The following is a 144,179-nucleotide window of genomic DNA, read 5'->3' on the forward strand; positions in this document are numbered from 1 at the left end:
GAAGTCCTTTGCTTGCTTTGTCTCCCTCTGTGTGTGTTTAATTGTGCTCTCTTGCCCTTGGTGGTGTGCAAATGCATGAGCTAATCTCGAACATTCATTCCTCATTACTGTACATTTTTAGCTGAGTGGAATTTTGTTTTCTTTTTGACTTTGAGAGGCCGGGAGGGAGTTCCCTTTATAAAGTAATGTGCAGATGTATTTGGACATGAAAGAGAAGGAAGGTAGGATTACTACCTAGAGTGTAGCAGTGAACACATTAATCCAGCACCAGTTAAGACCGAGTTCAAGTCTGTCCACAGCTACTGTGTGACTTTAGGTCAATCGCTTTCTTTTACTCTGGCCTATCGACAAGGGTTGCTATTGTGGGGAAAAATGGAGGGGGAAGTGTTGTCAACAACATCTTGGGTTCTTGGAGGAAAATTGTGAGAGGTAAATCTAATCAATGACAGTCAAGAAAGCCAATGCTTTGGTGACATCCAAATGGGTAACGTGGAGACGTGTGTTATTCTTTCTTCTGATTCATCTCTACTAGTCTACCATTTGACTTAAGGAAGCTGCCACCAAAGCTAGACAGGTTTATAGCAACCAGCCTCTCTCTGTTGATTGTAAAGTGGAACATAACAATCTAACTGGCTTCATTTGTCATCAATATTCATAGATTTCCAGCACAGGATGAATGACTGGGGAATGAGAGGATTCCCACAGCACCAGGATTCCATCAGCACCAGCATTTGCTAGAGGAAAAGCCATCCTTACTACTTGGACATTAAGAAATCAAAGTTGATTCCAGGAGCATCCACAAATTATATACCTAATTTTTTGCACAGGGAGCAGGATCTTTCAAGAACCAGTTAACCTGTTGCACCAGTAAGCAGCACTTCATAAGCAATCATTTAGAATTTTTAATCTGATATGGAGATGCAGTTCCACATAATACAAGGAAGCAGATGGATTCCATGAATCTATCAATAAACTGTTTATTGATTGCCCACAAGCAGCATTATGGTGTTATTTGATATAACTGGCAACATGGTTTTCTTGTTAGATGTTCATTACAAATTCTCCCTGATATTTTTCAAGGGAACATACTTTGAAGCAAAAGAGGTATGTAGTCTGAAGATATTTGTCTGTGTGAGTAGTATTGCAAATACTATATATTGATGTGTACTGTTATAAATTATATGCTGATATTCTCACATACTGGCTATCTGTAACTCAGTGAATACCAATCTTGCAGTATGCTTGTCTAAGCCTTCCCTATTTCATGGGCAACCCTGTGATGTGACTAAGAAATCTGCCCAGGGTATTTTGTTGGGTCTTTTCTAGTGATCAGATAATGATATTACAGTCATGAATGTGTTCTTCTGTTGTTTGCTTTATTGAAACCTCATGAAGATCAAACTTGCAGCAGTGAGTTTGCAAGAATTACAACATACATAACCAGGCAAACTATTTACGATCAGAGGCATGCTCAATCAATCAATCAATCAATCAGTCAATCAATCAGTCAATCAATCATAAAATGACTCAATAAGCTACATATCTGATTCCAACAACTAAAGTGCAAATTCATACTCTATAAATTTGCCCTGTCTTAAAAATAGTGAAACAAAATTCTCAGGATGCAAAATTATTTTGCAAATGAAGGCAGATAGACATGTCCCAGGATAATGTTGCAGGCTCTAATCTGGGTCGTTCACCAGGACCTTATTTTGCAACATGATGGCATCAAGGAAGTTTGCTGAGCTGTGTGAATCACATACAATTTATTATACTGTGCGCTGCATTAATTTCTGTTGTAACTTTGAATGGTTGCTAAGTGACTGGTTATAAGTCAAGGAATACCTGTGTATACAATATTACATTAATTTTATACAGAGAAATTTCATTTATCGGAACATACATACAGATCATCTTTAAAATTAAAAAAAACCCTTTTCTTGAGTTCTCTTAGCTTTTCTTCAAGCATGTTCGCTTCTTCTACGATAGAACTTTTTCAATGGCTTACTGGCAATCCTGGCTTACCAAGCAGAACCTCTCAAGTTTGAAACCTGGAAGAAACATTTTAAAAAAAATGGGCATACATTTTTGTCCTTCCTTGAGCTACCTTCTGTTGGTGTCCTGCGGAAAAGAGTTAGAGCTGTAACTCTTACACCTCAAGTGATGGAAGAAATATCAAATGGTTCCCTGGTGGACTTTTTAATGTTTTTTAAAAGTCACCCAGAAAAGTACACAGTTGAGGGAAGGAAATAATAATTTCCAAAATTCTACTGGGTTTGAAATGCAGGTGTTCTACATGTCAAGCAAGCTGCCAACTCTGCAACGAATTGAACTGAAGCCATTTTCACTTCATTTTCGGTTGCCACATATTTAGAATAGAAGGAGGGGGGGAGTGCATTTTTAAGTTATCCATAACAATTTTCAATATGGGAACCAAGGTCATTACTGATACCATTTTGGCAGGCTGGAGATCTGGGAAGAGTGCCCGAGTTTGGTAACAATTGGTGAATGTTATTTATGACATCTATTTGGGATGGGAAATTGCAACTTGCAACTTCGTAACCAGGGGGAGGGAAATTTAGTCTTGGGTTCAGCTTTGTACATGCCGCTATTTTGTAGCCAAATAAAAATGTTCTTTGAGGAAAAATTCCTTGCCTTGAAGTTCTTTTAATTGGTCCCATCTATCAGAACCATGACACAAGCATTAGAGGCACTCTAGAGCCACTGAGAAAGATCTCTGTGAAAAAGCAGCCACTCACCTTTTTGAGAAATAGCTGGGAAAATGCAGTGAGGGGTTCACAGCTTCTAAAATGGCGGGAGGTTGCTCAGAACAAAATGAAGTATAGGAGGCAAGCCAGATAGCAGGGCTTCAGAGGCAGAAGCAGGAAAATGAAACTTTCATCCCAGAGCAGGAAAACATGGGCGGAGGTGACAGTCACAAGGGCAGAATTAAGGCCAACCGGTGCTCTAAGCATAGTCAAACAGCGGTGTGAGATGAAATCAAAAGGTCTACCTGGGGACACTTTCAAAACAAACTTTTAAGGTTAAGTGATTCACATGCCAAATAAAATATTTTTAACTAGGCAGATGAAAATCAAGCATGGCGGATAAGAATAATCACAAAAAATTCATTCCCAAGTTGAGGGTGGCAGTGCAGTGAATTAAGGGCATGATAACTGAGGGAAAATTCTTTATGGTGCCTCTCTTCCCATGGTGCCCTAAGCTTATTTTGCTTAGTAGTAAATCCAGGGCTGACTGGAAGTGAGAAGATGATGTCCATGTACACTCACAACAAGGGCATCTTGGCAGTGCAGATACACCCATAATCTGCTAGGTTGACTTGGAAATCCTTTCTGCTGTTTTGGACCTCTTTAGTCATGTTGTCCTGTGATATCAAGTAACTTTTACTCAGATTGAATAAATTCAGTTTTAAGATCCCCGGAAATTGTGCTAAGATTTCTAAAGCAGTTGGTGATAGCTGTTGCAACAAACAGACTCAAAAGAAGCAATTTCAAAGATGGTAGTCATGGAAACCTGTTAGCTGGAGAAACATAGTCTTTTTTATGGTAAGGGTGATGGTTTGTACACTGGATGCCACCGAACAGTGCAATTTCTTAGTTCACTTTGGATTTTTTTTAATAGTGAGGGATTTGTGTGTGTGTGTGTGTGTGTGTGTGTGTGTGTGTGTGTGTGTGTGTGTGTGTTTTCAAGGCAATGTTGACTCCTGGTGACTGCTGAACAAACCCCTACTGTTTTCTTGGTAAGGATTTCAAAAGTGGTTTGCCATTGCCTTCTTCTTAGGTCTGAGAGACAGTGACTGGCCCAAGCTTACCCAGGTGGCTTCTGGCCTAAGGTAGAACTAGAACTCATGGTCTTCTGGTTTGTAGCCTGATGCCTTATCTCCTAGACTGGTTGGCTAGCATGGCTGGCTCAGGAATTCTGGGAGTTGAAGTCCACGAGTCATAAAAGAGCCAAGGTTGTCTACCCCTGTCCTAGACCAAACTGGCTCATATAGTGATCTACCAGACCAGAATAATGAAAAGTGATGACACGATTCCATAATATAGATTTGATGGTCATCTTTTACTTATTAAGCTACCTCTTACCATCCTCCTCAAATATCTGGGTAAATTGGCAGCCTTTATTTTTGGACTTCGCTTATGCTAACTGTATTCTCTTTCCAGTTCACCCAAACTATAGAATATTTCAACTGAATATTATATTTCAGTAGTGTTTTCCTTATTTTTATTTTTATTTTTTATTTTAATCCCATTTATATCCCGCCCTTCTCCGAAGACTCAGGGCGGCTTACAATTTAAAGCACAAATCAATGTGCTTAGCAATATGGTTGCAGTACAGGGATTTGGGTGCATACTAGGCCCTTTTAAGCAAAGAGGTGACGGTGGGAAAATGAGCCACCTTAAAAAGTTCTTTATTAAAATAAACAGGCCTATGAAAATACAGTTTCACAATTCAATAGGGAAAATCAATACAAAGGAGAGCATTTTTTTTAAAAAAAAGAACACTGAAGTTTATTGTACAAGATTTGTAATACTTCAAAATACCATGAGAACACCGGTTGCCAAATAACACCTTAAATATTTCAGATCTGCACATTATATTATAAACATTGGCAGTGATTTTCTTTGTAAATAGATTTAACCTTGAGCCTGCTGTCATTTTGTATTTTTGCACAGGAAATTAATTTTCTACATCCTCAGTGTACCCTGAGCAAAGAGAAAGTGGAAAAACTCCAAGGGATTTCCCCAAAAGCCTCCATATAAATTTTAAAATTAAACAGATGTTACATGATTACCCTTAAATCAGAGGTCTCTAAGTTTTAAATGGTATCTTATGTTCTCAAGCAAGAGATGAAGTAGATTTTTTTCCCCAATTACCAAAGATAAAAAGATCCTCTAGGATTTCATTAAATCCAAGGGTTCTTGAGTCTCAGCAAGTGTTTAAAAACATTCAAAATAAGTTAGTGTTTCCAAGTAATTACGTATTAATCAGGTAGCGAGAGATTGATTTGTCCCTCCATCCTTCTCTGGCAATCAAAAGTGCAACAATAAAAGGTTTTCTATTGGTTTCAATTACCAGAGTGGTTCTTTATTTTCTCATATTTGGGCTATCCACTCTTAAGCAAATTAAGGCAGCTAAGCATGCCTTTGTGCTGTAGGCAATGACTACACACTTTGTTTTACCTTTACAGTTCCAAGAGACAGTTGTTATGACTTGCATAGTAGCATTTCTATTCCGCAGGGTGTTATTATATGTAGGTAGTTAAGGTACTACTATGGCCAAATCCATGCTTAGGCCAACATTTTCCGTGGCTCAACTCTGTTTGAGAGCAGGTAGATTTCCACTCTCAAATTATACTTACACCTAAAACCTTGAAATTTAAGGTGTGTATTCACTTAATATATTGTATACGTAAAAAAAAAAGAATTGAGGCCTTTGAACTATGGTGCTGGAGAAGACTCCTGCGAGTCCCTTGGACTGCAAGGCGATCAAACCGGTCAGTCCTAGAGGAGATCAACCCTGACTGCTCTTTAGAAGGCCAGATCCTGAAGCTGAAACTCAAATACTTTGGCCACCTAATGACAAGGAAGGACTCACTGGAGAAGAGCCTAATGCTGGGAAAGATCGAGGGCAATAGAAGAAGGGGACGACAGAGAATGAGGTGGTTGCATGGAGTCACTGAAGCAGTAGGCGTGAGCCTAAATGGACTCCAGAAGATGGTAGAGGACAGGAAGGGATGGAGGAATGTTGTCCATGGGGTCGCGATGGGTCGGACACGACTTCGCAACTAACAACAACACGTAAAGGAATGGATTCAGGCCTGAGACTTATGTGCATTCTGTTTCTTTTTTGTTTTTGAGATGTCCATCACTTCTTCTTGGTTTGTTAATCTGGTTCAAACATGCTAGAATTTGGAAGCTAACAAGGTTCCAAGCCAGAAGCAGAAGAGGAAAGCAACATTTCTTCTTGTGGTATTATTCAGATGCAAGCACAAGGAACATATCCTAGAGTGTTCTTTAAACTGAGAAGGCTACTAATGAAATCAGGAGAACATATGTAAGAACATAGAAGTCCTTCTAAGGGGCTTGTTTAGCTTTCTCATTTTGGTGCTCTTCAAAGGTGGCTTTTCAATATGACCAAAGGATCTGTAATTAGAACACATTCAGAGGGTCCAGTCTGGGAAACAGTATTCTAGCTTTTCCAGTTAGTAGAAAAAGGTCACTCAATTTTTTTTAATGGAGACTTTTTACTATAAAAAAATCTTACCTAGCTGTTGTGTATCTAAGATTCTTAAGTCAAGTTTACGTCTAGTGTCTAGTTAAGCAAGGCCAAGTTATGTGTCTGGCAATTTCTGCTAAGATCTAGCCAGGGAGTGCAACATCTTGAATGCTGTTTCTGAATTGGCACTGGTACAAGAGGAAACCTAATTGCACACAATTCAGGAATCAGTATGATGGCTACTAAACCCCTAGGAATTCCATGGGATACTGACCAAGTAGCCAATATCCTGTTCTAGGATCAAACTCAAGTGGCTATCTAAATGGAGGACTAGAACACACTGTCTCCAGGTGACCGGTGCAAAGTCACAAAGCTAGCTATCATGACTAAGGTGGGACTAGAACTTCCTGTCTCCTGGTTTCTAGCCAGGTGCATTTAACTACTAGATCAAACCTATGAATGAGGACATATGGTCTCTTTACTTAACATGAAGTCTCTTTGTTTTTTTTTTTATTTTATTTTAATTCCATTTATATCCCGCCCTTCTCCGAAGACTCAGGGCGGCTTACAAGCTTAGCAGTAGCCTTCATTCTATGTATATGCCTGCTTATTAGGGCTTTCACACACACACCAGCGGCATTATTACAAAGTCAGCTTAATTGCCCCCAACAATCTGGGTCCTCATTTTACCTACCTCGGAAGGATGGAAGGCTGAGTCAACCTTGAGCCTGGTGGGATGCGAACCTGCACTAATTGCAGGCAGCTGGTGTTACTTAAGGAGGCATTAGCCCACTGCTCCACCAAGGCTCTTTATGGTGGAGACTATTATAATATATATATTAATTATATTTAATTTGTATTTAATTTTGTATATTTTGTAAGTATATGTATATTAATACGATTTTATATATAAGATAACTTCTCGTGAGACTACTGATGGATCACTTCTGTGCTCAGTTTCCATCACAGGCTGAACTGAACCTCTATAACTCTCTATTGGAAATATCAGAAGCATATGCAGCTTTGTAGTACTAAACCTTTGCCAAAAGGAGTGTTCTATTCATTTTGAACTCTACCTAAATCAAGTAAAAACCAATCAATCCCGAAGTAAATAAAGATTGACTGCTCCCTTGAGATGATGATTAGCAAGCAAAAGCTCACATACTTTGGGCATTTGATGCAAAAATATTGTGCTTGGCAAGACTGAGCAAAGCCACAGAACATGATAATGGATACGTTGGATGGGAGAATTTACTATAATTTACTAGAATGTATCTGCAACAGCTCCAAGTTGTTGGTGATAGATTATGCATTACTACATAGAATTTTTAAAAGCTTTAATAAAAACAGAACAACAAAAATAATGAGAGAAAAAAAGGAAGTACAAATGTGTGTGTGTGTGTGTGTGTGTATACACACACATATACAAACACACACACACACATATACACACACACATATATTCACCACTATTGCAGAGTTATTTTAGTAAATGAAATAGGAAAATATTTTTTGAAATGAGCTCTTTGGTTATCTGAATTCACTTTTTCAAATACAATAATCATCATCATTTACTATACATGGCAATAATGGAAAAGCTTTTAAAATCATCACCAACTGACTCACAGTTTGACTGGAATGTAGCATTCTGAGTTGATAGTGACACATGATTCAAGAAAATCCATGTGACTAGCACACTATCTGCATATATAAAGCTATAGACAAGTTCTGAGTTTCATTTTTTTTCACGTGGAATAACATTTTGCATATGGGTCATAAGAATGAGCCCATATTTTGTCATCAGTCACAATGCTGTAGAGAAAATCCTTGCCTTCATTCTCAGAGTATGACAATTGCTGGCGAATTTCAACTCTTGAAATTTTCATCTCTGCCATCAGCCTGTGAAGAACCCATTTTGCATAAACCTTCCAGAATAGTATTGGAGAACATCAATAACATGACCCATGTATGGCTGTGAAATGCCAAACTCGGAAGCAATTTCCCTTCAAGCAGTTGTCCTTGATCAGTGTTGTGTTGTGGGTTCTGGAGAGCAGGAAGGCGCCGAGACGATGAGTACAGCATGGCAGATCTTTATTCGGTGGAAGTGACTGTACTGGGGAATAGGGGTTACCTGCCCTCCTTTTATACCTGGCCAGGTGAGCAGCCGGCCAATCGATTTGAACCTCTGTTTCCCGCTGAAACTGAGTTCCCGTCAAAACAGTTACAGTTCAACACCCCCTGGTGGTGACTGCTATGTAAGTGTGTATGTGTTCTCTTCACCTGGATACATAACACCCCTTCCCCCTTAAAAGACAAAACAATCCCCTCAAACAAACGGTCTCTATTGACGCACATAGTCTGACAGGTACGCAGGTGGCCGATGAACCCGGGATGAACGTCTTAGGGGAACTTTCCCCATGTCTTGGATGGCAGAGTCAGTGTTTGAGTCCTGGTTGACCATTTCCTGTTGACCCACCCCAGAGTCTGACCTTGTGGCAGGGTTGTCGCTGCGGTCCTGGTCATGTTGTTGTCCCGGTCGAACAGGGCTTACTGGCAACTGTACTGGGTCAGAGAGGTCCTCCTCGGGCTCAGGTACTATTGTTTGTTGGTGGGGTTAGTAGTGATGATTTGAGCTTGATGATGGGTAGTCTTTCAGGTGGTCGCTCTGTGACCATTCAGGAACCCGTTTCCTGACCTGATCTATGTGCCGTCTGACCTGACGACCCCCCTCCACCACTCCTACATAGGATAAAGGCCCAGTTTTGTCAACCACCACCCCCGGAATCCACAAATGTCCGGACCCATAGTTCCTGGCCCAGACCAAGTCACCAGGGTGTAACTCCCTAGGGGTTTTGGGTTGCTCAGTCTCCGAAGCCACTCTGTCGGGGTGAAGTCTGTCCAATTTGGTGATCAGGCGTCTGCCCCAACGGAGTTCCGCCAGGCTCTTCCCCATTGCTGTGCATGGTGTGGTGTGTTGGGATAATAGGAAGTCTGCCAACCTGTGATGCCAGTCACCAACGATGATGCACCTGAGTGCGTCCTTGGTCGTTCTCACCATGTGCTCTGCTTGTCCATCAGTCGATGGGTGGAAAGGCATGGATGTGACGTGTCTAATCAAATTCTCTTTCATGAAGGCCTGAAATTCAGCAACGGTAAATACCCAAGACTGGACCCTGCTCAGGATTTTATCTGATGCAGTCTCAGTTGCTATGTCCCTTGCATGGAGAGGGCATTCCGGTAGCTCTTGGATTGCCAGTATCTGTGCAGCAGGTGCCGGATCAGGTTCTGTGTTAGTCAGGGGTAGCCTACTTAACCCATCTGCATGGCCCATTTCTTTCCCTGGTTTGTGAACCAGCTTACAGTTGTACGCTGATAAGAATATGGACCATCTGAGCATCCTTGGGGAGAGAATTTGGGGGGTTTGTTTGTCCGTGGTGAATAAACCTAATAGAGGCTTATGATCTGTGACTATAGTGAATTCCCTACCATAAAGGTAGTTGTGGAATTTTTTGACACCAGCCACTATTGCCAGGGCCTCCTTGTCTATCTGGGCATAGTTCCTCTCTGCCCCTGACAAGGTTCTGGAGTAGTATGCGATGGGCACCTGTTCCCCATTTTCCTCTAGGTGGCTCAGTACTGTGCCCACTCCATAGGGTGAAGCATTGCAAGTAATGCAGATGGGCTTTGTTTCTATGAAGTGGGTGACTGTAGACCTGCTTGAAAGTAGGGCCTTTAAGGATTGGAAGCTTTTTTCGTGGACATTGGTCCAGCTCCATGCAGCTTTCTTATCTAGGAGCCTGTGCAAGGGCTCAGCTATTGCTGCCTTGTGGGGTAAGAAGGAATGGTAAAAGTTGAGCAGCCCAAGGAAAGCTTACAGTTCAGCCTTGTTCTTGAGAGTGGGGGCCATCTTAATTGCCCTCACTTTGGATTCTGCAGGGTGGATCCCACTGGCATCTATTTTAAACCCCAAAAACTCAGTGGATGCCACCCCAATGCTGCATTTGTCCCTTTTTAATTTGAGACCTGCAGCACGTAATGTGCTTAAAACTGCCCTCAGTATTTCAGCCAGTACTTCTTCTGTATCCCCTGTAATGAGGACATCATCAAAACAAGGGCATACCCCTTGAATGCCCTTAAGAGTCCGCTCCATTACCTCCTGGAAGATGCCTGGTGCTACACTGACACCAAACTGCAGGTGGTTAACCTTGAAGGCTCCCTTGTGTGTTACTATTGTTTGCGCTTCTGCTGTCTCCCTGGTAACCGGCAGCTGCTGGTACGCCTGCGTGAGATCTAGCCTAGCAAAGATGGCACCGCCTTGGAGGGAAGCGAGAACGTGGCTGACCGTTGGGACCGGGTAAGCGTGCTGGTTAAGGGAGTTTAAAGTACATTTATAGTCGGCGCAGATCCTGACCTCCCCGTTAGCTTTGAGAGGGGTGACTATGGGGGTCTCCCACTCTCCCCTTTCTACTGGCTGTAGGACTCCCTGTTCGACTAGTTTGTCTAAATCCCCTTCTATCTTGTGTTTAAGCACGAAGGGGACTCGCTGGGGTTTAATCCTAATGGGGAGAATGCTGGGGTTTAGTTTAAAAGAGATGGGGGGGGCTGGTGTACCTGCCTAGCTTGTTATCGAATACGTCTGCAAATTCTTTGCAGACAGATTCGATGCTGCTTCCCTGGGTCCTATAGATGCCTGAGATCCCTATGCCTAGTGCCTCAAACCAGTCTAGCCCAACTAGACTAGTTCTCTGGCCCTCAACTATGATAATATCCAAGTGCCCTTGGAACTTCTTAAACCGCACTGAAAGGGTGGCCTCCCCCTTGATTTTTACTGGGGCATTTTGGAAATAATGTTTGAGGGCCTCAATTTGACCCACTGCTTGCTCCGGCTGCAAGTAAGTTTAAAAGTCTCATACGATATGACTGAGACTGCAGAGCCGGAGTCAAGCTCCATTTTACAGGGAATGCCCTGTAAATGTACGTCCAATTTAATTTTGGGTTTAAGTGGCCGTCGGGCCCCGGTTCAGCAGATGGCCCTCCAGCTTTCGAAAAACCCTATGCTGGTCGGTTTCTGGGCCCCGGTACCTTTCTGCGACGCTTTCTCCGGTTGTAGCTCGTGGAAGCCCTCTTGGAAATGGCTACAGCAGACCGCTGCGATGTGGCCTGATTTTCTGCAGGCCCGACACGTGGCCGACCAGAACTTGCAGTTTGTCCACGCGTGGTCTCTGCCGCAGACTGCGCATTTCGGGAAGGGAATTGCCTTCTACTGGTTCTCCCAGCTTCCTCGTTGTCACTCCCGTTGTTCCGGCCTCCTCCAAACCTGATCGATGCCGGTCTCCTCTGCTTTTCTGCTCCCGCCATACACAGCATCTTCGAGGTGGATGGATCCTCCTGGGCTGCTGGGTTGGGGGGTCTGGACTGCTTGCCCCGTGCCGCCGGCCACCTCGTTGGCCAAGATCTCGTCCTAAGCATCTTGGAGGGTTAAGTTGGGCCTTGCAAACAGCCTCTGTTGCAGGCACTTGTTGCGTAGGCCAAACACGAGCCGGTCGCGCAGCCTCTCATCCAGATTGGAGAACTTGCAGAGGTGGGCGGCCTGCCGCAAGGCCGTGATGAACTCTGATGCCGATTCGCCTGGCAGTTGGACCCTCTGGACAAACTGGAACCGCCAGGCCAGCTCGGACATTCGTGGCTTGAAATGCCCGTTCAGCTTCTCGGTGAGGTCATGGAATGAGATGGTTCCAATCGGCGTCGGCGAGCACAGGCTTACGGCCAAGTCGTAAATGGCAGGCCCGCTTACGCAGAGCAGGGTCGCCACTTTCAGGCCATCTTCGGTGATCCGGTTCGCCCAGGGGAAATTTTCAACCTGTCCCAGGTGAGAGTCCCACCGTTCAGGGTGAAGGATGTCGAATTCTCGGGGCTGTCTGATCTGTGCCATCTCTGCGTACGGCTTCCATGAATCCTGCTCCACCAATGTGGCCACTAGCGTGGTGGCTAGTCAGTCGTCGAGGGGGGGGGAAAGATGCCTCTTTCCTCCAGCAAGCAATGCCGTCCCCTAGTGACTTTCAGCTCTTATGGTGAAGCAGGATCCCACCTTCATCGCCACTGTTGTGTTGTGGGTTCTGGAGAGCAGGAAGGCACCGAGACTATGAGTACAGCATGGCAGATCTTTATTCAGTGGAAGTGACTGTACTGGGGAATAGGGGTTACCTGCCTTCCTTTTATACCTGGGCAGGTGAGCAGCCGGCCAATCGGTTTGAACCTCTGTTTCCCGCCAAAACTGGGTTCCCGCTAAAACAGTTACAGTTCAACGCCCCCTGGTGGTGACTGCTATGTAAGTGTGTATGTGTTCTCTTCACCTGGATACATAACAATCAGCTCATCAACCTTTCTCAAGTGAAACTCATTGGTTGGTGTCACTTTGTTCTTGATCAGATAAATCAGCTCTTCCCAGTTAACCATCTTTACATTTTGTGGCCTGGAAATGCACAGTGCATGGTAAACAGCCTACATTTTGTAATGAATTTCAACTGGAGAGACCCTTTCAGCAGTGACAAATTCAGCCTTGGCACAGTGCTTAAAGTGCGCTGACAAATACAGCAAGCTTTCATTTCATAAATAGTAGCAAATCAACCTTTCCTCAAGTCTAAATTCTGCCTGCTGAAGTGAAAAATGTAAGAACACAAAGAGAGCTTTTAGAGCTGTTGGTCACTTATAACATTGGAGCCTTTACCTTTCATTCAGATCTTTAATGTGTGGCTTTGTACATCTGTTCTGGGAAACACAAGACAGGCTGAATATGGAAAGTGTACACAGATTGTCTTCTGGAATTCTTTTCAACCTCTTAATAGTAATCCTTGAGCTTCTCCTCAAACATGTGACTAAAGAATGGACCAATCAGCAGTCTTCTGAGGTGTTACCTAATTATTTTTTCCAATTGCCTTTCTCCTAACGAGATATTGGAGATTTTTCTTCTGTAGCCACCGTGAAATCTAGCAGTCAATGCCCTTGGACTTTAAATATGAAAGAAGTGTGTCTCTTCTGAAATTGTCCAGTATCATTAATAGGCCAAGGAATGCACTGCTTCCTTGGAAAACCTATATAACTCCTGTCAGCATTGTAGGAAACTTATATCACTCCTGTCAGCATTGTAGCCATCTGTCATTTTATTCATGTTTACTTTGCTTGCTTTTATTTCTTGTACTTTTTTGTGTATGGCTTAAATTGTAAACCTGGAGTGCTCTTTTCAAACAGAAATGCAGCATATGAATCTTTAAAAAAAGACAATCCCTATGATTAATTTTATGCTGTGGTTGGACAAACAATAGTAATATAAGATGATTTATCTTAAATATTTTAGTATTGGCAGACTATCTTAACCAGACAATGCTCAGGAGGAATTCTGGCAGAATTGTTCCTGAAGAGCAGTTTTCACAATGAATACAAGGCAATTAAATAAAGCATATTTGCTGCAATTAGGAATGGATTCCCAGGTTTTTCTCAAGAAAGAGGCTTGGTTCTCATAAGCAGAGTAAACAATCTGTGGCTCCAGGGCAACAGACAACCCCTGAAAGTTTTCCAAAAATCAGGGTGCAGCTCCCAATTCTCCCAAAAGTTGTTAGCAACTTGTAGTTTTTAATGTGACAGAAGTAGAAAATGATTAAATAGATGACTGGAAAGTAACCACATACATATTTACCCATCACGCTATTCCCTGGTGGGTTAAACTGTGTTCTGCAAAGTACAGAAAATAACTATGAAATAGTAAGATGAAGACCTTAAGGAATGAGGTAAGCCAAAGAAAAGGATATAAACAGCTGATTCTAGTTTATACTGATACTGTTCTTTAGGCCTCTCTTCACATCTTTCTCTCCTTGCAAAGCATCCCTGCCTCTATCAGGTCTGCCTTCCATTTCTTACATTGCCTTTTCTTCTTCAAGCTTATCATATATCTCATTTTGTGGATCTCAATTGCTCTTTTCCAACTATGTTAATCCTGCAAGGTAGTCCAGACAAGAAGCACAACCTGGGTTACTAGTGTGCTGTCTTTGTTCTATGATTACGTTTACAGAATCTTGTACATCTGAAAGTATTTCTGTCCTCCTTTCCTTTTGTTCTCTGAAAAACTAGGGAGGGTCCCTTCTTGAAATGTATCCTGTTAAGTCGTGGGCTCTTGGGTGCAGGAATGACGACACGAGGCTGAGTACAGGATAACTCATACTTTATTCGTACTAGAACTGTACTGAAACCTGGGCTGCAACCAGCCACAATATATAGTCTAGCCCCTAGGCGGCAGCCAATAGGTTTGAACCCACTCTTGCCACCTGGGCCTAGCCAGTTGCAGGACAGGAGACAGCTAGTCTGGGTTGCTGGAGAGCCGTTAGCTGCTCCAGCAACACATGTGGTGTGTCACCACAAGCCCAGTACATAACATATCCCACTATCTAACCTTTTGTAGGTTGAAACTAATTTTACACACTAATTGTCCTGTCTGTGGCTCTCCCTCTTGTCTCCCAAAGTCATTCCCACATACCATTACAAACCATGACTTATTCCCCCTCCTCTTGACCCATGCATTCTTTTCCCCCCCATAAATATGGGGCTAGGCTACATACCAAACCATCTTTGTCCCATTACATTGTCCCATCCGACCTGGTCACTCAGGGAAGGTTTGTTTCAGGCCTTGTTAAAGAACTTTGACTGGTGGGGCCCAGGAAGAGAGCCTGCCCCCATCTGTGGAATATTCTTCCCCCAGAGGTGAGGCAGGCCCCCAGTCTCCTGGCCTTCCGAAAAGGAGTCAGAACATGGCTCTAACATAATCTCCTCTTAAATTGACTACTTTTGAATGAAGGCAAATATAGATATTCCAGGATAATGTTGCAAGATCCAATATGAATAGAATAGAACAGAACAGAACAGAACAGAACAGAACAGAACAGAACAGAACAGAACAGAACAGAACAGAATAGAATAGAATAGAATAGGAAGGGACCTCGGAGTCCAGCCCACTGCTCAAGCAGGAGAACCTATCCTGGTCAATGGTTGTTCAGTCTACTTTTGAAAAATTTCAATGATGGAGAACCCACAACTCCAGAAGGCAAGCAATTCCATTGATGAATTGTTCTCACTGTCAGAAAATTACTCCTCACTTATAAGCTGGACCTCTGTTTATATATTGTTAACATAAACATAACATATACATAATTTTTAACAAGATAAAGATAACAAGATAAAATGTATGTTAAAACTTTTCAATAAAAAAAAACATATACATAATTATATTTTAATTATAATTACATTTTATTCAGGACATGACCCAGCTGGGAAAGGATTGGTGATTTGTGGAGAAAGAAGGAAGCTGGATAGAAAGGCTTGGAAGTCTTCATTTGGTTTGTAGATGAGAGCTTTCCAATTTCTATGAGTTTTCTATGGCTAGAGGTATAAGAGAATTCTGAGGATAAATAATGCAAAATTCAGTAACTTGCCAGATTTGTAATTAATGATTTTGCCCAATATTTTAAGGCTTTATAAACCTTAGAAGCATAGAAAGAACCAACAAGCATGCTATCCATTAATGAGATAGGAAATGGAAATAAAATAGACAAAGGAAAAATATTCAATGTATTTTGTTAGCCACTTTGAGAGGCACCTTTATGACGGTTTTCAATTTTTATGTACACTTTGATGTGTAAGGAGCATTCTTTTAACTGACTGATCTTTTCAAGAAGATAAATCAGATACATTTTACACACATCTGATTTTATTAAAAGGTCTTCACCAGAACCTATCTTTGTTCACAGAGGATGTAAGTTTAACTTTTCCCCTCTTCTTAAAACCAGAAAGAAAATCACCTGATACCAATTAGAATTCCTTTACTGCTAAGCTGATTTATAGTACTGTAATACAGCACTGAAAATATGAAAGCAGAGAAGCAATATTTCAAATTCAGCATAAAATCAACAATAAAAATGTATATTTATAACCTGAAAAGTATGATTTCATCTTGGAGAATTACCAAGCTAATAACTGTAATAAGCAAGATTTTTGGTTGTCCCATATTGCATCTATTAAACACTTTAAGCGGAGTGGGAATAAATCAAATCACAAAATTATTTCTGGATATTCAGACATATTTTTAACTATTGTAAAAATGTGAATGACTATCACAACTGGTTATCATTTGTTCTTATATTTCAAGCAGGTTTGAATCATGAGCTTCATTGTTACATCTTCCAAACTGCTGGATGGGTGCCTATAAGTCTGAAAAGAAATTTCATTAAATAAAGATTTACTAGACTTAAAAAATATTTTTTTTTAAAAAAACAACAATCAAAATACATGGGATAATGTGGATTCTAAACACTACCAAGGAAACATGTTACTGTAGATGCAGAAATGAAGTTTAGGAGAAACAACATGGTTACTAAAAATGGCTTAAACCCAACGTCCTTGAAACAAAATGATTTCAAGCTGACCTCTTTCACATCAATTATTGGATTCATAGTTTTATTCTACTGCCAGGATCATCGCTAAACAGGGTGTCAAAGAAACGGCTCCCTGTAGCATCAAAAACCTCTCTTATTCCTCTCTGATCAAACTTCACCTAATAGTCCAGAGGGTCCATAACTTTCTGGAGAAGATATGCAGAGATCTCAAGGGAGCAGAAGGAAAAGGGGAAAGTGGCAAATAATCTATTTCCCCCTCTTCCAAAAAAATTACAATTGGATGAAAAAATTCCACTGAGAGAAATGGTCTTTTTTATTAGCAGATTTATTTAGCCTCAGTCCTGATGATTAAACCCTAATGTGGTGAAATGAAACTGCTTTAAACCAGGCATGTCCAAACTGCAATCCATGGGCCGCATGTGGCCCTGGACAGCTAATAATGCGGCCCCACAAGATCATAAACTTTTTAACATTATTATGTGATTTATACGCATTAACTGTATTATATATTTTATATGCGGTCCAAGACAATTCCTCTTCACTAAGTGCGGCCCTTGCAAGCCAAAATGTTGGACAACCATGCTTTAAACAAAGGTAGGGCAGATTCTCAGGAAATTTATAAAATAACCTTTGGATGCCTCTAAACTCATGAAGGAAGAGGACTGAGAGAAACATTGGCCTCTTTCCATAATATTGGTAATCAAAGTCAAGTATTCAAATGGCTTAGGTTCAGGAATGACAAAAAAGGCTATTTTCATAATGTACAGTGTATGTAGGAAATTTAATGCACAGAGAAGTGAAGGTTACCAGTCTAGACAGCCATTAAAAGGTCTGACAAATTCCTGGAGAATAAGTCTGTGATATTTACCAGAATGGTTCAATTGAACTGGTTGGGGAAATGGGGAGTCTGTGGTCTTCAGAGATTGCTGACTTCTATTGTTCAGCATACTTTCTTATTATTAAGTTCCTTGAGGAGTTGCCTAAGTTTATCAGAAGCTCAGTGATGAAAACTTCAAGTACCATGAGGGCAAAAAAGGGAAAGGAAAAACAGAAGAAAAAGGTCTGAAGGCTTGTCAGTGGCCTATCAAATTCTGCCTTATAAAATAAGAACATCAATTTTCCCATAAATGTATATTTTGGGCCTCACTAGTATATTTCCCCCCTTGTTTGAACAAGCTACTGTTTTTATCTGCAGAAATATTGGCTGTTTTCACAAAACTCATTCAACTGGATTAAGTAGAAGGGAGAAGAATGTTTTGTGAACAGGATAACCCACCCTTAGATGAGTGAGCATAGTTTTTCTTGATCAGTAGTTCTGGCAAACACAAGAACAGAGAGTTTAGTTTCTCTTCCAGTTGCGAGGAGAGAGATGAATATCTAGAGCAGCCTCTCCAAAATAGGACTTCTCTAGGAATTCCTTGGCTTTCCCTCTCTCTGATTATAAGGATGTACCTAGGGATAACAGGCATTGCCCAACTGCATTGCTATTATTAGTGAGGTATCTTTATTTTGTTCATTGACTGGAATCAAACAACATTGAGAACCGAAACTGATAAGAATCCAATTGTGACAGTCTGATCTACAAACTACAGCCTGACCTACAAAATTTGGAGCTATGAATAGAAATGATAAAAATCAAAATCCCACTAAAATATTAAGATTGTGAAAACTATGGTGTAATACAGGGCAGCATAAAAGTGTGTGATTTAAAACAACATATGATTTTTGCCATCCTCTAGAAATGAGAAAAAAAATTAAACACTGATTTCTGCTTGAGATACTAATTCACATTCAGCTGCATTGCCTTCTATATGTCTAGGTAACCTGCGTAAAGATGAAGTTTCTGTGGGTAAAATGAGATTCATGGCAATATGAAAGAAAGTGCAGTGTAACTCATCTCTGCAGCAATAAGCACTTGGCATCGTCTAAGAACAAGTGATTTCATAGCTGTTTGGTTTTACTGAGTAACATGTGGTTGGTTCAATTCAAAATATGACTTCAGGGCATGCTGGGACTTTTTTCTCTGAGTGCAGCTGACCATTACTGACCGTTGATGCTACTGCTGCTAGAATGTAAGGTCTCAGGAGAGGATGGTCATCAAAGTGAGGGAAGCGGGCAGAAAGATCCAATAAGATGTCAGACAGGAGATCTATCAGGCACATTGCTTGGGCTAAGCCTAAATGTGGAATTTATATCAATAGAGATTACACTATGTTTCATTTCTCAGATACCTAATTGCTTTTAAAGTTGTAATACTTTTGACAAATCTTGATGTTTTGTAGGACAGGAAAAAAAATCAGCATCCATTGCGGCTGCTCTGTTTTTTCCTGCCCATATTGTAATACTTGAAGCTAAGCTATCACTTGCATGGGGCAAGAATTCAACAAATTGCTATTTAAAACAACTGGAAGACCTTGTTGTTTAAAATGTCACCTGCTTCTGTTTTATTGCCTAATGGATCTGGGCTCTTGGTTTTCCTCCACAGAAGCCTGCAACTATTTGCACCAAATGTTTCACATTATTCAGTGTGAAAAGCCTCCTATTCTTTCAGATTTTTACAAGTGTATACATCCATAGAAACCTGATATTTCATATTTCATTCTACTTTGTGAATGTCATTGTGAGGGAGGCTGGTTCACATGCAACCCGCCTAGCCTGTCTTTGATCAGCTTGACCGCAGCTAATTGTAAATGGAGAACAAATGAAAGAAATATTTATAAATTTCATGGGAATTCAGGCAGGGCCTAAGCCTTTCCTAATGCCTCCATTCACAGAAACTGTTGAATAGCTTTAGTCTACTGTGTGTTTATACAGTGTTAGATTGAGCTTGTTCAGAGAAGATACACAAAGTTAGTATTGTAAGGAGTCTGAATCTCTTTCTTTCTTTCTTTTTTTCTTCCTTCCTTCCATTATATTTTGCCTTCTGCTTCACAGAAGAGGTTCATTGAGAAAAGAGTAACACCATAATTGTTAGACTCCAAGGTATGCCGAAGACAAGTGAGAGACAGGAAGAAACCACTGTAAAATCTAAAATTTCAAAGTGGAAAACTGAGTTGGGAAAAATCAAACTGAAAATGTTAAAGATTTGTCCAAAATAAAGTCATAAATACTTTGAGCCAAGGGAAACAGCTGGTGGTTCATGCACACTAAGTCTTGAGAGAGACAACACCACAAAACATTTAATACCATGAAATGAACCAGGACTTGCCCCCAATATACACATCCCCTTGAACTGTGAATCCTCTCACATTATGCCTTTTTATGTTCAATTTTACAACTTTATAAATGAAGCTAAGGCACACAGTCTGAAACTCTTTCCTCAGTTTTTTCTGAGACGTTATTTTGTCTAGACCAGGGCTTTTCAACCTTTGCACCCATTGTACCACTTTTAGGATATGGCAACATCTGAGTACCTCCAGTCGCCTAGCAAAGTGTCAAAAACTTAATGACCAAAAAAAAAGGAAAAAAGTGATGAAGTACAGGTAGTCCTCGACTTACAACAGTTCGCTTAGTGACTGTTCGAAGTCACAGTGGCACTGAAAAAAGTGCTCCTCAAGCCAAAGCCGAGCAAGACACCTGCCTGCCCGCCCGGCACTGCTCTTCCTCCTGTCCAAGGTTTTCATTGTTGTGAGCATTTCTGTTGAGGATTGGCAGCTGGGGTGGGGTGGGGGGGTGTTTGGTTTTTATTCCCCCCATCTGCTGGGTGGTTGCAGCAGGTTTTGGTCACTTCACATGACCCTGGGACACTGCGACTGTCATAAATATGAATCAGTTGCCAAGCATCTGAATGTAAATCACAAGACCCTGGAGATGCTGCAACATTCCAGCTGATCGGTGCTTTTTCTGGGCTCAGAAGCACCAGGATCAGCGCAAAGCTCCATCTGGAGCCTGGCGCTGATCCTGGCGCTTCCGCTGAGCCCTGACAGCCCTGCAGCTCCAGCCATCTCTCGCTCAGGCTTGTGCAGTGCTGCCACCAGTTCAGCTCATTCCCCTCCCCCGCTACCACTTTTCTAGGATGGTCGCGTACCAGCTGCCAGGTGCCAATCTACCACAGGTGGTACCTGTACCACTGGTTGAAAAGCCCTGGTCTACAGAGCCAAATTAATGCAGTGTTGTGCTCTTTGGTCATAGTAATATCGTTGCATTATGTTTGTTGTTTCTGCTGTCAAATAATGACATTTTGTTCATTTTGATATTGACTTTTTTATTTGTTCGAGTTGGCTTTGCGCTGAACTATTTTTTGGTACTGGGATTTACTTCAAAAGAAATTTTCATGTATTTGCAGCAATTTATTTTGAATATGTATTGAACATATGACTTTATATATATAATATATATTATAAAGACCTTAATGAGCTAAAATTACATTTATTCTGTAAAGGACATATGGAACAGAGGAATAGGATGGTTGCCATGAAGTTACTATGCTTGATTCTGGTTGTTAGCATATGCAAGGTTGTGATTAAAGGAACTGTTCTGAAGTATGAAACTAGGACAACCACTAAGGTACAGAGGACTTCATATCTCATGTATAGTAGCATCAGAGGCTTGTTAATGTGAATTCCTATCTTCCAAGAAAAGATCTCAGTCTTAGAAAACCATTGGTTTTATCAAGGTGAAAGCTGTAGCTCCCTGGAAATTTCCATTGTTACCCTATTGTATACTGCCATAGCATTAATGATAGTTTGGTATGTCTACATCAGATTAGCAATAAGCAGAGAACTTCCAGATTAGTTAGAAGGTAACCAAATATGGAATAATGTATGTATTAGCTCAGGGTCTTCAAACTTGGCCCTTTTATGACTTGTGGACTTCTGAGGAATTCCGGGAGTTGAAGTCCACAAGTCATAAAAGGGCCAAGTTTGAAGACCCCTGTATTAGCTAATGCAATTGTACTACCTGTAGCTCTGTGTGAAAATGACAATGAAAGCTTATTGGGGTTTGTACTTGGAGTCTCGCCCAAGGAAACATTGTCCAATATGTTCGTTGTGTGCTGAAGAAAAGTCGGACCTGTGGGAAAATACTATGAAGGGGAAGAAGGGGGAAAAAGTCTGCATCTTATGTTATTCCCTGAAAATATATTGTGCTGAAAGGTAGTGATGTGAAGAAAGCTGGCAGTTTTGCTGTGGATGTAAGCGGGATTCACATTATTTACTGAAAATACAATGAACCTAGACAATCTTGTTGTTTTACTTGGTCAATAAACAAGGTCTTTAAAAAAAATAATCAAGTTAAATATTATTAATGTTTGGAATTTTTTAGGAGTTTTTTTGTGTGTGTCAGTGTTGACTTCCAGTGATTATCAGTACAAGTGTCTGCAATTTTATTGGTATGATTTCAGAAGTGGTTTGCTATTGCCTTCTTCCTAGGGCTGAGAGAAAGTGACTGGCCTAAGGTCATCCTGCTAGCTTTGTGTCTAAGCCAAGACTTGGGTACACAATCTCCTGGTGTCTAGCTTGATGCCTTAACCACTACACCAACCTAGCTTTCTAATAATATGTTTAATAATGTGTTTGTAAACACTCACAAATACATTCACTTAATAAAAGAAGTGAGCAGTATAAAACTACATTTTGTACCTATTACATAGCATTCTCCTTTGACCAAGTCATTCTCATATTGGGAAAGTGTTTGTGCAAGTACTGTACCATGTTACCTATAGTGAGCACCTACTTTTAAAGGAGACACAATTAATGATACTTACCCATGATAGGCGGTTGGATGAAGTATGTAAGGGAAGAAAAAAGTGTGAGGAAGAAGTGTGTGAACTCACAACCATTGCCAGACAGCACTGCCTTGCCACTGGGACTTAGAAGGGGCATCCACAAATGATGCCACACCATAAATTAACCTTATATGCACAAATAAGGAAGGAATAAGAGAGAGACTGTTAAATATGAAGTGAGCCTTAGTCAATAAAGAAGAGAGTCTTGTGAGCTAGTCAGCTAGAGTTTTGTTGTGCTGGGAAGCTGCGCAGCACTTATTTTGTTGCTGAATCTGATTATCAATTTACAAAATTAAGAGACCTGTTCACTGAATGTCATTATTATTATTTTTACTAAAGGCTTTTAGAATATTTTTGTTGTTGTTAGCTGCGAAGTCGTGTCCGACTCATCGCGACCCTATGGACAACATTCCTCCAGGCCTTCCTGTCTTCTACCATCTTCTGGAGTCCATTTAAGCTCACGCCTACTGCTTCAGTGACTCCATCCAGCCACCTCATTCTCTGTCGTCCCCTTCTTCTATTGCCCTCGATCTTTCCCAGCATTAGGCTCTTCTCCAGTGAGTCCTTCCTTCTCATTAGGTGGCCAAAGTATTTGAGTTTTAGCTTCAGGATCTGGCCTTCTAAAGAGCAGTCAGGATTGATCTCCTCTAGGACTGACCGGTTTGATCGCCTTGCAGTCCAAGGGACTCGCAGGAGTCTTCTCCAGCACCATAGTTCAAAGGCCTCAATTCTTTGGCGCTCAGCCTTTCTTATGGTCCAACTTTCACTGCCATACATTGCAACTGGGAAGACCATAGCCTTGACTATACGCACTTTTGTTGACAGGGTGATGTCTCTGCTTTTTAGTGTGCTGTCTAGATTTGCCATGGCTTTCCTTCCCAGGAGCAAGCGTCTTTTAATTTCTTGGCTACAGTCCCCATCTGCAGTGATCTTGGAGCCCAGGAAAACAAAATCTGTCACTACCTCCATTTCTTCCCCATCTATTTGCCAGGAATTGAGAGGGCCAGATGCCATGATCTTGGTTTTCTTAATGTTAAGTTTCAACCCAAGTTTTGCACTCTCCTTCTTCACCCGCAACAAGAGGCTCTTTAGTTCTTCTTCACTTTCTGCCATTAGAGTGGTATCATCTGCGTATCTTAGGTTGTTGATATTTCTTCCAGCAATCTTAATTCCAACTTTTGATTCATCTAGGCCTGCCTTTCTCATGATGTGCTCTGCATATAAGTTAAATAGGCAGGGCGACAGTATACAGCCTTGCCGGACTCCTTTCCCAATTTTGAACCAATCAGTGGTTCCGTGTCCAGTTCTCACTGTTGCTTCTTGACCCGCATATAGGTTTCTCAAGAGACAAATAAGATGGTCTGGTACTCCCATCTCTTTAAGAACTTGCCACAGTTTGTTATGATCCACACAATCAAAGACTTTAGCATAGTCAATGAAGCAGAAGTAGATGTTTTTCTGGAACTCCCTAGCTTTTTCCATGATCCAGCGTATGTTGGCAATTTGATCTCTAGTTCCTCTGCCTCTTCGAAATCCTGCCTGTACTTCTGGTAGTTCTCGATCCACATACTGCTGAAGTCTAGCTTGTAGGATTTTAAGCATGACTTTACTAGCATGAGAAATGAGTGCAATGGTGCGATAGTTTGAACATTCTTTGGCACTGCCTTTCTTTGGAATTGGAATGTAAACTGATCTTTTCCAATCCTGTGGCCACTGTTGAGTTTTCCAAATTTGCTGGCAAATTGAGTGTAGCACTTTTACTGCACTGTCTTTTAAGATTTTGAATAGCTCAGCTGGAATACTGTCACCTCCACTAGCTTTGTTGTTGCTCAGCTTTTCTAAGGCCCACTTCACTTCACATTCTAGGATGTCTGGCTCGAGGTCAGTGACCACCTCATTGTGATTATCTGGGACGTTAAGCTCATTCTTGTATAGTTCTTCTGTGTAATTTTGCCACCTCTTCTTAATCTCTTCTGCCTCTGTTAGGTCCCTGCCATTTTGGTCCTTTATCATGCCCATTTTTGCATGGAATGTTCCCTTCATCTCTCCAATTTTCTTGAAAAGATCTCTGGTCCTCCCTATTCTATTGTTTTCTTCTATTTCTTTGCACTGTTCATTTAAGAAGGCATTCTTATCTCTTCTAGCTATTCTCTGGAATTCTGCATTCAATTGGGCATATCTATGTTTTTCTCCCTTGCCTTTCGCTTTCCTCCTTTCCTCAGCTATTTGCAAAGCTTCCTCAGACAGCCATTTTGCTTTCTTGCATTTCTTTTTCTTTGGGATGGTTTTGGTTGCTACCTGTTGTACAATGTTGCGAACCTCTGTCCATAGTTCTTCAGGCACTCTGTCTATCAGATCTAATTCCTTAAATCTATTTGTCACCTCTACTGTATATTCAACAGGGATATGATTTAATTCATACCTGAGTGGCCTAGTGCTTTTCCCTACTTTCTTCAGTTTAAGCCTAAACTTTGCAAGGAGAAGCTCATGGTCTGAGCCACAGTCAGCTCCTGGTCTTGTTTTTACCGACTGTATAGAGCTTCTCCATCTTTGGCTGCAGAGCATATAGTCAATCTGATTTCTGTGTTGACCGTCTGGTGATGTCCATGTGTAGAGCCGTCTCTTGGGTTGTTGGAAAAGAGTGCTTGCTATGACCATCGTATTCTCTTGACAAAATTCTATCAGTCTGTGCCCTGCTTCATTTTGTACTCCAAGGCCAAACTTGCCTGTTATTCCAGTTATCTTTTGGCTTCCTACTTTAGCATTCCAATCCCCCATGATGATAAGGACATCATTTTTGGGTGTTAGTTCTATAATGTGCTGTAGGGCTTCATAGAACCGGTCAATTTCATCCTCTTCAGCACTGGTGGTTGGGGCATAGACTTGGACTACTGTGATATTGAATGGTTTCCCTTGGATTCGAACTGAGATCATTCTGTCATTTTGAGGATTGTATCCCAGTATTGATTTTCCTACTCTTTTATTGACTATGAAAGCTACTCCATTTCTTCTGAGGGATTCTTGCCCACAGTAGTATACCTGATGGTCATCTGAATTAAATTCACCCATTCCTGTCCATTTTAGTTCGCTGATACCTAAGATGTCGATGTTCAATCTTGTCATCTCTTGTTTGACCACGTCCAGCTTTCCTTGATTCATGGATCTTACATTCCAGGTTCCTATGGAGAAAAAATCTTTACAGCATCGGACTTTCCTTTCACCACCAGACACATCCACAGCTGAGCGTCCTTTCGGCTTTGGCCCAGTCGCTTCATTCTTTCTGGCGCTACTAGTACTAGCCCTCTGCTCTTCCCCAGTAGCATATTGGACGCCTTCCGACCTGAGGGGCTCATCTTCCAGCGTCATATCGTTTTGCCTTTTGGTACTGTCCATAGGGTTTTCATGGCAAAGATACTGGAGTGGGTTGCCATTTCCTTCTCCAGTGGATCACGTTTTGTCAGAACTCTCAGCTAAGACCTGTCCGTCTTGGGTGGCCCTGCACGGCATAGCTCATAGCTTCATTGAATTACGCAAGCCCCTTCGCCACGACAAGGCAGTAATCCATGAAGGGGTAGAATATTTTAGGGGAATATAAACTTATTATGCTTCTCACTTTTTCTACTGACGGGGTAAATTTAATTGTAATAGAAGTGAAAATTTGTATCGCAGGACTGAACCGTGGGTTGGGTCTTTGGTGCTGTCTGAACTTGATTGTTTTCATTACCTAACTAGGTGACATCATCAGTGCTAATTACCTAGTTTGTAAGAAAGCAACCAAGCTTAGAAAGCACCAAGGACCCCATAATTTAGTTCTATTAGATCTGCCCAATGAAAATCGGGACTATCATTAAATAAATGTTTTCTGCATCTGTTTGCTTTCATCTGGTGCTTAACCATATTTTTACAATCCTATATTTTTTACACGCAAGGGAAAAATAGTTCAGTGTTGGATTTTGGGGGATATATGGGAAATTAGGTCCCAAAGATAACAAAATATTTGATGCTTATATAAAAACAGCAAATGGATTTGCTTTCAACAATAGAGGAATGTTTCCTATCCTCCAGAAAGACCGTGATAATAATAGGACTCATTTTTGTCAACCATAGAGAAAATGAATGAATAAATAAATAAACTTAGATAACGTATTGAACTCAGTCAGAGAACATCACCTCGGAGTGGGTAATTGGAGTGTTATTTATCTGTCTGGCCTTTGCAAAGAATTTGTCTGGGCTTGTCACAAACATAGTAAACTAAAACTCTTACTTAGCCTGTAATGTGAGCTATGAAAATTGTGTTACATTTAAGTGGTTTGAAAGCCATGGGCTTTTGACCACAATTGCAGAATGAAAGAAAAAGTAGTAAAGGAATATAGCTTGCAAATCACTTTTATGGAAGCTGCTGAGGCAACAGAATCAAACACCAAAAAAGGATTTTCAAACAGATTAATTTAAAAATACTCACCCATTCAGATGCTACTTAAGCTTGCAGATCTATGCACGCTTACCCAGAAGCCAATATAATGGAAGAAAATTCAATTTGTTTCTTAGACATGTATAGGATTGAATTACAATTGCTAAAAGGAGTCTCTATGGAATCTGGAACATTTGATTTAATTCATACTATGATAGCTGATGGTGCAAACAAAGAAACAATGGACTTCATTTTCCCCAGTCTTTGAGAGATACTTGAAATCCTTGTTCAGGTAACCATGATCTACAATCTAAAGAAAAAAGAGACAATCTCAGTTGCTATTTATATACATCAGGGTCTTCCAACCTTGGCAACTTTAAAAAGAATGGACTTCAACTCCCAGAATTCCTCAGTCAGCAATAGGAATTGAAACTCAGCAATACTTATAATCTCAAAGGGATTTCCTAAAGGCTTTAAGGAACATTACAGTTGTGCCGTGCAATTGTATACTTGTCTATTTAGTCAAAAAGGTTTATCCCTAGAAAGTTAGGAAGTTTCTAAATGTTTGTGTATAGAGTTGCTCTCTGAAAAATAAAAGCCAATAGTAGCTTTTTCCCCCAATAATCTTTTTTTTAAACAGTCATAGATTAAAAACATCCCTGGGTGTAATTCCCATTCCTAATCCCACTTTCTGGTTATTTTGCTATAACAAAAATTAAGGCTTAGTGTCTTGGTTTTGTGAAGTTCTATATTCAAACATCTTTTGTTTCATAGAGTGTGAAAAGGTCATGAGGGGGGAAAAAATCTTTCATCAACTGTTCTACATTTTCCCCCAAATTGGTTTGCAGGCATTCTTTCACCTCCATCTGTTGCTGTTTCAGCACAAGATTTTTTTTTTACTTGAAAGGATATTATATAGCTCACCTTTCCCCACCCCCAGACACATTTTGTGAGCTGTTCATATCCGAAAGCATATTAAACAGATCATATCCAGCCTCACACAAGGAAATTGTCTACTCCTGTTCCTCTGCTGTTTGCTCTGCTGTGAAGAGATCTTTCAAGACTCAACAAAATATTTTCTTCTGAACCTTCTGCTTTAGAGATCAACAGTACCTCTACCTGATCACTTGTTTTTTTACCTACAAAAGAAGGGCTGATAGTTTATACCAACTATCTATTTATGCTAACTATTTTGGGTAGCCAGTCTGCCCAAAAATTGGCAAAAAGGATTATCTTTTTTGAATTATTTCTCTTAGAAAACAGTGGAAGTAGTAGTGAAGAAGAACCAATAATACTTTTTTGCAACTGGTTGGATCTGGTTTGATCCAAGTCTAAATCTGAATTTTCAGAAATTCCAAATGCTATCTTTTATTGAGCCTTGGTGGAGCAGTGGGCTAATGCCTCCTTAAGTAACACCAGCTGCCTGCAATTAGTGCAGGTTCGCATCCCACCAGGCTCAAGGTTGACTCAGCCTTCCATCCTTCCGAGGTAGGTAAAATGAGGACCCAGATTGTTGGGGGCAATAAGCTGACTTTGTAATAATGCCGCTTGGGGTGTGTGTGAAAGCCCTAATAAGCAGGCATATACATAGAATGAAGGCTACTGCTAAGCTTGTAAGCCGCCCTGAGTCTTCGGAGAAGGGCGGGATATAAATGGAATTAAAATAAATAAAAAAATAAAATATTGACTGTGATTAGAATTTTCTCTCATTTTTTCATCCCCACACTTCAAAATATCCCATTTAGTTCATTCAGAAATAGCAAGGAGCAGCAAGCAAGCACAAACAAAGTATAATATGCAATTCCACATTTTTCCCACCGTAATTGGACCATCCTAGTAAATTAAAGCCACTGATTAGAACATAGTTATACACAACTTCTCTTCCCCCCCCCCGTCCTCACACTAGCTTTTTTCACAACCTATTCAAGGAAATATGGGATTGTTCTCACTAAGAACAATGGAAGAAACTACCAAAAACAAGCAAATAGGCCCAAGGTACAAATGACTGCATACCGAATCATAAGAATTATCTCGAAAGTTAGCTGGTGCTTTGGAGAAGATACTTGGCTAATTTTAGCCCTTTTTGTAATGCCTCAACAGGGCTTCTGTCTCTAAGTTCTTTCCGTGTCCAGTTCCCTCTTCCCTTTGTGCTTTAAAGAAGCAGGCGAGACAGCGAGTTAAACGATTTAACTTTTAATTCCGAACCAGGCAAACAACAGAAGAGCATGACTCTTATTTATACTGGCAGCTGTCGACCGGTTAGCCAATCAGGGCTGAGCTGGTTCCCGCGCCGTACGTCTCCTCCAATCGGAGCCGGCTGATTTTGACAGCTCGGAGCTGTCAGTGGCGGCGCGTGCAGAACTGTCAGTCGGTTGCGCCTGCGCAGTTCTGTCCGGCAGCTTTTGATAGCTGTCAAAAGCTGCCGCGGCTTTTACCTCAGCCCTGTTAATCTCTATGTGTGAATGCATAACAGTGTATAATGAATACATAACAATGTGAATAATATGTGAATACATAACACCCCTTACCCCTCCCTCTGATTGAGTTGATTTTTCCCCAACTGTTTCTTTTTTGGGTTTCCCCATTCGAAGTCTTGTAAGTACGCGGGGGGTCTTTTTATCCTTTCGGAGCGCCGGGGGGTTGTCTCGGCTGGTTGTTCCTTTTCCCCAGGCATATCGTAGACTGGTTCAGGGGTCGTGGGGTCTGGTTCCGTCGTTTCAGCGTCGTTTGGGGTGGGGTCTTGCAGTGGTACATTCTGGTCGGGGGGGTTGTGGCGTGACAGTGTTTGCGGTGGGGCTTCTGCCTGCATTTCGTCGTTCCCCCTTTCCCCTATATTTTGCGGGCTGCGATGCCGGAGTTGGTCGATGTGTCTGCGGATGTGGGAATTGTGTCCCGTGTCTATGATGTATGATAGGGGACCCGTTTGTTCAATGACAACCCCCTGTGTCCATTTGTTGCCCCCCCCCCGTAGTTCCTTGCCCAGACAGCTTGCCCTGTGCTGAGAGTTCTATGCTGGAGGGGCAGTTCTGGGTCTGGAGGGGATCTGTCAGGATGTAGACGGTCCAGTCTGGTAGTTAGTCTTTTGCCCCAGCGGAGCTCTGCTGGAGATTTCCCCGTAGTTGTGCATGGGGTGGTGTGTTGAGATAAAAGGAATTGGGCCAGTCTGCGGTGCCAGTTGCCGGAGATGATTTTCCGCAGTGCCTCTTTGGTTGATTTTACCATCACCTCTGCCAAGCCGTTCGAGGATGGGTGAAACGGAGCCGTGGTGGTGTGCCTAATAGAGTTCGCCGTTGTGAAACTCTGGAATTCGTAGGAAGTAAATTGGGGGCCGTTATCAGAGACTATTACATCTGGAAGCCCATGTGTTGCGAACAACCCCCTTAGAACTTGTATTGTGGCTGCTGAAGTTGTGCTAGTCACTGGTGCCACCTCCAGCCATCTCGAATAGCTATCCACGACTATTAGGAATGATTGTCCCTGGAATGGACCCGCATAGTCTATGTGGATACGAGACCAGGGTGTCTTTGTAGTTTCCCATCTGTGTATGGGGGCGTGTGGCTGGGCGGCTCTAACAAGTTGGCAGGAATAGCAGCCGGCTACATGTGTTTCAATTTGCTTGTCTAATCCTGGCCACCAGACATAGCTTCTGGCCAGAGCCTTCATTTTGACGGTCCCAGGGTGACCTTCGTGGAGGCTCTCTAACACTTTGAGTCTGTGTTTGTCAGGTATGATTACCCTGCTGCCCCATAATAGACACCCCTGATGGGTGGATAATTCCTTTTGCTTTAAAATATAAGGTTGGAATTCTGGGTCTGGGGGTGTGCATTGCCAGCCAGACGTGACATAGTTTAAGACTCTGCCTAATATTTTGTCTGCAGCTGTGGCTGCAGCGATGTCTTTAACAGATAATGGGCATTCTGGCAGGTCTGAAATAGCCAGTATCTTCCCAGCTGGTGCTGGGTCTGGGTCGACTATTGGTTGGGGCAGTCTGTTAAGCCCATCAGCATGGCCCATGGATTTCCCTGGCTTATATTCTAAGTTGTATGAATAGGCTGACAGAAATGTAGACCATCTCAGGATGCGGGGAGATAATATTTGTGGGGTTAGTTTGTTTACTGTAAAAAGTCCTAATAGGGGCTTATGGTCCATAAAAATGGTAAAGGGTCGGCCGTATAGGTAGTCATGAAACTTTTTTACGCTAGCCACTATAGCTAAAGCCTCTTTATCAATCTGAGCGTAATTACGCTCAGGTTTTGACAGCGTTCTGGAATAGAACGCTACAGGGATCTGCGTTCCCTCGTTAGTTAAGTGGCTTAGGACTGCTCCGATGCCGTAGGGAGAGGCATCACAAGCCAGACATAAGGGCAGTTGTTCGTTAAACAGGGCTACCGCTGCATTGCTGGTGAGTAAGTTTTTTAGTAGATTAAAACTTTTATCATGCTCAGATGACCAATTCCAGGGTTTGCCTTTATCTAAAAGCCTGTGTAGGGGTTCGGCAATGGAGGCTTTATGGGGCAGGAAGGTATGATAAAAATTAACTAACCCTAGGAAGGCTTGCAGTTCTTGTTTATTTTTAGGGGTTGGTGCTGTTTTAATGGCTTTTATTTTTGTTTCAGTGGGGTGAATTCCTTTAGCATCAATTTTAAATCCTAAAAACTCTGTTGAAGGCACCCCAATGGAGCATTTGTCTCGTTTTAAATTGAGGCCAGCCTCCCTGAATCTAAGAAGCACCTTTGTTAATTTGTCAGCTAGGTCTTTTTCTGATTCCCCTGCAATTAGGATGTCATCGAAATATGGACAGACCCCGGGGATCCCTTTAAGTGTTTTTTCCATGATTTCCTGGAAGATCCCCGGGGCTGCAGAGATGCCGAATTGAAGGCGGTTAATTTTAAATGCTCCTTTGTGGGTGATGATTGTCTGAGCTAAAGCGGTGTCAGGGGTGACAGGCAGCTGTAAATACGCCTGCGCCAAGTCTAACTTGGCAAAAATGGCGCCCGACTTAATGGCCGCGAGGATGTCTTTGACAGCCGGGACCGGGTAGGCATGGGCATTTAATGCACGGTTGAGGGTTGCTTTATAATCGGCGCATAATCTTATTTGGCCATTTGGCTTAATTGGGGTCACTATGGGTGTCTCCCACTCCGCCCCTTCGACTGGTTCTAGGACTCCTAAGTTAGTTAATCGGTCTAGCTCAGTTTCTATTTTTTCTCTCAAGGCGAAGGGAACTCTTCTTGCCTTGATTCTGACAGGCATTACATTAGGGTTTAATTTTAGCGATACAGGCGGTCCTGTGTACTTTCCTAGCGAGCTGTCAAAGACGTCCGCGAATTGAAGGCAGACGGTTTCTAAGTTTGACAGCTGAACGGCGTTGACGCCTGTCAACGCTATCCCTAGCGCCTCAAACCAGTCTAATCCTAGCAGGCTGATTCTGTTTTCCTGGGTTACTAATATAGGGAGGGATCCTTTAAATTGTTTGAACTCTACGGGGACGGAGCCCTTCCCCCGGAGTTTAATGGGCGTTTTCTGAAAATCAGCTAGGCGGAGTTTGGTGGGTCGAAGGGCGGGCCGTTTTCTACTTTGGTTACAAATGTCCCTGTAGGTTTGCCACGAAATGAGTGAGACGGAGGACCCAGAGTCCACTTCCATCTCACAGGGAATTCCATGAATCAGAACGTCCACCTTGACTTTGGGCTTAAGAGTGCTGTGGACTGTGTATTCCCCCGCCCTTCCCCTCACATTAAGCACTAGGGGTTTGGAACTGTGCCTGGCCCTGGGTGTGTGTTGGCTCATACCTGCGGTTGTCACTTCCAGTTCATGCAGATTTTCTCGGCTCCGGCTCCGGCACACGGCTTTGAGGTGACCTGTCTTTCCGCACCCGTGGCATTTGGCACTGCGGAACCGGCACGTTACTCTTGGGTGGCTTCCGCCGCAGCTGGCACACTTGGCCCTGTTTGGCTGGAAGTTAGCGCCCCTCTGATTGTTGGCAGGCCCCCCTCTGTAGTTGCGTTGCAGCCTGAGCTTTTCGAACCGCCGCTGTACCGCATCGATGTCCATGGAGCCGTCATCTTCCTCGGGACCGCTGAACCCGCCGTCCTCCTGGTGCACGGACCCACTGGGCCCGCTGTCAGGTGAACGTCGGTTGTCACCGTGGCTGTCCTCATATGCAATGACTTCCCTCGCCACATCGGTCATTGTCATTTCTGGCTTGGCGATCAGCTTCTTCCTCAGCCGCTCGTCTTTGAGCCCTATGACGATTTGGTCCCGGATTCGGTCTTCTAAGTCCGGGAACCGACACCGCCGTGCGGCGTGTCTGACCCGGGTTATGAAGTCATTTGCTGGCTCGTCAGGAAGCTGTAGTTTTCGGGCGAAATTTACCCTCCAGAAAAGTTCTGATTTGAGGGGCATGAAGTATTTACTCAGCCCCTCGGTGAGATCGGCGTAGGAGATCGTGGCGATCGGTTCAGGAGTGAAGATTCCCACAGCGGCATCATAGACAGCGGGGCCGCTGAGCCAGAGGAGGGCGGCTGCCTTGGCCCGGTCGTCCGTAATCTTCTTTACCACCAGGTATCCTTCTACCTGGCCTAGATGAGATTCCCAGCCTTCTGGGTGGCGGGTGTTGAACTCTCGAATGTGGCCATGGTTCATCATGCTGTCTGTAAGCCGTGGGTGCAGCTGCTTGCGTTGTACGGAAGTTCGGCTTCCGAGTGACTTCAGCGAGTGACTAGCTCGGGCTAAGGGAAAAAATCTCTTCTCCCCTTAGGTAGTGACTTCAGCTTAGGCAAGCAGGCATCCCACCTTCGTCGCCAGTGCTTTAAAGAAGCAGGCGAGACAGCGAGTTAAACGATTTAACTTTTAATTCCGAACCAGGCAAACAACAGAAGAGCATGACTCTTATTTATACTGGCAGCTGTCGACCGGTTAGCCAATCAGGGCTGAGCTGGTTCCCGTGCCGTACGTCTCCTCCAATCGGAGCCGGCTGATTTTGACAGCTCGGAGCTGTCAGTGGCGGCGCGTGCAGAACTGTCAGTCGGTTGCGCCTGCGCAGTTCTGTCCGGCAGCTTTTGACAGCTGTCAAAAGCTGCCGCGGCTTTTACCTCAGCCCTGTTAATCTCTATGTGTGAATGCATAACAGTGTATAATGAATACATAACAATGTGAATAATATGTGAATACATAACACTTTGCCTCCTCACCTTGTAGTTTTATCCCCCATCCCATCCCTCTTGTTGCCCTGGATAGCCTTTCTTTCCCTTCCCAAAGACATTATCACTTTCACTATCACTTACACTCTTTCCGCTAATTTTTTTTCTGCTTCATTTTGTTGCTTCTGCTGGAAAGAGAGAAGGAAAAAGTACATGTATGTAAATTTCTGTGCTTCCCTGAACAAGAGAGATTGATGGGCAGTTGCAGTTGCATATAGAGCTTCACTTATAATGTTACAAATGGGGCACTTTTATTTACAGGCAGTAGGAAGCAACCTGAAAGCTACTTTGGTGTGGTAGCTAAGGCATCAGGCTAGAAACCAAGAGACTCTGAGTTCCAATCCTGCCTTAGGCTTAGGGCACAAAACTAGCTGGGTGAGCTTGGACCAGTTCCTTTCTCTCAGCCCTAGGAAGGAGAGGGCAAGCCACTTCTGAAAACTTGCCAAGAAAACTGCAGGAGCTGGTCTAGGCCATTGCCAAGAGTCAAAATTGACTTAAGAAAGAAAGAAAGAAAGAAAGAAAGAAAGAAAGAAGAAAAAGAAGATGCTACATAAGGACTTCAGGGAATGTGAATGATAACTAGCTATATTTGTTTCTGATACAACAGATTGCTATGTATAGTTGTTTTACTGCCTTTCTCTCTCACAAGCAACCTTTGTATTTGGGGAATAATAATAATAATAATAATAATAATAATAATAATAATAATAATAATAATAATAATAATAATAATAATAATAATAATAATAATAATAATAATAATAATAATAATAATAATAATAATAATATAAAGTTGGAAGGGACCTTGGATTAGGACATTTTAAAGAGGGGTCATAAATTCCATTAACTGACCAGATACTGTTCCTGGTCTGCATTGCTTTTAATGAAGAGTTTGGCTCCCCCCCTTGTTAACTATATTTCAACACAAATGGCCCCAGAAATAGAAGACTTTTCCAATTTTCTTCATGGTAAACAAAGATAGTATCATTAACCTTGGACAAAGGCATGTCTCTTATTACAGAACTGGTTAGTGTTTGGCATTCTTCTAGCACTCCAAATATTATTGTTTTAGTCTAGTATAAACAATATCTTTACATATCTTCAACTTTACATGTGTGTGTATGTGTACAGACATGCATGTAGCAGGAGACCTAAATATTATGAAGCTGAGGATGCAGCAACATTTGATTCCAAGATGTTTTGTCTTAAATATCATACCAATCTAAGGACCAATTTTTTAAAACAGGGAAGCTAAAGGAAAAGACTAGACTTCCTTCTCACTAGATAAAATAATCCAGAATTCAGTTGGGCTGCCATGTGCTTTGTTATTTATCAGATTTATGTGGCTGCCTACCTCACACAAAGCGACACTGGGCAGAGTACAGCAAAGTATAATTAATTCTGTTAAGTTTGGCAAAAAAATGTTCTATCCAGTTTAGTCTTGATTTAAATTAATCAAGAGAGATAAATGAAATGAAAAATGATTGCCTTTGGGGGTTTAGAGATCTGCCAATCAGTGATGAAATCTGACATGATGACTAGGGCATTCTGGGAGTTGAGGTCCACACATCTTAAAAGTTGCTGGGATTGAGGAACACTGATTTTGTGTGAATCAAATGGTACCCCAGTTCTTGAATAACTTGCAGGTTGTTTCTTAGACAAAACCCCTCCCAACCCCCTCCCCTCTCCCCAACCCTCCCCAACACGTCCCTCCCCTCCCCCTCCCCCCTCCCTGACTTCCCAGAGCTCAATACAGGGTATAAATACACAAACAATCATAGTCTACCTTATGCAAACAACAATAAAATACTAAATCTATCGCACTTTAACTCTTATAAACTAACTACAAGCAATTTAAATATCACATCAATACTTATTCAAATGCTAAATGAAACTTTTTAGTCCCATATTTATTCTGGATATAATCAATCCATCTTCTCCACTCCACAATATATCTCTGTTGCGAATGGTCTTTCAAATACGCTGAGATCTTTGCCATTTCCGCCAGGTTGGAAACTTTTAAAGTCCATTTTTCTATAGTCAGCAGTTCTTCCTTCTTCCAATATTGCGCTACTAAAAGTCTCGCTGCCGTAATTAAGTTCAACATCAGCTTAGTGTCCACAACAGTAGTATCAGTAATAATGCCCAGTAAAAACAATTGCGGACAAAACTTTATCCTTTTCTTAAATATCTTTTGCATGTTCCACCAAATTTTAATCCAAAAAGCTTTAACCTTTTTACAGGTCCACCATATATGAAAATACGTTGCATCTTCACCGCCACACCTCCAACATTTGGGCTGGCAGTTCGGATACATACTTGCTAATTTTTTAGGATCTAAATGCCACCTATAAAACATTTTATAAAAGTTCTCTCTTAAGTTCTGAGCCTGGGTAAACTTTACATTTCTCACCTAAATCTTTTCCCAAGTATCCATTGTAATGACTTCTTGAAAATTCTGAGCCCACTTTATCATACAGTCTTTAACAAGTTCTGTCTCTGAATCAATTTCTATCAATGCAAGATATATCCTTTTAATATGTGCTTGACCTTGATCTCTAACAACGTGTTTTAAATAACCAGATTCACACATTGGATGTTTCTCATTATTGTTTATTTGTTATCGTTATTGTTTCAGTATGGGGGAAGGGGTGTTATGTATATAGGGGATGTTCCACAGTAATGAGCCACTGATACCACCAGGTGGCATGGTACCCTGTCCAGATTGGCAGGGTGGTCCTCAGCGGGAAATCCTGATAAGGGGATTGGTCCCAGGTATACCTTGGCTAGGTATATAAGAGGGGCTAATAGCCCTTTGTGTCGAGTCTGTGCTTACTTCAATAACGAATGATATGCTGAACCCTGTTGTCCAGAGCCATCTATGCGGTCCAGAACCCACTCCACAATAAAAGGCATTTATTATTTATTGTATTCCAAATATAGTTCCCTTTTTTTTCCTGACAAGACTCAGGAAAATGGTTAATGTTTGCAGAATACCTCAATCTGGGGTAATCCACTTGATTTTGAACAAAAGTATATGGCATGTTATAATTTTAGGAAAAATATGAGGCTGACCTTATCTGGGTTTGAAAGCAAAACAGGGTAAACCTGGTTAGTGGGAGACAATTGGGAATACTTGGTCTGTAGGCTAAACTGATAAGTCTATAAAGTTTTCTACAAACCTGGAAGAAGTTGGTAGCTAATAATTTTGGTACTGTTATCAAGAAAATTCCACAAATACGCCCATCAAACCTCCATGAACTGAGCTTGATCTGAAAGGAATTTTTCTTTTGGTTTTCTGCAAATCCAAAGGTTTATATCATCATTCTAGATTCCTGTGCATTTGATGGAGAGCTCCTTTCTTTTCTTTTTAAGGTAGTGTGTTGGTGGGAATAAAAATAAAAATCAACAATACAGCTTTCTGTCTTGTGCTCTGAACTGTTTTCAGTTATAAAAGAGAATATTTGTAGCTCAGGGTTGAACTGTGGGGCCCTTGGTGCTCTCTGAGTTTGGTTTTTCGCTTGCAGACATTTCATTCTCCAGCTAGATAACGTCATCAGTGCTAGTGAGTGTGGGATTGACTCTTTGTTTATATACAGCAGACATGTCAAACACAAGGCCTGGGGGCCAGATCCGGCCCGCGAAGTGATTTCATGTGGCCCGCGAAGCCATCCTGGAAACAGTGAGGGAACGGCCCCCACTGCCTTGGCCCTGGCCCAGAGACCCTCCTTCTGCCAGAGACCCTCAGATCTGTCCCACTCCTGCCCAGGCCCCCATAGGCACCCTTGATGCGAACGATGTAGAGCTGGCCATGCCCACCCAGTAGGCCATATGCACTCTAGCCACGCCCACCCAGTAGGCCACGCCCACCCTGGCCATACCCACCCGTCCCCCTGAGGGCAACCACAATGCTGATGTGGCCCTCAATGAAATTGAGTTTGACACCCCTGATATACAGGCTTGCCCTCAGATGGTTGGTTCTTCTTTAGATTTTTGAGGACTGCTCTGTGTTCGGCTTTGAGTTAGTTGTGTTTCTGTGTTCTGGTCTGTGATAGGATTGATGTTTTCTTGGGTCATGAGCAGGGGCTGGTACCTGAATCTTGGTTTCCACAAAGCAATAATACACTGAGACTACATCAAAGAAAGTTGGAAGTCATTCTTTTTCTGTTTTTCTTACTTTTTTCCCCCTTTTTCTTTTTTTGTCCTTATATCTCTTTTTCCTGATCTTTTTTTTCTCAGTTCTTTTTTTTCCTTGTTTTTTTTAAAAAAAAATCAATAAAGTTATATATAACAAACAGAGAACTTTTCATCTCATGGGCACTGGCTGGAATGCATTAGACAGAAAAATATTGCATCTGTCTCTCAGGTTTGACTTGTGAGAATTGGAAAGGCATTTCCAGAGTAGTTACCACATTTTAAGGAACCCTCAGAAAGGTTCTGTGAGGACCCAAGTCCCTCCCAATGATCCTATGCCTCCAACTGGTGCTGTGTGTGATTTTTACATTTGAATAACAGAACAACAGAGTTGGAAGGGACCTTGGAGGCAGTAGTGGGATTCAGCCAGTTCGCACCAGTTTGGCAGAACTGATAGCTAATTTTTTGTTGCCCAGGCCCAGAATGGACTTCCAGAAGCGGCATCCACACAGAGAATCATTTGTTCACATATTTGACTCCCACCACAGCTTGGAGGTCATTTAATCTGACCCCCTATTCAAACAGGGAACCCTATACCATTTCCGACAAATGGTTGTTCAATCTTTTTTTAAAAACTTCCAATGTTGGAACTTCTGGAGGCAAGTGGTTCCCCTGATTAATTGTTTTAACTCAGAAAATTTCTCCTTAGTTCTAGGTTGCTTCTCTCTTTGATCAGTTTCTATCCATTGTTTCTTGTCCTGCCTTCAGGTGCTTTGGAGAGTAGCTTGACCCCCTATTCTTTGTGGCAGCTCCTGAGATATTGGAACACTGCTATCATGTCACCCCTAGTCCTTCTTTTCATTAAACTAGACATACCCAATTCTTGCAACCGTTCTTTATAGGTTTTAGTTTCCAGTCCCCTAATCATTTTGTTGTTCTTCTCTGCACTCTTTCTAGTCTCAACATCTTTTTTACACCATAGCAACCCAAACTGGATGGAGTATTCCAAGTGTGGCCTTACCAAGGCATTGTAAAGTGGTATTAACACTTCATATGATCTTGATTCTATCCCACTGTTAATGCAGCCTAGGACTGTGTTGGCTTTTTTTTTGGCAGCTGCAGCACACTGCTGGCTCACATTTAAGTGACTGTCCATTAGGACAGTGATGAACATGTGATTGCAATCTCTGGCTAATCAATGTGGCACTTTCTTAGAGAAAGTGATTGTCAGAGTCATTTGGCAACATTTCTGGACTTTGGATCCTGAGGCTGGGGCCAAAGTGACAGTATTGCTTTTTTACCCTTAATTTCACTAAAATCATGACACAGCTCCAGATTATTGTCCTCTTACAACGTGACTGTGCAACTGAAGGTTTGCCTGCTTTTTTATGTCCATTTCCCAGGGTGGGTGGGGGGAAATTCATTCAAGTCAGTGTTGACTCCTGGCAAATGTCTGGATAAGTTCTTGCAGGTTTTTTGGCAAGATTTCAGATGTGGTTTACCTTCTTCCTAGGGCTGAGAGTGATTGACCCAAGATGGCTTCAGGGCTAAAGTGGGACTAGAATTGGATCTCCAGGATCCTAACCTTTTGCCTTAACCATTATATCAAACTATGCACATTAAAAAGGGGGCAAATTTCCATTGTACTTTTGTGGCCACCATCTTGGCTTTTTATGTGACCTGCAGATACTCCAGATTTCATCATTTATTCTGCAGATTTAACCAGTGTGTCTCTGTTTCTCCTTGGTACCAATTCAGTCTGACGTTGAAGCTATGGCTTTGAAGGCATCAGTGGGATTTGCTCTTACTTACCACACAGCATGACTATTTGTATTCAGAATCTTAAACCCCTTGGGGAAAATCCTGTCTTAAGAGAGTGCAGGAAAGAATCTAAGAATCTCCGAGAAATCTTTCTGCAGCTGTTACCACACTTTCTCCAAACTCAGTACAAGATGGCTAAAGGATGAAAGTAGACTTTCTTTTTTTCCCCACATGATAGATTTGAAGAGGGAAAGCAGCAGAGACTCTCTTGCACAAGCAAGAATCTGTGGGAGATTGTTCAACGTCCTTCTCTATGGAGGCCCAGGAGTATTATGGGGAGTTAAGAGTCCCATTTTATCCAGGACATTCTCATTTGCTGAATTTGCCAGAGATGTTCTACAGGGTTAATCAAATAAGTATGGCTGGGCCCTTGGCTGCTCTGTTGGTGAGTTCTGCTATTTCCCCTCCTGATAAATGACAACGGGAGTAAATTCCCCATTCCTTCCTGCAGGAATGATGGATCATTTATACAGCTTAATGCATTAAGATGAGACAAGAATACGAAAAAGGCTTGTCTGCTGAACGACTTGACTTGGAAACATCCTTCAGTCACACAAGTTAACTAGAAGGCCCTGGGGTGTTTACTAAATTGACAGAGAAAAAAGTTAAATTTTATCAACGTTGCACTTTTCACATTAATTCCTCCAGGTTGACATGCCTCCTGGTTTCTCTCTTCCACTGTCTCCAGGTTTGATTGGACCTACTGTCTTGCTGCTGTAGCCAACCTGATACAAATGGCTTTTGAGTCATGATGGAACTTTGACACTTCTAATCAAGTTTGAAGATATTGGAGGCCCGAAACATGTGTTAGCCACTTGTCATGATGAAATGGGCAAGGAAATGCCCTGTCAGGTAAATTGAAATCTATCTTAAATTCTGTTAAAGGGGGGGGGGAAGCAATTTCTTTTCTCTTTGTGGCTGTTACTTTTTCATATGTTTACAGAAGTGAAATCCCGCTTGACTTAAACATGTGTTTTGTTTTGATTTAGATATAGCCTAAGGTATTACGGATGCCTTCTTAAAAAACAATCAAAATCATGAAGAAGGTTACATGCACCAGTTTGGGGAGTGATCAATCCATCTGCCCCTTCTATTTTTTCAAGAACAACTTGAAAGTGGAATGGCCCAGGACACCAGATCTTTTTTGCTTAAGAACACAAGAGGAAAAAAGCTTTGTGCTACTGTCAAAGATCACACCAAATCTATCCACCTCAGTAATCCCAAGGATCACTACTATTTTTAGGCAATACAAATGAAAGTAGTTTTGCATGGGTCTATGTTTTCTAGGTTCTTCTGTGAAATAAGTAAAATGTTCTTACTAGACATTTGCAAGTAGCTGTGATTTACATATTAACTGGCCCGCTAATATCTCTCTGCCTAAATCTTTTCCAGAAGCATGCAGACCTTTTTAGTTCCACACCCGTGTATCTCCTCTAATGGCTTTCCACCTGGCCAGTTTCTTTTTATGTGGGAACATTAAACTAATTTTTTTGGAATGTGGGGATGGTTTCTCAAGATGATGCACCTGATACTAAAAAGCAGTTCACAAGGCTTCTTCAGGAAGACAAATGGCTCCCCAGAGGCTCCTTCTGCTTTGGATTACAGATTATGGCCTCCTTCAAGAGCCCCGTTCATCCTTGACAGCTTCTGCTTCGCATTTGGCATCCTTGTGACATCTTACAAAATGAACGCAGGGTCAAGAAGTCAGCGGGCTCCCTCACATGCTTTTGCCATTACCCACTAGCCGAGGCCTGGCGTGGAGTGGAGAAGGGTGGGACTGAGGCAGAGAGCAGAGCTGGGATGAAGGGATCATGCAGGCAAATCTAGAGTCATTGAATCATAGGGCTGGAAGGGATCTTGGAGGTCTTCTAGTCCAGCCCCCTGCCAAAGATAAAAGACCTTATACCATCCTGAGCAAATGATTGTTCATCCTCTTCCCTTCCCCCCCTCCCCTCCCCTCCCTCCCTTCCCTCCCTCCCCTTCCCCTCTCTTCTCCTTTCCTCTCTTCACTAGATTTCAGCTTTCAGGCAGTTGCTCACACAGCAGAGACACAGGTTACGTAGACAAGTGGCTTCTTAGTTCAAAGGTGCTGCTAATTTAGTTTGATGAGTTTATTTCTTCCATTTTTTTATCCAGCCATTGGAGATAAAAGATGTGAGGGGTTGGGCTGAATCAGGATGCTGCTCCCTGGCTCCAGCTGAAGAGTGTATTAAGGTAATTTGTCTGTCAGCCACTCCATTCACAAGCCCCAAACAGCAACATTTGAAATGGGAGCCCAGGAGAAGCTTGGCATAAAGCATTTGCACTTAATGAAAAAGACTTTTGAAAAGAAAAAATTGGAGTATTAAGTTTGCTATTGCAGGTAAAGCATCATTTAATACCATCTTGTGTGCAGAGCTCTTAACTCCTTCAAATCCAGCAAGCCCCACCAGAACTCAGTCTGGTTTTGATGTTGGGGGGATTGAATTAAAGCAGATTGGGATGGTCAGATTTAGAAGAAAATGGGGCTGAATTAAATGGGATCCTCCATCCTCATTTCTTTTCTTTTTAGTTGGTTTGTATCTCTTGAACAATTTATGGCTTTTTATGGATTTATGTTCTGCTCTATAGTGAAATTTTAGGGGTCTGAGACCAAAAAATATCGAGGTTTCATCAAAAATGGTTGCTGTTCCAGTGATTTTCTCTCCTTTCCAAGCTTCTTCCTGTTGCCTGTCTTGTTCCTCTTATCATATTTTTTTTTATTGAAAAGTTTTAAAATACAGTTTTCCCTTAAGAAACCCCCCTTCCCCCTCCCTGCTCCCCCCCTACCTCCCCCCAACCTCCCTCCCCCTCTCCCTCCACCCCCCCCTCCCCCCCCGACTTCCCAGAGCTAAATACAAGGTATATATATATAAAAAGACAACCATAAGCAACCATATACTAACAACTATAAATTCTAAAATCCATCACTCTCTAGCTTATATAGGATAAGACACACCTTAACAATATTAAATATATATAAAAAACTAGAATAAAAAAAAGAAAAAAAAACGAAAGAAGACTTATTCGAATGCTACATAAAACTTCTTAACCCTATACTTGTTCTGGATAAACTCAATCCATTTTCTCCATTCCCTAATATAGCGTTCTTGCGAATGATCTTTCAAATAAGCCGAAATCTTCGCCATCTCTGCCAGGTCGGAAACCTTTAAAGTCCACTCTTCTATGGTCGGCAGTTCCTCTTTCTTCCAATATTGGCCTATCAAAAGTCTTGCCGCCGTAATTAAGTTCAACATCAGCTTGGTGTCCACAACTGTAGCGTCTGCAATTATTCCCAACAAAAAAAGTTGCGGACAAAACTTTATCCTCTGTTTAAAAATCTTCTGCATATTCCACCAGACTTTTATCCAAAAAGCCTTAACCTTCTTACATGTCCACCATATGTGAAAATACGTTGCATCTTCATCACCACACCTCCAACACTTAGGCTGATAATTCGGATACATACTTGCAAGCTTTTTAGGATCTAGATGCCATCTATAAAACATTTTGTAAAAGTTCTCTCTTAAATTTTGAGCTTGAGTAAATTTTACGTTCCTCACCCAAATCTTTTCCCACGTGTCCATTGTAATAACTTCCTGGATATTTTGGGCCCATTTTATCATACAATCCTTAACAAGCTCTGTTTCCGAGTCAATCTCTATCAATGCAAGATATATCCGTTTAATATGTGCTGACCCCTGATTTCTAATCTGCTTTATCAAATTTCCATCAGTCATTGTAAATCCATTTTTCTGGTCTTCTTTCCACCTGGCCTGTAATTGAATATATTGAAACCAAGATTGAACAACCTTCTCTTCTCGCAAGAGGCTATATGATTTCAAACACCAAACATTCCTTTCCAGGCTTAAAATTTCCTTGTACGTAGTCACATCATGTTTGAAACCAGCATGTATATTTTCTATTGCGTGTTTTGGAATTGCCCACAATGGTATCTTGCTGCTTAGCTTATGTCTATACTTCTTCCAAACTCTCAGCAATGCCTGTCTTAAAATATGCATCCTAAACACAGTATCTACCTTCTTATCATACAACAAATATGCATGCCAGCCAAACAACAAATCATGGCCCTCAAGATTTAATAACCTCAATTGCGTCAAATTAATCCAATCGCTTATTCCTACTAATGCAGCAGCTTCATAATATAATTTAAGATTAGGCAATTTAAGGCCACCTCTCTCACGAGTATCCTGCATAATCTTAAGTTTAACTCGTGGCTTTTTCCCTGCCCACACAAATTTATTGATACCTCGCTGCCATTCCTCCAGATTAGAATCTTTCTTAAGAATCGGTATCATTTGAAACAAAAATAAAAATTTGGGCAGTACATTCATTTTCACTGCTGCAATCCGTCCCAGCAAAGACAATTGCAATTTTTGCCAACTCTCCAATTCCTTTTGAATTTTCCCCCATAGTTTTTCATAATTATTTTTATATAGCTTTGTATTAGAGGGCGACAAAATCACCCCCAGATATTTAACCCTTTTAACAATCTCAAATCCAGTTAATCCTTCTAAGAGAGCCTTCTGTGAAACTGTCATGTTTCTAGCCAAAATTTTAGTTTTCTGTGTATTTACTTTAAATCCAGAAACCTTCCCATATTGTGTTATTATCTCCATCAGGTCCACAACAGAGTTCTCTGGCTGGGTCACTGTAACAACCAGATCATCTGCAAATGCTCTCAATCTATAGTCCTGATCTCCAACTTTTATCCCTTTAATTTTTTCCGAGTTCCGAATCTTAACCAATAGTATCTCTAATGTTAACACAAATAACAAGGGCGATAACGGACACCCTTGCCTTGTGCCCTTCTCAATATTACATGCTACTGTCAGGCTATTGTTAACTATGATTCGGGCAGTTTGTTTTTGATATAATGCCCTAATCGGCTGTAAAAATTTTTCCCCAAAATCCATTTTATCTAAAACTTTCAACAAAAATTGCCAATTCAATTGATCAAAGGCCTTTTCAGCATCTAAAAAAATTAGCGCTGCAGAGATCTGGTTGTGCCTCTCCAAAAACTCTAACACATCAACTATATGTCTCACATTATTTTTCATTTGCCTGCCACTAATAAACCCCGTTTGATCCCCATGAATCACCTGTTGCAGAACCCTCATCAGTCTATTAGCCAAAACCTTAGCAAATATCTTATAATCTGTATTTAAAAGCGATATCGGTCTGTAGTTTTTAACTTGAGTAGCATCCTGGTCTTCCTTCGGAATCAAAGAGATAAAAGCTGTTCTCCAAGACGGTGGCACCTTTCCCCCCCTCTGAATTGTCTGAAACAGTTCCTTTAACGGCTTTATCATCTCAAATTGTAAATTTTTATAATAGGCCGCAGTCAAGCCATCCGTGCCTGGCGCTTTATCCACCTTCAGCTCCTTAATTGCTGTAAGAATTTCTTCTTCTGTAATCAGTTGATTAATCCCCTCTTTTTGTACTTGCGTAAGAACCGGGATGCTAGCATTCTCCAAGTATATATCAATATCTTTTACATTAATTTCCTCTTTAGTATATAATTTCGAATAAAAATCCACAAAAGCATCCTTAATAAGATTCTGTTGAAACACAACCCTTCCTTTATACTCAATCTTATCTATATTAGAGGCCCTTTGTTTTTTCCTCAGTCTATAAGCTAACCATCTGCCTGGTTTATTAGCGTTGCAAAAAGTATTGTGCCTAGCAAACCGCAGATTGGTTGCCACTTGATCTGCCATTAATTTATCAAATTGTCCTCTTAGCAGTCTAATAGCCTCCTTGATCTTCACATCCTCTGGGTTCAAAATCAAAGCCTTTTCTTTTTCCTTTATTTCATTCTCCAGTTCTTTCCTTCTAGTTTCCACTGCACGTCTATATCTATTATTCATATATATCAACACCCCTCTCATATAGGCCTTGCTAGCATCCCAAACCATGTCCATAGAGGTACCCTTATTCATATTAATCTCAAAAAAATCCTTCATCCGCTGTTTGCATTCTTCCACATTTCTCTGATTTCTAAACAAATTCTCATTTACGCGCCACGAGCGCCTGTCTCTTTTCTCCTTATCAATCTCCAACCAAACTGGACTGTGGTCAGAAATAGTTCTTGCACAAATCTTCACCTTTTTAGTTCTCAAAAAAAAAATCATTAGTCAACAAAATAAAATCAATCCTCGAAAAAGATTGGTGTCTGTCAGAATAAAAAGTATAATCCTTCTCCTGCAAGTGTCTCTCACGCCAAATATCTCGCAATTCCAGGTCATCCTTCATTTCAAAAAAAGATTTAGGCAGTCTAGCATGACTTGGAATGCGCTTAAAAGCTCCAGCCTTGTCCAACTGTACATCCAAAACACCATTCCAGTCTCCCATAAAAATAAAAGATTTATAATCCAACTGGGTAAGCTTTGTGTGGAGTAAGCTAAAAAAATCAGCTTGTTGTTGGTTAGGTGCATATAATCCAACTAGAAGCGTCTTTTTACCTTCTAACAACAGCTCAATCATAACATATCTTCCATGCTTATCTGCTTCAATTAAGTCTGCTGTTAAGGCACTTTTAATATAAACAACCACTCCATTTTTCTTATTCTCTGCAGAGGCAACAAATTGCATACCCAGTCTCGAGTTCAATAAATGCTTTTGATCCAAAACTCTAATATGCGTTTCTTGCAAACATATAACATCTATCTTAAATTGTTTTAAATATTGAAAAACTTTCTTTCTCTTCTGCGGTGAATTTAGTCCATTAACATTCCAGGTTAGAAATTTAGTTGCCATGCATATCCTCCAAAAGCTCTTGGACCACAGCTTTGATAGGACTAACTTCTTTAGGCCGTGCTCCTCCCACAGCTTGACTATATGTACGTTGTGAAGAATCTGAAGACTTTTGCTGATCTTGTTCTTTTATTTTCTTTGCTCGTTTTAAAGCAGCACGCGTTACTCTTTGCTCTCTAGGATCATCCAAAGAAGTTGTAGCTTGATCTCCTCCAGCACCACTTTCCTCTGTTTCATCCTCTTGATGTTCTCCTTCTCCAGATCCCTTTCCAGCTTCCAGAAGTGTTAATGGGGTTGCTTTTAAGACATTATTGTAGAAATCACGCGCTTGCTTTACAGTAATCAGCCGATACCTTTTACCTTCATGCATCACCATCAGCCCATCTGGAATCTCCCATCTGAACCTTATATCTCTTTGCTTAAGCTCATGCACGAGAAATGTATAGTCCTTCCTTCCCCTTAAAATCCTTGGAGGAATTTCTTTTAAAACCAAGACTTCTTGTTCAGCAATCACCACTTTAGCATCATAGGCAGCTTGTATAACTTGATCTCTAATCTCTCTTTTTGCAAAATAAACCACCACATCTCTAGGCAACTTTCTCTGTCTGGCAATCCATGAATTCACCCGAAACACTTTATCCATAGCTGCTCTTATTTCAGATGCTGGCTGATTTAATGCCACTTCAAGAGCCTCAGAGATCAGCTGCTTTAAATCTTCTTTAATGTTCTCTTTTAAACCTCTGATTCTGACAGCAAACTGCATCTGGTAATATTGGGCTAGGCTTACCTCCCTTTCCACTTTGTCTCTTGCAATTTCATTCTCCCGTGCTTTTACTTCTAATATAGCATTCCTTTGAGCCAAATCATCCATTTTTTCATCTAATTCTTCCACACATTCCGCCACTTTATGCACTGAAGACAAAATGTCTACCTTCATCACGCTGAACTTCTGTTCCATCCTCTCTTCCATTCTCTCCTCCAATTTCTCCAATTTCTCCTCCATCTGTGCAAATTTATCACTCATTGATTGATTGATTGATTCCAAAAGTTTATCCAGAGCATCTCGTAAGTCCTTCGATGTCAGCGCTTCAGAAGGGTGCAACGCCTGTAGTGATGACTGTTGCACCGGCGAGGATCCACCGCTCCGAAGAGTTTTAGGGGGAGGTTTCGCCGCCATCTTTTAGTCCTCAATTATGACGCACTTTCACTTAAAGTTTAAAAAGTCCAACAAGCTAGAGAGTATAGTAAAATAATCCTCTTCACCTTTGCCACTTGTACCGCTCTGCCTGCTCCTTTAAATCATAGTCCTTTCTTCAGGCAGGGATGGTTCGCAGACGCCTGGCTCTGCTCCAAAAAGTTCAGAGCAGAGACGCCGGCCAGCTGGGAGCAACCCAGGCTTCGGGGGAGTTCAATCCTTCAGCCGCCCAAGCTCCATGCTCAGGCGGCCCCGGAGAACTCTACCCCTACCAGGGGCCTCACCCCCTCCTCTTCTCCCGAGGAGGGGGCTTCAATTTCGCCCGAACAGCTGATCGGCGCTGTTTCGGGCGAAAAAACAAACAGCTGAGCCGCGGGCAGCCGGGGAAGGCTGTCTTCGGCGCCGCGCCGCCACCGGAAGTCCGTTCCTCTTATCATATTAATACAGTTTTTAGACAATTGTAGGTGCTGATTAACAATAACATTTAACAGTCAAGTCTTTTTATTATCATTAGATTTGATCATTAACAAAATTGCTATAACAATAGCAGAAAAGAAGAGAAAGGACTGGAAGAGATAACAAAATACAAAGACCTGCAAATAGAAATAGAATGGCTGTGGCAAAAGAAAGCAAAGTAGCATAAATAGTAATAAGTCCCTTGTTGTGTGTAATCCCAAAACAATTGGAACATCACTTGAACATTATTGGCATTGACAAATGCACCATCACTCAATTGCAAAAGGCAGCTTTACTTGGAAGAGCTTACATCCTGTGATGATACTTCTAACACCACAAAACATCAACCTCTGCCTATTGCAGGTCCTCAGGAAGGACTCGATAGTTGGATAAAAATGCCAAATTCAGTATTAACTTCTGTCTGAAGGTGCAACGAAGCATAATAAAAAATTGAAAGCTGGCTGGGTGATTTTGGGTCAATATGCTCTCTCTTAGCCCAATCCACCTCACAGGGTTGTTGTGTGGAAAATAGGAAGAGGAAGGAGTATTAGGCATGTTCACTGACTTAACATATTTATAAAAATAATAAAGGTGGGGTACAAACAGATTAAAAAATAAAAATAACTCCATCAGTCAATTGCAAAAGGTAACATTATGTGGAACAGCTTATACCCACCGACAATACCTCTGACACCATCAAAGACATCTGCCTATCCCAGGTCCTTGGAAAGGACTCGATAGGTGGATAAAAATGCCAGATCCTATCTAAACATCTGGCTGATTCAGCGACCAACCATCACCATCATAATAATGTCTCTTCTCTAAACCATATACTTCTAATTGATTTGAAGAATATTCTGTACTTTCAATAAATACAAGACTATAAATCAACAATTCTTATTAACCTACTAAGAGACAGTCTGCTGTACTGTAGTGCGACCAACCATCGCCATGGCATCAGTGAGTTCTAGTACTGCCTCAGGCACAAATCCTTGGGCCAGCCCCCTTCACTCAGTCCTAGAAAAAAAGGTAATGGCAAATTAGACTGCCACCTGTCAGAAATGGTGTAAGGCAGGGGTCCCCAACCCCAGGTCTGGGGACCAGTACCTGGCTGTGGCATACCAGCAACTGGTCTGCACAAACAAGCAAAGCCCCATCTGTGGGATGCAGGCAGCACACAAAACCACACACCCTCCAGTCCGCAGAAAAACCTCTCTCCACAGAACCGGGCCCTGGTGCCCCAAAGGTTGGGGACCTCTGGTGTAGAGTCTCTTGCTTGGATGAGGGTGGGGGGGCAGTTGTAGTTGGACTAGATGACCTACAAGATCCCTTCCAACGCTGTTATTCATTTCAGAAATCTTGAGAAGAAAACTGCAGGAAGTTGTCCAGGCAGTCAGTGTCAAAAACTGACTTGAAGGCACAAATCAATAAATAAAATAACTTACTAGATTTACTATATGGCTTTCTCAAAAAAAGTTGTAAAAACTATATACATATGCCAGTCTAAAATAAAACCTTAAAATCAGTCAAGAGTTCATAGGAGTATAGAAAAAATACACCTCCATAAAGCAATGTATTTTAATATGCTGAGGTATATCTGGTCTGCTTATGTGAGAACATTTTCCATTTTCGAGGTCTATAGATGGGGAAAGATGTTTGTAGCTCTTTGGAAGACCACATGCTCTCTTGCCTCCCTCTCATTCCTCCTCCCCCATTTTAGATTTTTTTTAATTGAAAACTGTCTCATGTACATGTTGGGAAGGCAGGAAAAAAACATGTTCAGAAAGCAATGCAAAACTGATCATGATTTTCTTAAACTGGATTTTATTGCAAGTTCTTGTGTTCATCAAGCACCCATGAGCAATGCTTGGGAGCTTAAAAAACTCACAATCTCATGTTCCAGTAATAGTTGCTCAAACTGGTGCATTGTTATTGTCAAGCAGAAAATGTAAGTTCATCAACTGAGGTTAACTACGTTGACATGAAAGATTAAGGCGTCTCTGAAATAATAATTCAAATTATAATGATTATTATCTTCTGAATACACCTCTGACAAATCAATCAGTCAATGTGAGCACATTCATTTTTTAAATTTCACAGCCCAAACATGGTCTAGGATTTCTTGTAAAGAATAAACTTTAACGTAATAGAGAAAGAGGAATGTTAATTTAACTATAACTCTTAAAAACTGTGCAATCATTTCTATCCTGGAATGTGTACATAACTTGAAATTAGGAGCGCAGCAGTTAGAAGATGTTTTGGGGGGCCCAATAATTTCATAAAGGGTTTGTTCAAATTCATACTATTGCTTCCTGTGCTGGATTTCCACATTAATGTCCCTTTTGTACATATTGGTCACATTTCCCACTGAATACTTGAAGTCTAATTCTGTTATGGATATACTGTAACATACAGGAACTGTGTTGGTAATTTGGTACATATTTGTGTTCGATTGTGAAGCATGAAATTAAAGAACATATGCATAGCTTGCATAAGGAAGTCAAATATGCTGACTATTGTGTTTGCTGAAGTGCCATGTATTCCAAGAATTTATTTAGAGTTTGTTTGGATGCTTGCCCTGTGCAAAGAATGATTATAAATAGGGTATCAGTGTCAGAATAATCTAGACAGCCAGATTACACTGCTGCTTAGATGTAATCATGAGTGGGAACCCACATGGTTTAACTATTTCTACATGCCCCTGACTCCAATTAGGCAAGAAACATAGAGACAAAGAAGGGATAGAGACAAAGGAATGTTAGAAAGTGATGGATTAGAACTGCAACTGAGTAGCTGCAATATTATTTCAATCCTAACCTATTGCTGATCCAAGTAATTGGGTCAGTATAGTGGTGCAATGGCTCAGTGTTTAAAGACACTGAGCTTGTCAACTGGAAAGCTGACTGCCCAAGTTCAAGATCCAAGGGCTGTGTTATGGGGTGAGCTCCTGTTACTCGCCTCGTCTCCTGCCAATCTACCAGTTCAAAAGCATGCAAATGCAAATAGATAACTAGGTACCATTTATCGACTCTACCACTTCGGTGGGAAGTTAACGGCATTCCACGTGCCTCCGTGCATGGACACAGGTATCAAAAATGTCATGGTGTGGTGGCTGCATTATGAAATCAAAGCCTTTCCTTTTTTATGTGAGGCTTTAATCACATCGCTGCAGTCTCCATTTTGACTTTTTTGCCCTCTCCATCGGGATAACTCTGGAGAAGGCCCCCAAATCTCTCTAGAAACAGCATCCAACTATAATCATTAATGTCACAGAAATGAAAAATTGTGGAGTGTGGTTGGTATTTTCATCACATTTAATTCTAATTAATTTCAATCAAATTTAGTCCGTGTCATTCTCCTTTCTTTATCAGGACCATATTGGCTGCTTAAGGTGCTACCCCGGCATGCTGTTCCACAGCCAGGATGGGATGCATATCTATGGGATTAGGTAACTGTAATTTTTTTTATAACAAACCTATAAAATAAAAGAGCTTTATGAATTTTCCATAGCTCAGCCAGGAGTACTCAAAATTGAAAAAGAATGGAAACTTCCATTTGTTTTTAAATGCATGTTAACAGGCTGTAATGGCAATCTGCACGACAATATTCCCACACTAAAATCTACATTATTTGGCTTGTTCATTGGATATTCACCTGATCAGGTAAATAATCCTAGCCCACGGCCAGAAGGGTGTGAACTATAAGTGGCTGGAACTAAGAAACACATTATGTTCCAGTTTTGATAGCACTTATTTATTAAATCTAGTTTAACCCCCTTAAAGGAGGTGGAGGAAATATTTTTTATTGGCAGCCAGTTAATAGAGGAGATCAACCCTGACTGCTCTTTAGAAGGCCAGATCCTGAAGTTGAAACTCAAATACTTTGGCCACCTAATGAGAAGGAAGGACTCACTGGAGAACAGCCTCATGCTGGGAAAGGTTGAGGGCAAGAGAAGAAGGGGACGACAGAGAATGAGGTGGCTGGATGGAGTCACTGAAGCAGTAGGCGTGAGCTTAAATGGACTCCAGAAGATGGTAGAGGACAGGAAGGCCTGGAAGAACATTGTCCATGGGGTCGCGATGGGTGAGACACGACTTCGCAACTAACAACAACAAAGGCAATGTCACTTCTTAACATCCACAGGAATATATTTTCTCCAGGAAGAGCTGTCCCCATCTTGTTCCTTTAGGTCAATGTTTCTCAATCTCAGAAATTTAAGATGTTTGGACTTCAACTACCAGAATTCCTATGCTGACCAGGGAATTCTGGGAGTTGAAGTCTACACATCTTAAAGTTGCTGAGATTGAGAAACACTTCTTTAAGTCTCCCAGTGTTGCACCCATTCCACTGAACTGTAGCATACCATGCAGAATAGCATTTTAGAGAGAAAGGAGAAAAAAGAAACATCAGGTAAGCATACCTGTTTTGTGACTTAACTACCATATTTTTTAATCTTTCATTTAAAAGCAATTTGACACAGTTTACTGTTACCTTCATAAACATTTGCAGAATTTCTACAGGTTGTAAATGGCAAAAATATATACTTTTGTATTGCTCCCAGAGTCAGGAAGCAGGTGTATGCCACATGCTTGTGGTCTTTTATTATTATTTTTTTGAAACTAGCTCCACTTGAACCTGATTTTGTCTGTGTAATACATTTATCCCTAGGTGGACATGGGCATCTGTTTCATATTTAGACATATTTTACTACCAGCTTTAAAAAAAGTCAGGCTGATGAACATCTACATTTAAGAGACCATATGTTAACAAGAGATTGTTCGGTGACGTGAGAGGTTTTATAGACCATGCTCGCCATATGGATTGAAAAAGGGTGCTTTTTTAAATTTAAAAAAAACAGTGGAAAAGTGTCATTAGGAAGTTATATAAAACACCCTTTTGTCATTTAATTTCTCCTAATCTGATGCTACTATCTTCATAGAGAGATTTGTGACATCATTTTACAAGACAGGGAATTATATGAACTTATTGTATATTTACTGATATACCAGTTTTTAACTTCCAAAGCTCCAGAACTGGGATGGGAAATACGTGGGCCATATTTTGGACTTCTATTTTATTTATTTATTTATTTATTATTGGGACTTATATGCCGCCCTATCTCCCAAAGGACTCAGGGCGGCTAACAACAATAAAATACAATGATACAAAAGTTAAAAAAGAAATTAAATTAATAGCCCCAATAGAATAAGTTAAAATTAAAGTTAAAAATTAAAAAACATTTTAAAATCCCTGTCAGTCCAGGTCAGCCTGATGGAAAAGAAGTGTTTTGAGGCCGCGGCGAAAGGACCGGAGATCCAGGGCCATCCGGAGCTCAAGGGGAAGTTGGTTCCATAGGGCTGGCGCTCCCACAGAGAAGGCCCTCCCCCTGGCGGTCGCCAGCCGATATTGTCTAGTCGACGGCACCCTGAGGAGGCCCTCCCTGTGTGAGCGCACCGGGCGATGGGAAGTCGTTCCCGGCAGCAGATGGTCCTGCAAGTATCCCGGGCCTAAGCCATGTAGGGCTTTAAAGGTAAGTACCAGCACCTTAAATTTTGAAAGATAACATTTTGCTAACTGTGCCCTACATGGTTGGGGACCAATATATTCAAAGAAGTGCTGGAATGGGGCACTGCCTTCAACATTGGAGGGTTAGGTCAGGATCCATCCACTGTCTGGGATGCAATGGAAAATAAGGCTCTGGCTTTCTTGCTGGTTGATAATACCTTGTTGGCGAAATCCTAAAAATGGAGAAATTCCCCATACTTGGGTACCTATAGACTTTTCCCATTCCCATGTACTGTATTAGGGAAGGACACTGGAGACAATAGGATGACTAAACATTTCCTGAGCTACCAACAAAGGTCTTACGTTTTATCTTCTTTTTAATTGGAATGGTTTCCTCCCTCTTGATTTTTCTTGGGCTAGTTTGATTTCATTTTTACTTCATGGCTGCATTTTTCTGTATGTGTAGCCCTATGAGTTGTTGAGTAAACCTTTGAGTAAGCTTTCTTAGGGTCCCCAAATAGGATAAAAATAATTTCCTGTGGGATAACAGAGAGAGAGGAAGAAATGAGGCTTGTGCACAACTGCATACAGCTGTACAGCAATGCAAAACTCACGTGTTGGCTCCATTTAATTCGGTCACTGACTGCACAACTATTTTTGTTTTGAGACTTTTATGTACTTTTCCTATCGGTCAGTATCTTTTCATAGAAAAAAAAAGGTTCTCCATCTCCATTCCTTTTATACTTTTTCCCAAGGTTCTTTTTCAAGAGGCAACTAAACTTTCTTTGGAGTTTTTTTACGGCGTTTTGCTTCTCATCCAAGAAGCTTCTTCAGTTCTGAAGAAGCTTCATGGATAAGAAATGAAATGTCTTTAAGAGAGAAAAAAAAGTCCAGTTGCTTCTTGAAAAAGTCCCTTTTGGACAACCATGACCTGGATGACTGAGAATCTCCATAGAATTTTATACTTTTCCATCACAACAGTGGACTTTGGAGACTGCAGGTGTATGCTCTCCTTTTAAACTGCCAAAAAGAAGAACTGATCTTGAAATAAAAGTGGAAACTTATGTCCATATAGGGTAGACTTAAACTTGTCCAAATATGTAACATTATGAACCTGACCAAAAATAAACAGTTGCACAATTACAAAAACATATGTTCTAAAGGACTGAAAAATCAACTTAAGAATAAAACAGAGCTTTGTCCTAAGACACACACACAAACACACACATACATGCATATTATGTATATATGTATACAATGTATACAAGGTTGACTCAGCCTTCCATCCTTCCGAGGTAGGTAAAATGAGGACCCAGATTGTTGGGGGCAATTAAGCTGACTTTGTAATAATGCTGCTTGGGGGTGTGTGTGAAAGCCCTAATAAGCAGGCATATACATAGAATGAAGGCTACTGCTAAGCTTGTAAGCCGCCCTGAGTCTTCGGAGAAGGGCGGGATATAAATGGAATAAAAATAAAAATAAAATAAAATATGTGTGCTTATGTGCACTTGTGTAAAAATATACTGTATAAGATATAACAAAAGAGAGTCAGTTTGGTCTAATGATTAAAGCACCAGGCTAGAAGCCAGGAGAACTGTGAGTTCAAGTCCCACCTTAGGCATGAAAGCCAACTGGGTGACTTTGGGCCAGTCAATCTCTCTCTCAGCCCGATTCACCTCATAGGGTTGTTGCCATGGGGAAAATAGGAGGAGGAAGGTGTGTTGTATATGTTTGTTATCTTGAGTTGCTTGTAAAAATAATAAAGGCAGTTTACAAATAAATGTCTATGGAGATTCTCAGTTATTCAGGCCATGGTTGTCTCAAAGGCAAGGCAACTGGACTTTCTTTTTTCTCTTTGAAGATGTTCTGCTTCTCATCCAAGAAGCTTCTTCAGCTCTGACTGGATGGTGGGGAATGAAAGGATTTATACTCCTTGCAGACGGCTGGTCATTTGCGTTCTTTTAGAGAGTTGCTGATGCCACCTAGAGGGTTATCTGTGTTGTCAGGGTCACTTGAGTAGTCCAAATGGGTGTAGAGCCTTCTTGGAACTGTTGAAAGGAGGGGTTTTAGTTTGAAAGAGGGGTCAAAGAGGCCATCTATGTCAAAATTGTACAGCCTTCTCTCAACAGAGGGGGAGGGATGCAACATCATCTATCTCCAGTCTTCTCATCATCCAGCCTGGGCTCTGACTTCAACAGAGAGAAACGGAATTCAAGCCTACTTTGATTCCATTGCATTAAGGACAAAAGGTTACAGACTGTAGACAGACAGCAAGACCATCCAGGATAACATCTTGGGAGTAAAGGTCTACTTAGTAACTGCTGGTCTTGACAAGACTCTGCTTCAGGATAGCCTGCAAAACAATCTAAGCAGCACTAACTATGTTTGGATGGAGACCAGAAACTTTTGTGAGAAACCAAAGAAAGCCAATATATTTGCCTGGATGTATCAAATGTCAAAATAATTTCTGTAATAGCCTAAATTTGTTTCAAGCCTTATGCAAACTTTCTGGAAACTGTGAGATTTGACCATTTCTACTGACACTAGATTTGAACTCTAACATGAATCTTGATTGTGGTTTTGTATGCTATATGTATGCTATGCTTTTTTTTTAAAAAAATGTGGTTTGTTTAACTACAGCTCTTCCATCTTGTGTAGAACTTGGATAAAGTACAGCACATTTAAACTAAGTTAAATACATTCAATATGATTGTCCCCCCACGTATATTATAGTGAAACCTTCTGTCACATTAAGAATGACTAAACAGTAATAATCTCTGGAGGACTGTAGCCAAGGATCAGGGGTTGCAACTGAACTGTGGGTCATTGGTTGTATGCTCCCACTTTAGAGATAATCAGAAGCCGTGTAATTCAGTGATCAGCCAAAGGCAACCAATATATTGGGAAGAACAAAGGAGTAAAACTAATGATTTTTTTCGTTGAAGTACAAAAAGAAGAAAGAAATTCTCAAAGTAGGGATAGCAATAGCACTTAGATTTATGCACTGCTTCACAGTGCTTTACAGCCCTCTCTAAGCAGTTTACAGAGTCAGCATATTGCCCCAACAATCTGGGTGTTGTGCAGGATCTGAGGTGTTGCTTGATAAAGAAATACAGGAAACCAGAAGTTGCCTTTAAGCTTTACGTTTTTATTCAGCTGAACAAAGACAGGTTCCTCTAAAAGAGAGAAGCCCCAAATGACAGGAAATCCCTATATTTATACTTTTTGGTTACATAAGCAATCCACCCAGCAAAGCTGACACACATAAAATAAAGGCTTCACTCAGAAAGGCTGGCAGACCATAGATAAGAAAGGAGAAAGCAGAAATAGCTAAAAATGTTCCTCTTGGGTGATTCCCTGAATACACTGAATGTTCTAGGGATGACTTGGGATATTGGGTGTTTTTCTTTATGACCTTCCATGACTCTGCTTCCATGACTCTGCAGGTACCCAAAGATAGCGGGGCTGTTATGTATATAGATGGGTGATCTTGATAGCAGCGGCCACTGACACCACCAGGTGGCGCTGTACTGCGACAGGATTGGTTGGCCCGTGGATGGCGGGAAATTCAGATAAAGGGATTAGTTTTGGGTGTACCTGGCCAGGTATATAAGGGGTCAGTCAGCCCTATTGTTCCAGTTCCAGTCTGCCTACAAATAAAGAGCTGACATGCTGCATTCATCTGCCTGGCGTCTTTCCATGTGGTCCATGTGGTCCATGCGGTCCAGAACCCACTACACAATAGGGGCAATCTGCACATATTCACAATTTATGCTTTCTATGCTTTCCCCTGATTCTGGGTCAACATGGTTCCTCATTTTACCGATCTCGGAAGGATGGAAGGCTGAGTCACAATCTTGAGCCGGTGAGACTTGAACTGCCGAACTGCTGGCAGCTGGCAGTCAGCAGAAGTAGCCTGCAGTACTGCATTCTCACCACTGCACCACCACGGCTCAAGATATATATGTACACCGGCAGAAACAGGTCACATCTCGTGAGTTTCTCCTGGAAGGAGAGTGGTCTTCAGATCTTGCCAACGTTTGTCAGCCTACAACTTACAGAGCCACACTTAGGAGAGCTCCAGGGTCACCTGCTCTTTTTTTAAAAACAAAGAGGCATTTTGGAGTCGTACTGCATACTTCACAACTATTGCTAAAAACTCAGCAGGAGTAAGGGTGCAAGCAGGCCTATCTGAAACTGAGACATATAGGTAGAATGCTGCTATAGTAGACTTATGAAGTCTTTAGTTTTGTTGTAATCGGGCTGTTTAAATAATTCCTGTCAAAGCTATGCCTGGGCAATGTCCTCCCTTCAAATATAGGTTCTACCTCCTCGTTCCTGATATACTATTTAGAAATCTTTTGAGTTCGGCTTTTCCAACACTCATTTAAACACTAAGGTGTTAGTTTGTTAGAGGTTTATGGGATGTGTGTTAGGTTCTGATGATATATGGTGCTTAGTAATGCAATCATAGGATTTAATTTTTTGATTATGTGGCAGTCCATCTCACTTCTATCACTCTGGAGGTCTAACAGTAATTAAAACCATAATAATCAAATCTCCAACATCAGATAAAAATAACTACAACAATGACCGGTCCAGGAGTTGGCACAGCTACCATGCCAGATCAATTTGTGTAATGCTTTCTAACCCATAGCTACCTTGACCAGGAGCTCTATGTCTAGGACAGGGTTGGGGAACGATGGCCCTTTTATGACTTGTGGACTTCAACTCCCAGAATTCCTGTGCCAGCCATGTGTACTATTGTCACTAGAGAATTTTTCTGGAATGGACAGCATAAAGAAACTTCAAATTTATGTTGCAAATGTGAATAATAAGAAGAGATATTTTAGCATATTTGGTGGACATGTAAAAAAGCCAGAAAAATTTGGATTCAAATCTACACATATTTGAGGATTGAGACATATTCAGAGGATTTCAAAAATTAATAGACAATTGAGACCAGAGGTTTTTCTTTTGGGATTGATGGACAAACAGTTGAAAAATTCTCGTGGTTTGTGTATATGATAATTGCAGCGAGATTATTATATGCAAAGAGATGGAAAGATCCGACAATGGAGGAATGATTGATGAGGATGATAGAACTTGCTGAGATGGCAAAACTGAGTTCTTTGATTAGAGAAAAGACAAGATCTACAAGTACTGCTGTTTGGAAACACCTTACGGACTTTTCTGTGTAAAACAGAAAAAAAATGATTTCTTGATAATTAGGCAGGATGGATTATAGAAAGAAGAGAGTTATATCATAAACAGAGATTAAGAGATAAATTTATAATTGTACTTATAACTAGCCACCATAGAACAGAAATTGAGCAGGTGACCTATATATTATATCTCTTGAATCTGCTGCCCAGATTGAAAAGTATTTCAAGCCTACTGTGATTCCTTCTGTTTATCTTTAACCAGCCTTAGACTTGGTGGTCCTTCAAGCAGACCATGTAAAGTGGAGTGCATGGCCTGTTTATCATAACCTTCTTCTCATAATTTTTCATGTATCTAAATTTTTTCTGTCGTGGGCATGTTTTAAAGTGCTTATTGCAGATGTGGTTTTACCTCTTCCTCCGCTTTTTGCACAAGGTAAAAAGGTAAAGGTTCCCCCGCACATGCGTGCTAGTCGTTTCCGACTCTAGGGGCCGGTGCTCATCTCCGTTTCAAAGCCAAAGAGCCAGCGCTTGTCCGAGGACGTCTCCGTGGTCATGTGGCCGGCATGACTAGATGCCAAAGGCGCACGGAACGCTGTTACCTTCCCACCGGAGTGGTCCCTATTTTTCTACTTGCATTTTTACGTGCTTTCGAACTGCTAGGTTGGCAGAAGCTGGGACGAGTAACAGGCGCTCACTCTGCTACGCGGCACTCGGGATTCGACCCGCCAAACTGCCGACCTTCCGATTCCCTTTTATTTCTGCCTTTTTCTCTTGCAGCATCTGATAACTCTCCTATCTCTTTAGGTTCCTTTCTCATCTAGCAGAAATGATGGATCTGCTTATTTGTTCTAAATCCTGTTTATTTAAGCCCTCTCGAGTTTCAATACATAGTCCATAAATCTGCACAAGTTGACTCAAACTTGGGCTGATGCTCACTCCGAAGAGGTTACAGGCCTTTGGCAAGGGAAAAAAAAAAAACCTGGCTGAAACATGGCTTTTCTTAAATAAAACCCCCAACCGGCCAAGTTTTTCTCAGTGTTGAGTTTCATTGCAAACAGTCCTGATGGTTCTAAGGTAAGCGCAGTCTGCTGTCACAAACAGCAGTAAATATGAAAAGAAAGAAGAGCTTTAGCAGATATCATATTTTTCTTTCACAGTCTGCAATGACTGGAAAATCTCCCCGCTTTCCTGCAATGTGGACTTGCACAGACTTTGGCATGAAAAAGGCCCTTTAGCGAAGTTTGATACTGAAAAGTAATCTTCTTCAGGAAATGAACACCAAAGAATGGACATACTGTGTAATAAGAATGAAACAATAAAGATCCCTGGCAAGAAAGCAGCTTTGCAATGATGGACAACCGTCATTATAACCCAAGCTCTCGAATCAAAATGCCTTCAAACTTTGCAAAAGCTTTTCTGGGTTATAAATAATAGGTATTTGCATTTCACATTGGAGGGTTTCCAAACACTTGAATTTTGAGATTGTTTAAGAACTCAGAATTGCAGACATTCACTGCAAGGAGGAAATTGTATTTTATTGCCAGAGCAGACCATAGAAACATTTTCTCTAATGTGGACTATTGGGTGTGGCTTTGTTTTTTTTAAAGCATTGGAAACTGGGTGACTGATGGATTTTCTGTTTTTGTTGAGTTAAGACAACAAAATATTTACATGTGTCATCTAACAAAATATAATAGGTAGACATATGTGAGCCGCAATGTTGGAAGGCCAGCAATTAAATGAGATAGCAATTGCTATGTCTAATGGGAGCAATTGAACGGAGGAAGGAAAAATGAGCTTTTAATGTGACCATTGGCGCATTCGCGAGGATATTTTGATGTGATTGTACCTCCAAGGGTTCTGTTCTTTGCATCAGGTCTAACGATGGAAAATTCCAGTGTGAGCTGATCTCAAGACCTTTCCCCACTGACGGGTTAGTGCTATCCTTGAATGAGTCTAAAACTAAACCATCATGAAATATTCTGGCCCCTACCAGCTGTTGTCGTGGAGAAATGGGCCAGGTTTTGTATCCTGAATAAAAGCTGAAAATAAAAATAAATAAATTAGAGGAATGAAAGGAATGAAATCACAAGCAACACTTTCCCTTAAAAATTACTTCCCTTCCCATCTTAATTAATTCACTGATCATCCCATTTGTCCATTTACAATCCAGTGACTCTCAGCAGCTCATAAGATATAAAAACTTTAAAACATCCAAGATACAAATAACAACTTCCTGATTCCTCCGTGCTGGATTCTGGAGGCAGAAGAGAGAGGCTGATCCAATTATAGTGTTTTCATGCTATTCTACTTTAGCTTGGCATATTGTTTCACTGTTACACTGGATGCTGTCAGCTTAAATGGCAAACACTGTTTCTGCATCAGTATTGCTAATTACACAGCTAAGGATAATTTAATCTTGCTTTATTCATGGGCTGGAGATGAAATGAAGGCAATGTTGTGGGGTTGCAATAAAAAAAAAGTTGCTATCTGGACATGTTGATACCATGGTTACATATCAGTGGAAGAATTCTCGATTTACTATGGTTCCATCTTCTTTCTAACAACAACAACAACAACAACAACAACAACAACAACAAACCCGCTGGCCTCATCTGCTAATTCTTATATATTCATAAAAACTTCTGCATGCAACAGTTGGGCATACGCTATGGCTGTGTTTATTTACTGGGAGAGAAAGCAGCAAGGTCTTCAATTAAATTCTCCTTGCTCCACAAGTAGTTTGATGTTATCAAATGCTATGGAGGCATATGATCCAGAAGAATTATTTGTGCATTTGCAATCCTAATTTAAGTCTTGCACGCAACAAACTGTTTACGGAAGCCAATCCGGTGCTCAATCAGTATAATAACTCATAAAAATGTGTCGAACGTGGATTGTGGTGAGTAGAGGGCTGGCCAAGAAGTTTAATTAAAAGGAAAAGTGGGAAGCCCTTACTATAATAAAGAAATAATAATAATAAACTTTAGCAAAACTGTTCCCACTTGGAGGCCACGCTTTGCGCATTCCTAACATCTGAGGATGTAATGGATAAGAACTGGAAAGCAAACTGCTCATTTATTGAATGCTTACTCCATTCAAGCTATATCAGCCATACTGTGTTTATATCCTATATTCCATTACAGGTAGTTCTTGACTTACAGCTATTTGTTTAGTGACATTCGAAGTTACAACGGCAGTGAAAAAGGTGATTTATGACCGTTTTTCACACTTGTGACCATTGCAGCATCTTCATGGTCATGTGATCAAAATTCAGACACTTGGCAATTGACTCATATTTATGACAGTCGCAGTGTGCTGGGGTCATGTGATCACCTTTTGTGACCTTCTGGCAAGCAAAGTCAATGGTGAAGCCAGATTCAGTTAACAACTGCATTTCTAACTTAACAACTGCGGTGATTTACTTAACAAATGTGGCAAGAAAGGTCGTAAAATGGGGCAAAATTCACTTAAGCCATGGTTTATGCAGATGCCCAAGCCCTGGTACCTGCAGGGTAAAACTTCATTGTTATACAACTGCGCAAAACTTTTAGAGATATTTTTTATTGTCTTATTGTTTTTCCGTTCCCCAATAACAAATTGCTGTGTTAAACAATTTCCCTTTTTTACTGTACTCTTCTATTATAAAGGCTGGTCAACAACCATAATAGGTTTGATTTCATTTGCAGAACCCAGTGGAGAGGAGATGACACCCTTCAAACCTGGGACGTGGAACAACCTGCAGGAGTTGTAAATGTTCCAACACTGGAAGTTTTTAAGAAGAGACTGGATTTGTCTGAAATGGTATATGTTCTCCTGCTTGAGCAGGGGGCTGGACTAGAAGACCTCCAAGGTCCCTTCCAGTTCTATTCTATTCTATTCTATTCTATTCTATTCTATTCTATTCTATTCTATTCTATTCTATTCTATTCTATTCTATTCTATTCTATTCTATTCTATTCTATTCTATTCTATTCTAAATAGAATGAGCTCCGGACGGCCCCCGACCTTCGCTCCTTCCGGCGCGATCTCAAAACCTTTCTTTTTGCACAAGCCAGCCTGGTCTGATGGGTTGGGGTTGGGTTTTATAATTGGTCTTAACTTTAATATGTATTAATTTATTACGGGGATTGTTGTTTAATTACTTTTTAATTTTTGTATCCGGTTTTTTATTATGTATTGCCCTGTTCACTGCCCTGAGTCCTTCGGGAGAAGGGCGATATACAAATTAAATTATTAAATTAAATTAAATTAAATTAAATCCTTTTTCTATCCATACAATACAAAGTAGGTTCCGCTAAGCTTCCAATGGTTTGAAGGAAAATAAGTGTACATGTGAGTGTATGTGGAAGGGAAGTGGCAGGAAAGTGATTGAGGTGGAAGGAAGATGAGAACATTGGCAGCTAATGTTGGAGATGGAAGCCACAGCTCAGAGGTGTAAGGATTCCAAATGCTCTTTGGCTTACCAATCTCAGAGCAGAAGACAACCTGGGAAAACCATATGGGATATACATTATAGAAATAAATGTATGTAGCCTACTTCCCTGGGCAAACATTCCTCAACAATGCAGGCCTCTGCATATTTATAAGTTTAATGGACTTCCTCACAAGTAAATGGGTAGGCGAGTTTAGCCTAAATTTAGAATAAGTTGCATTTTACAAAAAAACTAACTTAAATGTAAACATTCTGGAGATTAATGCTATTAGTGATATAGCAACTAAGAATACTCTAGCAATAGAAATTTCTTGAGCATAAGAAAAATATTAAGATCCGTTACTGCCTCCTACAGTAGTAATTCATACCAAAAAGGAGAGACTTCTGAGACTTGATTATTCAGAAACACAGCTTTTGAGAAACTGATAGTCATGTTTTCTTGCTTTTTTTGCACGAGCACTGCAAACTACTTATTTAAAAAATGCAAAATACTTTTTACTGCCTTTACTAGAAATAGTGCATCTAATTTTGGAATGGACTCTTTGTTGATAAGCTTTGTCTGCATTAGCTGGGATGGAAAATGATTGAGAGATCCCCATTGGTTTGTAATGTTGGCAGTGGCAAGAGTCTGTTGCATCACAAGCCTTGAGAACTGGGTCCATTCCATCCCAAATGGGAACAAGAGACACTTTTAGATCCATGGCAGCAAATAATATAAAATGCCTTCAGCAAAGAATCAAGAGAATTGAATCTCATAGAGAAGCTGCAAAATACAATGTTTGATTGGTAATAGGGATATTGCACATAGAATAAGCAAGAATCTAAGAGAGATCAAGATCTTAATATTTAAAGCACATTGGTGTTGCAAAGCCCACCAGCTTGCATTAAGCACCAAATGCACCAGGGGCTCTCCTCCTCCTCCTCCTCCTCCTCCTCCTCCTCCTCCTCCTCCTCCTCTTCCATCCTCCTCCATCTTCCATCCTCCATCCACATGCATATAGATCAGGGATCATCAGCCTTCTGCATCTTTTTGTTTAATGGCTAGCTGGTACAAAGTTGTGGGGTTTTTTTAAGACATGGCCACAATCTTGTAAAATCACCCACTCTCATATCATTCTGGCAGTGTAATTCCCAAGATCTCATCTCACAAAATCTTGTACAAAATCTGAATCCTTTGTCTAATCAACCTCACCACATTTGGGTCATTGTTAATATTTTAAAATTAATTTTGGAGTTCTGTGAAGCTAAGGAAATTTTAGTCCATTTGATATTCTTGGTTCGTACATTGCTAACTGGATAAGTCCTTTTTTTCCATCAGAAAAGCCTAAGACAAAGGCAATTGAATAAACTGCAAACAAAAGAGATACATTACTTGCATTGCCCCTGATAAACCCAGCATCTTTTAAGTAAGAATAAAAATGCTTTGTAAAGGTTTCTCTTTGTGGAGTTTTTGCATTTTCAAGCAATAATAGGGATGGAAATATATGTATTATCAGCAGTATACCGGTTCATCTCCAATATACATTAAGTTGCATTTAGAAAAAGGTTTTACTGTTGAAGAGATTATTTCTTCAAACAAATGTTTCTCAACTGCATATTCAGAATAATAAACTTAAGCCACATGTGTGGGTGGTGGAAGAAGGAAAAAGAAAATCTCTATTGTTATTCCGTGGAAATATGGTTGGCGTAAACTTTTTATTCTTTGCTGGCCTATTGGATTTAGCGATGTAGCCAAGCAGCATTCATAAAATCTCTTGGCTACGGATGAAAGTCTTTTATTTGGAAATATGATTATATTTATATTATATTCAGCCCGGACCTCTTGAACTTCTGCCGTACAATTCAGAGCTATCGGCGCAAGCTGGAAATTTAAAACCCAGGATATTTTTTTTTAAAAGAAAAGTGTGGGATGCATAGTTTGTGATGGGTTAGACTCTTGCTAGGAAATCAAATCTTTTATTTAAACATGCTCAACAATAGCTGAACAATCATTTATGCTAAAAGCCCTGAAACATATGAAGGCGTTCTAAAGTACATTATCGAAATGTGCATTGGGATTGATGGTATTTGGCCACATTGCTGGAAAATTTGAAAAAGAATGGATAGGGTGGCTGCTTTGAATGTATATTTAAGAGCTTGGAAACTGATTCCTAGCACAACTGAGAATCTCCTGCAGTTAACAATAAAGGGGAGGAGTTATCAGAAAATGCTATGTTTATAAATCCAAGATTCTCATGCAGGTAATCCTTGACTTACAATCATTCTTTGCATGACCGTTCCAAGTTACGACAGCATTGAAAAAAGTGGTTTATGTCCGGTCCTCACACTTATCTCAGCATCCCCTTGATCAGGAGAACAAAATTTGGCTTCTTGGCAACTGGAATGTATTTATAATGGCTGTACTGTCCTAGGGATCACACAATAGTCATTGCAACCTTTCCAGCCAGCTTCCAACAAGGAAAGTCAAAGGGGAAAGTCAGATTTGGTTAACAGCCATGTGATTCACTTAATAACTGCAGCAATTTGCTTAACCGCTTTGGCAAAAAAGGTCATAAAATTGGGCACAACTCAACCACTGCCTCGCTTAACAATGGAAATCCTGATCCCCAATTGCGGTTGTAAGCCAAGGACTATGTATATACAGTGAATCTGTGTGCTTACAGTGGAAACCTTTTAATGCTTAAGCAATACGTGTTTATATATAAAAATATATACTTCATGAAGCAGGTTTTGCAATCCAAACCACAGCTTGCACTCCAGCAATTCTCTTGTCTTACATTTCAGTTCAAAACTTCAAGAGCCAGAATGAATAACAACAGAGAAAGCAAGGCATCCCTGCCTTGTTCCTTTTTTATATTTCACAGGACTTGGTCAATCCCCCACCTGGACGGAAGGCAAGCAAGGTTCAGCTCCCACAGCTGGAGATGCAGCAAGGCTTTAGGGAAGAACAAGCCACAGGTAGCTGGAGATGCTGACTGGAGGAATTCTGGGAGTTGAAGTCCACAGGTCTTAAAGTTGCCAAGGTTAGACACCGCTACTTTATAACCTTCCCCAACTGCTATCCTTCCGAAATATTGTTCATCTGAATGAAGAACAGGAATCCAAGGTGCCAAGATAGCCACCCACAATTGATTTAAAGATGGGAGGCTACCTAAATGTTTTATATAAATAAAAATAAATATATAAAAACAAAAGCATTTATTTGCTTTCCTATATTGAGGCTAAGAGAAGGAGGAGCCCGGTGCTATACTTCAGTATATGCAATTCAGAACGGGGATTGGAAATATAGAAACATTAAGCCAGTTCTGCTTTTTCTGGATCCACAGACAGCTTGAAGAATCTGTCTGTCTGTCTGTCTGTCTGTCTGTCTGTCTGTCTGTCTGTCTGTCTGTCTGTCTGTCTGTCTATCTATCTATCTATCTATCTATCTATCTATCTATCTATCTACTCTTATCTGTATCTATCTATATATATGTATAGTATACCAGCAATGATGCAATATGATACAACATTTTGAATTCAGGTGTTTTTAACCTTAGCTTCACCTTGACTCAAAATGCAGCTCTGTCTGTGTGTGTGTGTGTGTGTGTGTGTGTACTCCACATAACTTTGTTACTAATAGCATCCTTATCTCCTCCATCTTGAGAACCGGGTTTTTCTGTTGACTATTTATGCACAAGTTAAAAGAGACGACTGAAGACATAAATTTCAGGTATGTTATAATATTGACTAAATATTCAAAGGACTAATGTGAGGAGGAAAAAAATTACTGTGCATGCAAACCAGTTTAAAATACCTGTTTTGCAGTTCTAGTCTGGCTACTCTACATGATTTATCCTATTTAGTAAACAGAGTTAAACCCTTCTTTATTATGTGATCTATATCTTCACACCAAGTTGGAGTTAAGTGCTTCCTTCAGTTGCCATTGCAGAGAATGTCACAGTCGGGCAAGGAACACAAAAGTGCATGCATACATGATACTGTTCAGTATTTTCTGTGCCTGGAAGGCCTGCTAGGAATCTACATTTACAACAGGAATGTAGCCAGCCTGGGCTGGACTTATCAGGATTCCTCTTTGAAAAATGGCCTTCTTATGGACCATACACTGTATAAATATTTTAAAATACAGGTAGCCCTCGAATTACAGCCACAACTGAGGCCAAAATTTCTGTTGCTAAGTGAAACATTTGTTAAGTCAGTTTTGCCCCTTTTTACAACCTTTCTTGCCACAGTTGTTAAGTGAATCACTGCAGTGGTTAAGTGGGTAACACGGTTGTTAAGTGAATCAGCTTCTTGACTTTGCTGGCCAGAAGGTTGCAGAAGGTGATCACAAGATCCTGGGACACTCCAACTGTCATAAATACATGCCAGTTTCCAAGCATCTGAATTTTGATCACATGACCATGGGGATGCTGCAACAGTCGAACGTGTGAAAAAGAGTCATCAGTCACTTTTTTCACCGTTATTTTAACTTCAAATGGTCACTAGGAGAACTGTTGTAAGTTGAGGACTTCCTATAGTTGATTTTAGGACAATCGCTTTTGTTATATGGTGCAAAACAGCTTGCACCAACTTAGTGTCATTCAAATGTGTTGAATTATAATGCCCAGAATTCACAACATTTGTGGACAGGTGCTGGGACTTGTGAGAGTTACAGTTCACAAAATTGGGAAAGTGCAACAAATGTAGACACCCAGTGTGGTGTAGAGGTTAAGGCTTCAGGTTAGAAACCAAGAGACAAGGAGGTCTAGTTCCTTCTCAGGCAGGCAGCCAGCTGATTTTGGGCCAGTTCCTCTAGGAAGGAGGCCATAGCAAATTACTTCCAAAATCTTGCCAAGAAAATTGTAGGAATTTGTCCATACACTCAGACTTGTCCAGGAGCACCAAACAACAGCACCCATACTAAAAAACAAAAACAAAACTAACAATATCCCTCATGTACAGAAGAGCAACAAAGATGATTAGGGAATTGAAGGCTAAAACATATGAAGAACGTTTGCAGGAACAGGGTATGTCTAGTCCAGGGATAGGCAACCTTGGCTCTTTTATGACTCGTGGACTTCAACTCCCAGAATTCCTGAGCCAGCTGAGCCAGCTGGCTCAGGAATTCTGGGAGTTGAAGTCCGCGAGTCATAAAAGAGCCAAGGTTGCCTACCCCTGGTCTAGTCTAATGAAAAGAAGGATTAGGAGTTACATGATAGCAGTCTTCCAATATCTCAGGGGTTGCCACAAAAAAGAGGAGATCAACCTATTCTCCAAAGCACCTGAAGGCAGGGTGAGAAACAATGGATGGAAACTAATCAAGAGAGAAAACCAACCTATTACTAAGGAGAAATTTCCTCACAGTTATAACAAATTAGTGGAACGATTTGCCTCCAGAAGCTGTGGGTGCTGCAACACCGGAGGCTTTTAAAAAGAGATTGGACAACCAATGGTATAGGGCAGAGGTAGGCAACCTTGGCTCTTTTATGACTCGCGGACTTCAACTCCATGCTGGCTCAGGAATTCTGGGAGTTGAAGTCCGCGAGTCATAAAAGAGCCAAGGTTGCCTACCCCTGGTATAGGGTTTCCTGCTTGAGCAGGGAGATGGACTAGAAGACCTCCAAGGTCCCTTCCAACTCTGTTATTCTGTAATAATAAGCATTCACTAGGCTCAAAATATACGTAGCTCCATCTAGAACAAGGGTCTTCAAACTTGGCCTTTTTATGACTTGTGGACTTCAACTCCCAGAATTCCTCAGCCAGGCACGCTGGCTGAGGAATTCTGGGAGTTGAAGTCCACAAGTCATAAAAAGGCCAAGTTTGAAGACCCCTGATCTAGAATGTGTGATTTGAAGATCATTTTGCTGAAAAGATTGTTAAGCTTAATAAGCATCAGAGTAAAACACGTAGCGGTAATAAGCTGGGAAAGTATATTGGTGAGTCAAAGGCCAAAAAGTGGCCAGAAGCAAACAATTATGGCAACCTATCTCAGTCTCCAAGGTAGAAGTCCCACCAAAGAACATCATGAGAAAGCATCAAGAAGCTGTTTCCATTTTTAGACAGAACTGGATGAAAATAGGCAGGACGGAAGGCTGTTTTTCACATATTCCTCTTCTAAATTTCAGCAGGATGATTCTGGATTTCTCTGCAACACATTTTACATCATTCCCTCGGCACCCGATTTAAGGCAAGGAGGCTGAGGCAAGGATCATGCAGAAGCCAAATTGTCCAGCAAAGACCTTTAGATAACTTTTGCTGAACTGGTTCAGAAAGTCCACTTTGATAGCTTAGCACTTTTTAAAAGACATCAAAACTGTTTTAAAAATAAGCTCACTGAAGTTGAAATGCTTGCTGGGTGATGGCAACAGGCCAAGAGAGCAACTGCAACTGAAGGGACACATGTACAGAGTGGCAGGGCTTCAATCACACAGTTGTGATTGCCATGTTGGCCCACTGTTCCTCCACCTCACTCCGCCCAAGCAGATGCCCCTGTTGGCATGTCTCATTGGCCAACTAGTCCCTCAATCCTTGCCATGTCTAGAAATCAAGATGTAACTGTGGTGGAGACTGCGAAACCAGAAAGTGCCAAAAAGTTCACCAGGCTCCAAATGGACCGTGAACCTCTCAGAGTGTTTCACAATTCCTTGCTCGATTCCATACTTCAAAACTATTTGAAGAGTATTTTGAAATCAATCACCTTTCAAAGCTTCACAGGGGAACATACTAGGTTTGGATGCATAAATACAGCCAGGAACTTTTCCAGAAAAGCTAAGACTAAATAAGAAACATATTCAGTTTCCTATAATTTTGTCTGACTTTTTTTCCCCCTCTGCTGCACTACGAACTTATGCATTTCCTTATTTTGGCTGAGAAATAAAATGCCAAATACCACAAGAAAAGATGTTTTTGTGGTTTTACAGGCCTGCCTGATAAAAAGAAATTAACCACCGTGGAATAAACCTAACCCATCTTCTTAATTTGATGTGCTTTTTCAGCCTTTATGCCTAGATCAGGGATATCCTATCTTGGCAACTTTAAGACTTGTGGACTTCAGGTCCCAGCATAAATGGCTGGGAAATTCTAGGATGGAAATCTACAGGCCTTAAAGTCGCCAAGGTTGGACCCCGCTGATTTAGACTAAAAGTATGTTTTGTTGTTACTGTATGTCCGAATAGAAATCTGAAACATTTCCCAGTACAGGCAGTGAAGATCAATATATAAATGTTACAACACAACAGTCTTCAAAAGACATACAGTGAGGAGGTTTCTGTAATACAAAGCTTAAAATTAATTTTGACATATGAGAGGCAGCAGAAACTTTACCTGACTGTATCCATTTATATAACAAAAAATAGGTTTTTAAAGAACAAACTAAAACCGGTGTTTAAGGAGACTATTTCATACAGTGGTCCTCGGCTTACAATCATTGATTTAGTGAACATTCAAAGTTGCAATGGCACTGAAAAGGTGACTTCTGACTGGTTCTCACACTTACAACAGGTCCTCATGCTTACAACCATCACAGCATACCCACAGTCTCAGGATCAAAATTTGGATGCTTGGCAACTGGCATATATTTATGACAGGCTCACGTGATCACCATTTGCGACCTTCCCAGCCAGCTTTCCACAAGCAGGGTCAATGGGGCAAGCTGATTCATTTAACAACCATGTGATTCACTTAACAACTGCAGTGATTCATTTAATCAGAATGGCAAAAAAAGTTATACAATCAAGTGCAATTCACTTAACAACTGCCTTCCTCAGTAATTCTGGTTCCAGCTGTGGTCTAATTCATCAGCTGAATGATTGCCTGCCCTGCCCCCAATTTATTCCTTTGTAACCATGTATCAGTAACCATGTTCAAATAACAGCAAATTACTAATACAGATAGTCCTCAAGTTATGGCCACAATTGAGCCCAAAATTTATGTTGCTAAGTGAAACAAAGGTTAAGTGAGTTTTGCCCCATTTTATGACCTTTCTTGACACATTTGTTAAGTGAATCACTGCAGTTGTTAAGTTAGTAACGTGGTTGTTAAGTGAATCTGGCTTCCCCATTGACTTTGCTTGCCAGAAGGTCACAAAAGGTGATCACATGACCCCGGGACACTGCAACCATCATAAATATGAGTCAGTTGCCAAATGTATGAATTTTAATCATGTGACCATGAAGATGCTGCAATGGTCACAAGTGTGAAAAATGGTCATAAGTCACTTTTTTCAGTGCCGTTGTCACTTCAAAAGATCATTAAACAAATGGCTGTAAATCAAGGACTACCTGTAATGGCTTGAAAAGTTTAGAAAGTCACTTTTTTCAGTGCCATTGTAACTCTGAACAGTCACTCAGTGAACTATTGTAAGTCAAGGACTGCCTGTAGTTTGAAGTAGCATTAATGGGCTAAGGGCTGAGGGCAGAGGAACACAGCTTTGCTCTTTCCTCCCATCAACTTGCTTCATGTGGACAGAACCAAGATTTCATCCTTCTCCAGCAATTGTGATCGAGGTGGTATGTTTTTATATGGGTATGGGTGTGTGTATGTGTCTGTTTGTTTGTGTGTGTGTAAAAGTATGTGAGTGGTGTGTGTGTGAATAATGTAATGTAACCCTTCCAGGGCTTTTTTTCTCATAGAATGCTCAGAACGGAGTTCCGGCACCTTTTTTGGATGGAACCTTGTAGGGTAGGCAAGGCGGGTTATATTTATTTAATATTTATTTATTTAATACTATTTCTATACCGCCCTTCTCCCGAAGGACTCAGGGCGGTGAACAGGGCAAGAATAAAAATACAAATTACAAAAGTTAGAACAAGATTAAATAAATGCCCACATACTAAAATACATCATTAAAACCTAATAAAAAACAGTAGCAACCCCCCCCCAATCCCCTCATCAGGCCAGGCCAGCTTGTTCAAAAAAGTATGTTTTTAGCTCGCGGCGAAAGGAGCGAAGGTCGGGCGCCGTCCGGAGCTCAACTGGTAGCTGGTTCCATAGCTCCGGGGCGCCCACAGAGAAGGATCTCCCCCTGGGGGCCACCAATCGACATTCTCTGACTGGTGGCACCCTGAGGAGGCCCTCTCTGTGGGAACGCACAGGGCGGAGGGAAGTCGATGCCGGCAGCAGGTGTTCCCTCAGGTACTCCAGACCCCTGCCATGTAGGGCTTTGAATACCATTACTAGCACCTTGAATCTCACCCGGAAGGCAACTGGTAACCAATGCAGCTCACGGAGCAGAGGTGTAACGTGGGAGTATCGGGAGACTCCCAACACAACTCTCGCGGCTGCATTCTGTACCAGTTGGAGCTTCCGGGTGGTCCTCAAGGGCAGCCCCATGTAGAGAGCGTTGCAGTAGTCTAGTCGAGAGGTCACGAGCGCATGAGTGACCGTGCATAGATCATCCCGGCTTAGATAGGGCCGCAACTGGCGCACCAGGCGAACCTGGGCGAAAGCCCCCCTAGTCACAGCTCCTATGTGGTCTTCCAGGGTGAGCCGTGAATCTAGGAGGACTCCCAAGTTGCGAGCCCTATCTACGGGGGGTAATAGTTCACCCCCCATAGCGAGAGGTGGAATGTCCGAATAAACCCGGGATGAAGGTATGCAAAGCCACTCGGTCTTGTCGGGGTTGAGTTGAAGTCTGTTCCTCCCCATCCAGACCCGAACCGCCTCCAGGCAACGGGACATCACGTTGAGGGCATCACTGGGGTTATGACATGTTATGACATGTGTGAGTTCCGGCACCTTTTTCTTTTACAAAAAAAGCACTGCTTGAGACAAACATTTTTCTCTCTATATATTTTATTGTTCATTGATCGGTTATTTCCTATACTAGCAGCAAAAAGTTGTACAAATATTCTGCATTTATCGAAGTACATCTACATTTATTTTGTACGTGCAACTAAGAGACAAAAAAAATAAGAGAAGAACATTCCTGGAAAGAAAATATTTTCCTGCCATACCTATCCATTTTCTACTTTTGCAGAAAATTGCTTTTCTTTCCAATTGCATGACTGTCTTATTACTTGGGAACTTTAATACTGTTTTGTTGCCCTCTCTTTTATTGAATATTAGACTCTTTCTCTTTCACTAACTTACACACTTTTCTCTTGCACTAATTGACACACTTTTCTGGGAACACAATCATTTCAGAGTAGGGAAGCATTTATCAAATTATTTAATGGCCTCTGTTAACAGCCATAGATGAATGAGTAACTAACCTACTAACAAGAAACGGTCTCTACTCTACTCCCATGCCAGAAGAAGATGTGAACTTGGAGATCTGGATAGAATAGACTTTCACCCTGATTAGCATTTTCCAACCTAGCGCTCTAAAGACATGTCCAACCACAATATTCCTTGCCAGTAGAAGGCCATGCTAAAAGAGAATGTTGGGTATTGTAGTCCAGAAGATTTAGAAAAGACTAATGCAATTTAAATAAGGCAGTGCTGAAGTCTTCAGTAAAGTAAACAGAACAGGGAAGTTATACTTACAGTCACAACCTGAAACCATTTCTTCCTTCTGAATCTTACATTGTTTCCTTGAAGTGGTTTTTCTTACCACTTTTGTTTCACTTGTCTTCCCTAATTATACTGTTCATTTCTCCTGGATGCATTGCTTGCTTTCAGTAATGTTACGATATTTGACTTCGCCAGTTTGAATTTGCTCCAGAGAGAATGTTATTGCTCGGCATTTTTACACATTCCCTCTTTCAGTGAAAGCAATCCGAGTCTTACCAAAGGCAACTGACTCATGCTATCCCTAAAAGGACTTCAGTTGATTGGTAGGTAACTTGTTCTCTGCTCCAAAGTCTGAAGCAGAAACGCCATGTTTGATATTTCTTATTTAAGTGTGAAGGTTCACTGCCATCTGTAGGTCAGAAAGAGAAACAGCTGTCGGGTAGCACCATTTGAGAATTTGTCAGAAATCTATACCTGTCAATGCTCATTCCAGCAAACTTTTGCCACATGAAGAGCAAAGGTCATGATGCCAGAGACCTGCAAACATGTGTAGTTGCAATTAACTGAACTCTTCTAACACAATTGCCTGAGGAATTTTGTAATAAAAATAGGAGGAAAAAGCACTGAAATACAGTATGTTAAACTAGGCTCCTTAAGCACAACGCAAACATAACGTTAACCCTCCCTTTATGGATTACTGCCTTGTCGTGACGAAGGGGCTTCCATAGCTCAATGAAGCTATGAGCTATGCTGTGCAGGGCCACCCAAGACGGACAGGTCATAGTAGAGAGTTCTGACAAAATGTGATCCACTGGAGAAGGAAATGGCAACCCACTCCAGTATCTTTGCCATGAAAACCCCATGGACAGTGCCCAAAGGCAAAAAGATATGATGCTGGAAGATGAGCCCCTCAGGTCGGAAGGTGTCCTAACATGCTACTGGGGAAGAGCAGAGGGCTAGTACTAGTAGCGCCAGAAAGAATGAAGCGACTGGGCCAAAGCCAAAAGGACGCTCAGCTATGGATGCATCTGGTGGTGAAAGGAAAGTCTGATGCTGTAAAGATTTTTTCTCCACAGGAACCTGGAATGTAAGATCCATGAATCAAGGCAAGCTGGATGTGGTCAAACAAGAGATGACAAGACTGAACATCGACATCTTAGGAATCAGCGAACTAAAATGGACAGGAATGGGTGAATTTAATTCAGATGACCATCAGGTATACTACTGCGGGCAAGAATCCCTCAGAAGAAGTGGAGTAGCCTTCATAGTCAATAAAAGAGTAGGAAAAGCAATACTGGGATACAATCCCCAAAATGACAGAATGATCTCAGTGCGAATCCAAGGCAAACCATTCAATATCACAGTAGTCCAAGTCGATGCCCCAACCACTGGTGCTGAAGAGGATGAAATTGACTGGTTCTATGAAGCCCCACAGCACCTTAAAGAATTAACACCAAAAAATTATGTCCTTATCATCATGGGGGATTGGAATGCTATATGCTATCTTATTTTCAGGACTTAGGCTAAACAAAAAGCTTGTATAAAAAAAATATTAAAAAGGAGTGAAATACAGAAATTGGCATTTGGCATTTGGCATCAGAGAATTTTAGGTCCCTTAAAATAGACATAAGAAACATAATGTTAGAAATAATGTTAACATACTATATAACTGAACCCCTTTTATTATGTAGAGTGGAATTCTGTGTGTATATGGCAGCTGTAGTAGTTTAGGGATCAAGTCACATATATCTTGAAATCCAAACATATGTTTGCACCCAGTGGTGGGATTCAGCCAGTTCACACTGGTTTAGCAGAACCCGTAGCTAAATTTTGTTGAGTTCAGAGAACCAGCTGAATGTACACTGCTTCCAGAAGTCTGTTCTAGGCCTCGGAGGCCTGGAGGAGGCCTTCCAGGCCTATAATGGCGCACCAGAAGTGCATGGATGCCACTTCTGGAAGTCTGTTCTAGGCCTTAGAGGCCTGGATGAGGCCTCCCAGGTCTAGAACAGCCCAGCAGAAGTGCGTGGATGCCACTTCTGGAAGTCTGTACTAGGCCTCGGAGGCCCAGGCCTGCATCCACTCAGAGAACCAGTTGTTCAGATATTTGAATCTCACCACTGTTTGTAGCTAACATTGCTACAAATTATGCCACAACAACAACAGCAACAACAAAACCATAACAACAACAACAACAACAACAACAACAACAACAACAACAATAATAATAATAATAATAATAATAATAATAATAATAATAATAATAATAATAATAATAATAAAAACAAGGTTAAAACAAAAACAAAGCTCGTTGTTAACCAACTGTTATAATCAACTTGTAGAAAATTTGCCATGGCATTTCATCTATCCCAAATCATTCAAGACGTTAAGAATAATTCCTCCTGGATCAAATATCCACGTTTGTTTCTTAATGGCATCTCTTATCAACTGTTTTCTAATTAAAAGCAAGTACTTTTTTGAAACACTGGAAACTTTGTATGGACTTGTTGACGAAAGCAGAAACAAATGAAATGATGATTAATGGATCTGAGGACTGAAGAAGGTGTAGATTAAATAAAGGGATTGAAAGGATTTATGTACTATCCAAGAAGAAGGAGGGATAATAAGTTTGTAAATATCTGTTTGAGAAGAAGGTTGGAAATTGTTTATTTGTTTCTTGCATTTTTCCTCTTTTCTCTTTCTTTGGATTTATCTTCTACTGTTTGAAAAATGTTATACCTGTCATGTTTTAATCCTCTTATACTGAGTTCATTGCCAACATTATTAGACTCAAAATGGGTCTTCTTTGAATGTAAAGAGAAATACATTCCGGACTTAGTGTCATTTTTCTGGGAACAAGTTCTTTAAAAAATTACCAGCTAGATTGATACGTGGGTGTGAAGTTACTTGGTGAACACTAATCGGTGCTATGAAATAATTAGACACCTGTTTAATGTCTTTTCCCCCCTGTGGCTCTAGACCAACTATAATTAAGGCCCTGTATAAATCATGAAAATAAGAAACAAATTAGATACATTGGATTATGGTCAGAGAAAATGAGATTTCATGCCTTGTCACAAAGAAAGAGAATGATCATATGATGGTAACACTGTGTGGATAATTTTGACTTCTCAAATAATTGCCTCCCCTTAGGCTTCTGTCAGTACCAAGACAAACTGTGTCTGTGGAGAAAGATTTGGAGTCAACTGAGCCAAATGCAACAGGATTTGCAAGGCTAAAAATCCCCATGTAACAAGTATAGATAGAATTCCAGGCAATCCGTGGTCACACTTCCAAACAATAGATATAACAAATTGCTTTTCTCCAAGTGAAAGCATTTAGACGTACCATATCTGAGCTGCAAATGGAGAATGATATGTAACAGCACCCACAAAAACCACAGGGACACCCTAATGATACATAAGCAGTGATATCACCATGCAACTGCTACCATTAAGCATTGGTGTCCTAACATCTGAAGGGCATCCATAAAGTCACAGGATTTCTATGATGGTGTTTCCATGCCTATCTGGTCATGTGTGCTCCTTCTTGTCTTCCCTTGTGGATACCATGGTGACATGATCTGCTATTGGCTCCCTGCTACCTCACTGCTGTTGGCTCCAAATAGCTTCAGAGTTTCGTGCAAGGATCTTCTCAAAAACTACCTAGACAGATCACATGCTGAACCTGAGATTTACTTCATGCTAAGCAGGTACACTTTTATAGCCTTCCACAAAAGGTTTGAAAATTCAACCCTGAGTGAGACCAGCTGCTGTCTGCAATTCTTCAGAGCTACATTAACATCCATCCTCCAGGCCTTGAGTCAATATGGTGACATAACTGCAGTGCCTCCATGGCTTAGCTTCAATGTGCTTCAGCACGGAGACCACTGAACGGTTTGCACCGACAGATTTAATGTAGGACAACTTCAGAGGAACAACTGATGGATTCTCCAGTTTACTTTCCCCTCCTACTCAATGTCACCTACTGAGTGGAAAAACAATCAACCAACAACTTCTATTATCATTAAGTATCCTAGTTAAGAGGTTCCTGGAGGAAAAAAAGTTACAGGTCAAGCAGGAGATGGGATTTCATTATAAAAGTTCTTTTATGGGAGATTAATGCTTTCATCACGATCTTGAGCTTTTAAGAGAAAATTTTACGGATAAAGCTATTTGTGTTTTTTTTGGACTCGTATATTTGCGAACTGCCTGGAGTTATTTTGGAATCTGGTGGTATACAAAAACTGAAACAAACAAACAAGCATATGAATACATTAAGAATATCCAGAGTCAGACATTTAAAATCCAAAAGGACAAGTGTAGGTAATCTTGATTTATGACTGTAATTGAGCCTAGATTTACAGTTGTAAATTATACCAGTTGTTAACCATCCCATGACTAACTCAATTTTATGACATTTTTTTGGCTGTTTGTTAAGCAAATCTGTGGTCATTAAGTGAATCCATTGTCCACAATGGGTGTTTTTTTTCTGAAAACCAGAAGTAAATGCCAATTTCTAGCAAAAAACATAAATTGCAATCACAAGACAATGGGATGCTACAAGTGGCCATAAATGCAGGCCGGTTGCTGAGCACCCAAAATGCAATCACACTGTAATAAAATTTATTTGCTACCTATAGTTCCATGCTCTGACAGAAGGGACGTGTCATTAAGCTTTTCTCCCCAATGTGGGAGAAAGGAGAAGGGGGAAATATTTTTTCTGCAGGAAACACAGAAGACAAATATCTACAAGTATCAGTCTTATGATCAGAAGTGGGACATTGAGAACTAGACCAGAGGTCCCCAACCTTTTGGGCACCAGGGAACAGTTCCGTGGAGAGAGGTTTTTCCGTGGACCGGAAGGGGCGTGGTTTTCTGTGCTGCCTGCATCCCATGGATGGGGCTTTGCTTGTTTGCGCAGACCAGTTGCTGGCATGCTGCGGCCCGGTACTGGTCCATGGACCGGGGATTGGGGATCCCTGAACTAGGCAATCTCCAAGGTTCATTTGAACCCTTCCATTCTATGTTTGGATATGAAACCCTGTTTACTAATTTCACTCTGTCAATGTCATTAGTGGTCCATAGAACACACAGTGCAAAAAGTCAACACTTATGGATTTGTGTCTCCAGCATCTTAAGGGCAGTATCTGTTTTGAGGCATGATACTTTAAGAAAGATTTAGAGAACCCGGAATATATTCAGAGACGGACAATGGGAATCATGAGAGACTAAGAACTATAGAGTCCTATAAAGACATAAAGAATGATCTGGGTAAATTCAGTTTTGTGAAAGGGATTTAAAATAGCACTAGTGAAATCCCTCCACAGATGTCACACAGACACACACACCCCAAAATAGATGAAGATTGTTGCTGTTGTTGTTTTGGTCACTCCAGAGTGCAGAACGTGAATTAATAAATTTAAATGCCAGAAAGTAGATTCTAAACGTTAATGAAACTAGGGCTTTGGTTCATGTCAGAAAAGTGTTTTTGTACACATAGGAGCATGAATGAAGCTCTGTCTGCAACTCATCAAAGCCGCCAGATCTGTTTCCAGGATTATATAAGGGCAATGTAACCTTTTCTTTAAGAGCTGCTACGGGATCCTGAGTTGCAGGCAGGCATTTGTTCATGCTCCTGCACTCCCGAAACAGATATCCTGAATGAATTGTCCAGAAAGGTTGTGGGCAGAAGAATGAAAGCCGCATGGCACCCTTATGACACAAGCTCTATCCCTTTCATACATGAGTCATGACATCAGGCACATGCCCACATTTGCTGGAGCCTGCAGCATGATGCCTTAAGGATAATGAACGTGTATTTTTTTTTAATGCCAAGCTACTTCAAGGTAAAGTTCTGACTTCTGAACATGATTATCAAAGTGGAGGAGACTAAAACATTAAATCCTCCTGATTTTAGAAGAAGCAAAGTCAAAGGGGTGCTGTGGTTTTGTTGTAGATGTAGAAACCATTAACGAGCTAACCTCATCCTGACCATATCATGAAGGGACTCACCAGTATCTTCAACTGGGCAGCTACATAGTCTCAGGGCTGGCCTGTATTGCAAAACAAAAAAATGTGTCTTGGGACAGCTTTGTTTTCTTGAAAGAGACACTTTGGGGGACACAGAGCAAAAGCGAGAAAAAAGCTGTTTTGCTCTATACTTTTCTGGCCCTGTTCATGACCAGGCTAGAGAACCAGCTCTGAAAGAAAAAAAAGTTGAAATAAGAAAAACACATACACTTCCTGAAATCATTCAACAAGAGCTTTAGTAGCTAACTATTCCCCCTCCTGAAATAAGATCCGTCTTTTTGCTCAATTCCAGTATTAGTCACGGCGCTGCGGTCACAGCTTTTCTTCTTCTCCTGCTTCTCACTTTCTCATCTCTAAGAAATGTTATTTTTATGGGGTGCCCCCCGAGTTGGCCCAGTCCTTTGCCCCACTTTCACGCAGGTGGTCAGAGGAACCAGGTTATTGATGGGCCGTGCCGGTGGCAGGAGAATGAAGTCAACCTGAATGGATACAGCATTCTTAAAAATGGCTGCAGAGCGGGGAGGAGATTTCAACACCTCTGGTGAGGAAAGATATTAGAAAGAAGACCTTTCTCCTTTCCTATGAAGGAAGGTTGGTGGCAGGTTGCTTATATAGTCTCACTCGGTCGCCATCAAACAAGCCTGCCTGTATGAGCTTGTTAGCTGCAAGGAACCATCTGATGGCCACGTCATTTGAAGATGATTAATACTAAGTGGCTCTGACAGGGTAAACTTTGCTTCATTTCACATATCCCGGGCATTCGATATTCATCTGCTCCGGTACAATGAAGTGTTATCTGGAAATCTATCGCACTTTCCTTTGGCAAGCCGAATAGCCATTTAGCATGGCTGAGAAAGAGCACAGATTGCAGAAGGATAATCGTATCTCCATTTAGAAAAGGGGGGGGGGATTAAAAAGAAGCCGTTGGGTGGGATTTCATAGAGCAGTCTTCAATTTTCACCCAGCTGGAAGAAGCAGTTATTGAAACCTTTCACGGTGGCTAAGATATGCCAATTGTTTTAGCTGCTCCACTTTCTATGGTGCTAGATATGCTGTCAGACTTCTGATCAGGGTAGGGGCAGAGCATGGGAAGTGCCCAAATCCTCTGACATTCAAGGATTTGTGCCCTGCTGGGAGTCAAAGATGGGATGGAAGGAAAAGTGGAAAACGTTTGCATTTCTCTATCTGCTTCCCATCCTCTACTCCAGGAAGATAAGCCAAACAGTAAACAACAGCCTAATCAAGGAACCGCCAAGGCCACTCCAACCAGCACTGGTAGGGCAAATCATGTGTATAAAAAGAGAGCAAATCCTACTCCTTTCCAGCACTGATGATGTTACCGAGTTGGGTAATAAAACGTCTACAAGGAAACAACCAAGCTCAGAGAGCACCAAGGACTCACCCACAGTTCATCCCTAAGCTACAAATGTTCTCTTCTGTTAAGCCAAACAGCAGATCTATATGCACTGAAGTCAAGGTCATTATTACTGAATCCAGTTTATGCCCCTGCTGTTGCTATTTCATGGGAAAAGGAGCCTTTGGAGGTTTTTAGTGCATTTGCTGCTGGATGCATATTCACGCAAGTCCAATAGTAGGTGATCCATCACACATTTTAGTAAAGCTACAGTGACATCCAGGATGTTCCACTGAAGTCATTTTCAGGACTTCTAAAAACCAAAATGTGATAATGGTATTGCTCTAGTAAAGTAAGCAGTAGGCAATAATGAAATAAACTTTATTTTTCAACAAGAATGCTATTTTTAAATGGTTTGTTAAAGAGCAATTTCATGACACAGCACAGACTTTATTTCATTTTATTTGTTAAATTTATTTGCTGCCCATCTTGTATTGAAACAACTCTGGGCGGTAATCAGGTACTAAAACAAGAGGGTGTCTGTTCTATAAGATTTGAAACTCCTGAGATGAAGGTTTTCCAGGAATAGAGAATAGCTGTGTCACAGGGCATGAACTCAGAATGTATTTGGATTTTGTTTAATGTTAATGCATGAATACAAATGACATGTATAGGCCTGCAAAAAAAAGCTGCAGAACTAACTGAATGGTTGCTAGTTTTTAGGAATCATGTCACTGTTACAAAAATGACTGCTCATTCTAACTCCTCATAAGATGTGCTGAAACCGCCTGATCATCCTCTGCAGTATTGTTGCAAAAATGGTAGAAGATTGGGGAGTAAATATTGGCCTATGCTGGTTACCCTGCTCTTTATCTATTCCGTCATTTGATTTTCCTGAAGTTAATGGGGGAGATATACAAACAGAAACAATGTGTATATGCCTGTATGTTTATGTGTGTGTACAAGACAGAATTAGTTTGGGGAATTTAAATTCCAAGAGTCTGGGGTTTTTGGGGGGGAAAATGACTCTTTGTTGACCTACCAGCAAAGCATCCTAATTCCTGATATTATACTCATAGGATGCAACATTTTTCATAATGTTATAGCATCAATTGGCTAAAGGTTACCTCATTTGCTTGAGTAATCACTGGTAATATTCATATTTTGGTGTTCATAAAAGACATCTCAGTATTCTTCAATTTATAAGTCACCTTCCATGGCCTCAGTGTAGAATCTTGTTATTTGTGAGGCTTTAATATGATTACCAAAGCAAAATTTCTTAACAGATCTAATACATTTTGGGATCTTTCCCACTGATAAATTGACCTTGACTTTGAAGTTGAGCCTGAATCGGTCAAAAGCTGATTCAGGCTCAACGTCAAGGTCAAGATCAATTTATTAGTGCCTTGATTTGACCCTCTGAAAGCTATACTAGTGTGAAATTTGTTATCCTATGGTCAACCCCAACTGTTGCCTCTGTCTCCAGGTAGTGCAGTCGTCAGAGCTTTCTTAAGTTACTGATAAAACCAAACTGATTAGTTCACCTTGGGTGGGACTACAACAGGTATGCAATAAGACTGAGTTTTATCCATATCCCAAAGGTGTTTTTTCAAAAGGCAACTGGACTTTGTTTTTTCTTTGAAGATTTTTCACTTCTCATCCAAGAAGCTTCTTCAGTTCTGACTGAATGGTGGAGGATGGAAGGATTTATATTCCTTGCAGTCGTCTGGACATTAGCACTCTTTCTCAGAGTGGCTGAGGTCACTTAGAGGTTTATATGTGCCCTCCAGGTCACCTGAATAATGCGAATGGGTGTGGAACTTCTTGAAAACGGCTGAAAGGACTGTGTGGTAAGTCTTTCAGCAGTTCCAGAAGGTTCCACACCCATACATATAATTTTGTTCATCAACCAGGCCCTTCAACCAGAAATACGGTACCTATTTGGATGGAAAACAGCACCTTATACGTGTATGTGGAACACAGCCTTATATGTATATGTATTATTTATTTAAGATGAAGACATTTAAAAGGGCAAAATGATGACGAGAAGCTTTAAGTGACCCTTCCCCAGATTTCACCTGCAAAGAGCCCCGTGACCTCATCTGAATTGCTAAATCTGTTTATAATTGCCATCAGCAGATTTATTTTATCCTCAAAGCCTGCAAGGGGAACCACTTCATGTTCTTACAGGCACAATCCACTCCCTTCCCCAAGGCTGGAAAGTGCGTGTGGGGCTGAGAAGACATTCTCCCGCAAGCGTGTCTTCGATGACAAATACAATTTAATCTCCCATCTTGCGGTATAATTGTCAGAAAGTTTTCAAAAGGATCCACTTTTATTCAGACAATAATTCTGAGTGAATCAGGGTGCTGGACTAGCTGTCAGCTTTTCACTGCCAGAACTAAAATGAAAAGAAAAAGATGGTGGCGGGTGGGGTGGGATGGGGGTGCGTGAATTATCTTATAGGCCTTGCATTAAACTAAGGAAGTGATTTCCTGGTGAAGACAGCTTTGGGGTGGCCTAACAGCAACTGTTAAAAGATGGATTTACATGGAAATGGAACAAAGCAAGAAGTATCAAGTTAAATTAAATCTCAAGGAGGCAATGACAAGTCAACAGTTTAAAATGCCTTCACCTCAGCAACTGGAAGAAAAGATCCAGGTGCAAGGATAAAAGGGAAGAATTAAAAAAATTCTCTTGGAAAATATGACTAGTGTCATTGACAGTGGTTGCAAAAAATGGGTGATATTAACTGACAGGTGGAATAAAAAGTAAAATAATGCAGAAAACTATTGAGCTTGTAGGATATATTTAAGAAAGAGTGGTGGGGGGTGTAATTAGTGATTCAAATATCTTTTTTCTTTTGCCTCCCCAGGGAGGTGTGCAGCATAGGCAGATACCTTTTCACCTATTTGGCAGCCAGGAGCTGTGGGGGGTGAGGTAGCTATCATTTTTTTGATGTTGCAGCTATTCAGTTTTGTATTCCACCTTTTATTCTGTCACATTCAAAATGTTTTTCTTCTTGAATATATGTATTGACTTCCTCTCTTCGGTTGCTTTTATGTAATCATTTAGACCTCTGATTTCATCTTCCATTGTCTACTTCATTTGAAACAAACCACAGACACTAATTTTCTTCTTGTATTACCACAATTCAGCTTTGATTTTTAAACTTGTACATATTTGGTGCTGGTGTCTTTTCCACTTAAGCATACAGAATATTATTTGCTTCCAAATATTTATAATCTTCCTCCACTGTCAGTGCTTTGATGTTAGTGTTGTTCCATAGTTCAATTCCACCTGTGTCCAATTTTTCCATTTTTATCTCACCCATATCCAATCCAGATTTCATTTTGATGTCATCACTGAAGATTTGAACTGTCTATAAAAGTTACTGTATTTCTCTAGATGATTCTGAATTTAGTTTTAAATAAACCAGGCTGAACAAATAATACACTTTTGACTTTGCAAGGATAATTCATAGCCTGATCACGTTTCATTCATAATTATCCTCAGTAGAATCAGAAGCAGATTAAAATGTATTGAGGCAAAATGTGACCCTCTTCTTCTCCTCCTTTGATATAAAAAAATATGAAGCCATGGGGTATCAGGTTTAGATTACCTATTATCTATGTAAAGGTAAAGGTAAAGGTTCCCCCGCACATGCGTGCTAGTCGTTTCCGACTCTAGGGGCCGGTGCTCATCTCCGTTTCAAAGCCGAAGAGCCAGCACTTGTCCCAGGACGTCTCTGTGGTCATGTGGCCGGCATGACTGGACGCCAAAGGCGCACGGAACGCTGTTACCTTCCCACCGCAGTGGTCCCTATTTTTCTACTTGCATTTTTACGTGCTTTCAAACTGCTAGGTTGGCAGAAGCTGGGACGAGTAACAGGCGCTCACTCTGTTACGCGGCACTCGGGATTCGACCTGCCAAACTGCCGACCTTCTGATCGACAAGCTCAGCGTCCTAACCCACTGAGCCACCGCGTCCCTATATTATCTATGTAGCCCCACTTAGATGTTACAATTCCAAATGAACCCTACCTGGGTTTGGTCAAAATGAATATCTGGGCTTAGTTCAATTATCTGAAGGACAGCAAATACGACAGCAGTGGAAAAAAGGAAAACAAAAAAGGTGTGAAGAAAGGGAGGGGAAGAAACAAAAGGCATTGACTTCCGACTCTCTCTGTTGCAGTAAAATCAGACATTAAAATCAAATCTCAACTTTTTACATTTCTATAGTAGTATGCACTAGCCATTTCTGTATCAGCAAATCAGTCTAATCCAGGGGGTGTCAAACTGCCGGCCTGCAGGCCGGACGTGTCATCTGGAAGCCGCGCCCACCCCATTGCCGGCAATGGTGAAAAGGCTCCAATATGTTGCACAACATCATGTGACGTTGAGGGTTTGACATGTCTGGTCTAATCGGTAAAACCCAAAATCATGATATCATTTTTTTCCATCTCAAGGACAAAGTCCAGAAGCGGTTTCCAAGTAGAAACAGAGGTACTTATGTTCTTTTCTTTTATCAGCACAGTCAATTTGGCCATCTCTGCTAATTCCATCAGCTTTTGTAACTCTTCATCCATGGTAGGAATCGAGGCATCCTTCCACTTTTCTGCATTGAGCAATCTTGCTGCCATCACCATATATAAAATCAGAGTTCCAAATTTTTCCACCCCTACTATTTGCTTTGGTAATTTTATATTTTATGTTATAAATGAATAAAACTAAATAATTAAAACTAGGATCTTAGAAAATGATCTGAAGGAGAAAAGCCAGCTTACCAATATATCTGAGAGATGCCAGTTTGGAAGCGGAATGATTATTTTTAGGATTTACTGGTAAACATTATGGACTTATAAGACCTGAACCTATTGAATGTAATTCTATTTCATTGATAAATGTCACACTTTTCTGTTTTACTGAACCTCTCTGCTTCTCTCATTAGAAAACCTAAGGCATGTTTTAATGACAAATTATTATTCCATCCCAACACTGAATAAATTTCCTGCATGGTTTATTGGGATAGTGAGAAGGCATGAGGATCCAATACCAACCTCACTCAGATGGGGAGAAATGATATTTTTACTTTATAATTAATATATGCACATTGGCAGCATTTCTCTGAGAATGTCATGATGTATTTGTATATTTAAGAATGAGTTGCTTCATTTTGGCCTTTGGTTTACAAAATCTCCTTAATCACATGTTTCGGATTATGTGCTATTGATGGCTAGAACCCAACTTCTAAAAGTTTCAACAATATTTTTGTATTCAGGTAGTCCTCAGTTATTGACCATAATTAGGAACAGCAATTCTGTTGCTAAGTGATGTGGACATAAGGCAAAAAATTATGTGGCTGTGCCAATCTAAAAACAGCAATTCTAACACTTCTGGTTGTGGTCATTAAGAGAATCACACACAACCATTAAGTGCATCACGCAATTGCGATTTGTAACTTTCTGCTGGCTTCCCCATTCACTTTGTTGGAACCCAAAAGTGAAGGTCGCAAATGGCAATGTGTGACACTGCAGTGTCAAAATTGGGAGCTGGTTGCCGAGCGCCCAAATCATGATCATATGACTGCAATGTAACAGCCACAATTACAAGGACCCCTCACAAATTCTCCTCGTTCAGTGCCATTGTAACTTTGTACAGTCACTGAACGAACGGCTACTTTAAACATTTTTAAATGTTTTAAAAGAGCATTTTGATCATCCACATTTTACTAACAAGGCAGAAACTGGTTAAAAAAGAAAGTTGGCCATTATTCTACCACTCCAAAATTCCTGATAGACAGCACCACATTAATATTTTAGATTCCATATTCCAGACTTTTTTCCTGATTGGCCATACTGACTTGAATCTGGAGGGCTCAGAGTGGCTTATTGCTGCTTTATATAAAGAAAATCACAAAACCTGTACCATTAGAAGACACACCATATTGATGAAGATGCTCAGTCATCCCAGTAGAATTGTCTGGAAGTTGAGTCATGGTAAGCTGAGGGCTACCTGTATTTGGATAAACAGCGAAATATTTCAAACCAAAACAGAAAAGAAGTCCAGTTGCCATGACTTATCTTCCATAAAATATAATAGATTGTCCATCTACATCAGGGGTGTCAAACTCAATTTCATTGAGGGCCGCATCAGCATTGCGGTTGCCGTCAGGGGGCCGGGTGGGTATGGCCAGGGTGGGCGTGGCCTACCGGGTGGGCGTGGCTAGAGTGCGTATGGCCTACTGGGTGGGCGTGGCCAGCTCTACCTCATTCGCATCAAGGGTGCCTATGGGGGTCTGGGCAGGAGTGGGACAGATCTGAGGGTCTCTGGCAGAAGGAGGGTCTCTGGGCCAGGGCAGCGGGGGCCGTTCCCTCACTGTTTCCAGGATGGCTTCGCGGGCCGCATGAAACCACTTTGCGGTCCGGATCCGGCCCCCGGGCCTTGTGTTTGACATGTCTGATCTACATCCTGCTAAAAGATTCTATGCAAGTGTTTTCTGCAAAAGATCATGTAGCTTTTGAAAGTTCATACTGATTTTTTTGGATTGCATCAAATTGTCTAGTTCCATGCACTGAGCTTTAAATCTCCATACATTATACCATTACAAAGGGATTATTGGAAGATACAGCAGCACTTAACAAGGAAACGTATAACTGCAGCTGTCATAGTGTCCTCAACATTCATATGGTGATTCAGGCACCAGCTCACAATTATGATATAGCAATGTCCAGTATCCAGATGTGCTGGAATAACTGTACAACCATTTTTTTTGTTAGATTGGTGTTTATGGTGTATGATTTGTTGTTGTTGTTGTTAGTTGCGAAGTCGTGTCCAACCCATCGCGACCCCTTGGACAACGTTCCTCCAGGCCTTCCTGTCCTCTACCATCTTCTGGAGTCCATTTAGGCTCACGTCTACTGCTTCAGTGACTCCATCCAGCCACCTCATTCTCTGTCATCCCCTTCTTCTCTTGCCCTCAATCTTTCCCAGCATTAGGCTCTTCTCCAGTGAGTCCTTCCTTCTCATTAGGTGGCCAAAGTATTTGAGTTTTAGCTTCAGGAGCTGGCCTTCTAAAGAGCAGTCAGGGTTGATCTCCTCAGTGTATGATTTAGTCTCCGCTAAATGCACTTTAATGATTTTGCTATTATAATTGTTTTTACCTAATTTTTAATTTTGTTCATCACCCAGAGTGGCTGGGAGACCATAAAAATTGAATGAATGAATGAATGAATAAACATTAACACATACAGCTAGCATGGCCTTGCCGGCCAAACATAACTGGAAAAATAAGGTTGTTGGTCTGACCTAAAAGGCTATATTTTAACAAGAGAGAAGGAGTGGGGAGAAAGGTTTGCAAAACATCTTAAATTTGCATCTAAATATCCCTAGGATACTAGATCTTGAAGATACAAAGCTGATCCTTATCCCTTCAGTGACAACAATAGCCCCACCCATCCAGAGGATTGCATGTGAGCCAAGCCAGTTCTTTTTGTTCTTTTAAGGGCCCTCTCTGAAAATAAATTGCTGGGTGGGTCGGATGACAGCTTTCCAGACAAAAGCAGGGGGTTTATTTCTGACCATTAATTTGATATTCCTCTCTTTAACCTGCAATACGATATGTCACTTTAGCTTGTTAACAATGGCTTCTACAATCACAGCATGAGCTGTCTAGGTTCGGGGCCTGTCAGAAGGGGTTTCCCCCCACCCAACCAATTTGCTACTTTGGAAAGCCTGCATTCTTGGGTACAATTGATAAGAGTATTTCCAGCTCACCCTCTCCAAAAGCCACACACCCACTAATGCCTTCTCTTCTGCCAATTATGCCAACCGATAGAGGAGAATATTTGTAGCTCAGGGTTGAAATGAGGGGCCCTTGATGCTCCCTGAACTTGGTTGTTTCCTTGCAGACCTTTCATTACCCAAACTAGGTAACATGACTAGTGCTCAATGATGTTGTTATCTAGTTTGGATAGTGAAACATCTGAAGAAAACAACAAAGCTCAGAGAGCAACAAGGACCCCTCAGCTATGCCAATACTGCACAGGTTTTAAATACTTGAAAGATGGAAGTCTTTTCCTATCCACTGGGAGATTTACTGATGAAGACCAGTTATCAACCTGCAAATCATGAGTCTCCATCTAGGGAAATACCTTGATCTGGTTTTCTTACATTCCATTGCAGGAGGTGCATTGCAAGCAGCATCGGCCCTGGAAATGACTAGTGAAGAATTTAAAGTTTTGTGGCTGGAAACAAATCAGAGAAAGGAAAGGATGGGAAAGTGGTTGCAGAAGGGATAAATCCAAGGTCTTTATTAAAAGTCTTCTCCAGGCCATTCCCCACTTGCACTAACCCAAGCATAATCATACTCTGGCAACATCTTTTTGCTCAAATGTCCCCAAGTTGTTGGCTATGTCTTATCACCAACCCATCAGCCAGCCAAGCATAGGTCATTCTTATCTGAATTGGCATTAAAGTAGTATTTTCGCCACTGCTCTTATTTTGGCCCCATCCAATAGTAGTCTCCAGGTAGATAAAATCTATTGAGCTTTGAGTCTTTCATGCCCCTGAGCTATTGCCTTCATCTTCTTCCCAGTCCATGATAGAGACAAGCCTAGATTATATGCAACTGTACCAGAAGAGAAACTATTTTTCCCGCCTGGTTCTGACACCCTCCAAAGATAGCAATGAAGGCTGGATAGCAGAGTCAATCTTGAGCTGGTGAGGATTGAACTCCTGACAGTGAGCTGGATTAGCCTGCAATACCACATTCTAACCACTGCGCCACCACAGCTCCTTCATCTTTGTTCTTCTTTGCTCAGGGGTCTTCAAACTTGGCCCTTTTATGAATTGTGGGCTTCAACTCCCAGAATTCCTCAGCCAGACACTGGCTGAGGAATTCTGGGAGTTGAAGTTCACAAGTCATAAAAGGGCCAAGTTTGAAGACCCCGTTCTTAGCTGATCAAGAATGAGATGTCAGTGTTGTTGTAGGTTTCCTCATATTTCCCCCCCTTTTCATGACATTTGTTGTCTTTGTAAACTTTCTGATATGAGCAGTTTTATCAGCAACTTTCTCAAATGCATGCAACATGTCTGACTTAATTTTTTTTCATCAGCGAATGAGGAACCTTAAGGGATTCTATGCTTTGCTCCTGTCCATGAGACAACTGCAGGAATGTGCAGTTCCCAGAGAAATCTGCAGATATTTCTTTTACATCTATAGTAAATAAGCATAACATTCTTTGGGACGCTGGCTTTAGTTTTTAGGCTAAGGATGATCCCAACTTTGCAACTGGCCTTACAGAGCCACATATGCATGCCTCAAGTGATCATATTTCCAAATATCATTTTTCCCATGTGAGATATTGTTAAATTCTTCTACATTTCTTGCTCTGTATGCTCACATAAAAAAATGTGTTGCTTGACTTTGTCATGATGTATTCATTTCTTCATTTCTGTTACATAAGGAAAAATAATTTTTGAGTGATAGGCTGATATATGTAGTGTGGAAATTCAGTACTCTACTGGATCCACTTAGTCTTGCTCTGTGCTCGTGTTTATCGCTGGCTGTCAAAATTAATACAATAATTGTATTAATTTATGTTTTACACTTGCAAAATAATTGTTGTTGTTAGCTGCGAAGTCATGTCCGACCCATCACGATCCTATGGACAACGTTTCTCCAGGACTTCCTGTCCTCTACCATCTTCTGGAGTCCACTTAAGCTCACGCCTAATGCTTCAGTGACTCCATCCAGCCACCTCATTCTCTGTCGTCCCCTTCTTCTATTGCCCTCAATCTTTCCCAGCATTAGGCTCTTCTCCAGTGAGTCCTTCCTTCTCATTAGGTGGCCAAAGTATTTGAGTTTCAACTTCAGGATCTGGCCTTCTAAAGAGCAGTCAGGGTTGATCTCCTCTAGGACTGACCGGTTTGATCACCTTGCAGTCCAAGGGACTCGCAGGAGTCTTCTCCAGCACCATAGTTCAAAGGCCTCAATTCTTTGGCGCTCAGCCTTTCTTATGGTCCAACTTTCACTGCCATACATTGCTACTGGGAAGACCATAGCCTTGACTATACGCACTTTTGTTGACAGGGTGATGTCTCTGCTTTTTAATGTGCTGTCTAGATTTGCCATGGCTTTCCTCCCGAGGAGCAAGCGACTTTTAATTTCTTGGCTACAGTCCCCATCTGCAGTGATCTTGGAGCCCAGGAAAATAAAATCTGTCACTACTTCCATTTCTTCCCCATCTATTTGCCAGGAATTGAGAGGGCCAGATGCCATGATCTTGGTTTTCTTAATGTTAAGTTTCAACCCAGCTTTTGCACTCTCCTTCTTCACCCGCTACAAGAGGCTCTTTAGTTCTTCTTCACTTTCTGCCATTAGAGTGGTATCATCTGCATATCTTAGGTTGTTGATATTTCTTCCAGCAATCTTAATTCCAACTTTTGATTCATCTAGCCCTGCCTTTCTCATGATGTGCTCTGCATATAAGTTAAATAGGCAGGGCGACAGTATACAGCCTTGCCGGACTCCTTTCCCAATTTTGAACCAATCAGTGGTTCCGTGTCCAGTTCTCACTGTTGCTTCTTGGCCCATATATAGGTTTCTCAAGAGACAAATAAGATGGTCTGGTACTCCCATCTCTTTAAGAACTTGCCACAGTTTGTTATGATCCACACAATCAAAGGCTCTAGCATAGTCAATGAAGCAGAAGTAGATGTTTTTCTGGAACTCCCTAGCTTTCTCCATGATCCAGCGTATGTTGGCAATTTGATCTCTAGTTCCTCTGCCTCTTCGAAATCCTGCCTGTACTTCTGGTAGTTCTCAATCCACATACTGCTAATAATAATAAATAATAATAATAATAAATAATAAGAAATGATAAATTGGAACTGCAGTGGGAGACAATGCCTCTGTCAATAATAACTTCCTTAGCTGACTTTTCCCTCAGCGCCCCAAATGTGCAGAATCCTCTTTATTTTTTATTCTCCTTTATTTTCTTTCCCATGCCACCACCACCACCACCTCCTTCTCCTTCTCCTCCTCCTTCTCTCCTCCTTAAAAATATATGACCATATGAAACACCTAACCCTTTTGCCACACATAAAAAGGGCATTTCTAAACAGAATCCATCGTTAGAAACATTTAGAACCTACAACAAATTAAATCATTTTTAATCTTCCCCAAATATCTCTTTGCTGAACTAAGTTTGCTGAATTGAGAAACATACAGATAGTCCTCGAGATACGACAGTAATGAAGTCTGCCTATTATGATCGTATGTTGCGATGGCTGTTAAGTGAAGCATCTCACTTAATGATGACCCAGAAATGGCTGCCATTTTACTCCCGCCCACTTGTGGGTGGGACAAAATGGCAGTCATGAGACAAATTGCTCTGTTTGGCTGCCTGATGGGGTTGTACAGAAGCTTTCTGTGGCACTGTGCAAAAGGTGTTAAGGCAGAAAAATGGAGTGATTTGCCCCTTGCCCATGTGGCGCAATCCCAGAATTGCGACCAAATGACCAAGACCCCATTCCCGCACAATGGAAGGCTTCTTCAAGAGGCTCTTCAAAAGATAAGCGAAGAGGAGTGAGTGGGGCCTGGTGGGTGGGAATCAGGCTTAAGGCAGTGGAGAGCTGTTGGGGGGAGGGAAATGCTTACAGGGACCCATGGGGGCACAGGGAGGAAGGTAAGTGGGGGGGGTCACCGCAGCATCCTTGCGGTCAGTCATAAGGGCAAATGAAAATGGGGGCACTGCAGTAGCTGTAACTTTGGGACTGGATTGTAAGTAGCTTTTGCAGGAACCACTGTAAATTCGAATGGCCATTAAGAGACCAATCATAAGTCAAGGACTACCTATATAGCTATTTGGTAATAGTTCGTGAACAATATAATCTACACTAATTAGAAAACAGGAACAGAATGAGAATTCATTGAATATACTTTAAAGATAGTTGCAAGACAAATGTTGCTCAGGATGGAGAATCTTATGCTTCATAGCCATATTATTTTATAGAATTTCCCATCATGATGTGGGACTGAAGGACTATCCTTCAGTGAAACTGCATCTGTCTTCCATGAAGGTCTTAAGTTTAATTCCAGGGTATTAATTCCAGCTATGACTGTGGGTGTCACCTCTCTAAAATTGTAGAGCTGGGAGAACCAAGATTTTTCTGGTGGAGGACAATTGGGAAAATGGAAAGCAAGTTATGGATATTCTCATGCATTAATTGCCATGGGGTAGGAGATGGGTTTGCCTATGTCACTCTCATAACTGAAGAAATAGCCCACAGCTTTCCACATACATACTTATTTCTAAAAATAAGTGTGGGACTCAGAGAAGCTTTTGGAAATAAAGATAGTGCTTTGGTAAAGCAAAGTAAAGTTTTGATTTGCAGTATGCCAGCTTCCCTTATCTTTTTCTTTGAAGTCAATGTATTTCAAAAGTCAGGTGAACAGGAAGTCTGGAGAAGACATTTAGACATGTCCACCAGTATATTGTAGAGAGCTGCAACTACCAGTTAGAATTAAAAGTGATCAACTGGAGGAACCAACAATTTTACTTAGTATAAGCCAGTTTCTGTGTTTCTAGTAAGTTGTACTCCTGGCAAACCTTATAGTAAATGTCACCATAATATATCTGGGAGCATTATAACCTGCAATGATGGCTGATTTCTTCCAAGGCCAAATAAAAAGATTGGGTTTTTCATTCACTGGATTCCCTGAAGTTCTACATCATAGCCATAACCAGGTTACCGTATATCCTGAGAAAGTGGAGATAAATGCAGGTCATTAAATATTCTGCTAAAGAACAATTGGAAAGATATTACATCACAAGACTCTAATAAGTTAAAAACAACATTTCAACCTTTTGTTATCATTGTGTTGGTTATGAGACCTGTGAATTTCTAATAGCACCCCATTAATATTTTGAAATGTTCAAAATAGAGCTAATTACATTCAGAACAGTTATTGCAGCACTACAGATATATGACACAATTCGAAGTATTATGTTGATTATTTTATACAATTTGCATCTCAGTCCCAGTTCAGCTCAAATGAATATAGACTAATTTTTGCTAATAGTAATGGGACTTGATAACCACGACAAATCTATTGATTTCAGGGGGATCGACGTGATAAAGCTTAGCAGTTGAATAGCTACCTACAAGTGGTGCTGTGGTATAATGCCACTAGTCAACTACTCATAGCTGCTTTGTGTCTTTTGCTGTATGGAAAAAGAAAATTAAGGAAAAGCACAATCAGTAGAGTTGCCAGGAACTTTCTGCCACTATAATTGTTTGAGTGGTCGAAAATTTTCTGGTGGGAAGCTAGGCCTTTGAACTTTGTCTTTTTCTGAACATTTTTTCTGGTTATCCTATTAGAGCTTACATTAAGTCTTTATTGTGATACTAAATTGTTGCCAACTGTGATGCAGAGCATGTAGTGAAAATGCTAAAGATTATTGGAGCCTTACAGGCTGACTACTCTGTTGCCACCAAGGAGGATAAAGATGTGGTAGACTTGCTGAGTGATTTCCAATTGTCCATGTCGATGTGTTTTAACCAACGGGCTCAAAATTATCAATGCTGCATTTTGCAGAATGTGTTTTTATGTGTTGTAACCAAGTACGGCCATACTGGTACAAGGACATTCACTGTTAAAAGGGACCTGCCAATTCAAACTTCTCTTCCACATGCTATGATTTTGAGGTGTAAGAGGAAATAAACATCAACTTAGATGATTTAAGACATTATTTTTTTTTGCTTTATGACTTTTTTAGACTCTGCTACATTGTTTATAGTAAAAACAGTGCAAGATGTTTTGCCTTCTTAAAAAGAACAAGAAAAGAAACAAATAAATCGGGGGGGGGGGGGGTTGGTCAAACACTTGGCCTGGAATAATGCCAAATGTTTTGGACAAGCAAAGCAGAAAAGAGAGCAATTACCTCTGAATAAGCACAGTAAGCCTCATTTATTAGAGTGTGGCGTAATTTCTTTAGTAGAAAGGCTATTACCAATAGCCAGAAACCTTGAACCGCTGAAATAAAACTTTTTGGCTATGAATGCGGAACCCTCATTAAAAAGAAGAAGCAAGGAAAAGGAAAATATGGTGTGACTACATCTGTGTAAGAAAAATCTAATTGAGTTATTTGGTATCGAAGGAAAAGGGCTGGGAAGAGGGCAGATTTATTTCTGTATTATAGAAGTCACAGCATTTTTGAGGTTTGAATTCACTTTTGCTGGCAACAGCTGCTTCCAGATCAGATACCAAACACTCTTGGCCACCAGTCTGAGTATGGTATTCTAAGTGAAATAGACACCCTATTAGTATTCATGAAATTTTCATGCTTTTGGAACCTAATGGGCAAATACATGGCCTGTAAAACCATCTTTAAACGGCAGCCATTAACATTAACTGATCCCTTTGAGGAGTATCTATGGATGGGCAGTGATAGAAATGTATTGTACTGCTCTGGCCTGCCTTTGGAAGGAAGCATTTAATCTAATCTAACATTTAATTTAATGCCTATCTGTCAGGAGGATTAAACCAGCAGCAGACCAGAGCAGGGGGATCTGCTGCAGAGGTGCAGAAAAGTCAAAATGGCACTCATGACTGTGCAATCCCAGCTCCACCCTTTTTTATGTGCATGGTGGGCTCTTTGACACCCCCTTGACCCAATGCTCCTGGATTACTAACTATGTTCCACAGCATGAACTGTCGTGATTTGACTCAAAATAAATCCTGGCTTAATTCAACACTGCTTAAATCCCAATAAACGTGAACAGGAGTAAAGTTTTTAAACAGGATTCACTTGATTTTTCATGCTGCCTCTGGATTCCTGGGAATTCACATGTCTTAAAGTTGCCTAGGTTGAAAAATATTGGGCTAGCCATTTACATTAAGTAGAATTATCAGTCCCTGCTACTTTTGTTCCATAGCCACTGCAATTATATTCCCTGGATGATTATATTTCATTGTACTTCTCAGCCTCAGCCTCGAGAATTTTGTGTTTTTGACCTGACCCTGGGGGATTGGGAGTGGCAGAGAATAAGTGAAACAATTAGAAAGGGGAAATCTTTCTCTGTAAAATATACAGTATTCTAACTTACAGCTGTGTGATAAAGGTATACAGCGCCATCTTGTGACTCTTCAACAATTATCCTCTGCAAACGTAAAAAATAGATGTGATTTGAGGCCACCTTAATGCAAACAGAAACATTTGCATCTAATCTGAATGTAACATTTTCCACTGAAAATAAAACAAGATTATTATTTAAAATTTGGTAACTGTTTCATTATCAGTTATACAAAAGGGTCTAGCACTTACGTCTATAAGCAGAGTTAGTCTAAAGGGTAAAGGTAAAGGTTCCCCTGCACATGCGTGCTAGTCGTTTCCAACTCTAGGGGCCGGTGCTCATCTCCATTTCAAAGCCGAAGAGCCAGCGTTTGTCCGAGGACGTCTCCGTGGTCATGTGGCCGGCATGACTAGACGCCAAAGGCGCACGCTGTTACCTTCCCACCGTAGTGGTCCCTATTTTTCTACTTGCATTTTTACTTGCTTTCGAACTGCTAGATTGGCAGAAGCTGGGATGAGTAACAGGCGCTCGGGATTCGACCCACCAAACTGCCGATCTTCTGATCGACAAGCTCAGTGTCCTAACCCACTGAGCCACCGCGTCCCTTTAGAGTTAGTCTATGTGCAGCTAAAGAGAAACATTATTTTAGATGCTGCTTTTTATGGGCCCTAAAAAAAACTAGGAAGGGATAATGGTTCCATCCAATTTGGGGCCTGGCCCTGCTCAAAACTGGCCTGCCCTCATGGCCACTAATGTGTTAATCCTATAGCAATAAACTTTGAACCCAACAACAAGCTGCCCACTTCTCATTTATAAAAATATCCTGCTTATAAAATGCAACCAAGGCAGAATCAAAAAAGAACATATATGCAGTATTGCTGAGAAGAAAGAACAAATGTACACTGAAGGCCATTGCAACACCATGAACCCATATGGAGATGCGAGCTTTTCTCCTGATTTTTGTAAGTTAATCTTAAAGATCAGGAGGGGGGGAAGTGCTTGCAGAATATACATATCAATGCATCACACAGTAAAAAGCCATGGGCAATTGGAGTTTTTCACTCTTGGGGAGGGTTCCTCTCCATGCTGATTGGGGCCATTTTCAGAGCTTTGGGGTCTGTGTGTAAGAATAGTAAAAAGAACAGAGCAAAGAGGTTCTTCGCTACACTTGGCTGGGTGAAACTTGCATGTGTGATATGATATTGTCTGTGTGTGTGACTTTGAGACAAGGTTAACTCCTGGTGAGTGTCTTATTATTACCTTCTTCCAAGCACTGAGAGAGAATGACTGGCCAAGGTCAACCAGCTGGCTTTGTTTTAAAGCAGACTAGAACTCACTAGTCTGGACTAGTCTGGACGCGGTGGCTCAGTGGGTTAGGACGCTGAGCTTGTCGATCAGAAGGTCAGCAGTTTGGCGGGTCGAATCCCGAGTGCCGCGTAACAGAGTGAGCGCCTGTTACTCGTCCCAGCTTCTGCCAACCTAGCAGTTCGAAAGCACGTAAAAAATGCAAGTAGAAAAATAGGGACCACTCCGGTGGGAAGGTAACAGCGTTCCGTGCGCCTTTGGCGTCTAGTCATGCCGGCCACATGACCACGGAGACGTCCTCGGACAAGCGCTGGCTCTTCGGCTTTGAAACGGAGATGAGCACCGGCCCCTAGAGTCAGAAACGACTAGCACACATGTGCGGGGGAACCTTTACCTTTACTTTACCTTAGAACTCACTGTCTCCTGGTTTCTAGCCTGGTATCTTAATACTATACCAAACTGTCTCTTTGACATGATATTGCTCATGTATCAATCATTGCTTAGAAGAAATTCCCAAAAAGGCTAGAGAACTCTGAGCTTTACCCCTACTGGTGCAAAAATAATAACATGCTTTTAATACAGTGTTTCCCAGAAAGTAAGGCCTATACCAACAATAAGCCCTAGCTTGATTTGGGGGAGTGGGCCTAATATAAGCCCCACCCAACCCGCACCCACTTACCTTGCAGCCAGGCTTCTCCTTGCCGGCCCACTAATTCTTCTGAGGCCTCTTCTGCAGCCAGGCCTGCATTTCTCAGTCACAGGGCTTTCCGGAAGGCCTGTGCAGCCAAGAATTGAGCTATGGATTCAATCCATAACTCGGTTATGCAAGACCTCAGTAGCCGAGCACCAAGCTATGGATTGAATCCATAGCTCATTACTCAGATGTTTAGGCCTGACTGTAAAATACAGGCCTGAATGCAGCTGCAAAACTTCGGCCCAAGAAGAAGTGGACCGGCTGGGTGGGGCTGTTGGTGCCGGAGTTGAGGTAAGGCCTACTCCAAAAATAAGACCTGGTGCCTCTTTTGGAGGCAAAAAAATAATAATAAGACCCGGTCTTATTTTGGGGAAAACACTGTAAATATTCTTTAGAGGAAGGCTGCCCAATAAAGCAGAAAGCTGGCTTTAAAGCAAAGCCCAGAACAGCAAAGGACTACATGAAACCCACTGAAGCAAACATTGGGGCCAATTTTTCCAGAAGTTACTCTATGGAGAAGTGTCTGTTTTGAGATACTGGTTTTTGTTTTATGGTGGTTTACTATTCATTTTTATGTTTTTACTGCTGGGTAGCTGGATGAGTCCAATAAATAAATACATCTAAAAATAACAACATTCAGGTAGTCCTCAACTTTTGACCACAATTGAGCCCAAAATTTCTGTTGTGAAGTGAGATGTTAACTGGGTTTTGCCCGATTTTACAGCCTTCCTTGCCTCAGTTGTTAAGTGAATCACTGCAGTTGTTAAGTTAGTAACACAGTTGTTAAGTGACTCTGGCTTCCCCTTTGGGTTTGCTTGCCAGAAGAACACAAAATCACATGAGCCTGGGACACTGCAACCATCGTAAATTTTGATCACGTGACCATGGGGATGCTGCAATGGTCGTAAGTGTGAAAAACGGTCATAGGTCACTTTTTTCAGTGCCACTGTAACTTTGAATGGTCACTAAAAGAACTGTTGTAAGTTGAGGACTACCTTTGCACATTCTTGCTGAGGCTTCAAGGTCAACAGTTCGCAGGATCTGCCTCTCAATTGCTGTGCATTAAAATGGACCACGGCAGCATATTTCGTAAGATAAAACTAGCAAAAGCTGGAGAGAGATGATAATTTGCAAAGAGGCTTTGCTTCTCATGGGGTATGCTTCTGCTGTACATCCTTCTGCCTCTGGTGAAACGGGCTCTTGAGCTTTTTTTAAAAAGGCAAAGCAAATCTCTTAATCAGTGGGAAGATTGAACATGCCATCAGGGACTCGTAAGCACTTTCCCTATCAAAGCTGGCGCATAACTGGAGGGAGCATTTCCTTTATTCCAACAGCTTCATGAAGCTTTTCAAATGGGATGTAAGAACTTCGGAGGGCTGCCTTGAATACATCCTTGCTCAGACCATGATTCTGTCTCATCCATTATATAGCACTTCCAGGGCTGGCAGTCCCTAGAAGGAAACTTTGATTTAGATGTCTAATATCCTTGGTCAGTCTGTGCCAGAAAGAAAAATGTTAACTCTTGTGACACAGTGCTAATGTATCCTCAGAAAGTGAAAGACAGAAATCTGCTGACGTTTGAGATGCCCCCCCAGTTCAATCTACAATCAGATAAAGAAGAATCTTGAATTTCAGACTGTACTAAAGTGGTGGTGGGGGAGGTGAGAGCCAGTGTGGTGTAATGGTTAAAGCATCAGGCTAGAAACTGGGAGTTGTAATTCCACTTCAGGCACAAAGCCAGCTGGGTGACCTTGGGCCAGCCCTAGGAAGCAGACAATGGCAAACCACTTCTGTAAAACCTTGCAAAGAATACTGCAGAGTCTTGTCCAATCAGTCTCCAAGAAGTGGACATGACTGAATGGAAGGATGAAAAAAATATGAGAATAACACAACCTAAAGTCCATAAACCATTTGGAGCCCTCTTGGCCAAACTGTGTACCCTCCAGAAACATTGATGAATTCAGGGATGCATCACATTTCATGCAAGATCTATGCAATCCGTCCACCTACTTTGCACTCCAGGCAACCTTCTAGTAGTTCTTCAAAAGCAAGAACAATACAGAAGACAGAATAACAGAATAACAAGAGTTAGAAGGGACCTTGGAAGTCTCCTAGTCCAACCCCTTGCTCAAGCAGGAGACCCATTTCGGACAAATGGCTGTCCAGTCTCTTCTTAAAATTCTCCAGTGATGGAGCACCCACAACTTCTGAAGGCAAGCCACTGATTGATTGCTCTGTTAGGAAATTTCTCCTTAGTTCTAGATTGGTTCTCTTCTTAATTAGCTTCCATTCATTGCTTTTTGTTCCGCCTTCAGGTGCTATGGAGATTAGGTTGACCCCTCTTCTTTGAAGCAGCCCCTGAGATATTGGAACACTGCTATCGTATCACCCCTATCCTTCTTTTCATTAGTCTAGACCAGGGGTAGGCAACCTCGGCTCTTTTATGACTCATGGACTTCAACTCCCAAAATTCCTGACTCAGGAATTCTGGGAGTTGAAGTCCATGAGTCATAAAAGAGCCAAGGTTGCCTACCCCTGGTCTAGACATATCCAATTCCTGCAACCATTCTTCATATGTTTTAGTCTCCAGCCCCCGATCATCTTTTTTGCCCTTCTCTGCACTCTTTTAGAGTCTCAACATATTTTTTTTATATACGGGAACCAAAATGGATGCAATATTCCAATACAGACTAGAAAACTGTACATCCAAATCCTCCCACTGATATCATTGTCTTACTAGACGTGTCCCTTGTGGTCCCGACAAACATAATAAATAAAACTTAGCAAGAAAAATCCCTCACTTCTGTTCTACAGAGTTTTGCAGAAACTTATTCCCAGCAGACAAATCTTAAAGAGTGAGACAAATTTCCAAATAAATTCTCAGAAAAACTGGAAATTATGAGAACTGAAATCAACATCTAGAGTTCCCCTGGTTGGAGACATATTTCTCAGACAGCTGAGAAATATTCCCTAGCTGCTTATAATTAATAAAATTTCATCTCATGCTTTATCCATGAAATTCAAGGCACTACGTGTACCGTACTTCTTTCTTCTACCTAATATTTGTTTTCCTCCCACAGGTCTATAATGTAGGTTTATGCAGAGAACATGTGACCAAACAAGGATATGAGATCTCAGATCTTCCCACTTCTGGTCAGATGCACTAATGCAGCCCCATTAGCATCATCTTCCCTTAGACCTCCTGAGAATCCCGTCATGCTTTACCTGCAGCCATCTTTCTATCAGGCAGTCCCAGAGGGAAACACTAGGAATAGGAATTATAGAATATGAACTGATCTCCAATTCCTTTAGCCTGCTGCATCCTCTTTCTCTTTTGCATCATGATTTCTTAGAATCTAAGGAAGAGGCCAGGAACAATCCTATTTTATTGACCTGAAAACCACCCTGGGTACCTGTTATAAATAAATAATATGAATAGGGAACCTATTGTTGTATTTCCCCAAGTCATAGCCTTGTGTTTGGCTCGCACCTTGTTTTCATTTAGAAGATCAGTACAGACACAACTAAGGTATTAGTTGTTAATTATTTTACTATTTGTGGTGCAGAGGGGTATTGGGGGTGGGGTTCTCTAAAGAGGAAAGCCATTTGAGTTCTGGTTTGAACAGAAAGCTTCCTATATCCAGTGCCATCATTCCATTCTATCCTCTTATGATATTTCTACACTATTTTCAAGGACAAAAACCTTTTAAGACAGCTAACATTTATATAAAGAGACAGACACTTTAAAAGCAAAAGCAATCCAAAATGAACAAATTATACAACTGAAATCATTTACCTTGCCACAACCACACACACAAAAATGTATATAGTTGATGCTGCTAAGGGTAGATTATCTGACATAGGCCTTAAGACCTCACAGCCTAAAGGACTTTCAAATTCATAGCAATTTTTATTTGGAGAAAATACAATAATTTTTAGCTGGTGACAGACATTTATGGACGTCTGTTAAGATGGCGGGACTCTGGAATTTGGCTGCTTTATTTTCTTCTTAAAAACATGAACAACTGTGATGATATACTAATAAATGAAAGCCTCTCTCACTTTGTTGTGTTGGAACTGATCAATTTCGATTTAGACTGATAATGTTTTAGTTCTTTGATAAAATTAAATACATTGCAGCAGGGTGCCATATATAGAACAAAGCAATCTCTCCTAAAACTACAGACAAAATTGTAATAAAGCAATCAAATTAAAGGAATCCTTTGAAGGTAGCCACTAAAATAGCATGGACTCAGACAGTTGCAGAGGTACTGAAAACTAGAATTAGAAATCCTGGAAAAAAAAAAAAAAAAATAAGCTGACACTGAACAACAACCTAAAAGATTCCAAGCACTCCTTTCTGGGTAACTCTGGAGAACTTAAAACATAATCTCCCAAAAAATGCCTTAATTCCTATTAAAAAGCTGACATAGGACTTCTTCAGATCCTTCGGTTCTGAACTGAAAAAGGGCTTTATAAATCTACACTAGTGGACAAAGACACGACCTGGGGAATATTTCGTTAATGCAAAACTGAGGAGCTAAGTTTATAACTATGCTATGATCACAACAGTATCTAGCAGGACTTTTGATGTTGATGTTTTCTTCAAGGACCATCCCAAATTCCATGTCTTGCAGTAATTAAAATGAGACATTACCAGGGAATTACTCACTTACATCTGCTTTTGTTAAACAATGAACACATTACCTCTCCCTGCTGCAGGCAGGCAATGAATATATTTATGAAAAAAGTTATCTCCTTAGAGCAGTTCCTGTGAGCTCCATGATCTTTAAACCAAACTGTTTATTCAACCCCAGACAGCCAAGTGGGAATCAGAGTGGCTCAAAATCCTCTTCCTTCCAGATATGACACAGTTTGATATCACAATATTCATGTCTGTTCTGGTTTGAATAACATTTCCTTCATGTGTGAGTCCCTATGAAAATGTAAACAGGTGTTGAGAGCTAGTGTTACACTTGAAGAAAAATCTATTCAAATAACACGCCCACGCTTGTCACAACTTGGCTAAAATAGCCTTGGCTGTAGTAAAATTAAAACTCTTCCTCCTGTTTAAGGCCATTTTAGGAGGCACAGCGACAGAAAATTTTGGGTGGTGTAGACTTGAATATGTAGCAATAGCACCCTATATGTTGTGTATGTAGGATGCTTGACTGGCAGAGCCAACCTAACATCACTGACATCACCCAGGTGATGTGATAGGTAAACCTGTCTGGCGGGAAATATACAACACCGGGTTGGGCGTTACCTGACCGGCGGGAAAATGGAGTAATCGGGTTGGTCAGCTGGTGGAGCATCAGTAGTATATAAGGGGTTAACAAGGGAAGGACCACGGCTTCCATCATGTAATCAATAAACAGAACAGTCATGTACCTAGTCTCTTCATTGTGTCCACGCGGCGGCTCTGACCTAACACTATAAGTCCGTGGAGCAGAAATCTTCCAACCGTGTTGCAGTCCTATGAGTAGCAACGGCTACTCATAGGACTGCATTAGCAGTGTGTGATTATAATGATGGGCTAGCACTAGAGAGAGAGACCCAGGTTCTTGTCCAGCCTCAACCAGCAGACCTCACTAGATGACTTTTGCCAGTCACCCCGTGAGTCCAACCTATCCCACAGTGTGCTTATGGGAAAAATGGGAAGAGAAGGTGCTCTACAATACACTGCCTTCAGCTCTCACACAGAAAGTATGATATAAATCGAACTGTGGGAAGAATCCAGAGAAAGAAATATTTTGGGAAATATTAAAAAGGCAGAATATATTTCCCCAAAGGATTTTAAAGGCAGAAACCAAGCCCGCCCCTCCCTCAAGTCTCTCTGCCCCAGACAGAAACCAGGTCTGCAGAAATGCAGATGTGATAATCTTGTCAGAAAGATTGGAGTCAGGAAGTTAGGATTAGAAAGAAAGATCCCTAGAATCAACAATCCCTCACACCAAAAATTCCAAAATTCATCAGTCAGAGCCCCAGGGAAGTGGGATATGAGCTTTGGGACATAATAGGATTAACCCACCACCATTAGAATACCAGAAGGGCACACTCAGACCTGGGTCAAAATACATGACACAGGAAATACAAAGCCTCAAACAGCAACAGGAAACAACCTGAAGAACCCCAGAGAGTATAAAAACTCACTCCCTACATGTGCTCACTCTCTTTTCTTCCAGAGCCATTTTCCTGTCTGGCTCTCCTCTTCAATAAACTGCAACCTTCTTTCTAAAGCAGTCACCATGTTGTTTATTCCCGGCTTGGATTGGACCCTGATGAAGATTTTTCTTTCTACAGAACCAAAAAATGAAAATCGATCACGTTGGCCCTCTGTATGGCCAAAGGAAGAACTATGAAACGTGCATCTGACAGAGGTAAATGATTTTAGGAAGAATGTCGTATGAACAGGCACTTCAGTAAGAGCCACTGCATGCCTTCTGTTGTGTGATTGCTGGCCTTTCAAACTCTTTTAATGAAGAGTAATGTGGTGAATCTATCCAAAGTGGGGTGAGGAGGTTAGATGAATCTCTCCAAAGATGTCTCAGATCAAGGATGATCATCCTTGTACTTTTAAGTTTTGTGGACTTCAACTCCCAGAATTCCCAAGCCAGCATGGTCTTAAAGGTGCCAAGTTGGACATCCCTGTTTTAAATTTTGAAGTGCAACTTCTAAAATGCTAAAAACTATGGGCCATTTTTCAATTTTCTGAGCCTTTTGAGACCCAAGACATTGGTAATCAATTTCTCTTAAGCAGCCCCAAGGTCTATTGCCTGAGACCCATTCTTTGGAGTATTAATACTGCACATTTTCAGCCATCTCACACATGGAAATCTTTACTAGTTAGCAGCCTCTTTTCCTGCTGTTGTGTTAGATCGGGGATTTATCTTCTTCATACTGTTGCGTTGCTCAGCTTAATCTGGAGTTTTGACAAGCTGCACTCTTTTTTCATGTGCACAGAACCATCAGACCATAAGGCCATAAAAATACATTTCTCTCTCTGCCATATGCTCAAGAGAAAACACATTTATGTGAGAGTTGCTTCTCTTCCTAAATACAACTTCAATCTAAAGTATTTGAACACTTCTGATATGGGAAAGAAATGGTGGTACTTCATCTCAAAGGGTTCAGAAATAAATGTTGAATTACAAGGAACGTTTGTGAAAAGAGTTTAGATCTCATTGCTCTAATTCATGATGGACAAATATAGGGTGGTTTGACCTGTTGAAATGCCAGGGGAATCTTTAGGATCAGACCATTAATCTCCTTTTTTTTAATCACAGTGAGAGCAAGAAACCCTCTTGATAGCTGGCTTTTTTTTTAATCTCTGCAGGCTTGAGTTCACACTCTCAAATTCTCTTTATGTGCTAATGAGCCTTCTGCCACAGTACACTTTCTCTGGTTCGTGCATGATATGTCATTCTTGTTTTGTCACCAGCAAATTTCCCTAGGTCCATTTCTTCCTCATTTGCAATATTTCAGAATTCTTACATAAGTGTAGTCATTGTACGATCTTAAGATTTAGCAGTGCATTAATTGACTGTAAGCATCATTTTTAGTTAAATCTCCTTGATGTTTGCAGACTGCAGAAAAACTGCTGGAGATGTCATGGCAGAAAAAGGGTTAAACATTTTCTGCTTGAGCTGCTTTTCTATAATGGACAGTCTCCTCTCCTCCTAAAGTTACTTCCCTTTTCTTTCTAAAATACAGGTAGAATACGGACTTATAATACAGACTTATAATCACAAGTGAAACTAAAATTTCCATTGCTAAACAAGACAGTTGCTTAAGAGAGTTTTGCCCTATTTTATTACCTTTCTTGCCACAGTTGTTAAGCGAATCACTGGAACTGTTAAGTTAGTAACAAGGTTGTTAAGTGAATCTGGCTTCCCCATTGACTTTACTTGTCAGAACGTCGCAAATGGTGATCACATGATGCCAGGAAGCTGCAACCATCAGACATACATGCCATTTTCCAAGGGTCCAAATTTTGATCATGTGACCATAGGGATGCTGCAATGATCATAAGTGTGAAAAATGGTCATAAGTAATATTTTTCAGTGCCGTTGTAGCTTTGAGCAGTCACTAAATGAATGGTTGTAAGTCCAGGACTAGCTGTAAGTACCGTACAAGTGTCCTTTATATGCACTAAGTTTTCATATTTACCTCCCTGCAAAGAGACAGAGAAAAACAATTAGAAACATTCTTCTTTAAATATATCCACTTATTCTTGCAACTTGGTTTTAGCATGCTAACTTTTAAAAATGGGTCTCCTGGGACAGTACTTTGGCAAAGAGGGTTACTGAAAAATTCATGCTCTGTCAACTATTTAATTATCATTAGGTAATGATCTCGTATAACATTGGAAGGTAACAGTAAAATTAATAAAGTTGGTGGTGATGCTCAATGAGAATGCAAAAAAAAATCAACCATGTGGTGTTAGAAGAGATTTTTTTCTGAGGTCTTCCAGTTCAGCCTCCAGCCCAGAGCAAGAATTCTCAGACCACTCCCAAGAGGAAGGGGGCTGTCCAACCTTTGTTCGAAAGCAGGGCAGCTACGATCTTAGAGGCAGGCAGTTTCACTTGTCATTAATGGTTACGGTCAAGAAATTCCTCCTTATTCTGTGTGTGCATCTCTCTCTGAAAAGCTTCCAGCCACTGGTCTTGTCCTATCCTTGGCACTAGAGTAAATAAATCCATGGGATTTTTCCTGTGAAGGGGAGTCTTGTATTCAAGACTTCAAGTCAGGGGTGTCAAACTCAGTTTCATTGAGGGCCGCATCAGCATTGCGGTTACCCTCAGGGGGCCGGGTGGGCGTAGCCAGGGTGGGCGTGGCTAGAGTGCGTATGGCCTGCTGGGTGGGCGTGGCCAGGTCTGCATCGTTCACATCAAGGGTGCCTATGGGGGCCTGGGCAGGAGTGGGACAGATCTGAGGGTCTCTGGCAGAAGAAGGGTCTCTGGGCCAGGGCCAAGGCAGTGGGGGCCGTTCCCTCCCTGTTTCCAGGATGGCTTCGCGGGCCACATGAAACCACTTTGCGGGCCGGATCCAGCCCCCGGGCCTTGTGTTTGACATGTCTGCTTCAAGTGTTGGAAGACTACTAGTCTTTCTCTCTCCCTAGCCTTCTCTTCTTCTCTTTATATCAGTTTTTTTTAAACTGTTCTTCGTAAGCCCAAATGTGCTTTTTCACAAGGCAACTGGACTTTCTTGTTTTTCTTTGAAGACGTTTCACTTCTCATCCAGGAAACCTCTTCAGCTCTGACTGGGTGGTGGGGAATGGAAGGATTTATACTCCTTGCAAATGGCTGGTCATTTGCATTCTTTTAGAGAGTCGTTGGGGCTACCTGGAGGTTTATCTGTGTTGTCAGGATCGCCTGAGTAGTGCAAATGGGTGTGGAGCCTTCTTGGAACTGCTGAAAAGACTGTGTTGTAGACTGGAGATAGATGATGTCAGATCCCCCCCCACCTCTGTTGAGAGAGGGCTGTTCAATTTTGACACAGATGGACTCTTTGACCCTCTTTCAAATCAGCTATCCTCTCTGTCCAAAATGTGGACTTTGTTGTCTTTGAAAGAGTGGCTTTTGTCTTTTAAATGCAGATGGACTGCTGAATCCTTTGGGATAACTATGACCTGGATGACTGAGAATCTCCTCAGACATTGTTCTTCATAATATTTAGTGTCCAAGGTCCTTACCATTTATGTTGCTCTGTTCAGCATTTTTTTTCAGTTTAACGTTGTCCATCTCACCTTTCTTTATCATCAGTCAGTAAAATCATCAGTAAAATATACAGATATTTTACAACCTGCCAGAAATGGAGGTGGGGTTCATAGCTTCAATCTCAGCAAGGCAATCTGCACCACCTACAATCAAATTTACCTTTGGCAACTAGGTTTCCTGGGTTGCCTCGCCTGAAGGGGGGGAAAATGAACCTTTCTCTCCTGAAATTCTCTGTTGAGTGCAGTCAACTTAGAAGCAACAGGATTACTCTCAGTGGGGAACTCGATAAAAGTCCTGTGATGGCATGGGGTGAGCACCATGATGATCAAAGAAAGGACAAAATCTTGATAGTACCTCTTGAGTCTGAATGGAAGCTCCCATTTCAAGGCAATTGAGTCCATCCAGAACTGATAAACCATGAATAACAAACCGAAATAGCAAACTGGCTCTCCGCAGGCCAGATTATCTACTGCTGAAAATAAGTACTTACTCTGCAAGTGGAACAGCAAAATACAAGTTTCTTTCTCTTTCTCTCACCTCTCTCTCTTCCCCCCCCCCCTCCCACAACCCTGCCCAAATAACCTTGGAAGAAAAGGGGGCATTTTCTTTCAGGCCTGTTTGGGATAAACCCAGCCAAGTTTTGGCTAATTAACTCTGTCCAATTTCCACCCCCGCCTTGCTTAACCTTGGCTGTTGCATGTGAAGAAGAATTGCAAGGACAGGAATTAAAAATACAGCTGTGGTCAGAAGAACCTAGATTCATCTTAGACACGTTTAATGCTGAAATCAGAAGAATTGGAAGACAGAAAGAGAGAGGATTGTATGCAGGCACCTGCATAGCAACAGCCACCAGGGGGCGTTGGCCTGAACGGTTTTGGCGGGAAACCCAGTTTCGGCGGGAAACCTAGGGCCAACCCCATTGGCTGTCCGCTTACCTGGCTAGGTATTTAAGGAGGCCAGGTAACCCTCATTCCCCAGTTTGCTACCCCCCTTCCAATAAAGAGCTGAACTCACACACCGGCTGGCGTCTCTTCCTTGCGTCGGACCCACTACACAACAAGGATCCTTACTTTATACTAAATGAAAAAGGCAGCAACAGAATTCAAATGCAATGATTAGAGTGAATAACCTGTTGTGTTAAAATACAAGTGCAAGGTACACCTCCAATAAATAGCACTGCAAATACAGGAAGTGGTTAGAAGAGCTATGTTTCTTTTAGATCCATTCACTATTGGGGAACGTGCATATCTGTCCAGAAATCAAATATTAATTTCTTGTATCCTTGTTCATAAATGCAAGCTTTCATTGATGCTTGTTTGAGAAGCTATTTGTTTTGTGTGGGTGTGTGTTTAAACCTTCTAGGCAAGCCCTCTTCCCAACTCTCAAAGGCAGAGAACCACTTCTTAGCAATGCTTCATTCTTACATTAACCCTTCACCAGCACTAATAATGCTAAATAGCGGGAGAAAGTATGAAGCTCCATCCTCCATAAATCCCTCTCTCCCAATACCTAAACATCAATAAGAAAAAGTCTTCAGAACTCAAACAATACCCAGATGAACAGAGATTAACACCAAGATTAAATCAGGCCAATAATCAAGAAGTCAATAATACCCAAATCAAGGAACAGCTAAACAAGCTAACAATAAACAATCCAATCAACGAACATCCAAGACCACCCCCACCAACACTAACAGCGCAAGACACTAGACTAGAATATAAACTGAGAGCAAACCCCATTCCTTACTAGCACTGATGATGTTACCTAGCTTGGGCAATGAAACATCTGCCAAAAAAAAAAAAACACAGTAACAACCAAACTCAGAAAACACCAAGGACCCCTCAACTCTAGTTTTAACCAAAGACCTGTTCCAAACTATTTGGAGCTTTACTGCATTAATACAGTGCTTAAAATGTGTGTTTGACAAAAAAAAGCAAAGACAAAAATGTGCGCTCTTTGACTTCAAGAGGGAAACTAACATTTGTTAAATTATTGCATTAAATGAAGCAGGCAACTGGAAAATGCCCAGGAAAAAAAAAAGCTATCAAAACCAGGTACTCCAAATCCTTGGCAGCAGTCTTGGAATTCATTCTAAGCAACTAGTAGACTACATATCCCTCTGGCAAGCATCTACAGAACATTTTGACACATGGGGTCAATTTGTGATGATTCATCATCTCATTTGGAGCGTACCTATTTCACGAGAACCACATGAGCCAAACTAGGTCAAAGCAAACACTTTTGGCAAAATTTGGGGATTCTAATAAAGGAGAATATTTGTAGCTCAGGACTGACATGAGGGGGCCTTGGTGCTGTCTGAGTTTGCTTGTTTTCTTGTAGATGTTTCATTACCCAAACTAGGTAACATCATCAGTGCTAGTCTTTTGAGGATTCCTGCTTCTACTTTTAGAAAAATCCTAGGTGATTTGCTATGAGCTGCATGTTGCTCTCCAGGAATCCAATTATTTTTCCAACAGTGGTGGAAAATTGTACTGAGCATAGGCAGTCAGCCCTAAGGACAATGAAAAAGTCTTGTCTCCTCTATAATTCAGGTGGTGCCAACCCACTGGAATCTTTTGATGAGCTGTTTTTTTTTGGGGGGGGGGGGAAATCACACAGTTTATTTGTTGTTTGATATGAATTATAGTCTTATCCTGCCTTTTTTCCCAAGATCCACAGAATACCCAGCATGGTACTGTCTCCAATGTCTTATTACATCCAAACACCAATTCTGGGAGATGAAAGAGATGTCTATGAGATAAGATGATGATTTTGGGCTTCTTACTCTTGAGAATTACTTTTTCCAATCAATTATTTTATCTCAGTAACCAGAGGTGAACAAGAATCTCCTCCCAAGTTTGTTCAAGGATTCAGAATGATGGAGAATGTTTGAACTTTGCCACACTTCTATTATTATGGTGGTTGGCAGTAGAGGGTCTGTTGACCAGTTCAACATAATTGAGTAAACTATAAAAACAGTGGCCAACAGTCTTGTGATTTTCATAATAATTTCATGAAGCATCATAGAATGAGGGAGATAATAAACATCATTGGGGTTGTTTTTTTTTAGAATGATAAATGACGCTAATCTTTCACATTTCTGCTACAAATGTACATCTTAAACCATTGCCCAATTACTATAGAGCTGCAGTTCGCTCTTCACATAGTTCCCACTGGATTCCCTTTGTGAAGGAAATTGCTGTTTATATCTTTGTTGCCTAATTAAAGGCTCAAGCTTGATAACCCTTGAACAAGTAATAACTAGAAATTAATGGTCAGACACATTAAATCCCCGATGGCAAGGATTACACACACTGCCTATTAGCTGATAAAATTTGAGCCATGAAATGGAAAGGATGTATATCTATGTGACAGAAAAGGAGACACAGGGCAATATAAACACTTGGGTCACAGGGCTGGAATCCAACTCATGAATCCAAGTCATACTCTGGACTTGCTGCTATGGTGGCTACCGTGATATGGTGTACTTAGACTTTAGTAGCCAACCTGAAGCCATGATTTTGAGTTAGAGGGAGATGCATTTGCAGAGTTTTCATTTACAGGTAGTCCTCGATTTACAACAGTTCATTTAGTGACTTTTCCAAGTTACAACTGCATTGAAAAAAGTGACATGATCATTTTTCACACTTATGACCATTGCGGCATATTCATGATCACGTGATCAAAATTCAGACACTTGGCAACTGACTCCTATTTATGACCCTTGCAGTGTTCCGGGGTCATGTAATCACCTTTTGCAAGCTTCTGACAAGTCAATTAACAAGTGTGGTAAGAAAGGTTGTAAAATGGAGCAAAACTCATTTAACAAATATCTAACAACAGAAATTTTGGGGTCAATTGTGACCATAACTCAAGGATTACCTGTATAGGCTCTCTTATTCTAAACTTTTCATCTTTGGTACATATTAGTGTTTATACGCGGTCCCAGATGTTGTTTTCCACTTAGGTTGTGAGGACACCAACATGGAGGTGGCTGGGGTAGGAAATTCCACAGCTAAGGAAATTAAATCCTTTTGTTAAAGCACAATTATCCCTTGAGGGATAGAAGGCTGCTTTGGGAATAGCCTCACCCGCCACCCCACTCCCCTGCTGTTCTACAAATGGTTTCTCCCTCTTCACATGAGCTCAGGTATATCAACTGCCTTGAAACCAGTCAGAATTACTCGCACTTTTTTCCCAATGTCTTTGCCTCTCTTTCTGAGCCCATTTTAAGGTATATTAGTTTTAATTGCCAGCAGAGTCCCATTGCTCTGCAGATGTGTGTTACATTAAAGCAAATAACAATAAAATGCCTGTTTGTTTCCTAAGCAGAGCTCAGGAATGGGTTCTCTGCGAATTCAAAGGCAGAATGACAAACACAGCTACATCTCCAGATGGCAGTAAAGTTCATTCACTGCGAGCACCTGAGGCAGAAAATCAAGCTAAGAAAATTGTAGCATTAAAAGTGTAGCACATGGCTGCAGTTATTGTACCAAGACAAATGCAAAAACGGCATCATCGGAGCTAAAAGGACTCCGGCAAGACTAATAAAAATAAGCCAGAAATGTAAAGCATGATTAAAATGAAATTATTCTGTTTGTACTAAATAAGCGAGAATAAGAAAATAGTGATGTTTGAGAACTGAGGAGGTGACAAATGCACCTGCAAATTCAGAGAAAGACTTCTCATACAGATGGGAAAATCTTCTGCTGCTTCAAGCTGACAGCACAGGCAGGAAAACTGGATGGAAGCTTTGGCAGAGGAGAAAATATCCAGACAAGGGAAAAATGATCAGCCTTCTGCTCCTAACTGGGGACTGCCTCATCTTTTACAAAGAAGGAAAACAGGAATTCTACCAGCCAGGAAAGTTCTTTTGGGAAGCAAAGGTATTTGCACCCTCACTTATTTGACTTCTTTGCACCCGCTTTATTAAAAGGAGTCTTCTCTGGACTCTTTATTAAAGCATCCAGTGAAGAGCAACAAAAATGATTAGCGGCCTAGAAGCTAAAACATATGAAGAACGATTGCAGGAACTGGATATGCCTAGTCTAGCGAAAAGAAGGACCGGGGTGACATGATAGCAGTCTTCCAATACTTGAAGGGCTGCCACAAAGAAGAGGGAGTCAAGCTATTCTCCAAAATACCTGAGGGTAGGACGAGAAACAATGGATGGAAACTAACCAAAGAAAGAAGCAACTAAAACTAAAGAGAAAATTCCTAACAGTGAGAACAATTAACCAGTGGAGCAGATTGCCTTCGGAAAGCCAACAATGAAAGCTTTTAAGAAGAGATTGGAAAGCCATCTATCAGAAATAGTAAAGGTCTCCTGTGAGGGCAGAGGGTTGGACTAGATGACCCCCAAGGTCCCTTCCAACTCTGTTACTGTTACTAAAAGTACGTGGAATCAGCAGCCACATGATACCCTCATCATGTTTTTTTTCCATTCGTCTTAAGGGTGACAAATCATAGGATGGTCATGAATAAGCCAAAGGGCACGTGGTTGAATGTGGATTGGAAGGAAATGTTTCATGTTGAAATATTGACCCCATAATAAAGCTATGCGGGTCCTATTATCATAGTGACTCTCGTGTAATTGTTCATTCTGACTTGCCTCTGTGCCAAATGCAATGTTCCTTTGGGTGGGAGGGAAGGGGTTTATCCAACTGTTGGGCCATTTCCCTGTGACTGACATTCGACAGAGATATTTTCTATTCTGAAAATATCCAGCATCTGTAATGCTCTGCAAAGGCTGTACCTGTCCATTTCTGCAGTCAAGGACATTATCTGGTGCAGCCTGACAACTAATCGGCCATCCTGTCCACTGCTGGAGTACAATACCAGCAATGCATGTGGGTCTGTGGGTCTTTAATAGGAACTCACTGAATAGCCCATAAGCAACTCTGGAGCTCTATAACTCATATAAGAATTCCACATGTTTATGCAAAGATTGAAATTTATCTGACAGCTTCACACCCAGAGGCATGATGTGTGGTAATTAAAATTAAAAATGTTTTGACAGCTTAAACAAATGGCTATATAAATTTCAAAGTTGCTTTAAAAAAACAACACCACAGCACTGAAGTAAAGATCTCCAGACAAATACATCAGAACATCATACAGAGGCATTATTAAAATATACGTGTACAGTTCAGGGCAAGCAGTTGTCCAAAATCAACTATAATTCAAGGAAAAATAGCATTCCAAGTTTAGTGAGAATCCTCTGAGAGAAGCCAAAGGAACTCAGCATGGTTCATAACTGGGTTTGGGCAATTTTCATTGAACACATTTTCCTTTATCCTTCCCCAATCCCTGTCCTTCTCTTTTTATTTGTGGGAGGCACTGTCTTTCCCAGATTTCCAGGGCTAGATTCGTTTTCTTGAGCTGTTAAGAGCACTATATTTGTCTCTGGAGATTCTCAGTTATCCACATCATGGTTGTCCCAAAAGTGCTTTTTTTTCCAAAAGGCAACTAGACTTGTGGTTTTTCCTTGAAGATTTTTTCCCTTTTCATCCATCGGAGCTGAAGAAGCTTCTTGGATGAGAAATGAAATGTATTCAAGGGGAGGGGGAAAAACAGTCCAGTTGCCTTTTGGGAAAAAAACACTTTGGGGAGCACTATATGTGATTCGCAGAAGAGCAGCCCTAAGCTTTAAAAAGTTCTGAGAAAAACACTTTTCTATACTTTCACTATTTTTTTTCATTCCATGTATGTATGTATGTATGTATGTACGGTATGTATGTATATATGTATGTATTTATTTATTTATAAAATACAAACAACAATAATACATACTTGCCGGGCCAAAGTTACAGTAGCATTGAAAAAAAATGACTGATGGCCTGTTTTTCACACTTGCGACCATTGCAGCATCCCCACACGATCAAAATTCCTCTGATAAGCAAAGTCAGTGGGGGAAGCCAGATTCACTTAACAACTGCATGATTCACCTAACGGTGGCAAGAAAGCTCATAAAATGCTGGCTGAGGAATTTTGGGAGTTGAAGTCCATAAGTCATAAAAGGGCCGAGTTTGAAGACCCCTGGCTTAGACTGTAGCCGAAGGTTGAAGCCCCAAAGAGAGTGAGGGCAATTGCAGGTTTTATTTTTATTTATTTATTTATTTATTTATTTATTATATTTTTATACCGCCCTTCTCCCGAAGGACTCAGGGCGGTGTACAGGGCAGTAAATATAAAAACAAAATACAAAAGTTAAAAAACGATTAAATATTATGCCCAAGTTTAAAACAGTAATTAATTAAAACATATTAAAACCCCAACCCTAACCCATCAGACCAGGTCAGATTGCTCAAATAAATAAGTTTTTAGATCGCGCCGGAAGGAGCGAAGGTCGGGGGCCATCCGGAGCTCAACCGGCAAGCGGTTCCACAGGTCTGGCGCGCCCACAGAGAACGCCCTCCCCCTGGGGGCCACCAATCGACATTCTTTGATCGGAGGCACCCTGAGGAGGCCCTCTCTGTGAGAGCGCACTGGACGGAGGGAAGTTGACGCCGGCCGCAGGTGTTGCCGTAGGTAATCCGGGCCCATGCCATGTAGGGCTTTGTAAGTCATTACCAACACCTTGAATCTCACTTTATTGAATCTTACTTTATTGCATTCTAACTTATTTTCTGGCAGAAAATAAGTTGCAGAGACAATAGGGAAACAAGGAGTGGGGGAACCCATCAATTTCCTTTGGTGCAGAGAACCATTGTACCAGTTCAACATTTGTTCTGGATTTCAATAATCACAGTATTCACTTCTTTGGGGGAAGGAGCAGTGTCAGTGTTTGGGGTTGGGGTTTTTTTTTTAGTTGGATCTGAAACTATAGTCAGGCTATCTATTCTGGTTTGCACCTTTGGGAACTCATGCCTATCCATGCCTCAAGCACGCTACCCTGTTTCTTAGGGTGGGGGTAGAGAGGAGGGAACAAGCAGCCTGGTGTTTCAGATGACCTTTTTATCCCAATTTGTTTGCTGTAAATTCCAAGAATCTGCAAAACCCCCCAAACAGACTGATTAAACCCTGGCTAAGTTTTAAAATGGAATTCCTGAGTCCTGGTGGCCTTGCTTAGAACTTTGGTTCCCCAATGCAACCTCTATAGCCGCGTGCAATCACCAACGTGGTTACAGAATCGGGAAAAACATCTTTTTTTAATGGGCAACACAATATCACTACACTTTTACACTCTTTTTAGATCTGACCTAATGATTGTGGCAAGACAATTTAGAAGAAGTTTTGTTTTTTGTTTTTTTTAACATGGGCACAGGGAGAGTGTCATAAAAATGTATTTTCTTTTTGGCATGAAGAGCCCGTAATAGTTCAGGAAGCAGGATGATGATTTTTGCAGTTTTGTGTAGGTCTGCTGGAGGGAACATTTCCTTATTATGATCTCAGCATGGCCCCCATGTTTTGCAGCTGACAGCAGCAAAGAAAACTGCTTTGGTCGGCCTCAAACTGCTTTGGAGGGTTGCAGAATGAAAACGGGGGTGGTGTGGAAGGGCCTTTCGTTAATGGCACAACTCAAAGAGTGCCCTCCAGAAACAAAAGCCCCATCCTTGCTGCCATCAAATGTGGAGTTGGGAACACAATCACAGCAGAAGACTGCTGCTTAATGGAAGCATGCTTAATTAAAGAGTTCTAAATCCACAACCAAGTTAGGCCATTTAAAGGAAACTTATCTAATGAGCCTTCAGTTGTGTTTCCGTACAAAGTCTTTTGTTCTGACCGGGGGCACTGTCGTTCCAGCTCAGGGGACAAAATTAATGCATCTGAAGAGCAGCAACATGGTTTTCAAGGAGACGGGAAGGCAGCCCATGGCCAGCCTGGTGTCAGCAACTGCAATTCCTAGATAGCTAATTAGTCTCATACCTCAGGGAGGACCCGTGGCATTGCATCTCTTCTGCCGCTCTCCGTATCAGGTGTTTGGGGAAGTGAGCTTCCATTTTAAACTGTTCACATTGTCCCAGGGTGAAAAATAGCAGGAGAAGTTGAAAACGGCATGTTCTATTTTCCTGTTGCAGACCCTCGCCTTTGCTGGAAAGCAGCCAATGGCGAAAAATCCCGTTGTGCAACAAGCTGGTCCTGCTTCTGCGCTTAGGATTTCACTGCTTGTGCTAAGGCTCAGAATGAGCTGAACAGCAGTACTACTGTAATAAGGGACCTCCCACCCTGATCTAATAAAAATTAAATGAAGAAAATCAATATACAAGCTGCTCAGTGAAGATGTCAGAATGGAGGAGGAGGAGGAGGAGGAGGGGAAGAGGGAGGAGGAAGAGGAGGAGGAGGAGGAGGAGGAGGAGGAGGAGGAGAAGCAACTACAGTTTTCAGCTCAAGTTTGGGATCCTTCTTCTCCAACAAGAGGATTACACTTGTCCTCTGGAATGAATCCTCCCTCAGATTCACATGGTCTTCATTCTGCTGGTATTTCAAAAGGCCTTGAAGACCGGGCTCTTTGCCCAAGCTTATGAAACCCTTTTTCTTTCTTTCTTGGTTCCCATCCCTGTTTGTTATCTCTGGCATTTTTGTGTTGCTTCCAGGTTTTAAAATGTTTTTGGCAATTTGTAAACCGCCCAAAGTCATGCGGAGTCAAGCAGCATATAAATTTAATAAAGTATTTTTACTATTACTATTATATTAGTTTCACGAGGATACTGTGAACCACAAACTAAAAGATTAGGAATGAAGCTTGACTCTGATAGAAATATGAACACAAAGTACCTTTTCCCTCCCTCCCTCCCTCCCTCCCTCTTTCTTTCTTTCTTTCTTTCTTTCTTTCTTTCTTTCTTTCTTTCTTTCTTTCTTTCTTTCTTTCTTTCTTCTTTCTTTCTTTCTTTCTTTCTTTCTTTCTCTCTCTCTCTCTCTCTCTCTCTTTCTTTCTTTCTTTCTTTCTTTCTTTCTTTCTTTCATGAGTAAATCCCAAAGACAAAACAAATTGTGTTCTAGGATACTGACAAAGCTTGTTGATGATTGAAGCTGAAGCACTCTGAGAAATTGCTGACAATGGATGAAGGATTCAATGCTTGGGGAAAGGACCCAGGTTCTCTTGCTGGTAACAGATTAAATTTAGTTCTAATTCATCTCCATTATACACTATATCCAGTAAAATCATAGAGAAGTCCATTTTCTCATTTGTAACGATGACATTTTTGCAAAGCTTGTGGTCTGATCATTTTCCCATTGATGGAAACTTGTGTCATCCTATCTTACAATTTATTTATTTATTTTTATTTCTCTTGTGTTCAGAATGGGGATTTTACTTAGAACATCGAATAATACAGTTGGAAGGGACCTTAGAGATCTTTTATCCAACCCCCTGCTCAAGCAGGAGACCCTGTACCATTTCAGACAAATGGTTGTCCAGTTTCTTTTTGAAAGCCTCCAGTGATGGATCACCTACAACTTCTGAAGGAAAGCTATTCCGTTGTTTGATTGCTCCAGTAAGTTAGGAGACAGGAAAGTTATTAATAATGTTCTTAACACTCCGCTATAAATCAACTGGAAATGAGCTTATAAAGTTTGCTGAGTGTTCTCAGAGATTTGAGGTTGGCAGAAGCAAAGACCTGAGATCAGCTCCAAACTGCTTCTTGAGGGGGGAAAATGGGGTTATGAAAGTTTCCTAAGTAAAAGCTCATTTTGAGCTTTTTTGAAAATTAAATGACTCAAAAATCATTTTCAATGGCTTTCCACTGAACCTGAGTGAAATAGCAAATAAGGTGCCCCTAATTTTGCTACTAAATTCTATCTTCTTCAAAGTTTTATTAATGATTTGGAAGATGAGCTGAAGAGAATACTTATCAGAGTTGCACGTGACACAAAACGTGGCTGGATAGCTAAAGCCTTAGAATTGTGTTTTTCAACCTTGACAACCTTAAGATGTGTGGACTTCAAATTCCAGAATTGTCCATTTAGGGTGCTGAGCTTGAGAAACAGTGTCTAGAAGACAGACATTTGAAAGAATCTTTATAGGATACAGAAAATAGCTGAACATAACTGAATGGGGGGGGGAACTGTGAATACAAACCGAATATAACTCAGCAGTGTGAAATGGATGCAAAGAAGGCTAACAAAGTTTTTGGTGATATTCACATATCTCAAAATCCCCAGATGAGACCCCACTTTGAAAATCTACTTTTGGGCACTATCCTTCAGGAAGGTTTCAAACAAACTAGGGCAAGTTTAGAGATAGGAAGATCAGGAGATTTTGTTCTGTACCAGCCTGCTACCGGCCCTGCAGAAAAGGCAGGGACAACCCCTTTACAAACGGCAAGAGGCTGGAATTAAGCCTGCCAAATTTATTAACATAAAACAGCAAAACAAGACACCAACCATGAAACAGGAGCTATGAAACAGGAACTAATCAAGCGGTTGCCTTCAGCAAACCAGCCCTCCCACGCATTCCCCTTTGATACAGTTCAGGGCGTGGCTTCTCTCTGCCTCCTTCCGAGGTGCCCCATTGCCTTCCTCTGTTTACTCCTGATTGACTGCCTCCTGCGTCGGGCGTCCTTGAACAGGGCCAGCTGTGGGTCATCTTCATCCACACTGTCAGGCTCACACAGCTGGGTCTCCGTTGTGACCAGGTGGGAGGGGCCTGGCTGAGGGCTCTCAGATCTTCAACCCCCTCAGCAAGCTCTTCAACACCCCCCTCCTCCTCTGAGTCATTTGACCCAACTGCCGAACCCACAGGCTGACCCTGAATCACAACAGATTTGGAACCAAGTCCTATAAAGGAAAGTGAGGGAACTGATCTCCCTAACTTTGATAGGTAGTCCAGGACCTACAACTATAATGGAGACCATAATTTCGGTCATAAGCCTGATGGTTGTACTTCGAGGCACTCCATGACTGACCCAATTTTAGGATCTTTTTTGCAGCAGCCATAAAGTAAACGCTGCAGTTGTAAAGCAAACATGACGGTCATTACGCGAGGACTATCTTGTGTTGAATCCCTGCAGGGATGTTATGTGGAAGAAGGCCAAGATCTGTTCATTGTTACTTCGAAATGCAGGACAAGAAATAATGGATTTAAGATGCCAGAAAGCAAACTGATTGGCTCTTAGAAAAACTGATCAGTGAGAAAAAAATTCACAACAGTGCTTTGGACAATAGAAAAAATTATTTAGAGATGTTGAGGGGGTCCCTTTCATTGCATATGCTCAGGCAAAAGTTACTTTTGTAGAAACTTTAATTTCATTCTTTCACAGAGCAGAGAGCTGGATTGATTCAGATGTCTGTTTCCAGCCCTGTGATGGTTTCAGCAGCTCTATGAATAATTGCAGACATATTTCTTGTTCCTCTTCAAGATACTTTTTCTTTAATCAAGAGAAATAGCCATAATATTAAAGGCCTGACCGTATTCCATATTACTGGATTACCTCTAATAGGTTTAGGATCCATTATTTAAAGCAATATTCAAATTATTTCAAGGCTAAATTCCAGACAGAACATTAAAATGCATAATCTTCCACCTGCCTTATATCTTTGAAGATCAGTCTTCCTGCTTATGAACTGCTTCTATTTAGTAAGGAAAAAAGAAGTAACTCCTTTTAATTCTCCAGACAGGAGTTGCTGAATAAATGTACATCACAAAGCAAAAGAAACAGGCTGGTGTGTTTTTTTTAAAGATTGCGTAAAAGTTAATTACGCTGTGCTGATACACTTGTCATTAATCAATGTTTATTTTAAAGCAACCAAAATGATTGAAAATGTTGAAAGTGTCAAGGGATAAATGATAGGGAATAGACACATTGAAAAATGAAATGATATAAGCCAGAAAGTAATCAGTCAGCCTGATTAATATTTCTTGTGGAAGGCTTTTATGCTTTAAAATATAATGAGATTTGCATGATTCTGAAGTTGGATTTCTCATATATAAAACATCCCAATAACTGAAGACATAATTCTAAGAGCATCTTCTTATCTGAAGTATAATTATAATCATACTAATAAACCCAGCCTTGACAATGCTGCAACATGGCTTAGCTTTATCTTGGTTCATGTCAAAGCAAGAAATTATGGTAATACTTGGGAGTGGGGGGGAGAGGAATATGCCTTTGGTGAAGAGGATCCTAATACAAGCTACATTATCAGAAAACATGACCATAAGTTTAAACTCCCTCCTCCAAGTGAGATTTTAAGAATGCAAAATTTCCCAAACAGATTGTACTGGAGTGGGAGGAAATATACTACCGCATACACTTCCATTTGCTGTGTGATAATTTACTGCACTATATTCAGAGACACATTTGGAGGTAAAGCTTAAAAAAAAGTCAGCTTGACACTTGTGACTGTGCAAATGAAGGCCAACTCTTTTTTTTTAACATGTTATACATGTAATGCATGAAAACAGGGGAAGGAATGAGTTCATGTGGGGATTAAGCACCATCTTCATTTTTTTTCTCAATCTCCTAGTAGACACCCCTGAACAAATTAGAAGCAAATAATCTATACTCACACACTGTACCGGGGTCCCCAACCTCTGGTCCGTGGACCGGTATCGGGCCGTGGCATGCCAACAGTTGGTCTGCACAAACAAGCAAAGGCCCATCCATGGGATGCAGGCAGCACACAAAACCACGCTCTCTCTGGTGGAAAAACCTTTCTTCATGGAACTGGTCCTTGGTGCCCAAAAGATTGGGGACCTCTGCTGTATACTGCTCCATACTCTATACTAGAGCTGGTTTGGTGTAGTGGCTAGGACACCACAGTAGAAACCAGGATACTGCGAGTTCTAGTTCTGCCTTAAGCATGAAAGCCGGCTGGATAACTTTGGGCCAGTCACATTCTCTCAGCCCTACGAAAGAGGCCATTTCTGAGATCTTGCCAAGAAAACTGCAGAAACCTATCTTGGGAGTTGCCAGGAGTCATCACTGATTCAAAGGCATGCAAAAAATAAATACATTCTATACTAGCATCTGTGGTCCTGGAACTGCAGTGACCCCCTTTCAAAGCACTGAGCGCATTACACAGAGGCCTCCAAAGTCTGTCCCTGAACTGTCATTTTCAGTGTGGCAGAAGATAAAGCCATCAAATATGGGAAAGAAACCAATCAGCCCTCTCTCACTGAAAGATGAGTTAATTCAGTTTTTCATGTTTATCCTGCCTACTTCCTTATCCCAAATTTGTCCTCTTTTTGGAGGGCCCCAAACCTCCACTTTAAGGCTAGGCACAGGTCTTGTGGTGGTCCTTGCGATTTTTCTCACATACTTAATCATTTTCCCTGCTGCCACATTAAAATGTGCCATTCTATGGCTACTTTGGGAGGAGCTGTTGCCTTTTGATATGCAGATAACACTCCTTACTTTATCACTGCACCCATGTTGTGAGGCAGTTTTTACGAGCGTGGTCCTAGACATTACTTTTGCTTTTTATTTCTAATATTATTATTCAGTGTGGAAAAAAAAGGAATTGCTCTTCAGCTTTTTCTAAGTAAATTTTCTTTGAAGGACCAGGGGAGGGAACACACTGTGACTCCATGAAGTGACCCCCATGAAGTGCAAAGGTGTCTCATCTTCCATTTACCAGACTCCAGAATTTACGAACTCCTAGCTTCCCATGTTCCTATCAAATCTCAAGAGAAAATATCCTAAAGAACTTGGTCTAGCTATGGAGCCATATTGGTGATGTGTGGACTGGGAATTATATCATACTGCACATAACTTCTAATATGTCCTGTCAATAATAGCTGGTGATGTATACATTCATTTTGCATAGTAAAGCCAAAGCTGACTATGGCACCAACTGAAAACAGCCCCAGTGTCAGACGATAAAAATCAGACTTTTGGGTCCAATAAGTCATGATTTCATAGCACTCTTCCAGCTTAGATTAGTGTTTCTCAACCTTGGCAACTCTAGAAAACATGGACTTCAACTCCCAGAATTCCCCAGCTAGCCAAGGCAGAAATCAGAGCATAGTGCAGTCTTGTCCTTAAAGGGACAGCTTGAACTTGCCTTGTAGGGGATGTTGACTCATGCGCCTCTCAGCTCCTAGCAATGTGGTGGCTCCGTGAATGCTCTGAGAGACATCCAACATTTATTACAGACAATAGACATGAAGGATCGTTCACAATTCATTTCCTTCCATTCTTGTTACAGGGAAAATTGATGTGTTTAGGCACAGACCTAAATGAAAACAGCCCTAAAGTAATCTCATGTGTATTTTAAATGAGGTTTTGAAGGTTGTGAGATGGAGAGTGTTGTATAGTGGGTTCTGGAGAGCAGGAAGGATGCCGAGACAATGAGTACAACATAACAGCTCTTTATTTGGTGGAAGTGACTGTACTGGGGAATAGGGGCTACCTGCACTCTTTATATACCTGGCCAGTACCTGGCCAAGTACGCAACCAACCAATCGGATTGAACCTCTGTTTCCTGCCGAAAATGCTTCCTGCCAAAACAGTTACAGTTCAACACCTCCTGGTGGTGACTCTTATACAAAGCTTTAGGTGTTCCAATAAAGCCTAATACATAACAGAGAGGCTGGTCATCTGGAAGAAGAGAAGGATTAGGAAGCAGCAGCAAGTATATTTCGAAAGGGGGGAGACGGACATGAGAATCTAGTGCTGCAGTTAACTCAGGAGAGCCTTTGAATCACCAAGAGGACCAGATCCTGTAGATGTCAGAATCTGAGGTTTAATTTCAGAAGACTGAATTTCCAGAGAGTAGGCTGGACTGTAGCTTCTGTCATCCCAGTTGGATATGATTCACAACAACCATGATTCCCAGAACAGAGAGTCTATGCTGGCTGGAATGACGGGACTTGTTTGATGGAAGTCTTAGAGCAGACATGTCAAACACAAGGCCCGGGGGCTGGATCCGGCCTGCGAAGTGGTTTCATGTGGCCCGCGAAGCCATCCTGGAAACAGTGAGGGAACGGCCCCCACTGCCTTGGCCCTGGCCAGAGACCCTCCTTCTGCCAGAGACCCTCAGATCTGTCCCACTCCTGCCCAGGCCCCCATAGGCACCCTTGATGCGAACGATGTAGAGCTGGCCATGCCCACCCAGTAAGCCATACCCACTCTAGCCACGCCCACCCAGTAGGCCACGCCCACCCTGGCCATACCCACCCGTCCCCCTGAGGGCAACCGCAATGCTGATGTGGCCCTCAATGAAATTGAGTTTGGCACCCCTGTTTTAGAGAGAGGATGGATTGCTCTGGGTGGTATGTGCTTGAAAGAGATTCAACAGATCCTGTAAGGGGTTTGCAGGGCATAAATTTGTAATTGATCTGAGAAATGGAGTACTCTAACAGAAATGTATTTTGGCACCATAGGGCAGTGTTTTTCAACCTTTTTTGGGCAAAGGCACACTTGTTTCATGAAAAAAATCACGAGGCACTCCACCATTAGAAAATGTTAAAAAATTTAACTCTGTGCCTATATTGACTATATATAAAGTAATTCTCTTGAATAGGAATCAAATAAACACAAAGAAAGTATTTTATAATTACTTTTCAATTTTTCCCACGGCACACCAGGCAACATCTCGCGGCACACTAGTGTGCCGCGGAACAGTGGTTGAAAAACACTGCCATAGGGTTCTCCTTTTTCCCCCCTGTAGAATGGCTGAATATTTCAGCTCCTCCATTTGGTGTGGAAATAGTGGAACTACTAAAATTAATGGAGGGGCACGGGGAGGGGCAGCAGGATTTGTTAGCAAATACTTGCCACTGTTTGTGTTGGAAGCATTCAGACTCAGTAGGACCCCCTTTTTTATATCTCCTACATCTGTTATGCTTTATTGTTTGTTTCAAAATGCACTCCATATCCCAAAGCCTGGCAGTGTCTGTTGTTGCTCATGGTGGAAATTAAAGGCACAGTCTACCAAGTGGTTGTTGTGGACATCATTCCCAATTTTCTATGGCTTAGGAAACTGCTGATTTTTAGGGAGTGATCTATGCAATCATGATCTTCAGCAATTGAAAACAAGCTTTTCTGGCCTTAGGTTAGCATTTTTTTTCTCATGAAATCGTCTATAATGTGATGATAATGCTAATAAATTTTTGAGTGGTAGCCTAAATAATCATTTAGTGCTTCATGAATAGTTTACTTGGCATGTTTTCAGGAACTTCCTATAACTGCCACGGAGTGACATATTTGTGCTACTAATGTCATCATTGCCTGTCATGGATGATTACACAATTAGCACTCTGCAACATTTTCTATCACTTCTCTCCCCCAACTGGTAGAATGCTAGTAGCAACTCTAACTCCTCTCCCATGTCCTTGCCTTCCCTTGGGACGCTCAGTTTACTGAAAGAAGTTGTGACCAAATTTCTGTTCAACTAAAACCTAATTTCAAGTAACCCCTTAGATAAAAGGAGCAACTCTGGTTTATTGAAGATTGCAGGCTTATGGCCATAAACTTGACAGAAGCTTATCCAAGACTTATTACACTTTTTAAGAAAAGGACAATCTGGTATCATCTCTCCATTTCACAAAAAGAAACCAAATGGATTGGCAGTCTTATTGATAAGGGAGGATCCATTAAATTTGACAGCAGCAGATTAATTTAAGGATATATGTTAAGTAAGATATTAATTAATATTAATTGAGGATATAGCTGCCCATGAAGTGACAACTGCCCAGTCCTCAAGACAAACGACTGGCTAGGATCCTCGGAAACTATGTCTAGAGACTGGCCTTCTGTCTTCAATATCTGCCATCTGAGATTGCCTAGCTAATTAATTCTTGGCCAATTCTGCCAACCTGCCTTCACATAGTCTTGAATAGTGACTTAACTTTACATCCAGACAGGATGATCAAGGAATATTGCATCTTTGAGACCTGGTGCTACTAATAGAGATGAGAAGGGACAGTGGGGCAAAGACTAGGTCAAGATAAGAGAACTAGTAGGAGGAACATTTAAAACCTCCCCAACAGATTTTCTTTTCTCAAGGATTCTCCTGTAAAAGGCAATGGTGACAGGCTGTCACCTATCTAAATGACTGTCCACTAGGATTCCTAGATACCTCTTGCAGTTAGTGCTGTCGAGCCAGATACCCCCTGTTATATACCTGTGTATTTTATTTTTCTTTCCTAATATAAGACCGTACATTTCTCACCACTGAATTGCATTTTGTTGGATAGGATCCAATGTCAACATCCTTCTGTATCTTGAGTCTTACTAATCATCATCATCATCATCATCATCATCATCATCATCATCTGCTCCTGCTGCTGCTGCAAGAAGATCACATAGACTGACTACAAGCAGCACCATGACAAAGTAGCAACAATGGTGCATTGGAAGATCTGCAAGAAATATCATTTGCCTGTAAGCAAGAACTGCTGGGACTATAAAACAGAAAAAGTTGTATAAAATGAAAAAGTTGTATAAATTGCTCTAGGACTTTAGAATTCAAACAGACAAGAACCTGCCACATAACACCCCGGACTTAACAATTGTCGATAAGAAAGACAAAAAAGTCTGGGTACTGGACGTGGCAGTACCTGGAGAAAGCAGAATAGAAGAGAAAGAACTAGAGAAGATAACAAAATACAAATACCTACAAATAAAAACAGAATGACTGTGGCAAAGGCAAGCAAGGGTAGTACCAATAGTAATAGGTACCTTGGGTGCAGTCCCAAAACAACTGGAGCACCACTTGAACACCATCGGCATTGACAAATTTGCCATCAGTCAATTGCAAAAGGCGGCCTTATTAGGAACAGCTTCCATTCTGTGACAATATTTGTTATACATCAAACATCCACATCTGCCTATCTCAGGTCCTTGGTAATGACTTGATAGGTAGACAAAAATGCCAAATCCAATCTGAACACCTGGCTGACTGTGTGATGATCAATAATAATAATAAAGTTGGAAGGGAGCTTGGAGGTCATCTAGTCCAACCCCTGCTCAGGCAGGAAACCTTATACCGTTTCACTCAAATGGCTGTCCAGTCTCTTTTTAAAAACTTCCAGTGTTGGCGTATTCACAACTTCTAGAGGCAGGTTGTTCCACTGATTAATTGTTCTAACTGTCAGGAAATTTCTCCTCAGTTCTAGATTGTTTCTCTCCTTGATTAGTTTCCATCCATTGTTTCTTGTCCTGCCTTCAGGTGCTTTGGAGAATAGCTTGACTCCCTCTTCTTTGTGGTAACCCCTGAGATATTGGAACACTGCTATCATGTCACCCCTAGTCCTTCTCTTCATTAAACTAGACATACCCAATTCCAGCAACAATTCTTTATATGTTTTAGCCTCCAGTCCCCTGATCATCTTTGTTGCTCTTCTCTGCACTCTTTCTAGAGACTCAACATCTTTTTTACATCGTGGTGACCATAACTGGATGCAGTATTTCAAGTGTGGCCTTACCAAGGTGTTATAAATGGGTATTAACACTAGGATAATGACAGACATTCATGGAGTGAATGATAGAACATCTCCTTTACCTCCATGATTTTACCACCATAAGCTAATCATGATCCTAATCATAAAGGGCATCCTGATTAGAGATGGAAGTCTTTATCAAGAAAAATAAAATCTTCCAGTTATGCCTTTTTAGTAATGATGCCATGGCTCAAGAATTTGAAATATACTGCTCAAAAAAATAAAGGGAACACAAGATAAGACATCCTACTATTAAATACAGTACATTGTGTTGTTTAAGTGTTCCCTTTATTTTTTTGAGCAGTATATAGCTTTGGGGGGAAAAAGATCTAGACTTCATGGAGATCCAGACACAAAAAAGAGATAGCAAAGGATCAAAGTAAGTCCATTATTTTTGTTGGCTATTACCCCCCTCCCCCCACTTGCTGTTATCTGCTAATTCCCCTTCTATCTCCTCATCTAAATCATTTATGAAGATATTCAAGAGTACTGGGTCTAAGACAGAACCTTGGGGTACTCCATTGCATACTTCCCTTCATGTAAATGTAGTTCCATTGAGGACTACAAATCCAACTGGCTGGTGGTGAGGCTCTCTATCTCACATTGTTCTATGTCACCAAGTAGGCTGTGGTCTACTTTGTCAAATGCCTTATTTAAGTTTAAGTAAACTATGTTCACAGCATTTCCCCAAGCAGGTAATTTAATCTCTTTGTCAAAGAATGCAATAAAGTTTGTCTGGTTTTAACAAACTAATGTAATCTTCTAGTTCAGTAATATTATGCTTGTTTCTAAGTGTTCACAGATCATGCTAGAGCAGGGGTTGGCAACCGGAAAAAGGAAAAGAGCCACTCAGAACCGGTTCTGTCACACAAACAAAAAAGTGGGAGCCGCAAAAAGTGCGCGCGTGTGCGTCCACTCACGCACATGCGCAAAAACCATTTTGCTCATGCGCAAAATGGGAGGCACCTGCGCGGCGACGGGTCTCCCCTTTGGAGAGGTGCGCACCGTCCCGTCCGGAGACCTGCTGCATTCGTCAAACGGGGCCAGGCCGGCGCGCACATGGGGGAGGGGGCAATGGGGGCTTTTCTGCTAAGAACAGCGGCTTTTAAAAGTGGGAGGGTCGGAGCGCCGCGGGCAGGTCTGGAGAGGCAGGGGACGAAGCCCCGCTTGCCTGGAGGGGGGGACAGAGAAGCGAGTTGCTGCAGCCCACCTTGGGTGGCTCCCGCCGTTTGTTCAGGCGCCAGCATTCCAAAGAAGCCCGGCCAGGAAGCCCACCCCCTGCCCGCTTTTCCGGAGGGGGGCAGAAGGAGGGAGCACGTCCCTCCCTTCTTTGTCTGCTCCGCGGCTGCCCTGCGGGAGGGGAACAACGCCTCGCGTGCCCAGCCTGGCCCCAGCGTTTGGGCTGGGCCAGAGGACGAAGCCGGACCGTGCGAGCTGCGCTCCCCCCTCCCTCCAAGCAGAAACCCGGTCCTTGCCACTCCCGAGGATCTGCGAGGCTGGGGGAGCCGCCCTTCCCCTCGTTTGCCCCGGCGGATGCTCCTGGCGCTGCTGCTAACGGGTGCGATTCCAGCCGGAGGCGTCAGAAAGCCGCCGCCGTCCTTGGGAGAGGTGCGCATGCACTCTCCAAACAGCCGCCATCCCGTTTGCACAGCTGCCGTGTTCGTCAACGCGGCAGGTCTCCGGGCTTCCTTCGGGGGGCCTTTCATTCCTGTACAAGGGGGAAGGGGAACTCTCTGTGCTTTTGTGTGTGTGTGTGTGTGTGTGTGTGTATGTAAAGCACGAGAGAGGGAGGAAGAGGGGGGGAAAGCGAGATCTCAAGCCCCGATGTTTCCTGCCTTCCACTGCCGGCGGCCGCCCTGCATTCTTAGCATTCCTAGGCTGTGACTCCGAGGTCGTTGTCGCCGTCTCCGCTGAGCAGTGCCGCTTGGAAGAGAAAGGGAGCAGGACAGGCACGCTCGCCCCAGCGAAGTGGGCGGCCCTCGTTTTAGTAGCGAGACAGTAATCGCTCCCCTCTGCCCCCCCAATGCTCCCAGTTCTCCCGTTCGCCCGCCGCCCCGCTTTCCTTCCTGAATTTTGCGCTTCCTTACCCAACTCCAAACTTTCTCTAGCGCCCCTGTGCTTTAGGAGGGGGAACCAAAGGCGGAGCCGTTTCTCTCTCTCTCCCCCCCACTTTTGCCGCTCCCCCACCCAACCAGTATCCCACTTCTCCTTCCTCGGCAGCTTTGCAGATGGGCCACACACACACACATACACACACACACAAAAGCACAGAGAGTTCCCCTTCCCCTTGTACAGGAATGAAAGGCCCCCCAAAGGAAGCCCGGCCTCTTCACTGCACCTTCCCTTCCCTTCCAAGCGGGAGCCCCGCAGCAAATGACCAGCGTTTGGACAGCGTGTGAATGGGCGAGCGTCGCCGTCCCCAAACAACGCAATTCCTTGCAGCGATGCGGACAAGAGGGAAAGGAAGCCCAGCGGCCGGACCATGCTCCTGCCCCGCCTCCCCAAGGGCTCGCGCGTGTTACCTAATGGCTTGCGCGCGGCCTCTCGCGAGGTTGCTGCCCCTCGTGAGCCCGCTGGCTGACGCTGGCTCCGTCTCTCTCTCTCTCTTCCTTCCTCCCTCCCCCCCTCGGTCTCCCCCTCCCCCTTTTCCGGCTCAGCCCCACATCACCAGGAGACCAAACGGGGACATCATGGCAGAGCGGAGGAGACACAGGAAGCGGATCCAGGTACTGGGCTGGCTTATCTCCTCCCTCTTTTCGCAACCGCTCTGTGGGATGAGTTTCCCTTTTCCTTCTGGCTCACCCCCCCCCCTCCCCTGCCCAGTCACCCTTCCCTCCCTCCCCCCCTCCGCCTCCTCCAAGGCTGCCGCCAGTCAGCATCTCTCCTACCGTTTCTGCGACTTTTCCGTCCCCCCCGCCGCCACTCCCCCTTCCCCGTGGGGCCAGCCACATCCAGTGCCTTCTTCCTCTGGAGGGGAAATCGTGGCCCCTCCAGTTCCCGCTTCTCTGGGCCGAGCGCCGCCTTGAAGGTTTGGAGAGCTGCGCGCGCACCTCCACCCGTTCGGAGAGGTGCGCGCGCACCAGGCGACTGGGAGCTGCGGGTTGTGCTAGAGGTTTGGGATATATCCAGTGGTAGGATTCAGCTGGTTCACACCAGTGTGACAGAACCAGTAGCTAAATTTTGTTGAGTTCGGAGAACAGGCTGAATGCACACTGCTTCTGGAAGTCCTTTCTAGGCTTCGGAGGCCTGGAGGAGGCCTCCCAGGCCTAGAAGGGCCTGCCAGAAGTGTGTGGATGCCACTTCCAGAAGTCTGTTCTAGGCCTCAGAGGCCCAGGCCTGCATCCATGCAGAGAACCGGTTGTTCTGGTATTTGAATCTCACCACTGGATATATCCTTATTTCATTAGTGGTGTTATGTACTGGGCTCATTAGTAATACCATGTGGGTTGCTGGAGCAGCTAACGGCTCTCCAGCAACCCAGACTACAAGTCTCCAGTGCTACTATTGGCTATCCCTAGGTGGCAATGGTTGCTTCAAACCTATTGGCTGCCGCCTAGGGGCTAGACTATATATTGTGGCTAGTTGCAGCCATTTCCCCTGTTCAGATTCTGCATGAAATAAACCATGAGTTTTTCTGTACTCATTTACCTCATCTTCATTCCTGCGCCAAAGAACCTGCTACACAACACTGGTGACGAAGGTGGGATCCTGCTTCCCTGAAAAAGAGCTGAAGTTTACGAGAGGAAGGCAGTGCACACTGGAGGGAAAAGGCATCCCCCCCCCTCTCAAGGTCGGCTAGCAAGCTACGCTATCGACCTCAGGCTCAGTGGACTCATTCCCTGAGCCTGGGAAGCAGGATTTGGAAGAAAATGCAGGAACCAGCAAAGACAGAATGCCGAAGGTTGGGAGAATTCAAGAATTCGACGTGAAGCACCCAGAGGAATGGCCATCCTATTTGTCCCAGGTAGAAAACTACCTCCAGGCAAACCAGATCGCAGAAGAAGGACTGAAGGCCGCAACACTACTCTGCCTGTGCGGCCCAGCAACCTTTGATTTGGCCGAGAACCTTTTTGCTCCGACACTGATAGAAGCGGTCTCCTATGCAGACCTCAAAAAGAAGCTAACTGGACATTTCCAGCCCATGATGTCTGAAATGGCTTGGCGGTTCAAGTTCAACCAAAGAGTGCAGCAACTGGGTGAATCAGCTTCGGAATTCATAGCAGGCCTGAGGCAGGCCACACGCCTTTGCAAATCTTCAAACTTAGAAGAGCGACTACGAGACCAGCTCGTCTGCAGCCTATGGGACCGAACGCTTCAGCAGAGACTCTTTGCCAGACCAAACGTAATGTTTTCAGAAGCACAAGATGAAGTAATGGCCGACGAAGCTGCCGGGGGCACAGTTCAAACAGTACAGCCTGCCAAAACAACAAAGCATGAAGAAATGGTCCACCATGAGGACGCCAAACGCACCAAAGAATCTTCTGAGGAAGAAGAGCCTGAAATCAACAGACTCCAAAAGCAACCCAACGCGCAACACTGCAACAGCCAGCAGTGAGAGAACACTTACAAGGTAGTTCTCTTACCTAGATGTAAAGGGTGCGGTGGCAACCATTTTCACGCCGATTGCAGATACCGATCAGCCACGTGCAGAGCTTGCTGAAGGACAGGACACATCGCAGTGGTTTGCAGTCTCAATTATTTCTCAAGACACTTTTAACTTCATGTGTAGGCGCAGTAACAATTGGGCCAAACTAAGGCCATCAGACATAATCCTAACTGACTTTCAAAATGCTCAAGTTAAAGTTAAGGGAGAAGCCACTTTGACGGTAAAATTTAAGGGGTTTTTTGGGCACCTGGATGTCATAGTAGTAGGGGGCCAGAGAACAAGTCTCATTGGACTCGATTGGTTTGATGCCTTAGGTATTCAGATTACTGGTATAAACTGGACACAAACTGCAGACCTCGCATCAGTATGTTTTTGATTCAGCCGTAGGAACATACACAGGCCCGCCTATCTCATTTAAGCTAGATCCCAACATAGTTCCAATCAGGGTTAAGCCTCATAGGGTCCCCTTTGCCTTAAAACATAAAATTGATTCAGAAATTGATAAGCTTGTAGAACAGGGCGTTTTACAGCCTGTTGATGGTGGGGAGTGGGAATCTCCTATAGTCACTCCACTTAAAGCCAACGGGGAAATTCGCATTTGCGCTGACTATAAATGAACCCTAAATAAAGCCCTCAAGCAACATGCTTATCCGGTCCCAGTGGTCAACCACATTTTAGCCTCCTTGCAAGGGGGTACTATTTTTGCTAAACTTGATTTAGCACAGGCCTATCAACAATTGCCGGTTGATGAGGCCACAGCTATGGCTGAGATGATTGTGACTCACAGGGGGGCTTTCAAAGTTAAACGCTTATAGTTTGGAGTCAGTGTTGCACCTGGCATTTTCCAGGAGATCATGGAGTGTACACTTAAGGGTATTCAGGGCGTCTGCCCTTATTTTGATGATGTTCTTATTGCAGGGGAATCCTCAGAAGTGCTAGCCAGTAGGCTCAGGGCTGTTTTGCAGAGGCTTCGCGAGGCAGGCCTCAAATTAAAAAAGAGCAAGTGTAGTATTGGGTTCCTTCAACAGAATTCCTGGGTTTCCGAATTGATGCTAATGGCATTCACCCTGCTGATTCTAAAGTGAAGGCCATTAAAATGGTTCCTAGGCCCAAATCCAAAGGAGAGCTACAAGCATTCTTGGGCCTCCTAAACTTCTATCACACATTTCTGCCTCATAAGGCCGCACTAGCAGAGCCCCTCCACAGGCTTCTAGATAAGAAAGTTCCATGGAAATGGACTAACTTACATGAAAAAAGTTTCCAGGACTTAAAAGCACTATTGTCACAAAAGTCCACTGTAACTCACTACAAAGAGTCTAAACCAGTATGTCTTGCATGCAATGCATCTCCCTATGGGGTGGGGGCAGTTTTAAGTGACGTAGAAAAAAAATGGAACACAGGTTCCTATAGCATTTTACTCAAGGACATTGTCCTCTGCTGAGCGCAACTATGCTCAGATTGACAAAGAGGCCCTAGCCATTGTTGCTGGAATAAAAAAATTCCATGACTATTTATATGGCAGGGACTTCACGGTCTTTACAGACCACAAACCTCTGTTGGGACTTTTCACAACAGACAAACAAACCCCCCACATACTTTCTCCAAGAATGCTGAGATGGTCTATTTTTTTATCTGCATACACTTTTAAATTGATTCACAAACCGGGCAAAGTAATGGGCCATGCTGATGGCCTCAGCAGACTACCACTGCCACTAATGGAACCAGATCTGGCTCCAGCTGCTAGAATACTGTCCATACAGGACCTACCTGAATTTCCCCTCCATGCAGAGGACATTGCTGCTGAAACTGCCACAGATAGAACACTTAGTAGAGTATTGTCATGGGTATACACAGGCTGGTTGGATAAAAGCCCAAGTTCTGAATTTCAGAACTATTTTGTCAGAAGACATGAGTTATCTGCCCACAAGGGGTGCATTTTATGGGAAAACAGAGTCATAATTCCCTCTTCCCTAAGAGACAGGGTTTTACAGTCATTATATGAAGGCCATCCAGGCATTGTCAGAATGAAAGCTTTAGCTAGAAGCTACCTTTGGTGGCCTGGCCTTGATAAGGACATTGAGGCACAAGTCCATGTTGTTATACAGTACATGCCAGCAATCAAGGTCTGAAATGTCACAGGCTCCAGTTCACAGGTGTGAGGAAACGCACACTCCCTGGTCTAGGATTCACATAGACTACACTGGGCCCTTTTAGGGACAGCTCTTCCTTATACGTAGTGATGGATAGCCACTCCAAATGGTTGGAAGTAATTACAGTTCCTAACATGACTACTGCTAGGACCATCCAGGTGCTGAGAAAACTCTTTGCCACACATGGGCTGCCAGATGTCTTAGTTTCAGACAATGGGGCCCAATTCACTGCTGCTGAATTTCAGGCCTTCCTTAGAGCTAATCTCATCAGACATGCAATGTCTGCGCCTTTTCATCCGTCTTCTAATGGTCAAGCTGAATGCATGGTGAGGACAATGAAGGAATTGTAATTGTAATTGTAATTACAATTACAATTCCTTCATTGTCTTCACCATGCATTCAGCTTGACCATTAGAAGACGGATGAAAAGGCGCAGACATTGCATGTCTGTTAATTGCATTGTAACAGGTGACTGGCATCACAGATTGGCAGATTTTCTACTCTGCCAGCATTCTACGCCCTGCACTGCTACAGGCAAAAGTCCTGCAGAACTACATTGGGGGAGGCGATTGATCACTAAACTGGACTGGTTGCATCCAGATAGAGTGGCAGCAGAAGCCTCTTGACCAAAACCCCCAAGGGACTGTAAATGGGCGATTGGGTTTGGGCCAGGAACGATGTTCATGGGAATCTGTGGGTTCCTGGTCAAATTACCAAAGCATCCGGGCCCCTGTCTTATGAAGTGGGGTTGAAGGGAGGGCGAGTTGTCAGACGCCACATTGATCAACTCAGAAAATGGTTTCCAGAATGGCCACTAAGTGAGGACTGCATCATAAGTCCCTCCCAAGGTCCTCAAACTTGCAGCCAAGCCAGTCCTCACATGGACTCTCAGGACTTTTCCTTCATAACTGAGGAGGAACCAGAGGGAGAAGTGGGGAGTCCAGGAATGCAACATGGATCCCCTGAAGAAGCAAGCCAACCAGACTTCAGCAACAGCTGTGCCTACTCTGCTGATCAGTCTGACTCTAGGGTGGGCCAACCTGGAGAGGCCAGCCAGAGAGCATCTAATACCCTTGACTCAGGAGCACCAAGGGACACAGGTCTACCCAGCCCACTGGGTAAGCTGGTAGACCACAAAGTGACTGGAACTCCGAGACGTTCCACTAGGGCACACAAGCCTCCTTCATATCCTGCTGATTACGTTGTAAAATAAAGAGCTATAAAATTGTTGTATTGCAGCTTGCCACTGTACTACAGAAACTAGCGTTATGATGTTAACTGTCTGGCGTACTGTCAATGAAGGCATATTCATTCAGGTGCTATGATGTAACTGTCTATTGTGCTGTCAATGAAGCCTATTCGTTCAGACGTTGTTTAATAACACTGTAACCTATATGGGTTTTTTTTCTATTACTATTATTTAAGTTTGTTTTGATAATGAGTCTTGATAATTGCATTAAGACTAACTTGTGTTAATATTGTCTGATCTAAGAGGGGAGGGGTTTTATGTACTGGGCTCATTAGTAATACCATGTGGGTTGCTGGAGCAGCTAACGGCTCTCCAGCAACCCAGACTACAAGTCTCCAGTGCTACTATTGGCTATCCCTAGGTGGCAATGGTTGCTTCAAACCTATTGGCTGCTGCCTAGGGGCTAGACTATATATTGCAGCTAGTTGCAGCCATTTCCCCAGTTCAGATTCTGCAGGAAATAAACCATGAGTTTTTCTGTACTCATTTACCTTGTCTTCATTCCTGCGCCAAAGAACCCGCTACACAACAAATGATATCTTTCTTTGCTTGGCCAAATATTGGAGAAGCAGCCCTGCAGGTCTGTTGGGGAATTTCTGCCTCCTTAAGTCCCAGGTTAAGGAAAAGAGAGCTGAGAATCAAAAGGAGATGCTGAGCTTAAGTTGGAAAGCAAAGGCCAGCTAATAAGAAGCCATACTGTTCTCCTTCCAAGAGTTAAAAAAGAATTGACATAAATAAGGATTTAAACAGAAATAAGAATTGACATGGAAAATCGCTGAAAAGTGAGAAGTTCCAGACTGAAAAAGGGAAAGGAGTTTTTTAATACAAGATGAAAATGGTAGTTTGGGATTTTATTTTTTTCAAGTCTCTAGTAATGATTGACATGGACTAATATATCTCAGTGTGAAGTTGCTTTTGTTTTATGCTGTTATTTTTCCATTTTTCATTTGGTTATGGAACTACACTCTACATAAAATATTTCTGTGTTTTATTTCAAAGAAACATTTTGAGACTAGTAGACAGCTCACAATGAAACATATTTGGTTTTTCTATATGCTCATCTCATCAACTGCACCCTTTTGTCTTTGTCCATTGTCTGCAGTACAATGGCCATTTGAATGCATGTGTATGCTTGTGTGTGTGTGTGTGTGTGTGTGTGTGTGTGTGTGTGTGTGTGTTTGTGCGATTGTTTTATGATGAATATTTTCATAAGTTAAAGCCATAAAAGTGCCTTGCAGAACTACTTACGTTATCAGCTACTAAAAGCATGCAGCAATTTATTTTTGACCACATACATACACATGCACATAGACTAACAACTTTTGCAACACATTAGTCATTTGTTTTCAAGGGAAGGTTATAAATAGTGAGGGGGGGATTGGCGGGCCAGTCTGAATTTGGTAAATGAACACAGATGGAAAACCAACAGATGGTCTTCTACTTTATTTTGTATGCTCATCCCTCCATTTAAATTAAAAAATGTTCATAATTAAGATGAAGGCTAGCTAGTTTTCCTCAGCTGGCACCATCTATCACCGGCATCATTATGCACCATGCTCCTACCATGGCTTATAAATCTATATGAATCTTGCTGTTGTTTGTCACAAGCAGCAGAAAAAGGAAGATAATATGGTTCAAGAAAAGCGGTGGTGGAGGGGAATACGCAAGCCTATTTACTGGATAAACTAAAGATATCCCTTACCATCTGGTCCTTATCTTTGTATAATGCAATAATCTGCCATGGACATTTAAAAGGAGAAACACATTTAATGCACTTTGAACAGGCAATTGATAGACTCTTCTTATTTTATCACTTTATTTATTTAGCATCTCGTATTTCTGTTGTGACAAGCACTTAAGGAAATTAACCTATATTAAATGGGCCTTTTTCACAGTTACCAAAATGCCCTTCATTATAAAAGGGTAATATGTATGTATCTGTGTGAATATGTATCTGGGTGTAGTACAGGAATGCTGAACCTATAAAACCCCCAAAACCCTGGGTGTGGCCCAGAAAATCCCCCATTTCCATCAGACTGGAATATGTAATAGCGGGACATCATTAAACAAGGGGAAATAATCTACAATATTTGCTTCAGTTTAGTTGTAATTACAACTAATATAGGTTTAATCAAATTTAGTCAGATTTGTTCCATCTGTTTTTGGGAAGTGTGGTTCCTATTATACCAGGGAAAGGCCAGCTATAGTGTTGGGCTTTCCTAATGCAGAGGAAGTTTAATATTGAAAGGAGCCCTGTCAGATACAGTGAATTTAGCATATTATACTTTTTGTGAGGTCTCTGTCAAGGATTGGTTCCAAAATTTAAGGAAGGACTGATTGAAGCCATTTTGTGCACCATTTTAACCTGACATTTAATGTAGCATTTGTCAGGCACAAATAACCAGACTCACAGAGTTCAAGCTAACTACTTAATATTAACAGGAATCTCCAGTCTGGCAGCCTTCCTTTGAGAAGAATTGGATAAAGCTCCAATGAACTTGGGGGTGGAGGGGACAATCAGTCCTAGTCCTTTTGCAGCTGCACAGTGACTCCAGGCTAACTCTGCACTTGATCCCTCCTCCCTGCGAGTCGGCTGGATGCCTCCCAACATTTGGAGGCCCCCCCTCCTAATTGTCTTCATGTTTTTGTCTCTTCCCCTTTTCCCATTAACCAAGAGGATACAAGGGAAAACAGGGAGAGAGAAAGGAGACTATGTATATACCCACTGATAGCATACTGCTGTTGACCTATCAACTTCTACCTCTAAGAAGACTGTCCATCTTGATGTTGGCAAAGAAATGCCTCTTGCCACTTTGTTGGGTATCCTGGACAAAAGCCCAGCCTCACTATTTTCTGGAAGTACATTTTATTTATTTGTTTCTTCATTTACTTTATTATTTTCTTATAAAGAACTCAAGGCAAGAAGCATACCTAATACAGGTAGTCCTCGACTTTTTACAACACTTCATTTAGTGACCGTTTGAAGTTACAATGGAAAAAGTGAGTTGTGACCATTTTTCATACTCACGACCGTTGGAGCATCCCCATGGTCATGTGGTCAAAATCTGGACGCTTGGCAACTAACTCATATTTATGATGATTGCAGTGTCCTGGGATCATGTGAACCTGACAAACAAAGCAATGGGGAATCCAGATTCACTTAATTATAACTGTGTTACTACTTAACAACTGCAGTGATTGACTTAACAAGAGTGGCAAGAAAGGTCATAAAATGGGGAAAATTCATTTAACAACTGTCTCACTTAGCAACAGAAAATTTGGGCTCAATTGTGGTCGTAAGTTGAAAACCACCTGTACACCTTCCTCCTATTATAGCCCAATTATCCCCCAGGAATAATTGCTTTTATTTCCTAAGTTTCACAAGGAAAAGGATAATGGATATTATTTGGATCTAGAATTTAAAAATAAGCTCAGGAATGGAATTAGATTTACAGCTCTTTCCAAAAGAAACAACATATGGTTTGAACTTTTTCTTACAAGCCAAGATGAAGTTCTGTATTTTGGTTCTTGCTTTACTCTTGCTTCTAATTTTATTACTAACTAGAATGCTTCCTTGCATTTTTAAAATATTTTTTATATTGGGAAAACTCTATTTTAAAAATTATCCACATTTTTAAAATGTCCGACTATCTATGCTGTCTCCACTGATAAAGTAGGTACAGGAACATCTGGCTAGAGCACAGGTCTGTAACCCGTGGCTCTTTCAGCCGTCTCCTATGGCTCCCAGTCCTCTGACATGTGCAGTCCCCCCCCCCAAAAAAAAGTGGGACTAAAAAAGTTCAACCAATCAATTCAAATATGCAGGGTAGGTGCATATCTCGCCTTGTCTCCACTCTTCAGTCAAACCCTGTTCTGCGCATGCGCGCATGTACGCGCATGTGCACACATTTTTTGCGGCTCCCAGTTTTTCCTTTTGTGAGGGAACCGGTTCCGAGTGGCTCTTTCACTGTTTCAGGTTGCTGATCCCTGGGCTAGAGCTATGTGCTATTGTTTTAGGGGGGGGAATCCCAAATGAAGCACATATTTAGAATCTTCCAAAAAATGTCTTCATTTATAGTATACCCGCACATCTTTAGCTATGAAACATCCAGTCAGTCTTCCACTATAACACCTTTCTTCAAATACTTAATTTGTCTTTCTTTTTGTGAACAATTTACCTGGTTGTAATATACCAATTAATTTAATATTTAATAATTTAATATTAATTAAATATTAATTGGGAGCTGCCCAGGGTTGATTGAAAGATAGGCAATTATACAAATGTTTTAAATAAATAAATAAAATAATGAAGTACGATGCGGCCACTGTTTTGGAGAGATTGGGCTCTTGTGTTCATGCTGCCATTTGTCGACAGCGTTGTTTCTCAAACTTAGCAACTTTAAGATGTTTAGACTTCAACTTCCAGAATTCATGCTCTTTGGGGAATTCTGGGAGTTGAAATCCACAAAACTTAAAATTTCCAAGGTTCAGAAACACTGGTGTATAGTGTTTGAAAACTCCGTCTTATTGTCCTACTTCAAAGACCCTAATCTCCTGTCTCATGGCAGAATGAAATATCTGTGTTTATAATAACTTTCTTTTTGTCCTGTTCTCCTAGCATTGAGTTATTACTTCAGCCTTTTGGGATTTTGTCAACTTCAGTGTCTAATCTTTGTTTAGAATTTTTCTAAACTTTTGATCTGGGATAGCTTTGTTGTAATTATATTCTGTGCACATGGGGAAAAAATAATCTTGCAAAAGTATTAAACAACAAAGGATGGTTAATTCTTTTGTGATTTGGGGCAAAAGTTAATAAACTTTAATATATTAAATTTAAATTGTCTTTTTTTTCTAGTGGTCATTATTATTATTATTTTTAAAAGTAGATGTTCTTGAAATATACAGTGGAAGTTCACCTAGAAAAAAAAATCACATCTCTGAATTAAGGAGAGTTATTTTATTGACAAAAATATGAAACTAAATAGTAGACTGTCTAATCTGCACTAAGTTCTATGTGAGCATAATAAAGGGCATCCTATTTAAAGCACGTAAAAAGTGGAAAAAGTAGAAACCACTTCTAATAATATAGGATTAAACTTGTATAGGGTAAAATAGCAAAACAAATCCAGATTCCATTATATTCATATGCTCCAATTTTCAATTAACTATGATTTATTGTATATGTGGAGGATTGTACTCTTGATTCCCAGGAGGGAGGGGCTGCATTAAGAGGATTAAGAGACTGCAAAGTTTAGATACCTTGTGTGAAAGGAAGAGTAGTTAAAAGAGCTCCTAGAAGCAAACTGCTTAGAAGAAACTCAATGTGTCTTTCTTGGTTTTTGGAGCCTGACAATAGTGAAACACAGTTCTAGGGAAAATAAATTGTAGATTAGAACCAGGGGTGTTCATGGTGGAGTTTTAAAAAAAGGCAAGATGGTGGCCATGACAATGTGATTGAAGATCTTGCTGGTTTTTATGGGCATTGCACTATTTAAACCAGTTGTTGTTGTTAGTTGCGAAGTCGTGTCCGACCCATCACGACCCCATGGACAACGTTCCACCAGGCCTTCCTGTCCTCTACCATCATCTGGAGTCCATTTAGACTCATGCCTATTGCTTCAGTGACTCCATCCAGCCACCTCATTCTCTGTCGTCCCCTTCTTCTATTGCCCTCAACCTTTCCTAGCATGAGGCTCTTCTCCAGTGAGTCCTTCCTTCTCATTAGGTGGCCAAAGTATTTGAGTTTCAACTTCAGGATCTGCCTTTCTAAAGAGCAGTCAGGGTTGATCTCCTCTAGGACTGACCGGTTTAGTCGCCTTGCAGTCCAAGGGACTCGCAGGAGTCTTCTCCAGCACCATAGTTCAAAGGCCTCAATTCTTTGGTGCTCAGCCTTTCTTATAGCTTTGACTATACGTACTTTTGTTGGCAGGGTGATGTCTCTGCTTTTTAGTGTGCTGTCTAGATTTGCCATGGCTTTCCTCCCCAGGAGCAAGCGTCTTTTAATTTCTTGGCTGCAGTCCCCGTCTGCAGTGATCTTGGAGCCTAGGAAAATAAAATCTATCACTACCTCCATTTCTTCCCCATCTATTTGCCAGGAATTGAGAGGGCCGGATGCCATGATCTTGGTTTTTTTAATGTCAAGTTTCAAATTTAAACCAGGGTATGGTTTAAAAAAGATATAATCTTGTCTTTTTTAAGCCATATCCTATGGAGTGTCCTGATTAGGATACTGTTGTGATTCTGAAAGATACAGCTTGCAGCTGTATCTTTGCATTGGAATTTTCTTATTCCAGGTTTAAGAAAAAACTATAGTTGCCATATGATGTCTTGCAGAGACTATATAATCTCTCTGCCTCTTTTTTCTCACACCTAACACAGGATGCCTTTAAAAGGAGCAGAGAACCAAGTGGACATCTCCGTTTGGTTTGGCATGATCAAAGAATGAGTGATCAGTGACTTCAAGTTATGTCTGGCAATATGCATCCAACTCAACTCTGGATTCTTAGGCTCATTAAAATAAGGTCAGGTTATTATACGCTCTTTTACTACAGTAGGTCTGAAAAGTATTTGCTGCTAGGCTTGTTTTAAAAGTTCAAGATAAGGTCTTTAGGTAGTTTCAGGTAATTTCCATTGAACAGGTGATTCAAATTCATGTGTTCTTTTTTGTAAAACAGGACTAGCTTGATAGTCAAACACATTCTCCATGCTGAGCTTTCAAGGCAGGCAGATTTGACTATAAATCATGCTTCTGTGCAGAGGTTTGTGTTTGCTGTTCTTTGTTTATAGATGCCTAAAATTTTGTATAGGTTATTTGCATTCCCAGATGGCACATTTCCATGGGGATCAATACTGTAATGTAGAAAATGGTTCTGGTATTCAGACAAATGAACTAAAACAACTAAACCTAGTGAAAGTGACCTGATTTATTCATCATTGACAATATAGTATGATATTCAAACAAATGATGTACAATGTTTCCACAACCCCAGCAACAGTCAACACAATGTGAAACTGAGGAAGATAAAGTTGTCCACTGCAGACATGACTAAGCTGTACAAAAAATATTGATCTATTCCCATTTTGGGTAACTTTGTATTTATCTCCTCATATATTGTTTGTGTAACTAGCTTCATCCCCTGAGGTTTCATTTGTACTTTGATGGACAAGGTATAATAATATTTGTATAATAAAAATATTGGGAGGAAATCAGTGCAGTAGTTAAGCTGCCATGCTGTGTTTTAATGTCAGATTTATAAGTCATTGCTATGTTGATATTTATTGCTGAGAAATGGGAGGTAATTGCATTATAAATATTACAATGATTTTTTTGGTAGGAAATTAAACCTCTCTACATATGCACACATATGCACACACACACTCACTCTGTATTCAGGTTATTATCAGGAAATCTTGAAAGTTAGTCATCATTAACTGTAGGGAGAAGGGGACAACACAGCTTGTCTGCCACAGCACTAGAAGAACAATCAATCTGAATTCAAGGTGTAGAAAACCAGAAAGCTGTTTTAAACAGCTTCCTTCCAGACTATGAGATGGCAGAAAAGAATGCCACACTACTTGAAAATGACCTGATTTTTGCCTCCTTTTCTGTATCAACTGAAAAACCAGTGAACTCCAAACTTAATTTGGGATAGGATAGGAAAAAATATCCCTACTCAAAGTGAAAACCACTACCAATCACTTTTCTTAGCAGATAAAGCTGGAGAGGACCAAGTATTGACAGATCATTGATTTCATTTATTAGATTTGTTTTAATGCCACCTGTATTACTTTATTGTTTTAATGCCACCTGTATTACTTTATAAGTAATTCAAAGTGGTAAACATACTTAATATTTCTTCCTCCTCCTATTTTCCCCACAATTGCATCCCTATGAGGTGGGCTGGGCTGAGAGAGTGACTTGTGCAAGGTCACCCAGCTGTCTTTTATGCTTAAGAATTCACGCTTTCCTGGTTTCTAGCCTGGTGCCTTAACCATTACATCAAACTGCTTTTTAAGGATTTTATCCTAACAGGCAGTTTATGTGGTTAATCAGTATTGTCTAAAGGTGTTGCTCCAGAGAGTGCAGCTCTGCCACAGAAAATGTCCTTCACCCAAGGATCTATTTGCATAAGGTCACTAGACCCAAGTTATACATGACTAACACTTTGCAAAACACTAGTTAGGAATTATGTAGGGAAATTACTGGTGCGGATCACTCCTGCTGGTCTGGCCAAAATGAAATAGACAAAAGTTACAGCATTCTAGAAAGGATGCATGTAACGAAACAGCAACCAAGATGATAAGAGGTGGAAAAATGTATGAGGAACAGTTGGAGATGTCTCTGGAAATCCACAAGGAGACATAATATCTGTCTCAAGTATTTGAAAGGATTGACATGTAGAACTTTTATTTCTGCTGATCTGAGAAGATCAAAGTTCTGCTAATGTGAGAGCTTGCCAGCTACCTTTTAACTAAAATCCTTGATTAACATTTTGGGGGATGTAATAATAATTGCATACTTAACGATAGCTTCAGGTAGGCATCCTGACCTACTAGCAATAGCTTTTATTCCTGCAAGGGAGATAGTTAATTCTAAATGCAATTAGGCTATAAATCAAGTTGTCACATTCCACTCTTTTCTGAAGTCAGAAGCAGGAGGGATTGGCTTGTAGGCTTTTTACAAAGTTAGCCCTGCATGGCTGAAAGAGA

The sequence above is a fragment of the Vipera berus genome, assembly GCF_964194415.1.
Source record: "Vipera berus genome assembly, chromosome: 2".
Lineage (NCBI taxonomy): Eukaryota > Metazoa > Chordata > Lepidosauria > Squamata > Viperidae > Vipera > Vipera berus.